The 131,692-nt window shown below is 35.8% G+C and overlaps 1 protein-coding gene across 3 annotated transcripts; it reads left to right on the top strand.

Annotated features, from left to right (window-relative positions):
- The first annotated feature begins 49,527 nt into the window (after positions 1-49,527).
- RTKN2 (rhotekin 2) lies at positions 49,528-121,777 on the top strand. 3 transcript variants are annotated; one of them, XM_019444288.2, is made up of 12 exons: positions 49,528-49,802; positions 56,859-56,975; positions 69,756-69,814; positions 74,908-74,961; positions 76,291-76,408; positions 78,534-78,728; positions 90,485-90,579; positions 100,795-100,901; positions 101,819-101,950; positions 114,171-114,336; positions 118,599-118,706; positions 119,978-121,777. In XM_019444288.2, the coding sequence occupies exons 2-12, from the start codon at positions 56,956-56,958 to the stop codon at positions 120,511-120,513; spliced, it is 1,590 nt and encodes a 529-aa protein (XP_019299833.1). In that variant the 5' UTR covers positions 49,528-49,802; positions 56,859-56,955; the 3' UTR covers positions 120,514-121,777. The 3 variants fall into 3 exon arrangements, with proteins under 3 accessions (XP_019299833.1, XP_019299831.1, XP_019299834.1); XM_019444286.2 differs by having other exon boundaries at positions 56,859-57,055; XM_019444289.2 differs by lacking the exon at positions 56,859-56,975.
- Positions 121,778-131,692: the final 9,915 nt, after the last annotated feature.

Genomic DNA, 131,692 nt, shown 5'->3' with positions numbered 1-131,692 from the left:
TATGTTTCCCCAGACAACGTACATCCTATAGTTTCAACTTATTTGTTTCTAGTATTACTGGGAGGCAGAGGGGAAAAAATCCAAATGGTTTGAATTGCATAACAAAACCTACAGGCTGAGAACTCTTTGAGTCACAATTCCAAAAGCAGCCCTCCAAATATGTATGTCATGTTTCCATTATCCAAACAATTTTTGAGTGGTTTAGTGTATCCTAACTACAGAAGCCTTGTTTGTAAAGAATGATAGTGATGGCAAAGAATTCTGCCAAAAACATTCTGTAGCACAGGTATGAGGCTTGCCTGGAACATAGAACTCAAGAAACCCAGTAGTCATTGGTGAAGTTTGGAACATTTAATCCCAATATAAAATTTTCAAGGATACATGGAATCCCTTGCCATATTCTCTTCCTATGACAGTGGAGAGAAATGTACTACTCACTCCTACTTTTCCTTGACGACTGCAGTAACAAGACAGATACTGAAGAGCAGAAAGGCTTCGGCAGTTTTAAGACATGGCTGCAAATTCTTTGACACTCCCATTGAGAGATGGGAGCTCAGCCCTTCCCCTTGAATTTGAAAAGCTTGTGACAGTTTTGACCAAGAGAGTATGGCAGAAGGAATGTTATGTGATTTAGAAGTCTGGGTCATAAAAGGCCATGCAAGGAAGCCTTCTTTGCTGGAACATTCTTCTTAGAGCCGTGAGTCACCATGTAAGAATCGGACTGCCTTGAGTCTGTTGTGCTGGGAAAGTTGGAGTAGGCATTCCAGTTGACTGAGTCCAGGCTTCCAGCCTATGCATCCCTGCTAAGGACACCTGAATGAAGCTGACTTGGACCCTCCAGACCAGCCCACATTTTCTAGCCGAATACCATCAAGCAAACAGAAATTTCCCTAGACAAGTTCTGCCTGAAATCCTGAACCACAAAATCATGAGATGATATTTTGACCACCAAAATTTTGGGAAGTTTGTTTTATAGCAATAGATAACTAAATTATCTAGTCGCTGGTCAGCACACCTATATTTAGTAGAATAGTAGAATATTTACTATAGTAGTATAGTAGAATATCTCATAGGCAAAAATCTGAACCACAATTCACACAGTGCCGCAGGGCTGGCGCATCATTTCAGTGATTCCTGAGAACTGTGTGTTCTTCCTTCACTATGGCATCTCTTCATGTTGGTTATAAAATTTTCAAAGTAGAATATTAAAAACAATTAAGTCCATTGGCTTTCAAATTGTGTTTTCTGGACCCTTAGTGTTCCAATAAAGGTGACTCAAGGATAGAATTGCCAAGAAAGGGAGGTTCTGGCTCTATTTCAAACCAAATTTACTCTGCTTTTAGTAGCTGTATAAAACATACTCATATTCCACTTAAGAGATCTTTAAAAAATGTTTCATTGCTAAAATTATCAAACAAAAAAGTTTTCAGAGTAGTGATCTCATCTGAAATTCTCACTTTACAATTAAAAAGCCAAGTCTTGGGGCGCCTGGGTGGCTCAGTCGGTTAAGTGACCGACTTCAGCTCAGGTCATGATCTCTCAGATCATGGGTTCGAGCCCCACATCGGGCTCGTCAGCACAGAGCCCGGAGCCTGCTTTGGATTCTGTGTCTCCCTCTCTCTCTGCCCCTCCCCCACTCGCACTCTGTCTCTCTCTCCCTCAAAAACTAAACATTAAAAAAAAAAAAAAAAAAAAAAGCCAAGTCTTATGATTACACTTATCGTGGTGAACACTGAGTAATGTATGGAATTGTTGAATCAATATGTTGTATGCTTGAAACTAATATAACATTGTATGTTAGTTATACTTCAATAAAATAATAAAAAGCCATATCCTGAGAAACAAATATTTTATTCAGTATTATATCTAGTTATGGGCTAGTCAAATTCTGATTCCTATCATAGTGATTTTACCATGATTATACAATTAGCCTATGTCATGAATATTAGCAAGACCAAAGATTAAGATGAGTTCATTTATCCAATTAATATTTAACTGAACACTTGTCAGGTACCAGCTCCCATACCAGGTGGAGATGAGGTCTTGAACGCGATGGGTGTGGTCATTGCTCAGAATGAGGTTACCACTTGACAGGATAGAATTATCAACCAGTAATCCATAAGCTTCTTTTCTGTAAATGGCTTTGGTTTCCGTCACCATCTTACTCATAACAAGAGATAGCAATAGGGAAATGTTTAAAGTTGTAGCATTTAGTATCTTGCTGAGGAAAAATGCCGAGTTGTGAGAGAAAGAAAAGGAAGGATGCAGGGAACTATAATAATCCAGAAAGAGTGATAATTGGGTCCCAATTAAGCAGAGAGGGCCATGTGTATAAGAGTACAAGGCAGTCTGGAATTTTTAAATCATTATAAAATTACCGAAATGAATTTTCAAGAAGTGTTACCCACTTCATTGAGTTGTTTATTCAATTTTGTTTGAGAATATGTCCTTAATTGTTCCAAGAATTTTTTTTAAGTACTACATGATTCAGGTAGCATTTACATAGCCTGCTCTATAAAGATTAAACTGAACTTAAGTAGGAATGTGAGACGGCTTTGAAAAAGGAATAGGCCACTTGAGAAGTATGTGGACGTCGATAATTTCTGAGCCGCTCCAGGTACAGAGATAACATATCAAAATATCTCATTAATTGAGTGATAAAAATTCAATCTCTTTAGGCAAACCCATTATAGAACTTATGAACCAAGTAACTCTTAATGACTAAGTTAACACCATGGACTCTTCATTTTTAAAGGTGCAAAAGAGATATTTTAAGCTTTGTATTTTAATTTTAATTTTAATTTAAATAGGCAAGGGCTCTGGTTGAACTCTTGAGAAAATCTAGTTGTAGGAACAATCTTTCCAACACATTCTCTTCTTTAAAGACTCCAATTTTGGCAAAATCACCTTCACTTCATCTACAAATCTTTTACTTTGCATAACCCACAACTTAAACTGAAAGTATTTTCCCTTTATAATAGAAAAAGCTCATTTTTCTGGCATCGTCATCATGGGATAGTGTGTCACTGCAAACTAAAATTCCAGAGAGTGATTTTTTTTTTAGTTTATATAAATTATTGGTTTTCATATTTATAAAATAGAAACAAAAATACCTCACACAAATGTATTTTTTCTTTTTAAAAATTGCTATTTTATTTGTTTTTATTGGTGTATAATTGACATATAACAGTACATTAGTTTCAGGTGTACAGGATAATGATTTGACATTTGTATACATTAAGAAATGATCACTATAAGAAGTCTAATTAACATCTGTCTACCGTATATAGTTACAAAAATTTTGTCTTTTTTTTTCTTTATGATGAGGACTTTTAAGTTCTACTTTCTTAGCAACTTTCAACTCTGCAATACAGTCTTATTAAATATAGTCACTATGCAGTACATTACATGACCATGAACTCATTTATTTTACAGCTGGAAGTTTGTACCCTTTCACCACCTTCACCCATTTTGCTCCTCCCCTCCCTCATCCTGGCAACCACCAATCTGTTCTCTGTATCAGCTTGGTTTTTTTAAATTTGTTTGTTTTGTTTATTAGAATCCACCTATAAGCAAGGTAATACAGTATCTGCTTTTCTTTGTCTGACTTATTTCACTTAGCATAATGTCCTCAAGTTCTATCCATATTGTCGCAAATGGCAACATTTCATTATTTTTTATGGCTGAATAGTATTACAATACATTCCTCTGTGTATAAATATCACATCTTCTTTAACCATTCATCCATATATGGACACTTAGGTTGTTTTCCTATCTTAGGTATTATAAATAATGCTGCAATGAACAGAGGCGTGCATATATCTTTTTGAATTAGTATTTTCTTTTTCTTTAAATAAATATCCCAAAGTGGAATTGCTGGATATGGTAGTTCTATTTTTAATTTTTTAAGGAACCTCCACACTGTTTTCCATGGTGGCTACACCAGTTTGCAATCCCAGCCAGCAGTACACGATGGTTCCCTTTTCTCCATACCCTTGCCAACACTTGCTATCTCTTGTCTTTTTGATAACAACCATTTTAACAGGTGTGAGGTGATAGCTCATTGTGGTTTTGATTTGCATTTCCCTGATGATTAAGGATGTTGAGCATTTCTTCATGTACCTGTTGACCACTCGTATGTCTTCTTTGGAAAAATGTCTACTCAGATCTTCTGCCCATTTTTAATTGAATTTCTTAGTTTTCTGCTAGGAGTAGTATAAATTCTTTCTATGTTTTGAATATTAACACTTTATCATATATATGATTTGCAAATATCTTCTTCTATTCAGTAGATTGAATTTTAATTTCATTGATGATATCCTTTGTTATGAAGAAACCTTTGAGTTTAATGTAATTCTGCTTGTTTAATTTTGCTTTTTCTGCATTTTCTTTTGCAGTCAGATCCAAAAAATCATCACTAAGACTCATGTCAAGGACCTTATGCCTGTGTTTTCTTCTAGGAGTTTTATGGCTTCAGGTCTTACATTCAAGTCTTCCAGTTTGAGTTCATTTTTGTGTATGGTGTAAGGTAATAGTTTAGTTTCATTCTTTTGCTTGTGCTGTTCAGCTTTTCCAACACCATTTATTGAAGAAGCTGTCCTTTCCCCATTACACATTCTTGATTTCCTCATTGTAAATTAATTGACCATATGTGCATGGGCTTCTCACACAAACTTATGCTGATGATTATTTAATAATTGATGATTCACATGGCACAACAAAAATTAAGCCTCAATATCACATTGCAAACATTTATTCTCACTGTTTATGATAATGTAAATGATGGCCAATATCAAGCCGGGTCTCTAGTAACGCATGAGTAAAACTTTGAAAAGGCCTTTAAAATAAATCTTGTATGTGAGCTTTTTACCTCCATTTGTTTAAAAAGCATCTCTAAAAATAAAAAAATAAACGTCATACACATACACAAACACACACATAGTTACATATATTTACCTATCTCCCTGAATCAGAGGGAGATTTTGACTACAGCCTTTTTTCTTGAAGCTTTATATATCATGCTGTTAATACAGAAGCCCATCCCAAAGACAGTACTCAATAAATGTTTGTTGACAGAACAGATAATAAATAGTACTTTTCAGCATCTCACTTACATTGATTAATTTTGTTTTGTTTTTCGCAGCAACATTATGACAAAAGAAGGTCAACACAAAAAATGAGGCTTAGAATGTTTGTCACTTTTACAGTCATAGTATTATTATGTGGTGGAACCAGAAGTAGACTTTCCCAACAGATCCTATCTCCTTTCCATCCCTGGATACTAGTTTCTCTTGTAGAAGGAAGAAATAAAAGCTTTCAGGTTTTTAATTGTTATTGTTGTTATTCCAGAAACATGAATGTGTTAGTTCATTCATTCATTCGTTCTCTAGCACTGTGCTTTTCTCATTTGTTTCACCGCACTTACACAATTTGTAATTCTCTATATGAGTGTGTATTTGCTTGTTTATTGCCTGTCTCTCCTACTAAACTGTAAGTTCCACAAGAGCAGGAAGAGGGTGGTTTTCATTACCCAGAGCCCAGCCCAATGCCTTTTGCATACCAGGCATACAAAACACACATAGGCATTCCAAAGACACTTGCTGACTGTTCAAAGTTACAGAATTGTTTCCATTCTGTCTTGAATCCCTAACTACAATGGCGTTAGGAAGCACGTTTCGGGTAGGCGGCAGGTGGCACTGAGGAAATGACGGCACAGCAGCACGAGAACCAGGCACCTACGATCCCATCTTTGTGAACGGGTCACACTCTCAGAGCTGAGTAACTGACATTTATTCTCAAATATTAGCTTTTTGTCTCATTCAGATGTCGATTCCAATAGAATCTGACATTTTTGTCTGAGATTTATTTCCTACATAGGAAAAAAAGTTCAGAACCCTTATAACTTGGTAAGTACCTCCTGTAAATGTTGTAAGCTTTTTTAATTTTGAAAGTAAAACACACACTTGATACAAAATTCAAACAAATAATATATTAAAAATAAATCTTCCACAAAACCTGGTGCCATTTCCAGAGAATACTTCCTGTGTAGTTCCCTAGGTTTGATTAATTTACTCCTGTAAAGCATGTGGGGACATGCATGTAAGTGTGTATGTGTGTGATTTTACAGTTTATCCACATCAGGACACTTTTTAGGGTGAAAGAAGGTGCTGTTAATAATTATGTAGGGGCAGCAAGCATAAACCAAGATTGTCCTTAGCAAACCTTGACATGTGGTCACCCAACTTTGACGTGTTACCCAAACCTTGGTAGTGCGCAACAAGGTCACGGCTGGTTCAGGGCCTGGTTTGCTGAGCTGTCCAGCTCTTCTGCCCCTTTGCTTTAGAGCTTAGCCTGTGATGAAGATTTCACTGGTCCATAGGGAAGAAAGAAGAATTAAAATCCAGTTCTTAGATTTTCTTTATAAGGCTAAAGTGATTGAATTTAAAAATTTATATCCTATTCTGAGATGATGCTCTTCGCACTCTTTTTTGGTACTTAAATGTCATTTCAAGTGTGTAACGGTTGTCTCTTTCTTTCTTTCTTTCTTTCTTTCTCTCCTTTATTCTTTCTTTTCTTCAATGTCAATTCCAGCTTGGAATTCAATTGCAAGAAACAATAACCCATTAAAATATATCTAACAAAAGTTTGGAGGTAGGTAGTCATGAGCTACTATAAAGGATCAGTGGTGTCACCAAAGACCCAGGCCCCTTCTATATCTCTGCCCCACCATCCTTACCAGGAAACCTCCTCATTCATGGTAGTAAGGCAGCCGCTGCATTTCCAGGAATCACATTCAAATTCTAGGCAGAAAAAATAAAGGGAAGGGCTTTCTGCTCCTAATGCTTAGCTTATTAAAAATTTGGCAATAGGGGCGCCTGGGTGACTCAGTCGGTTAAGTGGCCTACTTCGGCTCAGGTCATGATCTTGCGGTCCATGAGTTCGAGCCCCGCGTCGGGCTCTGTGCTCACAGCTCAGAGCCTGGAGCCTGTTTCAGATTCTGTGTCTCCCTCTCTCTGACCCTCCCCCGTTCGTGCTCTGTCTGTCTCAAAAATAAATAAACGTTAAAAAAAAAATTAAAAAAAAATTTTGGCAATAGATGCCTAGTAGTTGTTCCTTAACACCCTTTAGATGAGTCACTGACCATCAACACAGCTAGAGAAGGGACATCAGGGGACATCAAGACAGCTAGAGAGCTGTGTAAGAGCAAATCCCAGATCATGTGATGCCTCTGCTCAAACCTCCAGTGGACTCCCCATTGTGCTCAGGGTAAAAGCCAAAGTCTACCTGACCCTATGCTGCCTGACTTTCACCGCTATATTCCCTCTCTGATCTTTTCCCTCACCCATTCTGTTCCAACTGCCCTGGCCCTTTTGCGGTTCTTTGACATCCAGCATGTCTCCTCAGGGCTGCCACGCTTGCAGTGTCTCTGCCTCAGATGCCAGTACGACTCGCTCCCCTTTCACCGAGGCTACCATCCTCCACCTCAACCTATCACGTCTTATCTCATCTTCCTCAATTTTTCTCCCTAGCCCACCATTTCACATACTGTATTTGCGTATGTATTTAGTAGCTGTGTCTCCTCCCACTAGAATAGAAGTTCCTTGAGGGTAAGAGCTTTGCTTTGTTCACTGCTGTATGCCTGATGCTTAGGACTGTGCCTGGTTCATAGTAGGTGTTCGAAGACACATTGAATCAATGGGTGAATGAATGACCACATGGTCTAGAGTCTCATTATTCACCCTTAGGCCTGAAGGTGAGGCCTACCTTTCCTAATGGCAAGAGATCTCCCTCTCTAACCGAACAGGTGTGACTTAAGCAGGGAAGAAAATGCTGCTGAGAAGGTAACAGGCAGTGTCTGCTACAAGGCTCTTACTTAGGGAAATGAAACATTGAAAACCATCTTTGGTTCCACCCAATTAAAAAAAAAAAGCAAAATTTAGTATCTAGAAACCTTCCTGGGCACTGACACTATTGCCTTGCTGGCTCATCTTTGCGCTGCCCTATCTACAGTGCTGGTGACCTTGGTCCTTCCCCTTCGGAGTTGGATGACACTTCTGGGACCCTTCTTAACTGTTGGCCTTCTCTGCCTTGAACCCTGACACTCTCCAGTTCCCAGGGCTGCCCTGTGAGTAGCTCCTTCTCTGCACTCCAATCTGTTGAAATTGGGACCCAAACAAACAAACCACTCTTCTTTTTGTCTTAAACATAAATTCCTAAGAAGCAAACCAACAATAAACCCTAAAAACTATATTAGTTAAAACTGAAACAGAAGGTACAGGCAATAAAACATTTAGCAGTGAAATAATTTCAAAATTATTTAAGTTGAATTTCGGAAAGATAAACTCTCATGCTCTTTGTTACTGATCCGAATCAAGATTTTAGTCCTTGGTCATTGATTGCCATTGGAAATGTAATTAGATTCAAAATAACATGTTCCAAATTGTTGTTTTAACGCTCACAAATTGTTTTCTGGCTCTAAACTTTACCCCTCAGCCTCCACTCCTCCCCCCTTCCCCACCCCCAGGCTGTTACTAACTTGTGTGAACAAATCACCTCTATTATTAGTCTAAAATTGTTTTTTAGTAAAATGATGACCAAATGTCAGGAAATTGGTGGCATTCTGCTTAATACCGTATGGCAAAATTTGGAGAGAGGATGCATCTACGATGTGGACAACAGCCAGTGGGGTTGTGGGTGGGAGATAAGAAAAAGGAGGGCAGATTTCCCCCCATCCCTAGAGTGCACAGAACATCTGTTCCTTTATGTTAAATGGAAAATCAGGCTCACCACAGCATGATAAACCAACTTCTGAGGTATAATTGGGTATTTAATATTCAAAAGAAATAGTGTGCTCTATAAAAACAATTTTCTCTTGGCAAGTAGGACTTTACTTTTGAAATTTCATGTAAGATGAAACAAGCCTTTATCACCATTTCAACACTGGATTTCAAAACAAACCTAAAAGTGTTTTGTACTCATTTGGTCTTAAGATGATAAACAGATTGATGGCCCCATTGAGGAGAAACAATGTGTATCTTCTCATAGAATAAGGTGATGGCACCATTCAGTTGAATGTCTCCAACCCCTTGCTTTGTTCCCTGGGTGCACATGTGTATGTATGGGCACTTGTGGGGGACGTACATTCCGTTTGGTTAAATATCTACATATTTGAACAATGGCAAAGAACTGATTGGAGCAAAATTTATGCACTGACCAGTCTTAACAGAACTTCCCTTAATGGTGTGGAATTCAGAGGATGGGAGATCCCTTTTGTTCAGAGTGGGAAATTATGGTGAGTTCTTTTATCCCAATATATATTAAATTGTAGTATTTTTTTCTCTGTCTTGGGTGTTCCGCAAGCTGAATATCCAGTTAGCTCCATACAACCTAAGAACACTGTGTCTTAATTTTTTTAAGTTTATTTATTTATTTATTTTGAGAGAGAGACAGAGAGAGAGAGAGAGAGAGAGAGAGAGAATTCCAAGCAGGTTCTGCACTCACGAAACTGTGAGATCATGACCTGAGCTGAAATCAAGAGTTGGATGCTTAACTGACTGAGCCACCCAGGTTCCCTGAGAACACTGTTTTCTAAAATAATTACTTGGGTTCATATACAAAAGGTTGAAGCTTTCCAATAAAAGCAAATATGAAGACATGGTTTAGGTAAGCTAGGTGTGCCCTCCCATAGTTTTCTATGTCAAACTCACAGAGAAAAGCCCATTATTCCTCCAAATGAGTTTTCTGATTACTTAAACAAATAGAGCATTCTGTTACTCTCATTACTCGTCATAAAGAATTTTTTCAAGTTAATGTAACACAAGGTGAATATGTATGACATTGTTGTTTTCTTACAGATTTGCTGTCAAACTTTGAAATAAACAGGTCTATAGTCACAAGATAGATCTATACGGTTTCAAATATTTTCAAGGCTCATTTCTAGTCCTTCTATTCTAATGTCAGAATAACAGAAGCATAATAAGTGCTTCCTTTCTTGAATATAACTTCATGAATCTAGTGAGAAATATAGGACGCTAAAAATGCTAAGCCTCACGTCTGGAATCTTCCGATATTTGTTAACAGATATTAGCTTCTCATGTTCAGAAGTTGGCTTTCACAGATAGAATTTTCTATTGCTGTTGATGTGGTTTAGAGAAGTGAGATGGAGAGGGAAAAGAGTTGAGGATCTTCTTCATTTCTGTAGGAGAAGATGCTTTCTAAGATGAAGTTCAAGACGTATATAAATGTAGGTCCATTTCAAGTTAATATGGACATTAGGACACATTTTAGGATTATGTAAGTTTAAAAGGGGAAGATTTATTTTGATAGATAAAGTCAAAAGTCAAGGAGAATAAGTATGTATTTATTAAACAAAAGACCAGAAGATATTAAGAAATAAAGTGGTGCCTTTTTTTTTTTTTTTAAGAATAGGTGTTAAGTTCAGGATGATCAGTAATCTGGCTCCGATTTTCTTTCCCACGAAAAATTTTCCCACGAAAAATTTTCTTTCCTCAATTTTACCCTCCCTAGGTAATTTCTGTTCCCTTACTTTCTCCTTTTCATTTTCAGAACTGTACTATACTATTCAGTGGGGGTGCAATGGGGGTTTAGTAATTCAGATTTTCACAGTAATTACAGTAAATGTGTATGAATGGGTCCTTGAAGCCTCAAAGGAGGCCAAGAGAACTCCAAGCTAAAAAGAAATAAGTATTGGGGCACCTGGGCGGCCCAGTGGATTGAGCCTCTGACTCTTGATTTTGCCTCAGGTCATGATCCTGGGGTTGTGGGATTGAGCCCTATGTCAGAGCCTGCTTGAGATTATCTGTCTCCCTCTGCCCCTCTCCCTAGCTTGTGCATGCACACACACTCTCTGTCTCTCTGTCTCTCTCTCTCTCTCTCTCTCTCTCTATATATATATATATAAGAAAAAAGAAAAAAGAAAAAAGAATAAAAAAGAAATGAATAGCGACAAAACAAAACAACTCAGGAAATGAACACCAAATGAACACCAAATAAAAGAAAAAAAAAAGAAAAAAGAGATGAATAGTAACAAAACAAAACAACTCAGGAAAGCACCAAATGAGCTTTTAACTTTAAAAAGAGCTTTGTTGGTGAACTCATTGAAAGAAAAAAGTTAAATGTATCCCTAGAAAGTGGGTTGTTAACTGTAAGGCAGTTAATTTTAGGGGAACATTTTCCAAACATGATGACTTTGGTTATCTGTTACTCAGTATTAAACTAAAGCCTTTTTCTGCCAGTAATTAGAAAACTGGGTCATTTGTCAATTTCATGATGGATCAAAATTAAAAACTGTTTTTAGGCTTTTTTCACATCCACAGAGATATTTGTAACAAGACAGAATAATCATATTTTATGTCTGTAAAGAATCATGGGAAAGTCCTCCCCTATCCTCTCTTTCCCTACTTCTCAACGCACTTTCTGCTTATTTACTGATGAGAAAACATAGAGGCCAGAAAACTTGTGGAAGGCCACCAGCAGAGTTGGAAATAGCCTGGAATCAACCACAGGCAGCACAGAAGTTCAGCAAGATCCTGATTTTTCTCAGGAAGTTCTCACCATCTCAACTTTCTAAAACTCAGCTGCCATCTTACGAACTCTTGGAAAGTCTTATGGAAACCTTCACCTCACCCTTCCTCTGACATTCCTGGGCAAAACCATGACGCACAGTACACGGCATCCATCTGCTGTTTTGTAATCACTGATTTCTCTCTATCTCCTTCATTAGACTGTGAGGACAGATATTGTGTGTCTGACTTTCTGTATGGTCATATATTAGGATATATTAGGAGCTTAATGATCTATGTATTTAAAAGATTCAATCAGTAGAATTATAGTCTCCTTATTTCTAAGGCTACATTTTTCTCTATACATTCTATACTTAGGCAATGTAAACATTTATTTTTATTATTGCACCAAACATTTGGATTTTTTGTTGCTTGTCTGTTTTGTCTACATAGCACCCATTTCCATTTTTCAGTTAGCAATATTGGGAAATAGCTCATTCTATGTGTGGTTGGGTAGGATGGACCTCAGCTCCAGGGGTCTCAGGAGACCTGATCACTATGTTTTATGTCTTTGGCTAGAGAAATTGTTCCATGGAAGAGTATGGAACTCAAGCCATATGGATCTCACTAAATCCTAGGATGCTTTGGGAACTCTTTTGGAGGAAATTCTCCTTAAACTAAAACTGATTATCAGTTTTAACCACCTGGGGCCACTACCTGGAGCCTGACAATGAAGCCAACAGTGAGGAAAAAAGTTGTGAGAAAAACAGATAAAGATTTGATAATATCCTTTAAGCTTTTGAACCTAACTGTACCAGAAATCAGTAATAGCAGTTACAATGGCTTTAGCTGCAAATAACAAAACATTCCATTAGATGTGAGCACTTCATTTCATATAACAAAACATTTACGGGTAGATTGTTCCAGCACTGATTTGGTAGACCAAATTAGAGCTTTGGCCCCACACTTCATCTAACCACTACAGCACCACATCTCACACAACCATGACTAAAGACAGGAAAGAAAATTCTTTTATGAGGGTTCCCAGTTGACTTCTTCTTATATCTCATTGGCCAGTATTAGGTCACAGGCCAAACTCTAGCTACAAGGAAAGCTTGCAGATCTGTTTTTTCTCACTTCCACAGAGACAGGCCTTTCCGGAAAGGAAAAAAGTGGTATGGGGTGGGGGATGGGGGAAGAGAGCCACTACTAGCTGGGTCCACCATATTGATTTTCCATGGGATTTTCAAGTATCTGAGGAAAAATAGTTTATTTATTTAAGTTACTTTGAATCAGTTTCTGTCCTTTGCAACCAATCATGTTTCATTTCAATATATCATTTTAAAACTTTATCTTTTTGCTATAAATTTTAAAATATTTAAGAGAAATTTCTTATAAATTAGTACAATATTACCAAAGAAATAAAAAATTATAAAAGTTATTTCTTTTTAGAATATGGGTTTGCCATCCATATTTTCAGACAGATGACCCAAACATTCATGTGTATTAAGTAGACCACTCATGCACTCACTGAGAAGATAGCTGAGTCATTATCTCACAAGTAGAGCTTTGGTAAAATTTCAACATAAAATCAGTTAGTATTTCATAGGGTTCTTCATCTTTATCTTGTTTTCAATCTCTGAGATAAAAATATTTTCAGAGGTTAAGATTACCGTGTTCTTTTATCTACCACACATTCTGTAAATGTCTGTCATTCCATTGTTCACTGCTTACAATTTTTTTTATAGAAAAAGACCAGAGAGCATAAAAACATAAAAGCTTAACTCAGACGACTGGCAGAATTGGACCTCAAAAATATTCTTCTCTTCACACACGCAAACAAACAAACAAACAAAACAAAAAACAAAAAACAACCGAAAGCAAAACGAGGGTACTTCCAGTGAAAATTTTATTTCTTTAGTGCATTTTTTGGTGATTAACTTTTAAAGACTTGAATCATAGTAAATTAGATATTCTTTTCAATTTTTTTTCTAAGTGATGTTGCTTTATTTTTTTCAAAAGCCAGGACCAGATGGCTTGTTTATTTTCAAATTCAATTATAGCTATACATAGGGGAAACAAAGTTGTTACTGCCTTTTGTATTAAATTTCTCAAAAAATTTTGGACAATTTAGGAAATACTAAATTTCCTCGGTTTTCATAATGGGTCTGGAAAATAGATATCATGTCAGCAGGGCAGCTGGACTAATTTGGAATGACTATTGTAAGTAAAAACGAATGGGGTGTTAGAGTGGCTCAGTCAGTTAAGCGTCTGACTTTAGTTCAGGTCATGATCTCATGATTCTTGAGTTGGAACCCCAGGCTCTGTGATGATAGTGTGGAGCCTGCTTGGGATTCTCTCTCTCCCTCTTTCTCTGCCCCTCCCCAGCTCTCTCTCTCTTTCTCTCAAAAAGCAAATAAACTTAAAAAAATTAGCTTTGTACCCCAACTACAATTATAGTGAGATATCAAACTCTTATGAATATAACTATAGATTAGTGAATAAAACTATAATCTGACGAGGGAACCAAAATGAATGCTAATCCTAACTGTAGTTTAGAACTCTCTCTAAAGTCATTCTGATTTTTTTAAACCTATGGTATATTTCAACTTATGTGTTAGAAATAATTACTATTTATTTAGTGCAAACCATCAGTACCTAAAAGATGAAGATGATAAAAATAGACACACTGAGAAAAGTTGGGGATAAAAATCAAACTTGAATGTGACCTTGCCTCTAGAGTTTCTCAACCTTGGCACTATTGACAGGTGAGCCAGATAATCCTTGTTGGGGGAAAGGGGCTGTCCCATGTGCTGGAGGATGTTTAGCAGCATCCCTGGCCTCTTTCCCTTAGATGCCAGTAGTACCCCCATTCACTATGACAACCAAAAATGTCTCCAGACATTGACAAATGTCCTCTGGGGTCAAAACCGCCTGGATGGAGAACTGCTACTCTAGATCCTACTACCAATTTGCAAGAATCTCAGAGGGCAGAGGCAGGACATGCAGTCAATAAAGCCTATAGTATGGGAAATTATAAAGATCAAATGACCTGGATTTTTCTACAAATAAATAGTAAGAAAAAGAAAAAAAAGGATTAGAAGAGACTTAAGAGGCATATCAATCAAATGCTATGTATGGATCATATTTTGACCCTGATTCATACAAAAAAAGTATAAAAATGTTAGGCAATGGTAATAGAACTATGAACACACTGGCTGGATATTTGATGACAGTAAGGAATTGTTTAAATTATGGGACTGCAGTTATGTTCCTAGAAAGAGATCTTGTCTTTTAGAGAGCCTCCTGAAATACTTTCAGAAGAAGTGAGATGTATATTGATATTTGCTTCCAGTGAATCAGGGCTGGGGCTGGAAGGAGGGGAGCAACTTAAATAAAGCAAGATTGACTATGATTTGATAGTGTTGGACCCAAGTGATGGGTTCAAGAGAATTCATGAAATTACTCCTCTCTCTTAGGATTATGTTTAATATGTGTCATAACAAAGAATTTAAAAACATAAGGGCGCCTGGGTGGCTCAGTCAGTTAAGCAACAGACCTCAGCTCAGGTCATGATCTCACAGTTCGTGGGTTTGAGCCCCACGGCGGGCTCTGTGCTGACAGCTCAGAGCCTGGAGCCTGCTTGGGATTCTGTGTCTCCCTCTCTCTCTGCCCCTCCCCTATTCATGCTCTGTTTCTCTCTCCTTCAAAAGTGAATAAACATTAAAAAAAATTATAAATAAACCAAAACATTCATGACTAAATTAATATATATATATATATATATATATATATATATATATATCTTTTTAAAACAGTTTTAGCCTCATACACTATCCTTGTACTAGCAGCTGAATTTTTTTACTCAGTGATTTAAGTTATTAATTACTAAGTGAATTGCCAAGAGAAAAACATAGTGCGTTTGCTTTAATCTAAATTTTTGGCTCAATTGATCAGCTTAAGTATCGATAAGTCACTCTCTTATCTTAAATAGAGCAAAATCTGACACAAGGCCCAGTAGGGTAGTTTTCAGGTGGTGCCCTTCATCAGTCCTGGGTTTCTACAGAAGTACTTCCAGAAAGACTTGATTCAAATTTCACCGTTTAAACATTTCCAAGTTTATTTATTTATAATTTCTTTTTAATATATATATTTTCTATTTAGTTTTGAGAGAAGAGAGAGTGTGAGCAGGGAAGGGGCAGACAGAGAAGGGGACAGAGTATATGAAGCAGGCTGTGTGCTGACAGCAGAACCCTGATGCGGGGCTCAAACTCATGAACCATGAGATCATGACCTGAGCCAAAGTCAGATGCTTAACCGACTGAGTCATCCAGGTGCCTCTCCAATTACTTTTAAAAACTGTCATTAAAAAAATCTCAGTAGGGAGATCTATCTATCTGTTAACATGTGGGCACATTAATTCAATTTTTCTAAGGCCAAGAGCAAAGTTACTTCTGCCATCACTGTTTTATTGAATGAAGAGCACCCTAAGAGTACAAGGTGAGTGGTTGAAAAGTAGTATAATTTCCATTACTGGTTTGTGTGATTCCAAGTTTTTTCAGCGTTTTGTAACCTGCCTCCAAAATGTGAATGTTTAAAATACTTTATGACTGCAACTTGCAATCATAATACCCAATATTAACATTTTGTTTATTATTTTTAATCAATGTACTATTATAGAAATGTTTGTATATATAATAAAACAATTTTATGCTAATCAAGTCCTGAGTTGTTTCTATGTTTGAAAAAATGGTTGTACTACAGCAAGAAGTTTGAATATCATTGTCCATGTGGAAAGAAAGTCAGGGCACCTGATGAAGCCTTGGGCATCAGCTTTGAACATTCCAGGTACACCTGAGGCAGGACCACATCTTGAGAAATGAGGCCTTATACGTTAGAAAATTCATTCCATCTAGAATCCCTGTTGGGTCAAGAATCCTATCTGGTTTATTCACAACCATATGCCCAGACTATTACTAAGGTTGTCGCATATGAAAGCTTTAGTTCCTGCCTGAATCTCTATTAGTTCTCACCAAGACACTGAACTCAAAATTTTAAATATATCAGTCAGGATACCTGGAGGGAAGAGAATTCAACTCAGAAGATTCAAGAGTTTCTGATGAAGGACTTCTGCCCTGAGATGTGAGCTGAGTGAAGGGAAACAAGGCATGGTCCAGGAACCAGGGAGGCCATTGATGCTTCTGTGCCTAAAATGGTAAAGAGAGGAAGTGATACATACCCCTGAAACACAATGGCAGCTGGAGCCGTGAAGTAGAGGCAAAGCCTGGGAAGACATACAGCCACTACTCAAAGCAGGAGGGAATGAGGAAGAAACACAGACCCCTCCCTCTCTTCCCCCATCCTTCAACCACTGCCAGTGCCTCCCACTGGCTGAACCAACCAGAAACCAGTAGCAAAGGAGCCTGGAGATGCGGGTCACAGGGGTCAGGCTCCACAGCACAACCCAGGGCAAACTCAGTGTGAATGGATGATGGCCGTGGACGAACAGAGAATTATCAGAAACCATCTCCCTCCCCACAAAACTGGCAAAATGAATATTTAAAATCCTCAGGCTGATGATGTCATGTATTAAATAACAAAAGAATGAAATCAAGTAAATTCTTCCATGTAGGGTGACACTTGGGTGACCAGTGGGGATTAATGGCGGTCCTTGTTTCAGCTTCTACTTAAAGATTTCGTTTATGTCGACAGGGTCTACGTATTTCTAATATGTTCAAAAATTTCTTTTTGTGGTGATCTGTCAATTGAGCGTTGTTCTCTCCCTGGTGTGACAATCTTGCATGGTGTGACTGCCTCTGCGAGGGGTTCCTGGAGCCAGCAACTTCTACCCTCAGTGACATCTGCTGATGCCGCGCCTGCCTTGCTTTCTCCTTAATTGGAGGTCCACTAGCTGCTGAGATGTGCCTTCACTGCAAGGTCATTTCAGGTTCAGTTTTCTCTGCAATGTTAGTGCCCCTCTCAAAATGTTCAGTGATCTGCCTGCTGCTCCCAGGCTATGCCGGGCTCTGGGAGGGCTGTCAAAAACCTTTTCCCCTGGGCATGGGAACACTTCTCTGTTCCAACAAAGAGGCAAGGGAAATTTTGGAGCCTTTTTCCAGGGCATCTACCTACCTAGACACCTCACAAATCTTCCTCCTCTGAGGTCTCACTGCTTCTCCAGTCTCTATCCAGGAGTGAGGCCACATCCTCTTTATCTTGGACCCCCATCCTGTCTTGGGTGTCTCTTTTCCAGGGACACACAGTTTCTAAGCTCTCTTAACTTCTCATATTTTTCTTTCTTTCTTTCTTTCTTTCTTTCTTTCTTTCTTTCTTCCTGCTTTTAATTTTAGAGACAGAGAAAGAGGGGGAGAGAGAGAGAGGGGCAGAGAGCTAGATAATCCTAACATGGATGCGAGGCTTGATCCTACAGCCATGAGATGATGACCTGAGCTGAGACTGAGTGGGATGTTTCACCAACTAAGCCACCCAGGTGCCCCAGCTTCTCCTCATACTTTTCACCTCCCCTAACCAGTTGAATCTTACCAAGTTTGAGAGTGGTTTCTATGGTAGAAACCAGAGTCTTGACTTTTTTTTTTTTTTTTTTTTTTAACAGCAGAAAACATATGGTTCTAACCCTATCAGATCCAGGCTCTCCTATTGTACTGTATTCTATTCTATTCTATTCTATTCTATCCTATTGCAAGTAGAAAGGTAGTGTAGTAGGCTCTAAAATCAAACAGATCTGGTTTAAGTCCCAACCAGGTGGCCACTTATTGTGTGAATTAAGCAAGTTACTTAATTTGTGACTCTTCCTCCCTTCTCCTGTATTCACCTTCCTCAGGCAGTGAGGATTTAATAAGATAACATATAAAGCACCAAGTATCATCACTACAGAACAAAAATACCAAGTAAATATTAGCTACTGCTGCTGTTATTATCATGTGTAAAATCTCCAATTCATAGTTATCATGGGGCTACTGAAAGGATTAAGTTAATATCTAAGCAAACAGACTGCAAACCCATTTTTAAATAGGGAGAATATTTAGAAGGCATAGAAAACAGTCAGAAAAATGGAATGCTTTCCTAAGTACATCACTTAGTTAGCATACTAAGGTCCATAGAAGTAATTTAAGAGTAGGTATGTATGCTATGAAATTAAAGCCATTAGGAAAATATATACTACTATCCAGTAATGTAGGTAAGAAAGGAACTGACACCAATTAAGTTAAATCATAAGCTTAACATTAAGAATAATTGGTTAGTAGGACTATCAAGAATTGTGTTTTCTGGATAGTGATTTTGCTTATCTTTATTCTGCAGTTATTTTTACATTTTTTCCACTTTAATATTCATCTATAATTCAGCAATTGCTAAATGAAGTGGTAAATTCTATGGATACATAGAGGGAATGACCTTTCTCAAATATAATAATCATAGAAGAGCTTAACCTTTGTCAGAAACCCAGCATCTCTTCAACCTGCCCAAGATTCAAAGATTTAATTCCTACTCAACATTTCAGATCTGTATTCTTTACCATAACTTGCTAGGTAATTCTTGCTAATGTATCTTTTGCTAAAAGATAAGTCACAGTTAAATTCTTAACCTCTTGGGTTTTAGCTTAAATTAATAAGAGATTTGTGTAACATAGAGTCACAAAAATCCAAACCAGGGTACAAAATAATTAAAAAAATGAAAGCTGTTAATGTACCCTTTTATACCTTTAGCTAAACACCTTGAAAATAATTTTCTCCTGATCAATAGTGTAAAAATGAGAGGAAGGTTTGTACTGTGAAGTCAAATATAATTGATTATAGAACAAATCAATTTTTACAAAGTGTATTAGAAGTAGAACTAATAAAATTACTACAGTAGTACCACATTAGTATACAATAATTAAAGAGAAAATGAGCACATCAAATTTAAGGGATGAAAACATGATTTATAATATCCATAAGGATTAATAACTTGCAAGAGAATTACTTATTTCTGTAAACAGTTTTGGTTTAGTAAAAAATAGAAGTGTGAAATGACTAAGACTCATTGCAAACTGACCTATTTTAGAAAAAAAGCAAGTTGATTATTAGGAAAGCAATTGAGAGCCAAGAGAAATTATCTATCCTAATTGATCATTAATTAATTTTGACTGGTTATTCTTGCTAGACATTTGTATGAAATTATTAATATTGAAAGTACTTCAATAATTTAGCCAAGTATTTGACATAAGTTATTTTAATGATACATGAAAGATATCTTGTTAACATTCTGGAATGAGTAACTTTATTCATACCATCATAAATATGATGATCATAATAATAGATTCAAATTTGTAGTCTCATTTTTTAAATTAATTACTATGGCATCAGACTGACATTTTACCTAGTATTGTATAAACTTTTGATATTAATCTTGTTAATTTGAGGTTTGATATGTAGCCACAGAAATAAATAACAATGATCCTGAAGAATTATTTAATGTTACAAAGTATATGAGAATAACGAGGCTGAGGGTGGAGGTGGCAAGGCTTTTTGTTGTATTTTTCATCTGAAAAATTAAAGACTTAATATTCAACAGATGAAATCCTATGTTTGGTTATACTTCCAACTATAACTTTTCTCCAATAAAAACTGTAAATAAATTTAACATTGAGGCTTACTCTGGCTTTAGAACCCTATCTTAAAAGCTAGATTTTGTTTTATATTTGAAGAGAAAAATTGCTGCTGCTACAAGGAAGAAAGAAAATGAATTTCTCAGTGGACGAATGACTGTATTTATTCTGTGGCGGGTGCAGCTGTACCAGAATGCAATCAAGGAAGGATTTTATTTAAAAGACATTGCAACTGTCACGGCCATTGAGCTCTTGGATGATTAATGTCATGTCTGATATAAACTATGCCAACTGGATCTGGAAGCCAGGAAAACAAGTATCTTGGCAGGCTCTTCAGTGGTGGGCATCTTTTCTTTTTCATTCTCTCTCTTTCTCTCCAGTTAACTGTCACGTCCAACAGCCCTTACAGCTCTTTAGGCTCACAGCTGGAAAGACAAGCCATAGCAGGAGCCTTGCACATATTACTTTAGTCCTGGGGAGGTGAACATAAGGAGATGGTCCTTGGGGAAATCATGTATCGCTACCTAGGTGAAACCCTTGCAAATACTGTAAGCGGTCATTTTTAAAAGATGGAAAAAGCATTGTGGTAGTTTATCATTAACAACCAATTCATGTCCTTAAGTAAATGTTGTCACAGAAAAGACCATCTCAGAAAACCACTCTGTGAAATGTCTTTTTTAATCATATATTGAAATTGTACCTCATGCCATATAATATATATCAATGTTTATATAAATACATAATAAATGAAAGCTGGCAATTTATCATATTGCTAAGATATTTTGGAAGAGCTTGCCAAGATGCCCAGTGGTATATTAAAGGTACTTAAGGGGCGCCTGGGTGGCGCAGTCGGTTAAGCGTCCGACTTCAGCCAGGTCACGATCTCCCGGTCTGTGAGTTCGAGCCCCGCGTCAGGCTCTGGGCTGATGGCTCGGAGCCTGGAGCCTGTTTCCGATTCTGTGTCTCCCTCTCTCTCTGCCCCTCCCCCGTTCATGCTCTGTCTCTCTCTGTCCCAAAAATAAATAAAAAACGTTGAAAAAAAAATTAAAAAAAAAAAAAATAAAGGTACTTAATAAGTAGTAAATTTTTTCATTATTTTTATAATGTTTTATAATGATTACATTATTTCTACTTTCTTCTGCAAAATTATAGAATAGAGCTGGATAGATACCCTCTAAAGCCTGTTCTACTTTCTAAAATTCTATGATTGAATCTTTACTCTGAAAATCCTACGATACATTTTGCCAATAGTCATAAAAATTCTGACCTGATTAAGCTATAAAGAACTGACATCAACCCAGATCTTTTTGTGCTAACATTGTTACATGATAGATTTTATTCTGTACCTTAGAAAACCATAGCATAGCATCTGCCTTGTACACTTGGTGATAATTACCAAACCATTCTCATATTTAAAATACATATTTATTTAACATATCTAACCAGTCTTTCTATTAAAATGAATTTTCTGGAACAATCAACATTTTTTTCAGGAGAAAATATCTTTTTTTGAATAATAAAAGGTGGTTAAATGCTTAATCAATAATTTATTTCCTCTAATAATGAATTAAGATATAGAAAAATTCAATAAGATACACAAAGGACTTTTAAGTATTTTTTGCTCATCTCCACAGACATTTTCAACTTACAAAACTCATGTTTGTTAATGCATTATATTAAAAAGTAATTTATGATAATCCAGATTTCCATAGTCTTTCTTTTTATTTTATTAATTTTATGAATTTGAAGCACAGTTAATAGAGGCAAATTTAGTTTGAGTAAATAAGTAATGTCCAAAGTTGAAACAAATTTCACTTTAAATAACAAAATACATATAATTTTGTATGTAATTCCTATAATTCGCTTGAACACAAGAAACCATTAAGCAAAGAAGCAAAGTACAGTTCATCAGGGCACAACAATATTTTTATTTTAATGTTCATTTATTTTTGAGAGAGAGAGGGACAGAGCAAGAGGGAGGAGGGCAGAGAGAGAGGGAGACATAGAACCCAAAGCAGGCTCCAGGCTCTGAGCTGTCAGCACAGAGCTCAACGCAGAGCCCAAACCCATGAACCATGAGACCATGACCTGAGCTGAAGTCAGATGATCAACAGACTAAGCCACCCCAGGCATCCCTCTGGGCACAACAGTATTTTGAAAGAATATTTTGGTTAGACACTTTTCAAATATGAATCCAGTGTTATGATTAGTATATAGAATTCTTCAAGGTATTTAGAGTTACACATTCAGGAAGACACATTAAACCTACAGATAAAGTTTCAGATTTTATTTATACCATGCTAGGAATAAAAAGTGACATTGTTATAACAACATCCACAAAGCAAAGGAATGAAAATCCAAAAGATGAAGATATTATTAGGACATAAATAATTTAGATGTATATCTGATGACTGTATTCTGTAACATACACAAATGTCCTTTCAAGAAGTCAGAGCCACATTATTTGAGTCACAAGTGACAAAAAGTTTCTTATTGATACTATATACTATCTTACACTTTATTTACTTCAACTAAAGAATTTAGTGCATGTTTTATAAATGAATGATTTCTGGGGCACCTGGGTGACTCAGTCAGTTAAGTTTCCAACTTAGGCTCAGGTCATGATCTCACAGTTTGTGAGTTCAAGCCCCACGTTGGGCTCTGTGTTGATGGCTCAGAGTCTAGAGACTGCTTCGGATTCCTTGTCTCCCTCTCTCTCTGCCCCTTCCCTGCTTGTGCTCTGTCTCTCTCTCCATCAGAATAAATAAACATTAAAAAAATAAAATTCATAAATGAATGACTTCTGTAACTAATAAAGAAATGAAATTATTTTCATGGCAGAGTTAACAAATGGAAAAAAATTAGAGCAGTGATCAGCAAAAAGCAAGCTTTCATTTAGCATTAGCTATTATCTAACATTTAATTTGAGCATAATTAATCAGTTAAGCTTATACAGCTCAAAGTGAAACCTAAATCTTTAAGATTTCCCATTGCAAAACTAGAAAGGACAGAGATAAATAATCCAACCCAGGTGTCTTATATATGAGAAAGAGCTCAGATTTTTCATATATAATTACTCATCACACATCATCATCATTACTGTGATAGCACCAGTCAACATAGCACTTTACAGAATTAACATGGAGCCCGCCCTACCTGCCTGGCCATTCATAACAGCAAATGTCAAGCCAAAACTAACAATCCTGGAGACCGAAAGTTCCTGCTCATGGACAGCTTTAGTGTTCAGTTTATGGTCTTTGTTAACCAGTGCAGAACTGCTAAACAGGCTGACACATTCTGGAAGGTGGTCATAGGATTTTTTCCTGTTTCCTGTGCTGCCTTTACATTTTCAGACAACGATAGAAAGGGCAATTCTTATAAGACTCTATGACATTCTTTCTAGTGTGGTGATCTCAATGGAAGACAGGGGTCAACTACTGAGAACTCAGAATTTTGTGGTGAAGAAAAGGCTGATTAAATTTGAAAACAAAGCAGTTTCATAAACTTGGCTCTGGAATTCATGGTAAGCAAGCGAACTCAATGCTCACCTTGATATCACACATGCACAAAACTTCATTTTTAAGGCCAAAAAAACTTTCTTCCTTCCAAAATTACCTTTGGTTTTATTTTTTTCAGTTATAACTCTTTGACTCATAGTAACATTTCAAAAGTGTTTAAGACTCTTTAAAGAAGTGCATGTTTACAAAAGAAGGTGTGTGTAATTATTTAGATATTTTAGATGGACGTATCGCTGCTTCATGCTGAAATTATCAAGTCATTCATTACACCATTATCTGATTTAAGTCTCAAGTTTTCATAACCTCCTTAATGCTTTCTTCTTGGGACTGGCATTATATAGCTAGGAATAGACCAATTCAATGCTGTTAATGATACTACTGGTACATATTTGTGCCTCCTTGACATTTTTCAAACACCTTTACAATTGCTGGGTGCCAAAACCAAGCCAGTGAAGCAGACAGGGGAAGAATTATTAGTCCCACTTCACAGGTGAAGAAACGTGGGTTCAGAGACACCAACTGACTTGGCAGGTGGATACTAGGTAGCAGGGCTAAGACCACACTTTAAGTCCTGCCTCTCACTTTTGTACTTGCATCAGTCAGGATGGCCTATGTGATGCTGTAGCGACAAGCAATCTCCAGATCCAGAGGCTCAAAACAGCAAAGATATATTTCTTGCTTTTTTTAAAAATTTATTTATTATTTTTTAAATTTTATTTTTTATTTTTTAAAATTTACATCCAAATTAGTTAGCATATAGTGCAACAATGATTTCAGGAGTAGATTCCTTAGTGTCTCTTACCCATTTAGCCCATTCCCCTTCCCACAACCCCTCTAGTAACCCTCAGTTTGTTCTCCATATTTATGAGTCTCTTTTGTCCCCCTCCCTGTTTTTATATTTTTGTTTCCCTTGCCTTATGTTCATCTGTTTTGTCTCTTAAAGTCCTCATATGAGTGAAGTCATATGATTTTTGTCTTTCTCTGACTAATTTCACTTAGCATAATACCCTCCAGTTCCATCCACGTAGTTGCAAATGGCAAGATTTCATTCTTTTTGATTGCCGAATAATACTCCCTTGTATATATATACCACATCTTTATCCATTCATCCATTGATGGACATTTGGGCTCTTTCCATACTTTGGCTATCATTGATAGTGCTGCTATAAACATGAGGGTGCATGTGTCCCTTCGAAGCACCACACCTGTATCCCTTGGATAAATGCCTAGTAGTGCAATTGCTGGGTCGTAGGGTAGTTCTAGTTTTAATTTTTTGAGGAACCTCCATACTGTTTTCCAGAGTGCCTGCACCAGCTTGCATTCCCACCAACAATGCAAAAGATATCCTCTTTCTCCGCACCCTTGCCAACATCTGTTGTTGTCTGAGTTGTTAATGTTAGCCATTTTGACAGGTGTAAGGTGGTATCTCATTGTGGTTTTGATTTGTATTTCCCTGATGATGAGTGATGTTGAGCATTTTTTCATGTGTTGCTTGGCCATCTGGATGTCTTCTTTGGAGAAGTGTCTATTCATGTCTTTTGCCCATTTCTTCACTGGATTATTTGTTTTTTGGGTGTTGAGTTTGATAAGTTCTTTATAGATTTTGGATATTAACCCTTTATCAGATATGTCATTTGCAAATATCTTCTCCCATTCTGTCGGTTGCCTTTTAGTTTTGCTGATTGTTTCCTTCACTGTGCAGAAGCTTTTTATCTTGATGAGGTCCCAGTAGTTCATTTTTACTTTTGTTTCCCTTGCCTCCAGAGATGTGTTGAGTAAGAAGTTGCTGCGGCCAAGATCAAAGAGGGTTTTGCCTGCTTTTTCCTCGAGGATTTTGATGGCTTCCTGTCTTACATTGAGATCTTTCATCCATTTTGAGTTTATTTTTGTGTATGGTGTAAGAAAGTGGTCCAGGTTCATTCTTCTGCATGTTGCTGTCCAGTTTTCCCAGCACCACTTGCTGAAGAGACTGTCTTTATTTCATTGGATATTCTTTCCTGCTTTGTCAAATATTAGCTGGCCATATGTTTGTGGGTCCATTTCTGGGTTCTCTATTCTGTTCCATTGATCTGAGTGTCTGTTTTTGTGTCAGTACCAGACTGTCTTCATGATTACAGCTTTGTAATTCATCTTGAAGTCCGGGATTGTGATGCCTCCTGCTTTGGTTTTCTTTTTCAAGATTGCTTTGGCTATTTGGGGTCTTTCTGTTTCCATACAAATTTTAGGATTATTTGTTCTAGCTCTGTGAAGAATGCTGATGTTATTTAGCTAGGGATTGCATTGAATATGTAGATTGCCTTGGGTAGTATCGACATTTTACCAATATTTGTTCTTCCTATCCAGGAGCATGGACTCTTTTTCCATTTTTTTGTGTCTTCTTCAATTTCTTTCATAAGCTTTCTATAGTTTTCAGCATATAGATTTTTCACCTCTTTGGTTAGATTTATTCCTAGGTATTTTATGGGTTTTGGTGCGACTGTAAATAGGATCGATTCCTTGATTTCTCTTTCTGTTGCTTCATTGTTGGTGTATAGGAATGCAACCAATTTCTGTGCATTGATTTTATATCCTGCAACTTTGCTGAATTCATGAATCAATTCTAGAAGTTTTTTGGTGGAATCTTTTGGGCTTTCCATATAGAGTATCATGTCATCTGCGAACAGTGAAAGTTTGACCTCCTCCTGGCCAATTTGGATGCCTTTTATTTCTTTGTGTTTGATTGCAGAGGCTAAGACTTCCAATACTATGTTGAATAACACTAGTGAGAGTGGATATCCCTGCCTTGTTCATGACCTTAGGGGAAAAGCTGTCAGTTTTTCCCCATTGAGGATGATATTAGCATTGGGTCATTCATATATGGCTTTTATGATCTCGAGGTATGCTCCTTCTATCCCTACTTTCTTGAGAGTTTTTATCAAGAAAGGATGCTGTATTCTGTCAAATGTTTTCTCTGCATCTATAGAGAGGATCATATGGTTCTTGTCCTTTCTTTAATTGATGTGATGAATCACGCTAATTGTTTTGCGGATATTGAACTCTGCATCCTAAGTATAAATCCCACTTGGTCATGGTGGATAATTTTTTTAATGTATTGTTGGATCCATTTGGCTAATATCTTGTTGAGGATTTTTGCATCCATGTTCATCAGGGAAATTGGTCTATAGTTCTCCTTTTTAGTGGGGTCTGTGTCTGGTTTTGGAATCAAGGTAATGCTGGCTTCATAGAAAGAGTTTGGAAGTTTTCCTTCCATTTCTATTTTTGGGAACAGCTTCAAGAGAATAGGTGTTAACTCTTACTTAAATGTTTGGTGGAATTCCCCTGGAAATCCATCTGGGCCTGGACTCTTGTTTTTTGGCAGATTTTTGATTACTAATTCGATTTCCTTACTGGTTATGGTTCTGTTCAAATTTTTTATGTCTTTCTGTTTCAGTTTTGGTAATGTATATGTTTCTAGGAATTTGTCCATTTCTTCCAGATTGCCCATTTTATTGGCATAGAATTGCTCATAATATTCTCTTATTTTTTTTTTTTTTATTTCTGCTGTGTTGGTTGTGATCTCTCCTCTTTCATTCTGGATTTTATTTATTTGGGTCCTTTCCTGTTTCTTTTTGATCAAACTGGCTAGTGGTTTATCAATTGTGTTAATTCTTTCAAAGAACCAGCTTCTGATTTCATTGATTTATTCTCTCTCTCTCTCTCTTTTTTTTTTTTTTTTTTTTTTTTGGTTTCAATAGCATTAATTTCTGCTCTAATCTTTATTATTTCCTGCCTTCTGCTGGCTTTGGGTTTTATTTGCTGTTCTTTTTCCAGCTCTTTTAGGCGTAAGGTTAGGTTGTATATCTGAGATCCTTCTTCCTTCTTTAGGAAGCCCTGGATTGCTATATACTTTCCTCTTATGACTGCCCTTGCTGCATCCCAGAGGTTTTGGGTTGTGGTATTATCATTTTCATTGACTTCCATATACATTTTAATTTCCTCTTTAACTTCTTGGTTAGCCCATTCATTCTTTAGTAGGATGTTCCTCAGTCTCCAAGTATTTATTACCTTTCCAAATTTTTTCTTGTGGTTGATTTCAAGTTTCATAGCATTGTGGTCTGAAAATATGCATGGTATTATCTCGGTCTTTTTGTACTTACTTAGGGGTGGTTTGTGTCCCAGTATATGGTCTATTCTGGAGAACGTTCCATATGCACTGGAGAAGAATGTATATTCTGCTGCTTTAGGATGAAATGTTCTGAATATACCTGTTAAGTCCATCTGGTCCAGTGTGTCATTCAAAGCCATTTTCTCCTTATTGATTTTTTGATTAGATGATCTGTCCATTGCTGTGAGTGGGGTGTTGAAGTCTCCTACTATTATGGTATTACTATTGATGAGTTTCTTTATGTTTGTGATTAATTGATTTATATATTTGGGTGCTTTCATATTTGGTGCATAAATGTTTACAATTGTTAGGTCTTCTTGGTGGATAGACCCCTTGATTATGATATAATGCCCTTCTGCATCTCTTGGTACAGTCTTTATTTTAAAGTCTAGATTGTCTGATATCATTATGGCTACTTCGGCTTTCTTTTGTTGATCATTAGCATGATAGATGGTTCTCCATCCCCTTATTTTCAATTTGAAGGTGTCTTTAGGTCTGAAGTGGGTCTCTTGTAAACAACATATAGATGGATCTTGTTTTCTTATCCATTCTGTTACCCTATGTGTTTTGATTGGAACACTGAGTCCATTGACATTTAGAGTGAGTACTGAAAGATATGAATTTGTTGCCATTATGATGGTTGTAGAGTTGGGAGTTTCTGGTAGTGTTCCCTGGTTGTTTCTAATCTTTGTTGCTTTTGATTATATATATATATATATATATATATATATATTTTTTTTTTTTTTTTTTTTTTTTTTTTTTTTTCCTCTTTTCTCCCCTCCAAGAGTCCCTCTTAAAATTTCTTGCAGGGTTGGTTTAGTGGTCACAAACTCCTTTAATTTTTGTTTGTCTGGGAAACTTTTTATCTCTCCTATTTTGAATGACAGCCTTGCTGGATAAAGAATCTTGGCTGCATATTTTTCTGATTCAAAACATTGAATATATCTTGCCACTCCTTTTGGCCTGCCAAGTTTCTGTGGATAGGTCTGCTGCAAACCTGATCTGTCTTGCCTTGTAGGTTAGGGACTTTTTTTCCCTTGCTGCTTTCCTGATTCCCTCCCTGCCTGAGTATTTTGTGAATTTGACTATGATATGCCTTGTTGATGGTCTGTTTTTGTTGGATCTAATGGGGGTCCTCTGTGCTTCCTGGACTTTGATGTCTGTGTCTTTCCCCAGGTTAGGAAAGTTTTCTGCTATGATTTGCTCACATAACCCTTCTACCCCTATTTCCCTCTCTTCCTCTTCTGGGACCCCTATGATTCTGATGTTGTTCCTTTTTAATGAATCACTGATTTCTCTAATTCTTAAATCGTGCTCTTTTGCCTTAATCTCCTCTTTTTTTCTGCTTCATTATTCTCTGTAAGTTTGTCCTCTATATCGCTGATTCTCTGTTCTGCCTAATCCATCCTTGCTGCCGCTGCATCCATCCATGATTGTGGCTTATAACATTTTTAATTTCATTCTATTTTTTTTCTTCTTTTATCTCTGCAGAAAGAGATTCTATTCCATTTTCGACTCCAGCTAGTATTCTTATTATCGTGATTCTAAATTCTGGTTCAGACATCTTGCTTGTATCTGTGTTGGTTAAATCCCTGGCTGTTGTTTCTTAGTGCTCTTTCTTTTGGGGTGAATTCCTTCGTTTTGTCATTTTGAAGGGAGAAAAGAAATTAATGAGGTAGAAAAATTAAAATTAAAAAATTAAATTAAAAAAATATTAAAATTAAAAAGTTAAACACACACACACACACACAGACACAAAATCTAATAAATGATGCTAGATCCTCGGTTTTGGTCTGGGTGTTTAAAGCGGTGTGGCAGATTAGAGAAAAAAAAGGGGGGGGGGAATAAATAGTTTGAGAATTTGAAAAAATGAATACACTGAAGTAGACTAAAATGAGATGATGGGAGCAAGATAGAATTTGAAAAAAAGTTACACAAAAGTAAAGAATATAGTAGAAAAAATTAAAGAAAAATATTTTTAATAAAAATTAAAAATTAAAATGAATTTTTTCTTTCTGCATTCAAACAAAAGAAAAGAAATAAAAAAAGAAAAAAGAAAAAAGGAATCGTTTGAAAATTTGAAAAAGTGAATACACTGTAGTAGACTAAAATAAAATGATGGAAGTTAAGGAGAATTTGAAAAGAATTACATAAAAGCAAAAAAATATAGTAAAAAAATTAAAGAAAAATATTTTTAATAGAAATTGAAAGTAAATGAATTTTTTCACTTTCTGCATTCAAGAAAAAGAGGAAAAAAAGAAAACAAGGAAATCGTTTGAAAATTTGAAACGGTGAATACACTGAAGTAGACAAAATAAAATGATGGAAGTAAAATAGAATTTGAAAAAATTTACACAAAAGAAAAATACAGTAATATAAATTAAAGAAAAATGTTTTTAATAAAAATTGAAAATAAAAATGAATTTTTTCTCTTTCTGGTGAATTCTGTGGTTCAGGTTGTGCAGATTGTTGTGTTAATCTTCCAATCAGTTTTCTAGGTATGTAGGACGGGTTAGTGCTGGTCTGGCTGTATTTCATGGCCACGAGACACACAAAAAACTTCCATGCTGTTCCGCCATCTTGGCTTCTCCTATTTCTTGCTCTTAATACATGTCTATCACAAGATTTCTGGGGCTGTCTTTAGTTCTGTCTCTCTCTGCAACCTAGGATATTGTACCATCCACTATCTGGAAAGTTGCCCGTCACTGGGACACCGAGAGAAAATTCTAGCAAATCACATGCTTGCTCTTAAAGTTGCAGGAGAAACACTTCTGTTCACGGTTCATTGGTCAAAGCATGACTCACAGTTGTGACTAACTGCAAATGGGCAAACCTATGAGGCAGTGCACCAAACCAGAGATATTTTGTGAATGTCACTGATTACAATAGTCAGTCCTTCAAGGCTCCAAATATTCAATTCATTCTCCTTCCATAGGCAATATATACTCACCTGTCCCCGAAGGATAAAACTCACAAGTTTCATTTAGTGAGGACAACAAGCACAATGAGCAGGGTCTTTGGATGACACAGTGTAGTCTCTACATCAGGGAGAAATGTTCTTCATGTCTGGGTGTGGCTCCTCTAGAACCAAAAGACCTATGAACCAAAAAGGCAAGTCATTTGCTTGCCAAACATCTAGTACACACTGGTGAAACATGTTCAGGGTAACTTCACTAACTATTCCTATTTAGAAAAGAGGAGTATGGGAGACATAGCACTGTTGTCTCTAGAAGGTATGAAATTCCAGGGGGCAGATATTTTAAGGATCCTCTATCCCAAAGGGAGAGAAAAGTTTCTTTGATTAGACTTACAAGGGGCTTTCCAGTCCATTTATTCTCCATGGCTCTTTGTTATATTCTCTGAAAAATTCCATCTTTGTCTAAGGATGAACAATGGTGACCTTGTTCGGACACGGAACAACTTTTTCAGGTAGCTACACTTGAAGAAGAAAAAAAACAAAGATGCTATGGCAACTTTCCCTTAAAACCAGATGTGTGCAATTTAAGACTGCTCTTTATTTTTCAGTGAAGAATATTACAGACTTCTTATTTTTTTGGTGTTAAAATACCCTTTCCTGTGGGCTTCAATATCAGCAGTATGGTGGATTTCATGAACAGTGATTCCTCTCACTATTGAACAAGTTTGGGTGAAATATAAGTTTTTCATGAAGTATAACTTTCGTACCATTGCTGAGATCTCAGTAAAGAAGAAATATCTTTAAGGGGCTAAAAATAGAATAACAACAAAACCACCAGCCAAACATGAGTTGAAACACATTCCCAGGCACATACACAAATGGATTTGTTCTGTCAGTGGCAAGTCGACGAACCTGCAGCTGAGATTTTTATATTAAACCTGGGAATCTTGGCTAACGGGTCTCAGGTGATGAGAGCCTTATAGCAAATGCAAATACTCCCTTGAAGAAAGTTGAGATTAGCTACATATGAACATCCAGTTAAAGGTTACAAAACACAAGGAAACAAGTCACCATGAGTAAATGTCTGTGGAAACATCAAATTAATATCCTCAAAAGCTAAAAAGAGTAGAATGACTGGATACAGAATATAGAGTAACTATGAAAAAGATTTAAATTAAAATAGAATCATAGGAATTCATAGGCAACAAAAGATTACCCAACATGACAAGGAAGATACCAAAAAGTAACTAAAATGGAACTGTTATAAATGAAAAATGTGATTGTTGAAATAAAGAAACTCAGTGGTTGAATTTAAGAGAAAATTAGACACTGATAAAGAAATAGCAAGATGGAAAACATACTCAGAATTCAGCACAAAGAGGAAAGAAAATGGAGAACATAAAATAAAGGCTAGGAGATAAAGACAAAAGAATAAGATTTAACCTATGTCTAATTGTAGTTCCTAAATTACAGAATACAGAAAACAGAGGAGAGGCAATTTTTAAAGAGTTAATGCTTAAGGATGAAGGGCATAAATTCAAAGTAGCAAGATACATGGGTAGTGAAATAAAGTTGTTAAATGTTAGAAACATTTCTTTTAAAATCAGAAAGAAGACAAGCATGCCTTAGAAGCATGCTTCTATTTAACACTCTATTAGTGGCCTGCCCTAGCAACTGCAATAGGTCAGGAAAAGAATAACAAGAGTTAGAAACAAAAGAAACAACATTGTTATAATGAACACTCAGTTGAATCCTGCCTGCTGCCCTCTGCAAGCCTACCATTTAATTAGAACTAATGAGAGAATTTAATTTATGAAGGATAAATTGGTATTTGGATATAATACCAACAAACAAAAAAAGGGTTATTTTTATACACTAGCCACAAACAGAAAACATATTTTTAAAGCAATTATTTAAAATAGTAAGAAAAGATACAAGAAATAAAAAAAATACGGAACAAAGACATGCAGAGCCTATATGGAAAAAAGTATAAAACTCCTACTGAAAGACATTGAGGAAGATCTAAATTTGCAGTGTTTGTGATGTTCATGGATAGGAATGCTCAATACCCTAAACATATAAGTTCCTTCTAAATTCAATATAATGTTAAGGGGCACCTGGGTGGCTCAGGTGGTTGAACATCAGACTCTTAAAATTTTTTTAATGTTTGTTCACTTGAGAGAGAGAGAGAGAGAGAGAGAGAGAGAGAGAATGCATGGGGGAAGGACAGAGAGAGAGGAAGACAAAGAACTTGAAGTGGGATCCAGGCTCTGTGCTGTCAGCACAGAGCCAAACCTGGGGCTCGAACCCATGAACTGGGAGATCATGACATGAGTCAAAGTCAGATGCTCAACCGACTGAGCCACCCAGGCACCCCGAGCATTAAACTCTTGATTTTGGCTCAGGTTATGATCCCAAGGTCGTGGGATCAGGCTCCAGGGAGCATGGAGCCTGCTTGAGATTCAATCTCTCTCTCTCCACACCCCCCATCCCCTGATCATGTGCGAGCTCTCTCTCTAAATAAAAAAAAATAGTTAAATTCAGCACAATTACGATAAAAATTCCAACAGACTTCTTTTTTGTTTCTTCAGAACTTGAGAAAATCTATTAAAACTTTTACATGAGAGATCAGAGGCCCAGTAATAGCCAAGATACTCTTGAGAAGGAGAAAACAATGGTGAACTTTTACGAAGAAAACCATTTCTAGAACCAAAACAGGAAGAGAAAAATTTGTCCTTCATCTAATTGATGGTATTCATGCACCTAAAGAAAAAATTTCCTAGAGAAGGACCTGAGTCTGTCTGGGAAACTTGAAGTAGGTAAGAGGGACAGTGAGGGATGGTGGGAAGCAGAGGGAGCAGCATCAGAGAAAAATTTGAGGAAGTGAATTTGCAAGGGCGCCTCTGTCAGACATAGACACATCCACGTCATGCAGTGTGATGTTATAGCATCATACTACATCAGCAGTTTGCAAAAATATTTGTGCAACACTCCTAAAAGAATTGTTAAAAACTTTTTACCCCTTAATTTTTAAGGTGGCATCTCTTATGCTTTAGCATATATTTAAATAGTTATAAAGGATGTGATTGCTGGTATATTGAAAATAATTACAGTTTAAAATTTAAATATTTATTAACTTACCTAATAGAATCCAAAATGTTAAAGATGGGATACTCAGCCACTATCATCCATTTAGAAAATACATGAACAGCTTTATCTCTAAATTGGAAATTTTACATTGTTCCTTTTCCTACTTGAACTTCTATTTGTATTCCACTTTCTTCACAGAATTTTATGCTTATATAAAATATTGTTATGCTTGAGGTCTTCATTGCTCATCCTATCGTGTTTCTCTTCAGCAAGCATATAAATGTAAATTGGAATTTTATACATTTTTGCATTTCATGTGACTGAAAGACTTAATGGTCAAGAGGGTTTTTTTTTGGATTGCAATATTAAAATTAGTAGTAGTATAAAATTGATAACAAAATAAGCACATTACAAATGATAATGGATCAACATCGAACATCAAAAGTAACATTTTCCTGGAAATGAATCTCATAATGAGATAGATGAGCCCTTTTTTCCTTCAGTTTATGTATCCATGGGCAAATGTTAAATAATGCCAAAATGAGCCCATTTTCAACATCAAGTCTACATCTGCTTTTCATTTTTATACATGCAAGCACTGAGCTCCTCATTCATTGCTTATAGCAATGTCAACATCAATGAATTTAATTGTCCCTTTGGCCCCCAGATAGTTTTTATAGCCTGGAACAATGCTGTAGGGTTGCTTAACAGTGACCTTTCTTTTGTCATTTGGGAGAAGGTAGTTGTGCAAGGGGAATCAATGTAAGACCCAGACAACAGACACCTTACTTAAATCAATTTTAGGATGGGGAATGTAAGTTGAAGATCTTGACAGTGATTGCTGTAAAACTGCCCAAGCCCATTAAAACTTTGGAAAGACTTTGTGTCCCGCAGCTTGAGGACCACTGATTCAAGTCATTAACTAATTCCTCTGATTGATTTGCTTGCTCAGTAAGGAGCTTTCTGATTTTTTATTTATTTATTTTTTTTCAATATATGAAATTTATTGTCAACTTGGTTTCCACACAACACCCAGTGCTCATCCCAAAAGGTGCCCTCCTCAATACCCATCCCCCACCCTCCCCTTCCTCCCACCCCCCATCAACCCTCAGTTTGTTCTCAGTTTTTAACAGTCTCTTATGCTTTAGCTCTCTCCCACTCTAACCTCTTTTTTTTTTCCTTCCCCTCCCCCATGGGTTTCTGTTAAGTTTCTCAGGATCCACATAAGAGTGAAACCATATGGTATCTTTCTCTGTATGGCTTATTTCACTTAGCATCACACTCTCCAGTTCCATCCACGTTGCTACAAAAGGCCAGATTTCATTCTTTCTCATTGCCACGTAGTATTCCATTGTGTATATAAACCACAATTTCTTTATCCATTCATCAGTTGATGGACATTTAGGCTCTTTCCATAATTTGGCTATTGTTGAGAGTGCTGCTATAAACATTGGGGTACAAGTGCCCCTATGCGTCAGTACTCCTGTATCCCTTGGGTAAATTCCTAGCAGTGCTATTGCTGGGTCATAGGGTAGGTCTATTTTTAATTTTCTGAGGAACCTCCACACTGCTTTCCAGAGTGGCTGCACCAGTTTGCATTCCCACCAACAGTGCAAGAGGGTTCCCATTTCTCCACATCCTCTCCAGCATCTATAGTCTCCTGATTTGTTCATTTTGGCCACTCTGACTGGCGTGAGGTGTTATCTGAGTGTGGTTTTGATTTGTATTTCCCTGATAAGGAGCAACATTGAACATCTTTTCATGTGCCTGTTGGCCATCCGGATGTCTTCTTTAGAGAAGTGTCTATTCATGTTTTCTGCCCATTTCTTCACTGGGTTATTTGTTTTTCGGGTGTGGAGTTTGGTGAGCTCTTTATAGATTTTGGATACTAGCCCTTTGTCCGATATGTCATTTGCAAATATCTTTTCCCATTCCGTTGGTTGCCTTTTAGTTTTGTTGGTTGTTTCCTTTGCTGTGCAGAAGCTTTTTATCTTCATAAGGTCCCAGTAATTCACTTTTGCTTTTAATTCCCTTGCCTTTGGGGATGTGTCGAGTAAGAGATTGCTACGGCTGAGGTCAGAGAGGTCTTTTCCTGCTTTCTCCTCTAGGGTTTTGATGGTTTCCTGTCTCACATTCAGGTCCTTTATCCATTTTGAGTTTATTTTTGTGAATGGTGTGAGAAAGTGGTCTAGTTGCAACCTTCTGCATGTTGCTGTCCAGTTCTCCCAGCACCATTTGTTAAAGAAACTGTCTTTTTTCCATTGGATGTTCTTTCCTGCTTTGTCAAAGATTAGTTGGTCATACGTTTGTGGGTCTAGTTCTGGGGTTTCTATTCTATTCCATTGGTCTATGTGTCTGTTTTTGTGCCAATACCATGCTGTCTTGATGATGACAGCTTTGTAGTAGAGGCTAAAGTCTGGGATTGTGATGCCTCCTGCTTTGGTCTTCTTCAAAATTACTTTGGCTATTCGGGGCCTTTTGTGGTTCCATATGAATTTTAGGATTGCTTGTTCTAGTTTCAAGAAGAATGCTGGTGCAATTTTGATTGGGATTGCATTGAATGTGTAGATAGCTTTGGGTAGTATTGACATTTTGACAATATTTATTCTTCCAATCCATGAGCAGGGAATGTCTTTCCATTTCTTTATATCTTCTTCAATTACCTTCATAAGCTTTCTATAGTTTTCAGCATACAGATCTTTTACATCTTTGGTTAGATTTATTCCTAGGTATTTTATGCTTCTTGGTGCAATTTTGAATGGGATCAGTTTCTTTATTTGTCTTTCTGTTGCTTCATTGTTAGTGTATAAGAATGCAACTGATTTCTGTACATTGATGTTGTTTCCTGCAACTTTGCTGAATTCATGTATCAGATCTAGCAGACTTTGGGTGGAGTCTATCGGATTTTCCATGTATAATATCATGTCATCTGCAAAAAGCGAAAGCTTGACTTCATCTTTGCCAGTTTGGATGCCTTTGATTTCCTTTTGTTGTCTGATTGCTGATGCTAGAACTTCCAACACTATATTAAACAATAGCGGTGAGAGTGGGCATCCCTGTCGTGTTCCTGATCTCAGGGAAAAAGCTCTCAGTTTTTCCCCATTGAGGATGATGCTAGCTGTGGGCTTTTCATAATGGCTTTTATGATCTTTAAGTATGTTCCTTCTATCCTGACTTTCTCAAGGGTTTTTATTAAGAAAGGGTGCTGGATTTTGTCAAAGGCCTTTTCTGCATCGATTGACAGGATCATATGGTTCTTCTCTTTTTTTTTTATTAATGTGATGTATCACGTTGATTGATTTGCGAATGTTGAACCAGCCCTGCATCCCAGGAATGAATCCCACTTGATCATGGTGAATAATTCTTTTTATATGCTGTTGAATTCTATTTGCTAGTATCTTATTGAGAATTTTTGCATCCATATTCATCAGGGATATTGGCCCGTAGTTCTCTTTTTTTACTGGGTCTCTGTCTGGTTTAGGAACCAAAGTAATACTGGCTTCATAGAATGAGTCTGAAAGTTTTCCTTCCCTTTCTATTTCTTGGAATAGCTTGAGAAGGATAGGTATTATCTCTGCTTTAAACATCTGGTAGAACTCCCCTGGGAAGCCATCTGGTCCTGGACTCTTATTTGTTGGGAGATTTTTGATAACCGATTCAATCTCTTCGCTGGTTATGGGTCTGTTCAAGCTTTCTATTTCCTCCTGATTGAGTTTTGGAAGAGTGTGGGTGTTTAGGAATTTGTCCATTTCTTCCAGGTTGTCCAATTTGTTGGCATATAATTTTTCATAGTATTCCCTGAGAATTGTTTGTATCTCTGAGGGATTGGTTGTAATAATTCCATTTTCATTCATGATTTTATCTATTTGGGTCATCTCCCTTTTCTTTTTGAGAAGCCTGGCTAGAGGTTTGTCAATTTTGTGTATTTTTTCAAAAAACCGACTCTTGGTTTTGTTGATCTGCTCTACAGTGTTTTTAGATTCTATATTGTTTATTTCTGCTCTGATCTTTATTATTTCTCTTCTTCTGCTAGGCTGCCTTTGCTGTTCTGCTTCTATTTCCTTTAGGTGTGCTGTTAGATTTTGTAGTTGGGATTTTTCTTGTTTCTTGAGATAGGCCTGGATTGCAATGTATTTTCCTCTCAGGACTGCCTTCACTGCGTCTCAAAGCATTTGGATTGTTGTATTTTCATTTTCGTTTGTTTCCATATATTTTTTAATTTCTTCTCTAATTGCCTGGTTGACCCACTCATTCGTTAGTAGGGTGTTCTTTAACCTCCACGCTTTTGGAGGTTTTCCAGACTTTTTCCTGTGGTTGATTTCAAGCTTCATAGCATTGTGGTCTGAAAGTACGCATGGTATAATTTCAATTCTTGTAAACTTATGAAGGGCTGTTTTGTGACCCAGTATATGATCTATCTTGGAGAATGATCCATGTGCACTCGAGAAGAAAGAATATTCTGTTGCTTTGGGATGCAGAGTTCTAAATATATCTGTCAAGTCCATCTGATCCAATGTATCATTCAGGGCCCTTGTTTCTTTATTGACCGTGTGTCTAGATGATCTATCCATTTCTGTAAGTGGAGTGTTAAAGTCCCCTCCAATTACCACATTCTTATCAATAAGGTTGCTTATGTTTATGAGTAATTGTTTTATATATTTGGGGGCTCCGGTATTCGGTGCATAGACATTTATAATTGTTAGCTCTTCCTGATGGATAGACCCTGTAATTATTATATAATGCCCTTCTTCATCTCTTATTACAGCCTTTAATTTAAAGTCTAGTTTGTCTGATATAAGTATGGCTACTCCAGCTTTCTTTTAGGAGCCTTCTGATTTTAATGCCATTTGAATGTCCTTAGGCCTATGTGTAATATGCAGTAACACATTGACAGTAAGAACGCCAATGGAACTTCACTTTGTCCCCATCTGCTGACAAAGCTCTTATCCTCTACAAATTTTACCTCTCCTACCTGCCACTCAAGCTCCCAAGCAGTGGCTCTTAAGTGTTCACAGATAAATCCATGTGGCCAGTTCTCATCTCTAACTGGGCATAGCCACTAACCAATGCATTACAGCTGTACTTTCAGAGTTTCACATAGTAGAATGTACTAGAAATGAATCAAATGTAAGTCCAATTTTGGAAGCCAAAAATATATTGTTATTTTGCCAAGTAAGAATCTTCTAAAATACTGTACATTATCACCATTGTTTAACCTGTACAAGAATATTTCAAATATCTTATAATGATTTCTTATTATGACATGTTTGAGGCACACGAAAGAATATATGCAATATATATGTAAGTTTTTAAGTAAACATTAAAATAAATACCTGGGAACCCATTACCCAGCTTAAGAATTAAAACATTACTAGTAGTTTTATATCTGCATGCTCTGTCTCCATCCCATCCCCTTGCCTTTTTCTCAGAGATAGTCACTATGCTGAGTTTTGTTTTTAGCACTCTCTTCCTTTTTAAATATAAGCTTTATCACATGAACATGTTCCTAAACAATATGTTGTTTAGATTCTCTCTTATTTAGCATTATAAAAATTATATATTCTAATACTCTTCTGCAACTTTCTTTCTTCATTCAATATTTCCAAGATTCAGCCATGATGTTATGTGTATCTATGGTTTATTCATTTTTACTGACATATTTCATTGGGTACGCCACCACAATTTTTTTTATTCATTGTCCTGAAATGAATATTTGGATTGTTTTATATTTTTGCTATTATAAACAATGTTGCTGGTACATATCTGTAAGAATTTCCCTAAGGATATTTGTATATAAAAGTGGAATGGCTTGGTATATACATTTTTAACTTTACAGAATAGTTCTGAATTTTTCTCCAAAGTGATTGAGCAAATTTACATTTCCTCTATCAGTGTATAATATCCTTTTGACCTATAACTTCACCAGTTCTTAGTATTATCAAGCTCCTTAATATTTACCAATCTAGTAACCACAAAATAGATTAAGAGATTAATAGATCTTATTGGGATCTTAATCTGTAAATTGGTAATTTGCAAATGTACAGACTAAAACTGATAATAAAGTTGAGCAACTTTTCACATTTTATTTGCCATTTGGGTGTAATCTCCTACAGTATGTCTACCATAACTTTTGACCATTTTCCAGTAGGATTTTTATTTATTTGTTTTTCTTTATTTTTAATATAGGTACTAATTATTTTTCAGTGGTAGGTGATATATCTTGACTATAGCCAATCCTACTCACATAAGCTTTTCTCATTCAGTTCTCAGTGTTCTGTGGGTCCTGTACAACTGCCCATAGGTGCTGATGTTTCCTTCGTATGAGTAGCAGTTCCTCATGTTTGTGTGGGATAACCAGTTTATAAAGCACTCTCACAAATCTTATCTCATTTGAGTCTCCCAACAATTTCTAAAAAACTAGACAGAGGTCAAGATGGCAGACCAGCATGGAAGTTTTCTGCTTCTCTTGTCCCTGAAATGGAGTTAGATCAGTACCAAATCATTTTGTACACCTATAAAATTAATCTGAGGATTAACACAACAATCTGCATAACTTGAGCCATAGAACTCAGCAGGTACATGGCATGGAGAGGTGAAGTGGGGGAGAGAAGCTGCGGAGGTTAGGGGGCTGTTTTTGCTTGTGGAGAGAGGACAGAGACTGGGGAAGAGTACAGGAAAAGCACCTCCCCTGAAAGCAGCTGGAAAGAAAGAGAAAGAGTGAAAACACCCATAAGGGACCGAACAAAAAAGGGAGAAAGGAGAAAGGAGAAAGGAGAGGGTTTCAATACCATTAGGACTCTACAAACGGGGATACAGAGTCAGGAGAGGGAATAAATACCATTAGGACTCTATAAGCAGGGAAGTGCAGAGTCTGAAACCCCACAGCTTGATACCTGGTGGAGCTCTGGTGGGAAGGGTGAATCCCTAGGAGCAGACAGTGAGGTCCGAGGGGTCCTCAGGATGCATGGGGAGAGGCAGTTTCTCTGCTGGGAGGACATTTGGTAGAGGCTGTGTGGCCTCCCCACAGGCAAAGGTCCCAGCTGATCCCGGAGAACAGCCACATTTGCTGGTAATAGAACAAGGACGTTAAGGTTCACTGAAGCCTAGCACCAGATATGTGTTGTGATTTACCATAATCCCTGAAATGCTGCAGCTACACAATCGCACAAACTTTTTCTGGGGCGGTCTAGCACCCAACCACAGTCTCTGGGCATCTGCAGCAGTGTAGTTGTGCGAACATTCCCAGGGACAGGTTAGTGCCTGGCCACTGCTTGGGTGGATCCTCCCCTTGAGGGTTGGAGCAGGCTCAAGCCACAGGGCCCTAAGAAGTGAGGGGTTTGGAAACACAGCCCCATCTGAGATAAAATTCAGAAGGAAGGTTCCACCTGGCAGGCTGATGGCTTGGTGGTGGACAGTGTAGAAGTGGGGAGTGGATGGAAGCAGGAGACAAAGGAGGAGTGCTTGATTGCCATTTGGCAAAAGCACAGAATTCTCATGCTAGAGACTGGGTAGCTGGTGATGCCATTTTCACCCTTCCCATGCATGCACATACATGCGTACACGTACCACAATGATCCACTCCATTAAGCTAAGCAGTGTCTTCTAGTGGAGAATGGAGCCATTATACTAAGCCCCGTCCAACTGTGTCAACCAAGTTCTAGAGGAAGAGCACAAGTCTCTCCATCTGCTTAGTTTACAGACTATAAAGTGCTTAAGAGTTTGGCTTTTAGGGGAAACTGGATGTAATTTCATTCATAGTTCACTCTATTCGCTGGTTCATCTATTCAATTTTTTTCTTTTCTTATTCTTGAATACAGACAGAGAAAAACATCTTTATTTTCCATTTTTATAAAAAAGATTTTTATTTTTTCTACTACATTTTTTTGGTAATTTTTTAATTCTATTTTACTTTCAGCATTTAATCTTATTCTATTTTATTGTGTTCATTTAAAAAAAAATTTAAACGTTTTCCTTTTTTTCCCCTTTTTTCTTCTTTTCTTTCCCTTTTTTCTCTATTCTATCAAGCTTCTTTCAACAGCCAGACCAAAATACACCTAGGATATAGCATCCTTTATTTAATTTTTTTGTGTTGTTTTTAATTTTTTTATTTAAATTTTTTATTTTGTTAATTCTTTTTCTTCCTCCAAAATGACAAAAAGAAGGAATTCACCCCAAAAGAAAGAACAGGAAGAAATGACAGCCAGGGACTTAATCAACACAGAATAAGCAATATGTCTGAACCAGAATTTAGAATCATGATAATAAGAATACTAGCTGGGGTTGAAATGAGCATAGAATCAATTTATGTGGTGATAAAAGAAGTAAAATCTTGTCAGGATGAAATTAAAAATGCTATAACTGAGATGCAATCTCAAATGGCTGCCATGGTGGCAAGGATGGATGAAGCAGCGCAGCGAATCAGTGACATAGAGGACAAACTTACGGAGAATAATGAAGCAGATAAAAAGAGAGAAATTAAGGCAAAAGAGTACAATATAAGAATTAGAGTATTCAGTGACTCATTAAAAAGGAATAACATCTGAATCATAGGGGGCCCAGAAGATGAAGAGATTGAAAAAGAGGTAGAAGGTATATGTGAGCAAATCATAGCAGAAAACTTTCCTAACCTGGAGAAAGACACAGACATCAAAATCCAGGAAGCACAGAAAACTCTCATTAGATTCAACAAAAAAAGACCATCAACAAGGCATATCATAGTCAAATTCAGAAAGTATACAGAAAGGAAAGAATTATGAAAGGAGCAAGGGAAGAAAAAGTCCTTAACCTACAAGAGAAGACAGATCATGCTCATAGCAGAAATTTGGCATGCCAGAAAGGAGTGACAGGATAAATTCAATGTGCTGAATCAGAAAAATATGCAGGCAAGAATTCTTTATATAGCAAGGTTGTCATTCAAAATAGAAGGAGAGATACAGACTTTCCCAGACAAACAAAAACTAAAGGAGTTTGTGACCACTAAACCAGTGCTGCAAGAAATTTTAAGGGGGACTCTCGGAGGGGAGAAAAGATGAAACAAAACAAAAAGACCAAAAACAACAAAGACTAGAAAGGACCAGAGAACACCACCAGAAAATCCAACTCTACAGGCAATACAATGGCAATAAATTCATATCTTTCAGTACTCACTCTAAAACGTCAATGGACTCAATGCTCCAATCAGAAGACATAGGGTAACAGAATGGATAAGAAAACAATATCCATCTATATGCTGTTTACAAGAGACCTATTTTAGACCTAAAGCCACCTTCAGATTGAAAGTAAGGGGATGGAGAACCATCTATCATGCTAATTGTCATCAAAAGAAAGCTGGAGTAGTCATAATGATATCAGACAATCTAGATTATAAAATAAAGATTGAAACAAGAGATGAAGAAGGGCATTATATCATAATTAAAAGTTCTAAACACCAGGAAGACCCAACAATTGTAAACGTTAATGCCCCCAATGCACAACACCCAAATATATAAATCAATTAATCACAAACATAAAGAAACTCATTGACAATAATACCATAATAATAGGGGACTTCAACACTCCACTTATAACAATGGATAGATGGATAGATCATCTAAGCAGAAAATCAACAAGGAAACAATGGCTTTGAATGATACACTGGACCAGATGAACTTCACAGATAAATTCAGAACGTTTCATCCTAAAGCAGCAGAATACACATTCTTCTTGAGTGCACATGGAACATTCTCCAGAATAGATCACATACTGGGACACAAATCAGCCTTCAACAAGTACAAAAAGATCGAGATCATACCATGCATATTTTCAGACCATAATGCTATGAAACTCGAAATCAACCACAAGAAAAAAACTGGAAAGACAACAAATACTTGGAGACTAAAGAACATCCTACTAAAGAATGAATGGGTTAACCAAGAAATTAAAGAGGAAATTAAAAAGTAAATGGGATTCAATGAAAATTATAACACCACAGGGCAAAATTTCTGGGACACAGCAAAGGTAGTTATAAGAGGGAGGTATATAGCAATCCAGGCCTTCCTAAAGAAGGAAAAAAGATCTCAGATACACAACTTAACCTTACGCCTTAAAGAGCTGGAAAAAGAATAGCAAATAAAACCCAAAACCAGCAGAAAACAAGAAATAATAAGGATTAGAGCAGAAATCAAATCTATTGAAATTAAAACAAAAGAAAACAAAACAAAAACAGTAGAACAGATCAATGAAACCAGGAACTGGTTCTTTGAAAGAATTAAAATTGATAGACCCCTAGTGAGTTTTATCAAAAAGAAAAAGGAAAGGACCCAAATAAATAAAATCAAGAATGAAAGAGGAGAGATCACAACAATGAAGGAATACAAACAATAATAAGAGAATATTATGAGCCAATATTATATGTCAATAAATTGGGCAATCTGGAAGAAATGGAAAAATTCCTAGATACATATAAACTACCAAAATTGAAACAAGAAGAAATAGAAAATTTGAACAGACTCATAACCAATAAAGAAATTGAATTAGTAATCAAAAATATCCCAAAAAACAAGGGCTGGATGGCTTTCCAGGGGAATTCTACCAAACATGTAAAGAAGAGTTAAAACCTATTGTTTTGAAGCTATTCCAAAAATTAGAAATGAAAGGAAAACTTCCAAACTCATTTTGTGAGGCCAGCATTACCTTGATTCCAAAACCAGACAAAGACCCACTAAAAAGGAGAACTATAGAGCAATTTCCCTGATGACCATGGATGCAAAAATTCTCAAGAAGATACTAGCCAACGAGATTCAACAATAAATTAAAAGAATTATTCACCATGATCAAGTGGGATTTTTACCTGGGATGCAGGGCTGGCTTAATACCCTCAAATCTGAAAACTATAGAAAACATTGAAAACCATAGAAAGCTTATGAAAGAAATTGAAGAAGATACAAAAAAGTAAAAAAAGATTACATGCTCATGGATTGGAAGAACAAATATTGTTAAAATGTTAATACTACCCAAAGCAATCTACATATTCAATGCAGTCCCTATCAAAATAACACCAGCATTCTTCACAGAGCTAGAACAAATGATCTCAAAATTTGTATGGAAACAGAAAAGACCCTGAATCTCCAAAGCAGTCCTGAAAAAGAAAACCAAAGCTGGAGGTATCACAATCCCAGACTTCAAGATGTATTACAAAGCTGTAATCATCAAGACAGTATGGTACTGACACAAAAACAGACACTCAGATCAATGGAACAGAATAGAGAACCTAGAAATGGATCCACAAATGTATGGCTAACTAATCTTTGACAAAGCAGGAAAGAATATCCAATGGAATAAAGACAGTCTCTTCAGCAAGTGGTGCTGGGAAAACTGGACACAATGACAGGCAGAAAAATGAACCTGGACCACTTTCTTACACCGCACACAAAAATAGACTCAAAATGGATGATAGACCTAACTGTAAGACAGGAAGCCATCAAAATCCTTGAGGAGAAAGCAGGAAAAAACCTCTTTGACCTTGGCTGCAGCAACTACTCAATCGACACGTCTCTGGAGGCAAGGGAAGCAAAAACAAAAATGAACTACTGGGATCTCCTCAAGATAAAAAGCTTTTGCACAGCGAAGGAAACAATCAGCAAAACTAAAAGGTAACCGACAGAATGGGAGAAGATATTTGCAGATGACATATCTGATAAAGGGTTATTATCCAAAATCTATAAAGAATTTATCAAGCTCAACACCCAAAAAACAAATAATCCAGTGAAGAAATGGGCAAAAGACATGAATAGACATTTTTCCAAAGAAGACATGCAGATGGCTAACAGACACATGAAAAAATGCTCAACATCACTCATAATTAGGGAAAAACAAATCAAAACCACAATGAGATACCACCTCACACCAGTCAGAATGGCTAAAATTAAGAACTCAGGCAATTACAGATGTTGACGAGGATACAGAGAAAGAGGATCTCTTTTGCACTGCTGGTGGGAATGCAAACTGGTACAGTCTCTCTGGAAAACAGTATGGAGGTTCCTCAAAAAATTAAAAATAGAACTACCCTATGACCCAGCGATTGCACTACTAGGTATTTATCCAAGGGGTACAGGTGTGCTGTTTTGAAGGGGCACATGAACCCCAATGTTTATAGCAGCGTTATTCACAATAGCCAAAGTATGGAAAGAGCCCAAATGCTCATCGACAGATAAATGGCTAAAGAAGATATGGTGTATTTATACAATGGAGTACTACTCAGCAACCAAAAAGAATGAAATCTTGCCATTTGCAACAATGTGGATGGAACTAGAGGGTATTATGTTAAATTAAATTAATCAGTCAGAGAAAGACAAATATATGACTTCACTCATATGTGGAATTTAAGATATCAAATAGATGAACATAAGGGAAGGGAATCAAAAATAATATAAAAACATGGAGGAGGACAAAACATAAGAGACTCTTAAATACAGAGAACAAACTGAGGGTTGCTGGAGGGCTTATAGGTGGGGGGATGGGCTAAATGGGTAAGGGGCATTAAGGAAGACACTTGTTGGGATGAGCACTGGGTGTTACACATAGGGGATGAATCACTGGAATCTACTTCTGAAATTATTGTTGCACTATATACTAACTTGGATGTAAATTAAAAAAAATAAAATGACAAAACAAAACAAAACAAAACAAAACAAAACAAAACTAGCTGGGTGGGGCACCTGCCTGGCTTAGTCGATTAAGGGTCTGACTCTTGATTTTAGCTCAGATCATGTTCTCACGGTGGAAACCCCTGTCTGGCTCTGCACTGACAGCATGGAGCCTGCCTCAGATTCTCTATCTCCTTCTCTCTGCCCTTCCCCTGGCTTTCTCTCCCTCTATAAATAAATAAATAAATAAATAAATAAATAAATAAATAAATAAATAAATAAAACTAAAAAAAAAAAACAACTAGCTGGCTATTATTATACTTGTTTTATAGATAAGGACACTGAGTGGCTTGCCCAAGGTCATATAGCTAATGAGTCTTCAGATTCTGTATTCCATTTCCTTCTTATGATTATATGATGCTTCTGCTATTTGTAGATTATGGCCTATTCATTTAGACAAATGCTGCACCTCTGTTTAGCATCTTTACTTCAGTTTCTTTTCTCCCTTTGTGTGTGTGTGTGTGTGTGTGTGTGTGTGTAATTTAAAATACAGTTCTAGTCTATGAAGTTCATTTTAAATGCATTACCTACAAGATAACACATGAATAAAGGAAGCACCAAGAGGATTCTTTAATAGGATTTTTTAAAGAAAGTCTAGGAGGATATCAGAAACCACAATAGTTACCTGTTCTGGGGCAAATCACATTTTAAAAAATAATAGGTTTATTATGTAAGAGAGCTTATTTCAAGTTCATTATCTCCTTTCTTTGGCCCTTTAGAGAGTTAAAAAGGCGAATGTAGGGAATAATGAGAAGAAAAATATGTTTTAACATTTATTCATATTATCTAAATTGACTGTCCTATGTCAAATACTGATTTTATATTTATTAATTATTAAATATTATCTGTTTATTATATTAGAGATGAGATACTTATAATTAGTCTTAAATGTTGAAGTTATCATGGGAAGTAATATTGGTAGAACAGAAATGCCACCATTCAACCTTCAGCTGAAGCTTTCACACTTGGGCAATTAGGCGGGGATCCATCAACTGTGGGAGCCCAAGGAAGGTGGGATGTTAGCTCTTGAATGAGAGATACCCAAATATTATCTTTCAAACAGTTGAGGTGGCAAAGGGTAATACTTCTTACTTTCTGGGAGTTTTAAAATTCATTCATTCATTCATTCATTCTCTAACCAAACCACTGCTTGTGAAATCTTTAACGTTTTTTAGTTTCCATCTATTTTTATGTACATCACATGCATCAGAGAAAACTATGATGAAACTACCAGAAGGACCTGGGGATAAATAAGGAAACAGCATTCCTACTCTGAGGTATTTTAATCACCATATAATAGTTATATCTTAAGCACTTCCTGGGCACATCCCTTGATGAATAATAGATAGGACTACATCATATCTTCTCCAAAGAGAAAGGTCTTTAATAGCAATTGTCAATTCTACAGACAATCGCTAAATATGACTTTTCCTAGATCTTTTTCTTCAGTATTATAAATAAATGCATCTCCAGTTAGTATTTATCAAATATTCCTCCATCAGTGTCCAATTTTAAATTGGCTGGCTTGCCTCTGTTCTCATGAAGTGATGGCTTCTGTAAGTATTTTGGTCTAAGAGCTGTGTGTGTTACATGAGAAATAATATATGCCTGATGATGAGCTCCCTGTGTGTATTTCTTTTATGAGTCAGGTACTCTACTAGGTTCATGCCGCTCACTGTGAGTAGGGGATAATTATACCACAAAATGGTAAAGCATTAGAGAGAGGAGTGCATTGGGGGAAGGGTACCTAATGGCTTTGGAATTCAGATCTGTGTTTGGAGAGAATGAGGTGAACTCATTGTGTTGGTAATTTTCAGCTCTCCATATTTTATAGTTGTGTGTAAGGATATGGTCATCTGTAATGACCCATACATTCCTAATTGTAAGGGGATGTCATTCCTAGCTGGGCAGCTTCTATTATCATCTAGTCCAAAGGGCCACAAAGAGGCAAATTACTTATTTGAGAGGAAGGGCACTCTTCATATTTTCAGAAGTAAATCTACAAACTAACTGCTTAAAAAAGGGCCTTGTGGATAATGTGACCATGCAACTTAATATCCACTTTGGACAAGTGCACGATTGGTGGGACGTTGGGACAACAAACCCAAACAGGGAATGTCTCAGGCAAATAAAAAACATGGTCACCCTATTTATGGAAGGAAAAGCACCCAAGGCCTTCTTCTGTGAGGTTGCGGGTGCAAGAGTTGATTTGGTTGATTTTTCCTGTAGGAGAAAAAAACGTCAGAAGCCAAAGCAGTGTCCTGTTGCCTTTCCAAGGGTAAGTCAGGATAGGCCAGGATAGTGGATTATAAGGACCTTACAGGGTTCTGAAATCTGTAGCACTTCAACTTTGATTTTTAAAGATTCCATTCTTTCTCATTATGATTAATAACAAAACTCTTCAAAAAAGTCTTTGTATGGGTCTTTAGGGACAACAAAAAATGGGGCTTTGGGAAAATAATACCTTATTCTGCTATCAGAATGGGAAAGAGTAATGGGAAAGAGTAATGAAGAAGTATTTTGCAAGAAAAGAATAGACTACTTTCAAGAAAGAAGTCTTTGCAAGAACAGACTACTTACGTGTTTGCGGTGGGGGTATCTGGAATTACAAAGAAACACTGGGGACAAAAGAAAAGACCTTGTGAAACGTCTGACATAGTATCTCTCCAGCTTGATCAACAGGGCCTTGGGCTTCCAGTGACCCTGAGTGACAATGCTCTGCTGTGTGGGAGCGCTTGGGAGCAGTGTCCCTTGGTTCTCTGGGACTGAGGCCACGGGCTCCTGGTGACACCGCGTGTCCCTGAGTCGTCCGCAGGAAGGCAGGGACGGCAGCCTTGAGTCAGCCAGCCGCGAAGGGCCTTGGCTGGGAAGCAGGCAAAATGCACTGGGGCGTGCCTCGAAAACCACCTGCCTAAACCCTGTGCCCGGCCAGGTACGCTCAGTGGCCAGTGTACTCCCCACGGCCCTGCCCACTCTTGTCCCAGACCCGCCCACTCCCCAGTCAGTGCCTTAAACCTGCCCGCCGCGCCCCACTCGCTTCGCCGCCGCACTGAGGAGGGCTCGGGTCTCCTCGCGCTTCCGTGCGGGAGGCCCGGGCGCTGCCACTGCGCGTGCGCCCTCAGGCTGGAGGCCTCCTGCGCCCCTCCTCCTGCGGCCGGACTTGGTACGGCCGGGCCGGCGGTTGGTGTCCTCTGCGGCTCAAGCGAGCGGCGGGCTTTTCAAATCTTAGGAGGAGCGGCGGCGGGCCTGGCAGTGGTGCTGAGATGGAGGCGCAGACCGTGAGGGGTCCCGAGCTCCGCCTGGCGGGCCTTCCCGCCCAGCAGGTGAGTGAGGAAGGGCCGGACTTCCAAGTCTTCAAGCCACCGTTTTGCCTCGTCGTGGAGAAAGCCCCCACTCCGCGTCTCGTATTCAGCCGTGTCCAGAAACAAAGGGACGGACTAGGAGACCGCACTTTGCAGGCTCCAGTGGAGCTAGGAAATCTCCTCATCCCCCTCCGGCCCCCGATTTCTTTTGGAGGAGACAGACCCGAATGGGGAAGCGATGCCGGAGTTCCTCCGTGCGTTCCCCGGGCGCACCTGCCGGCTGCCTCCTTCCACACCTCCCCGCCACCCCCCCCCCCCCCCCCCACACAAGGTTTGGATCCCAGTGTAGATGACGCAGGGGAAATGGGGGTCCCGGGATTTCCAAGAAGCCCACCCGAGACCAAGGGAGGACGGTTTGCTTATTACTCGATTTGACGGAAAGCACAATTACTGGAGCGATGTCCACACACGACATAAACTCGATGGGGGCAGGCTGGAGAAGCAAACTGCAAACTTGGAACTTTAGAAAAATTTGGTTTGATAGTGGATTCTTTTCGAATCGGATAAGAGAGAAGTTTGAGGTTTTGCTATTTCGCCATGTAAAGTATGTGTTTTTTTACTGAATAGAGACCAATCAGTTATTAAAGTGTTATATTTTCCCCTGAACTCTAACTTTAGAGTCTTAAAACTGATGTCTTTATGCTTGATCTTCCCTTTAATCTCCACCTTCTTTTACCTAGTTCTGAAATAGATTAAACCATGTGAAAATGCCAGTTTTGTAGGTCAAAATTAGTAGACTATTAGCACTTTTATATGGTCCAACCTATTTTTTTATTAGAAACCTGGGTAAACCTAACCTTCTAACCTTTGCTTAGAAACCTGTTATTTTGTTTAGAAACCTCAGCAGATACAAAATTGTTAGAAATTCTTCAATAATACTGAGGGAAATAAAGCAAGACAGTAAGAACTATTATGCAAACCAAAGTCCAACTCCTTTATTAGTAATGCTGTTTTATGCCAGCATTTTCAAAAATTTCAGACATTTTGATGTAAAATGCTTTTCTGTCCTATCTGTTAAGTACTTTGTTCTGATAACAGAATCTTGATTTCTAGTGAATGGGCGATCTGTTGAGGTTCTCGTATTTATTACATAGGTGTTGGTGTAGCCCTATATTTATTTAGCTGTGTGCAGCAGTAATATTTAGGAATTTTACAAAAGAGACAAGAAGATAAGGTCATGAAAGAAGTTTAGCTACATGGAATGAAAGTAAATAAATATACATAAGAACTGGGTTATTTACATGTGAGATGGTACAGTAATATTTAATGATTTCATAGGCAGTAAGAAAACCAAGTAATTGAGTTGTGGAAATTCCTTGTGTTTGGATCTTGGATAAAAATTGCAAAATAGTAATAGGTTTCAATCTAACAGGAATATTGAGGGTAAGAGAATTTTATACTTGACTAACAGTGATTTCTTATTTGCTCTATTTCCTCTGATATTAGTGAAACTGCCACCTAATAGGGATAGGACCAAAGATTCTGAGGTGGTCATAACACTAGTGAAACATCTACTGAAACCTTGGAGTCAGCTGTGAGTACTCGCAGCATAAAGCATTGGCTTTGGAGTCAGATTAAGGTCAAATCCAATTCTGCTTGTTGAACAATCTCAAATAAGTTAACCTGTCTTTTCTAAGTCCTTGGTTTCCACAGTTGTAAAATGGGTAAAATGCTTATCCTAGAAAGTTACTGGGAGTTGAGAACCTTTTTGAAGTACTTAGCATAGTACCTGACACTCAGAATGTGCTTGAGGGAAAACTTTTTCTTACTATCTTTTGTCCCATTCATCTGTTGGGGCAGCCACCTAACCTTTCTTACAAACTTTCAAGCTTTTGAAATCTTAATAAAAAAGAAATTCAAGAAGTAATGCCATTGATGCCGGCAGGCTGGTTCAGGGATCCAGAAGGGGTCCCACAGGACCAGTCCTTGGCTTCCTGCAGGATGGAAATCACATGTGAGCCAGCAGGAGGTGAGTTTATTGAAGATACAGAGAAAGCAGTTACAGACAAAAGTTCAGGAGACTCCAAAAGGAGAGGAGCACGAGTCTTGTCTTCATTCGGGGTCTGGGGGTTTTTACTGAGGACGATGGTCTAGTGTACGTGTCCTCTCAGGCATCTAGGAACCTGTTAGAACAAAGATGAGGGCCCAGGTATTATTGCTTGGAGCCAGGGGGTCTTGGCATTGAGATGTCTAGTGCCAGTGGTCTGGAATACACATATAGTAGCTTCTTCCAGTCATTCTCATCTGGTTCATCCTTAGATGTTATCTATTCTAGACAAATCATTAACTCCTTGTCCCTTACAAGGAGGACATACACTATTTTCATTATAAGACATGTGTAAAGTGGAGTGTAGGGGCAGGTTGTAGCAAGGATAGAAGCAGGAAAAGGAGCAAAAAGCATATTTTAATGGAGTTCTTCAGTTTCCCTGTCTCACTATCTCATTGTAGTAAACATATACAGAAACATGGATTTAAGAATTCTTTCTGTAATACCATTCCACAGAATAACCACTATTAACAGTTTCCAGACTTTTTCTGTACATAAACAATTCCTTTTTTTTAAAGTTTTTTTTTAAGTTTATTTATTTACTTTTGAGGGGGGGGTGCAGAGAGAGAGAGAGGGAGCAATAGAATCCCAAGCAGACTCTGCATTGTCAGCATGGAGCCCAATGTGGGGCGTGAACTCATAAACCGTGAGATCATGACCTGAGCCGAAACCAAGAGTCAGAAGCTTAACCGACTGAGCCACCCAGGCACCCCTGTACATAAACAATTCTTAAAATACACACAATTTCTTTTAGAAGGATGTATGCTATATATACTATTTTGCAGTCTTCTCTTTCACCATGGTCTCTTAACTAACACAGTTTAACTATATCCATTAGGTGGGTGATATTTTCTATCTGGATTACTACAGTTGTCTTGCAGCAGCCCAGCTTCATTTATTTTTAAGTCAGTGCTTAATTTCAAAATTAAGTCCATTTTCAGGGGAGCGTGGTGGCTTAGTCAGTTGAGCATTTAAATCTTGACCTCAGGAATGTGAGTTCAAGCCCTGCATTGGGCTCCATGCCCAGTGCGGAGCCTACTTAAAAAAAATATTAAGGCCATTTTTTTTTTGCACTTCCTTTGTCCCATTATGCTCTTAAAACCTGGTATCTTTCTGTTTTCTACATAATCTAGATTTGCACTTTTAAGTCATTTCCCTGTTTCATTTTTAGCCTTGCCCTGTCCATTTTTATCAGCCTGACTAGGTATCTACATGATCAGGACAGTACCATAGGCTTCTGTTTGACTTGATTACAAGGTAGCTCATATTTAGAAAATTGAAGGAGAAATGGCAAGAGGAAGGTTTCCCCCCACCCCATTCTTCCCCACCCCATTTGCTCTTTCTGGAGACTTGCTTTCAGACACTTGTAAGAGGGATGAATACATGCTTTTGTCATGGGTCCTAGTCAGTGTTTACTCTGCCATTATGGTTGAGGCAGCAGCAGTCATGATTTTAGCTCCCTGCCATACCACTTTGGGGTTAGTAAGCACCATCACTGAATGCTCTATGCATGCCCTCATTACGTGATCATTGTTCTCACTGTGCATGGCACACCGGCTCTTAACCCCAGGAGCACTTTGCACCCCTTACTAACTAAAATTAAGTTCTTCCACTCTGAAAAGACTTTCTTGGCTGCAGTAGTTATCACTTGACCAGATGGGTTTCCCTGTATGTGAAGTATAGATGTGTACTAAAAGAAGTTGCATGGAGAACAAAAAACGGGTAACACCATACCTCTTTTTTTTTAAACCCCAGTACATTCAAAAGCATACATACGCTTAACAATTCACCCCACTCATGTCAGCCCTCCCAGATCCACATCTGCTCACTGTAGAGTAGGGGAGGTAAGGTCATAGTTTACTATGTATGTTAATTTGGCTGAATTAAGGATCAGCAAACTATTTCTTTTTTTTTCTTTTTTTTTTTTTTTTCTTTTTTTTTATTTTTTAATATATGAAATTTACTGTCAAATTGGTTTCCATACAACACCCAGTGCTCATCCCAAAAGGTGCCCTCCTCAATACCCATCACCCACCCTGCCCTCCCTCCCACCCTGCCCTCCCTCCCACCCCCCATCAACCCTCAGCTTGTTCTCAGTTTTTAACAGTCTCTAATGCTTTCAGCAAACTATTTCTGTAAAAAGGCAGATAGTAAACATTTTCAGCTTTGTGGGCCACATGGTCTTTCTCGAAATTACTCAACTTTGCCATTGTAGTTTGAAAGTAGCCTTAGATAATACAAATGACCGTGATTGTGCCCCTGTACAACTTTATTTACAAAAACAGGCATTGGCTAGGCTATAGTTTGCTGACCCCCACGCTATTAGAATTCTAATACTAATATCTGTTAGATATATCTTATTTCCTTAATGAATATTTAATCTTACAAATAAGGTGATTTAAAAAACAAGCCTTAACTTTGCATTTCATTTTTGCACTATTTCCCAAGCCTCTATAATTTTATAGTCTTTATCAAGTGATGAAGAGAAGACAGTCTTCATTTACAGGATGGAAACCCTAGAAGCCCAAACTGATTCTTTAATGTGTTTGTGGCCACCTACTGGTTTCTTAAGGTTGTTGCAACTTTCCAGGTCACTGGAATTTCAAGTACTACCGCGTATCTCTACCCTGGCTCTACATTGAGTCACCGAAGGAACTTAAAAACCAAACCAAACCAAACCAAACCAAAACAAAACAAAACAACCTCAGGCTCCACCTCCAGAGAGCCTAATTGTTTTGGGGTGCGTCATAAGTTCAGGTGCTTTTATAAAAGGCTCTTCCTCTACCAGAGGTGATTCTCATGTGTAGCCAGCTTTAAGAACCACTGTGCTGGTTCAGCTGGCTGCCTCACTGTAACATTTAAAAAGCAAAATTGAATTTAATGGCACCAGATGGTATTTGTTTATATTTGGGTTGTGGGGTAAAACTATTCATCTTGCTTCAGGTTGCCTCCTATGTGTGTGTGCTCCCCAATACTAACCAGCTTGACAGAGCTTAATCTTATAGATATATGGGTCACATAGATAATTCTTAAAATTCGTTATTAATTACATTAAAGAAGAATTTACTTTGGGGCTGACAAAGTCATACAAAGATGAAATGGAGTTGTTGAGATTCAGCCATGTGTAAAGAAGGAAAACTAGCAAATGACTACATTTATGTAGTGTACCAGTTTTGAGTTCTACCACTAAAGAAGGTTTTTATGTGGTAATTACGTGATGTAATTACAGAAGGTAATTAAACAGATCTGTTTTCTTCATGTGAATAGTATATTTGATTGATTTGGATAGTCAAATCATCTACTATAGCTTCTCTTTAAAAAATTTTTTTTAAATGTTTATTTATTTTGAGAGACAGAGAGACAGAGTGTGAGCAGGGGAGGGGCAGAGAGAGAGGGAGACACAGAATCTGAAGGAGACTCCAGGCTCTGAGCTGTCAGCACAGAGCCCGACACCGGTCTCGAACCCATGAACTGTGAGATTATGACCCGAGCTGAAGTTGGGCTCTTAACCAACTGAGCCACCCAGTCACCCTTATAGCTTCTCTTTTAGCGTAATTTTCATTGACTTTCCCTCCTAACTTTTAGGTTTTCTTTTTGAAAAGATTGTCTTTTTAATACCTGGAACTTTTGTTATTAGGTTCCAGTTACATTTTTTATATAGATTTTGATTCAATTAAATGGTAAATTATAGCATTCATTTTTTTTTTTTTTTTTACCACAGAAGCCAGGATAATGGTCACTTTACTTTTAAAAATAGACGCACTAGAGCATTATTGTGTTTGTAGTTTAGTAAAGAGTATATCTAATGATTTATAATTGTTTAAAAAGCCACTGTGAATTAAATCAGAACAGTACATTTCAGCTTCTAGAATTCTATTGTTACATGTGTAACTTGTATATAGAGCTGGCCACTACAAGATCATTGTATGGAATAAAAGACTTTCAGAACTAAAATGATTTAGTAGTTTCATGGTGACTCTTTAAAATAAACAAAAATCCAAAAATATATTCTACATCTCTGTTCCATCTGATAGCTAAAGCTTTGGACATTTTTTAACACAGTGCTTTCCCTCTGTAGCTTCTGAGATTTTATTGACTTTGTTTACCATAGCTGCTAAACCTCAGTCCCTTTTCCAGCATCTGTTCCTTTCCAACATCTGTTTTTCCTTGGTTAATTCAGTGTCATCAACCACATCTTGCTATCCCACAATACAACTTAAATAATATGTACATGTGCTATAATATTCACATTAGTTACTATACATATTATTGTGTTCATTTCCTGGACTGTCCCTTAACAAATTACCAAAACTAGGTGGCTTAAAACAATGGAAATTTATTCTCTCATCGTTCTGGGGTCCAGAAGTACGAAATCAAGGTATCTGCAGGCCCATACTCCTGCTGAAGGCTGTAGGAAGAATCTTCCCTGCCTTTTCCAGCTTCTGGTGGTTGCTTGGTAGTCCTTGGCTTATAGACTCATTACTCTCATCTCTGTTTCAGTCTTTACATGGAGTTCTCTCTGTATGTCTCTCTGTCTTCACATGGCTTTCATATAAGGACACTAGTCATTGGGTTTAGGGCCCACACTATTCCAGTATGACCTCATCTTAACTAATTACATCTACAAAACCCTGTATCTGAATAAGGTCACATTCTGAGGTTCTGGGAGGACAAGAATATTTGGGGGACACTATTCAAACTTGCGAAGCTATGCAAAGAATATGTAATGTTTCTCACCCTTGTTTCTGTTGTGTTTCTCCACTAGATTGTAGACTTCCTAATAAAGCAAGAAATTAAGGTTTTGCAAAGAGCATTTTTGAATAGCTATATTTTTTGTACTATCATACTTCAAAACTTTGTTACTTTCCCAATATGTTATAAAATCACTAGCACATTTTTACTAATAAAAATAAATGTTATAATTTTGGATTTTTGCTATCTTTAAAAAATGCTTTTCTCTTTTTTTTAAGGACTGCAGCATTCAAGAAAAAATAGATTTAGAAATTCGAATGCGAGAAGGAATATGGAAACTCCTTTCTCTGAGTACTCAGAAAGACCAGATCTTGCATGCAGTTAAGAATCTCATGGTATGCAATGCTCGAATAATGGCTTACACATTGGAGCTACAGAAATTAGAAGAACAGGTTGCAAATCAAACTGGAAGATGGTTAGTAGTATAGTTTTCCTATGGATTTTAATGTACTGAAGTATTTGAATTAAGAACACAATATAATTTAATCTTAATGGCAAATATCAAATCACCAAAGCTTTTTAAAAAATAAATACACTGAAATAGACTCTGATACTATAAACATTTTGATAGTAGAGCTCACAGTAAAGTTACTATTAAAGTAGCAGTTTTCACCAGGCGATTTTGTTGTGTTCCAGATTGTAAAATGAAGTGGTTAAGAATCAAGAGCTGAGGGAATATTTTAAAGAGGACCAAGACTGATAATTAGTATATAGAAATGTGAATTTTTTAAAAAATGAGTTGCTTAGAAAATGCTAACAAAGAGGTACTAGCTGAGAGTAACGGAAACGGGTATAGAAATTGAAATGCACACCCCTTTCACATGGTGAACATAAATCCTAGAGGCAAGCAACTTAACTCAAGGACTGTAACTGGCTAGTGACAGAAGTTAACAGGAGGTTGCTTAGGATTTGCCAAATAATGTTACTCTGTGCTGCCATTTTGGATTGGGTCTAGAATGTGTGTATGAAATTTACATCCTATCCTATTTACAATGCCCAGTCTTGTGCTCGCTTCAGCAGCACATATACAATGCCAGGTCTTACTTGAACCCAAGAATTAGCTCAACTTAGTGGCTAGATGGGGATTTCTTTTCTAATATAAGTTGTCTCACATCACCCATCATTGATTGGTCTTAAAACTGTACTGCTAGTGAAGAGTTTCTTTTGATACGTTAGTGGCTATGTGCTGTTCATAGCTCATCTGCATTAAATTCTTGAAAAGTGAGATTTTGTAAAAATAAAATGTTGATGAGATTGTGATATAATAAAGACTTGTGTACAAAGTAACTAATATTTATTAGCTGTATTGCCTTTGGATAGCTATTTAATCTCTTTGTGTCTCAATTCCTTAATTACTGTTGGTAAGATAATATTTACATTTTGAAAATTAAGATTATATATATTAAAAACCTAATTTAATACTTTTTACATATTTATTATTCAACACATAACAAATAATTTTCATTATTATTTATCCCTGATGTTATAAAATGAAATTATTCTTACGTCATAATTCAGGAAAATATTTTTCACATGGGCATACACTGGTTTAAGTCAGTGCTTCTCAAACTGGGTCATATAAATCACTAAGAGTACATAAGTATGTGTTAGGAGATATAAAAAGCCATAGAATAAATATGACATACCTTCTTTATTAACCGTGAATTTTTAAGAAAAAATGAGAAATTTATAATTGTGGCATAATTTGGGCTGTTCTACTCATGGAGAGAGATATATGTTCTCTTATCCTTTTTAAGGATATTCGGTCAGGAGGGGGCTGTTTCAGTGGAAGAGTTTGAGAAACACTGGTTGAAGTACAGTGTGGGACTAAACACTTGCTATTATATCATCTCTCACAGTTACATGAAATGCTCCTCTGGAAATCATATCTGTCCTCCACATTTATGTTCTTTAAATACTTATAGTGAATTGTGAATTGACTATTTTCTTAATTTGGCAGTATAACTTTTCTAAAGTTACTGATTTGTAAAAATGCTTAAATAAACTTAATCCTTATGGGATTTATATAAAAAAGATAGGAAAAAATATCTGAAACTCTCAACTGGAAATGTGCATGTTTTTCAGTTTCTTTAGAGATTATCTTCATTAGATGAAAATAGCTTTGCTGCTATACATACATTTATATTCATTATTCCTATAAAAAATTGTCTCCCTTAATTATAAAATTATTTCTTTAAAGAAACCTGAATATTCTCTATGAATTCTTTTGTTTATAATTCCATATTGTTATGTGCAGATAGAACCTGATTTTACTGATCATATAAATATAACTGGAAATTATAATACTTACCTTCTTATTACATAAAAATGACCTAAATATTTTTTTATTTCTATTTTTTAAATTTTAAAAAATATTTATTTTTGAGAGAGAGAGAGAGAGAGAGAGAGAGAGACAGCATGAGCAGGGGAGGGGCAGTGAGAGAGGGAGACATAATCTGAAGCAGGCTCCAGGTACTGAGCTGTCAGCACAGAGCCCTACATGGGGTTCGAACTCACCAACTGTGGGATCATGACCTGAGCCAAAGTCAGAAGCTTAAACAACTGAGCCACCCAGGTGCCCCCAAATGATCTAAATAGTAAGGCAAGTCTTATGATAAGTTTTTTCAGTATCTTGAAGAAAATTATGTAAATTATGCCATTTGATGAATCAATCAAATATTTACCAAATATCTACTACTTGTAGAACAATTATTAAGTACTGTGCTAGAGTGTACAAATTCAAAGAACAGAATATGTCAAAATATGAGAATATTTGTATATTCAGAAGCCAAACATTTTACCTTTAGAGATGCAGTAGTCTGTTCCTTAGCTTGGTTTTGATAGTCTTTGAGGTAGAAAAATGGTTTGCTTTTACATTGCTGCCAGAGTTAAAATAGCATTTTAATGAGTCTACTGCTTACCATTAGTCTACCTTCTCTAAAATTTTACTATAAAATATAAACAAATATAATTTTTAGCTTTGTTAAAGAAGAATCAAATCAGGATGAAATGATAGAATTGAAGAAGATCTAGTGGAAGAATTGGGTCTTCATCATCTTCGAGATTATGAAGGATGATCTAGTTTGGTTGGGTGAGTAGGAAGAAAGTAGCATTTCAAGAAAGAAAAATAGCAAAATAAAAGCTCAGGGTGAAAGATGACCATGAATTATTTTTTTTTAATGTTTATTTATTTTTGAGAGGGAGAGACAGAGTGTGACAGGGGAGGAACAGAGAAAGAGAGGGAGACACAGAGTCCGAAGCAGGCTCCAGGCTCTGAGCTGTCAGCACAGAGCCAGATGTGGGCTGGAACTCACAAGGGTGAGATCATGACCTGAGCTGAAGTCCGACGCTTACCCGACTGAGCCACCCAGGCACCCCTGGCCATTTATTATTTAAGAGCAGTGAAGAGATGTGTTTGGTTGAGGCTGAAGATGAAGCCAAAGTTGAAAAGCAAAGGGATAGCAAGATTCAAGAAAGTTTAGAAGGCTAGCTAGCACGTTAACAGTTGTTAACTGACAGACTTCTAGGTGCCAGGTATGCTAAGGGTGCATAAATATCACATTATAAACTGAAAGAGGTATAAACCTTGGTTTTAATTTCCTAACATTCTTTTTGTCAATTTCTTTGTATATTCTTAGGTTCTGACTTTTGTTGTCCTCTATGCTTACTATGTTACAGATTTTCATTTCTTATTCCCTACTTTGTTCAGTTTTTTAATCAACTTTTTATTATGAAATTTCATATGTAAAAAAATAATAAGAATAGTATGATAAAAATTGTAAGAATAGTATATTCTCTACCTTGGTAGACCATTAATAGTTTACCATATAGTTCATCTACTCACCCTCTGTCTTTGTGCTACATGCACACACATACCTTTTTCCTTTTTTGTGTTGATCCATTTGAAAATAAGTTGCAAACAACATGGCATATACATCTCAGTGGTTCTAAAAGGAGGAACATTCTACTACATAACCAAAATATGATTATCATGTAAATTATTAACAATAATTCCATAGTAATAATCTAACATTCAGTCTGAATTCACTTTCAACTAGTTGTTAAAAGAAAATCCTTTCTGGTTGTTTTTCTAAAACCAGAATTCAGTCAAGGTTCATATAATACATTTGGTTATGTCTCTTTAATTTCTTTTAATCATTTTACTTTTTTATAAAGACTCCTTGCCATTAATGCCTTGAAGAGTCTGCAGTTCTAACAAATATCCTTTATGAATGTTCTGCATTTTGTATTTAATTGTTTCTTATGGTATCATTGACCTTTTATCCTATTTCCTGTTTTAGCTGTACCTGGAATTTGCATCTAATGGCTTATTAATAAGACTCAGGTTAAACATTTTTGGGGCAAGAATTGTTTTAGGGCAGATTGAGCAAGATACATGCTGCCAGTGTAATGTGAAGAGACAATTGGTTTTACCACCCTGTGTGATGCAGTTTGATCCCTTGGTTTGGATGGAAGTTGCCTGATTTCTCCTTTGTGGTATAATGGTTTTTCCTTTGCAATTCACAAGTAATCTGTGGGACATTATATTCTGTTATCTGTTATATTCTGTTATCTAACTAGCTTTCACTTAGCGGTTTTATCCATTTATGATCCTTGCCTACATTATTACAATGGGGTTTGCAGATAGTAATTATCTGACCCTATTATTTTTTCTATACTTTTTAGCTAATCTTCTGTAAGAAAGGGCATTTCTCTCCTTTCTCTCCCACTGCTTCATGGATTGTTATTTATTCAGTGTATTATATCATTTATAGTCATTAATCTTTTTGATAGATAAATTGTCCCAAATTTGTTTGATGGAAGTTCCTTCAAAATGGCTTCTTTATTCTTTTGACTTGCCTCTATTAGTCTTTAAGAACTTCCTTACTTTCTAGCACAAAAAGATGACCTAGGCTTGTCTTGCATTTTCTGTGCCATATACCTGGAATCAGCCATTTGTCTAATGAGTTCTGGTTCCCTTTAATGGTAAATGATATTTTGAAATCAAGATCTGGGCACTGGGTGTGCTCATTGCTACTGGGGATCACTGCTTTTAGACCTTTTTAGTAGACATAGCTAAGGGAGAGACTTTTTAAAAAATTAGGAGTTTGTGGGGTGCCTGGATAGCTCAGTCAGTTAAACATCTGTCTTGATCTTGGCTCAGGTCATGATTTCATGGTTTGTGGGTTCAAGCCCCCCTGTTGGGCTCTGCACTGTGTCACAATGGAGCCTGCTTGGAATTTTCTCTCTCTCTCTCTGCCCCTCACCTCACGCATGTGTGCTCTCCCTCAAAATAAATAAACTTAAAAAATTTTTTTAAATTATGAGTGTGTATTGATATTTTTAGGTTTTTTGTTTTCTTCAATTATTTTATATTTGCGTCTCTTTGTTATTCTGAGAATCTTAATACATAATAACAGTAATCCTATTTCCTTATTTAATAATGTGATTATGTAAAGTAGTTTCATAATTTTAGTATCAATATGATTACTGACCTAGGCCAGTTCAAGATTTCTTTGCAGTTTTTTTCCAGCATACAGAAATTAGAAAAAATTTCCAGTATACAAAAAGATTGAAAGACTTGTACAATGAAGACTCATATACCCACCACCTAGATTCTACAATTAATATTTTAACTATATTTTCTTTATTCTAAATTCATCTGTTTATCAATTCATCTTATTTTTTGTGATGCAATTCGAAGAAAGTTCTTTTTGTACATGTGTCTATGCGCAAACATGTATACATTCCTGTGGATAGACAGGAGACCATGATTAAAAGTTCCTTAAAGTGATCTTTTTCTTTCAGTTTCATAAACAGGGTCATCTAGTGTTTCAATTTGAGTTTCCCTTTTTACCCTTGGACTAAATTGAACTTCTTGGATATGTCATGTTTCTTTTTCCCCAACTCCCAATTAGTATTACCTACCTCTGCCCCTACTCTAAGGGGCAACCATTGTTAACTGATTTTTTTTTTCCACTATAGGTTTTGCCTATTCTAGAACTTAATGTAAATGCAATTGTCCAGTATGTTCTCTCTTTTTGCCTTTGTCATACATAATACTTTTGAGATTCATTATGTAACTAGCATGTATCAGTGATTTTCTCCTCTTTATTGGTAAGTAGTATTCCATTGTATGAGTATACTTCCTTCTAGTGTTGATTCTTCTCTGACTACTTCTTACTTTTGGTTGCTTGCCAGTCCCTTCAGGTAGTTGTTTTTTAAGTAGTTTTTCCAGACTTTATATTGTTTTCTGTGGAAAACATAAGAGGGGGAGGTAGAGTTTTTCTAATATGAGCTACTCTGACATACCAAAAGAGGAATGCATTTTTTATCTTGATCAGATTTTTATTTTTACTATCTTAAGAAATATAATTTCTTTCTGACTTAATATAGTTAATTTTCATAACTTTCACAGCCTTTTAAAGTTCTCACATTTCTTTTTATCAGGGTACAAACTTTCATATATGTTCAAAAGATATATGTTATTGTTTTTAAAATCTTCTACAGCCTGGCTTATTTTTGGGCCACTTGAACTGTCTTGGACTGAAAGATAGGTTGAGATCTTTGTTACTAAAGTTTTTCTGTCTTACCCCTTGTATATCTCCTACTTTCCGTTTTATGAAACGTTTGGTATCTTAGTGCTTGTTACACACATGTTGTCAATTGCAGCCTTTAGCATTGTTATCAAGTGTTCTTTTGTTACTGTTGTCACATAGTGCTTGTCACATAGACTCCAATTCAGGGGTTGCCTGATAACAAGATCATAATCCCAGGCATTTTTAGTGTTTGCATTTGTTTGGTTTACCTCTGCCCATCTCTTTATTTTAGCCTTTATGAATCACTTTGTTGAAGGTGTATTTCTTGTATTCATCCAGAGTTGGGTTTTATATTGTGAACCTATCTGAAAATCCTTTAACTAGGGGATTTAATAAGCTTATTTACATTTATATTACTGATATATTTAGCTTTGACTTTGTTATATTCTTTTATGCTATGTTAACTTATGTATGTTATAACTGCGGTTTGTCTTACAGTATGTCGCCTATCTTCTCTGCTTTTTAAAATTTTATTTAATTTAAAAAGTTATCGGTTATAGTAGTTACTAGAACTTTATATTAAAAAACTATATACTGGTAATTTTATAATCACTTTAATTCTTTTTTATTCCTCCCCTTAGGCTTCTACTGTTTTGTTTTCTACTTTGAATGATATCATTTTATTTTAACTTTTCATCTACGTGGAGATCAATGAACTCATTTTATTTTTCCATTTTTTCCTTCTGTACCTTTCTATTTTATTTTAGTTTAGTATTATCTTTTTCTAGGTTGTGGTCAGTTCTCCTGTGATGGAGTAGATAATACATACTAATCTTGTACTTATGTCTCCACTTTTGTTTTAGTCTTTGATCCACTTTTAAACATGTATAATGTTCACTACCTGACCTTTTGTTGTACTTTCCAAAATCATATCTTGTTTGAAGGAAGTTTATGATCTAGTAGATTTCTCAATGTGAGTATAGCTTTCTTCATATTCTTTTATCTTTAAGTGCTTTTCTTTAGTGTTGGTCTTTAAAAGGACAGCTTGGGTGTATACAAAAATCCTTGGCCAATGCTTTCTTTCCTGGAGTTTCTTGAAAACCTCACATCCCTGTTTTCTTATAAAAAAATCTAATGTCTAATTTTCCTTGCTTTGTAAATGACTTGGTCATTTTGTCTAGAGGCTGAAAATAGTTTTTGCTATCCAAAGTCTGATAATTTTAGTGGAGTATGTTTAAAGGCTGACCATTTTGGCTCGCTTAGAACCCTTTCAGTATGTAGATTCAGTTCTTTTATTTTCAGACAGTTTTCTTGGAGTTAAAGCCTCTAGAATAAAGCACTAAGTGTCTCCTTACTTTGTTTTTCAACTCTAAGGACTTCAATTACACATAAGTTGGATCTTCTTTGCCTGTCTTCTATGTCTATCACTTTCCTTTGATATTTTTAAAATCTTTATCTAATTTTGCTCTTTTTGCTCTTTTCATTCTCATCCATTATGTCCCTTAATATACTTTCAGTTTTATGTCTTCATTCTTGGGCACTGTGTATTTTACCCTTCATTTCAGAAATGATTTTATTTTTCTTTTTCCAGTTTGTTTCCTGTTCCTACCTCTCATTTTTAAATTTTCTTTTTTTTTCTTTTTTTGCATATTTACCTATTGTTTGTCCTTTACTACTCTGAGGCTTTAGATTTCAGATTCCCCACTTCTTTCACATTTGCAATAGCTTATTTAACTGCACTCAGTTCATTTTGGAGTATTATATTTTTGTTATTTTATATTTTTTGGAGAGTGGTTTGTGGAATGTTGAAGCATTTTGATGACTCCTACTTTTGTTTTATTGTAGCTTTCTATGGATGTTTGGGTCCTTTTCTTTGTCCCTAGTTAAATATGTAGCATGTAGAGTTTTCTTGGGCCAAGTGATGATAGGTGCGCAGAAGGGCTTACTTGTTTTTTTTTTTTTTTTTGTCTAAGAGTGTTTTCTATTATTTGAACTGTGAAGACAAATTTCTTTAATAAATGATGACTTAGGGATGTTGGTTAGTTGGTTTCCTGATTTTTTGGTATGATTTTGTTTCTTGGGGTTTTTAACTTCAGTTGCTTTCTTCTTCTTCTTCTCCTTCTTCTTCTTCTTCTTCTTCTTCTTCTTCTTCTTCTTCTTTTCTTCTTCTTCTTCTTCCTGTTTTTTTTTTGTGTGTTTTTTTTTTTTTTTTGGCATGGCCAGACTTTCAAAGGATACCTCCCTCATTGTGTGTCTCTCTTCTCCACAAGACTAACAACTTTGGAACCAGAATTCTTTTGGAGTCCTTCCCTTTCAACTCCCCAGGAACCAGTGCTATGGTATCCACCAGGTCTTTTATCAGTTTTCTTTTCTTCTAGGGGACATCAAGAGTTGATATTGTGTTTTGCAATGGGTATCTGACTCTACTTGGGTGAGGCCTCCAGGAGCTGGCTTTGATGGTTTCAGTTGTTAATTTCTCATACTTACATGTAAATGTAAATTTTTTATAGTCTCTGTTTTCTAGTTACACTGTAAGTATGGGCTATACGTGATTTTATTTGCTTTCCTTGTTGATTTGAAAACTTTTATAAGATACCTGAAGAAATTCAAATTTAACTACCATTATCTTACAGGAACTGGAGCTGGGACTCTGATCACTTTAACAAATGCTTTAGTGCCTCTTCCATGTAAGCGCCATGTTAAATACTGAGGCCAAAAATATAAATACACAGTAATCCTCAGTAATCTTTGTATTTGTGTAACATTTCTAAGAATGGTATAGATTCATTGAAAATATTATTTCATTCAGTACCTATGAGGTAGATGGATACTTCTGTTTTACAGATGATGATACTGAGGCCAAGAGGTTAATGGCAATTCTTTCACATAACTAGTTATTTATTGATGGTAAGATTCAAACCTAAGACTTCAGTCTGAATCTACTAAATGTTTCCTGCTCCATCAAAATGGCCATATATATTTCACTTCATTTAGTATTCACTAAACATTTATTGAGTGTCTTGAAGATACTGGTGATTCAGCAGTAAACAAAATAGGCCAAAAAAATCCATATGCTTACAGAGCTTACATTTTAGCAATAATATTCCCTCCTACACAAACCTGCCAATATATCTCTTAAAATCTGAAATACTTTATTTGGTTTTGTAAAAACAATATTAGTCAAAGCAATTTGTAGCACCTAATTATGTATATCATTCAACATAATTGTGATTTTAATAATGCCACAATAACCAGTTTCTTATACTCCAGTTGCCTAATTTATTACTTATATACTATAACTAAAAAAAAGAAAAAGTATAGGTGGCAAATGAAAATTGTGTACTCCTGGTATTTCTATAATAAAACATGGTATATTAAAGACATTGCTGATTTTATTTTTTAAACTTTATATTGTTTGGGTGTCTGTTGAAAGAGTCTGTTACATCAAGGTTTGAAATAGAAACCTCATCTTTCCAATTTTAAGATACTTATGAAGTTATTAATTTTATACCACATAATTTTAGGATGGTTTAAAATTCCATAATAAAGCACTTCTGAATATTTTAGTTTTCACTTATTTGCATAAGAGGTGAAGGATTTTATAACCTGCTTCCAAATAATGGAATCCCAGTTAGAATTCTTTTAGTGCTTCATTAAGAAAATATAAAATACTTTCATCAATTTCTCATTATACCTTGTTAACTTTGGCAAATAAATGCTATTTTAAGTTCCCATATTGAATAATATAAAATGTGATAATCTGTATTTACTCAATACAGATTTTTGAGCAACAAAGTGGTTGATTGGCACCCTCTGTTGGTCATTTTATTTACCTACAGGCAGAAATTAAGTAATAAAGCAAAGTTAAAAGTTTGTCTTTCATATTTTTATCTCTTTTAAATTAGCTTTTACAAGTCTTACCAAAATAATGCTCTAAACTAGGTCTATAAGAATAAGGTGTGCTATTATTTAGCTGTGCTTCGGTTTAGATAATTTTGTGGTTATTTGCTTTTTCCTCAAGCTGGCTCTCTAATTGTAGCATTTAGAATTGGCATTAACATTGCAGATTTTCAAACAAGTATTTATTTAACTGTAGCAAACTATTAGCTACAGTAGCACATTATTAAACAGAGAATGTTTAACAATTTTATTGTCAATTTGGATTAATTAGAAAAACATCACATTTTAGCACCCTAAATAACAGTTTGAGGAGTTATTTGAATTGAAAATAATTCAAGCATCAGCAAAATGAGGCTTAATTGCTTCAGTTTGTCTCATTTTTTAAAACATAGACTTAATTTTTCTATAAGAGAATATGGTTAAATGGATCTATATAATAGTTTGATAATATTTGATGTAATAACTTTGTTGGCTGGCCCTGGAAATGCCTGTGTAAGTGATGTAATTACAGGGAAGAAAGCTATACTCTGCCAGGTGATTGAAGAGTTCGGAGGGGAAAATTTTTTTTTTTTTATAAATATTCAGCCATTTTGCTTTTGGTGGTTCTAATATTTCAGAATTTCACTTACCTGCTAAAGCATTAAGTTTAATCAAATTTAGAAATACCTAATGGATCTCAACTTTAGTGTAATCTATGACCTACATTCTATAATACTCAAGTTACTTACCAATATTAGAGCTTTCTTGTATTTTCTCACTGAAATAAGTATTTTAGGAATTTATATTATGCATTGCTCATATAGAAGGTGTTTTTAGAAATATTACTTAAAAGTGCCAGCCAACTGTATTTATATTGTACATCTTACACCAACCTGAGGAAATTGAGATTTGTGTTTGATTTGTAGTGTGCCTTATTCAATTGAACTTTTCACTTTGTGATGAACTAATAAGCAAGCTAATGTTCTCCAGTGTGACAAACTAAGCTTGAGTATAAAATACTGAACTTGACTCTTTTTAAACGTATGATTCAGTGAAACATTATCTTGAAATAATCAATGAGTACTTTTATTTTTTACTTAATGAATTCCCTATTTTAACTTAAATACTAGTGTGACCATAAAGTAATTAGATAGTATCCTGAGAGTTTATGGCTTTAAATCTACTACATTACTTTAGTTATACCTCATGTAGTTCTAAAAATAATTATATACTTGTCTTATGTAAGTTTATCAACTTAAGTACATCAGTGTATTATTTTGCCTAAAATGCTTATGTGCTTAATTCAGTAAGAGAGTAAGAGAAGTAGACTTATATATTTTGTTTTCAAGTTTTGGCATATGATAATATCTTTGCAATCTTTTTAACAAGCCTACTGAAATGCAATGAGATGGTGTCATACTCTTCTGAAAGTTAGTTATACTTAAAATCCCCCCCAATCTCCAAAAGCTCTCTTAGAATGAAACAGTATTCAAATGGAAAGTTTTTATCTTATCACATATTTGAAGTACCTAATTAAATTAGCCAGTAGTTAATTAGCTAACCAAATTAAGTGGAGACCAAAAAAAAAAAAAAAAAAATGTGCAAAGAATACTCTTGGAAATATTGTCCCAGAAATGGAATGCTAATTTCTTCTTCTTTTTTTTTTTTTAGGTTTATTTATTTTGAGAGAAAGCGAGAAAGTGCTAGTGGGGGAGGAGCAGAGACAGAGAGGGAGAATCCCAAGCAGGCTCCATAATGTCAGCACGGAGCCTGATGTGGGGCTTGAGCCCAGAACCTTGAGATCATGACCTGAACCGAAGCTGGATGCTTAACTGACTGAGCCACCTAGGCGCCCCTGAATGCTAATTTCTAAGTGCAGGATATTAGGAAATAGAAAATTAGAAAATATTCAAGGGATTGATTTGATTTAGCAGGAGATAACTATTTTGAAATTTTTTTTTTTATCATAATAGTGTATTCTAAAGTCAGATCTGGGAGTTTCTTGTATACCTAGAGATTTTTTTACTTGAGATTTTTTACTTAAGATTTTTTTCTATTGTCATGATAATGTTTTCCTCTCCCCATTTTATTCTCTCTGCAGAGCCACTCCCTTCCTTTAGCACCTGAGTTAATTTATTGTTTTAGTATGTAGTTTTTTTGAATTGCAAGGAAATGAATGATATATGATATTATTGCATATAAATGTATAGCGGAGAATAATTTTTTTGATATTTGTTAGGTTTTTATAAGGAAAAATACTCCTGAGCAGCAAGTTCATGGTTGGGAAGCTCTTTAACTTTTTCAGGCAACTATAATGTGGTAAGTTAGAAATATAATTTGTGAAGTGGTGATCCAAGGTATTACACTTCCTAGGACACTTCCAAATATTGTACATCTTGCTTATAAATAAATGTTCACAGAAGACTTTCATTGTAGAGTAACCCAGTATATAATCATCAGGAAATGTAAAGCTTACAAGAAAAATCAAAGAGAGTGTCTGTATGTATTTCTCTTAAAGCCAGCTAGCTGTTGACTAAACATCTTGAAGTTTGAATCAAGTAGTTTATATTAACTGGAAGTCATTATTATGCATGGATATATGTCACGTTTTAATATTTAGGCATTTGTGAAAGGTTATTAAAACATTGCTTATTAGAAAAGATCTTTTTTTCATTAGGTTTTTTTTCCTTTTGACAGTGATGCGAATTTTGAAAGTAAAGAACGAGCGGCATGTAAAGGAAAGATTGCCATATCAGGTATGCTGTAGATGGGTTGTTTTTGTATTGCTGAATAAGTTGTATAAAGTATCTTCCTAGAACTGGTGGGATTTCAATTCCCTGCGCCCATTCTTTTCTTTCATTTTATTTTGCATACCTCTATCTATATTTGTTCTAAAACACTGTTTTTATCATTTGCTGTACTTTTGTGTAAGATTTTACAGTTTGGAAAAGCTGTTCCATACGTACTACATATATTATGCGGTTTTCTGTTCAGCGTAGTTTTGTGAAATAGGTAGGATAGTTCTCTTTTCCTAGACTTGAAGATTAAATAACTTCCTGTAAGTCATTGAGCTGGACTGCAAACTCAAATCTTTGACTCTCTGTTCCTTTGCTGCTCAGAAGTTTCAATAATATTTTTAATGTTTGTCCAGGCTAGAAGCTCCTGGGTTGGGACAGTGTTTGTCTTGCCCCTCACCCTGAAGCCAGCATGGTGCTTGTGCATAGTAATTGCTCATTGATGTTGATTGGATGGATGACTGTTTCTTGTTTTCCATAGGATAAAAACCAAACTCCTGTCTTCCCCAGAGTTTTCCCTTCTGACCCAACTCTTTTTCTAGCCATATCTTTTACTCCTGTACATAAACTGTCTGCTTTAGCCAGACATTTCTCTCCCTGTTCCGTCAATACACTGCCTGCTTCTGACAGCCAATTAGCTCTTGAAATAACTATATTATCTTCGCGATCTGTTTGCTCATCTATAAAGCCTTCCCTGTTATCATTCCAGCTGGAAATGATGTTTTCTTTCTTTGAGTTCCTAATGCAGATAGAAGACCCTTTACCACTAGATGGCACTTAATGCTCTGTTGTCTCAGTTTCTCCAAAGTGTTAAGGAAACTAGACAGTGGCTTGGAGATGCCACAGATTGAAATGAACACAAGGCTGACTCGTGTACACTAGTTAGATAATGTACCTTTTACAAATATTATCTCATCAGTACATTTTGGGTACAGCAGACCTCCATCACCCCTTGAGTAATAACTAGCTTGTTTCATTGGCCCGAAGCCTTGTTCTCTTAGCTCCAGGGAACATGCTGCTGCATTTCAGGCTCTCTCACCCAAGGAACTGTTTTTAGAAATGTCTTTATGGATAAACAAAATTCTCATGCAGGAAGGATAGATTTGGATTTTACAGGATGTAATTGTCCTAAATCATAGGAATTGCCCTCAGCAAAAATTCTTCAGAAAAATAACTGTATAAAAATCTGTTGCTTGTTTTATGGTTATTTATATTCATGTTTTCATCTTTCCAATTATAAGACTGGAATAAAACATGGTTTATACCTCCTTATATGCTTTTGATGCCAAACACAGTACCTTTACATAGTTGTGCACTATGTTCAATACATTTTAATGTGAATAAGTAAAATATTATTGATCTTTAAGGGAGATTTTCTAAAAATACTTTAAACATAATCTTCTATTTCTTGCTTCTGATTTAGTGCCAGTAAGTACACAAATGAGATATGTTAAATTGCTCTTGAAGATTCAAATGACATGATAGACTTAACATCTATTGACATCTTATAATAGTTTATTGGCTACAGCAATTTGTGAAAATAGCATTTACTGTACATTTAGAAGAGTGATAAAGTAAAATCAGTTAAAATAAGAAAAAAAACTATTTTCCTGACCACAAATACTTCAGTGTAGAAATTAAACTTATTTCTGCATGTGTTCCTTCTTTCCAAAAGATAATTTTAAATTAACTTAAGGAACTGGAAGTCTCAGAAAATTACATATGTAATTTATTTTCATCTTTGCTTAGTCTTAATTATATCTTATCTGTATATTTGTAAAAAATTTGTAAAAAAATAAATGAAGAAAATTAAAAACGAATTCACCTTAAAACGAAACATATTTTCTTTTGACATTGGGATGAAAATGTGACTTTGATTTTGATCAAAATGAATATTTGCTACAAAGTTTCATAATGTTCTGAGTTTTCTCTGATTACTAGGTGAAACCTGGGTTTTCCATTTTCAGCTTTACCACTCATGGCCAGATCATTATAAAATTAAAAAGAATAATTCAGGTATATCCTGATCATTCCTACTAAGTACCAAATAATTGTATTGTAGCAATTGTCTTAGCTTATTCACTGACTACTAATTCAATATCTAAAGCCAAGTCAGTTCACAAAGTTCAAAAACAAAAGTTTTTACTTTTAAAAATAATAGAAAGACTTCTAGGACTTGATAGCATCAAGTTAGCCGTTGTATTACATAAGTCTTTTCATTTTATAATACAAGTGTCAATGAAGACATAAAAAGAGACAAAAGCAAGAGTACTGTAAACTAAAACTGAGTCAACCATTTGCAAGAATCTGTAAGGAATTTCTACTATTTGAAGCTGAATTAAAACACATATTGGTAGGTTACACATCCTTTGTCATCTGAACAGTAAATAGACCACCTGGTAAATAGATAAGAAATGTGTGCCTTCTCTCAAGGATTTGACTTAGCTAGGCATGGGAAAAGGCAAGACTGCTATATGCCATAGACTATTGGTGTATAGCAGAGAAAGTCAGGGTTCATGTTCCTCCCAAGATAGTGTAAATGGTTAATACCACCCTAATAGGACAAGAACAGCTGTGAACAAGAACAGTTGTGAAATGAAATGAGTCAGCAACTGTGGTCAAGCAAGAAGCAGGCTCTTTGACAGGGTAGCAGCCAAGTCATAATTATAAAACAATAAAGACAATCCCATTAAAATGAAGAACAAAGTAAAAATGTCTATTATATCAATATAATTTTAACACAGTTTTAGAAATTGCAGCTAAAATAGCAAGAATGAAAGATGAAACTGCTAAAAAGAAATAGAGAAACTGAATACTATTTTAAAATAAGAAATTGCATACCTAGAAAATCTAAGGAAAGCTACTGAAACACTATTTGAACTAATAAAGAATTCAGTAAAAGTGGCTAGATTCAAGATAAATATACAAAAAGTGGTAATCTCTCAAAACCAGCAATAACCAGTTAGAAAATATGGCAAAAGGGTCTCTTTTACAATAAAAATAGCAAAAAACCAAAAACATCAAATACCCCAAGCATAACCTTAATAAAAATGTAAGGATGACTGTATCATGCTACTGTATATATTGACAGAATATTATAAAGTTAATGGCTCTCAAATTAATTTGGACAGTAGAATTCTAATGAAACATTTTGGAGGGGGAGTTTTGACAATATATTTCTAAAATTCACATAAAGAAATTAGCAATTGGGAATAAGATGTTTTGGAAGGATATATTTCTAACCGATGACAAAGTGTATTATAAAGATTCTGTAGTCATAATAGTATGGTATTGGTACTAGGATAGACAGTAATTAATAAATGATTCAATTAGATCTATAAAGCTTATAGCCAAAGAAGAGATACTTAGTCAGAATGGCATATATGATAAAGAGCCATTTAATCATTAAATCAGCAAGGAAGAGAAGTCCTATTAGATATATAAATGGAGTTGGAACAATTATTGTTATAGGAAGAATCTTTATATTTTTATTACATATACCCAATATTCTCATATAGATTAAATAATTAACTTTTAAAAGTATAAACCATAAACTATGTAAAGAAAAAAGTGGGTCACGGATACAAATATTCACTGAACTGACTAATAAATGTGTTGACATTCTTCTTGTTAATCAAGAAAATACAAATCTAAACAAATCTTATCAATTGACTATTAAATTAGTAAATATATTTTTAAAATTATAGTTGGATGAGATGTATATAAAGTATTTAGCTTGGTACATGGAGAGAGCCCAATAAGTAATATTTTTTATTAAAACTGCTAAGGCAGCAGTGGTAAGGGCACTCATACATACCTACCTGGTTGGATAGGGTAGGGATGAAGGAGTATTGTAAAGCTTTTCTAGAAAGGAAATTAGAAATAGGCATTAAGAACCTTAAAAAGAATTCTAAACAAATGAAAATGTGGACAAAGTATCATAGGATTTAAAGTGAAGCACAACAGAAATGTAGCCAAATAGCTTATGTTCATAAAGAGTTGAAGGTATTTGAAAGTGGCATAATTAATAGGTATAAAAACATGCACATAAATGTCCTAAGTGTAATTGGGAAATGTCTTAGAGAAATTTTCCACAAAGGTTTGAGGTATTTATACTCTGAGTAATTAAAACAAATTTCACTTTACCATTGAGCTTTCTACTGTCCTGTGTTATGCTGTAATTCATACATCTTAATCTATTTGGTAGAACTTTGATTCCTTTGAAGGTATATAGATAACATAGGAATGTCAGGGGAAAATTGTTAATTGAGTATTAAAAGTAAAGGGAAGGATGGAGGAAGCTAAGAAGGAAAAATTTTGACTGTGACAAAGGTCTAGATTAACATCTGAAATAAGGATCATTAACACAATTACTTTCAAATTTGAAGCATGTGTGAACGAGAGAAAATGTATTTCCATCACTTTTAGAATATATACCTTTTTCCTGGTCTGAAGGAAGGAATGCATTGCTCTTTTTAGTTTTCTTAAGGGAAATGCTGTAGTTTGTGTAGTTTGTAACATGAATATACAAAGATCTTGCAAATTCTTTTGTAGACAGGTTAAATCTTCTTAATGGAATGAATTTGGTCTGTATGTCACAAACAATGATCTTAGACAAGTCATGGAGTTTTCATCTTTCAAGTTTGCATAGTAGAAGCCTTGAAGTCCTTTCTATCTACTATTTTATGGTTTTGAAATGTTTTTAGCTATGTTTGTTGCTACTGCTTACCCAAAGGAGAAATTCAACTATTTCAAAAACATAAATCACAAAATGAAAATGTTATGGCATAAGCGTATTACAGATCTTACTTAATTTCTTGAGTCATAATTGGTAGGATTTTTTAGTAAATTATTTAAATAAATAGAACAGATTTTATATTCCTGGTCTAAGCTATTTTTGAGAAAATATTGCCTGTGTTAGAATATTTAAATAATAAATTTTATATTGGCTTTAATGGTCAGAATCTATTATGGAATTCAGAGGTTTATTTCACTCTAAGAAATGAAATTTATCAAGACTATTACTTGTCATTTCTTTTTCCCCTCCTTTGTAGATATTCGAATACCACTAATGTGGAAAGACTCTGATCACTTCAGCAACAAAGAACGTATGTATGATTTTAATTTATAATTGGAATGTATTCTTTAGGGTATAGTAAATTTGTGATTATTGAGAGAAGAGCTGCTTCCATGGTGAAATAAATTGATGTCATTTGACAGAATAAGCAGTATCTTGCTGAACTGTGTTTTTTCCTAGTTTTAGTAAATATGTTGTAATTGCTTGATACTTACTAAAATAATGCCTATCTGATGTACTTGTAGTTGTTGATTGGAACCTAGGCAAGGACAGTTACAGGTTGTGGGGAAGAGAAGTGTGTAACAAAGGAAAATGTTTAAGGAGAAAAGGTAAAGGCAGCATTTCTATCTGACCAGAATCTGGGAGATCTTTTCTGCCTTGTTTTGTTACTTCAGATTATTTAATAGGATGTAAAAGAGAAAGATTTTTAGCTTGATCTGATTTTTCCCCCTTCAGCATTTTATGGCTTTATATAGTCTTCACAAATCCATGTATTGCTAAGGTCATAGAAATTAACCTCAAATGATTTCTAGCTGTTAGAGGCAAAGCAGAAAAGATATGATAATCCTTTATCTTTCTTGTCTATTGTGATAGCTTTGTTCTTCATACTTTAAAAACTGAATCATATTGAGCATAATTAGTTTTATATGAAGAATCCAAAATCAGGTTAGTATATTTGTTATTCAATTAGGAAATATAATTTACTTTAAAATGGAATGCATATGGGGATTAAGCGTATCTTTCTGATTACTATGGAGAATAAGTTTTTCTGAAGAGCTACATTTTCTCAATAATGAGGTTTTGGCCCTTTAATCACCTAATACTTTTAAAAAACATCACCAAATTAAGAGGCTCAGCAGCTATGTTTTTTGGACTCACATGTCTACTTTTTATTGTTTTTGTGGTTTCCTCCCTTGCTGTCAGTTTGGTGGAAAATGTTTTGCTGTTGTTAACGTGCCTGCTTTTGGTCTCTCACAATAGAGAACTTCTTAAATAGACTTGGATGCCAAATGACAGAGGTCGTAGTAGTATATATACAATAATAAATTTGCTATTAATTAAAGCCTAAAGAGTTTTCTAGGAATAAAATTTATGAATGTGGTGGTTACAGTAGGCTGCTGAGAGGCCTATATTTTCGGTTTTAATGTTTGATATTTCCTGGCTTAGTTGCTTTGTTCTGGTTGGGTAAGGTATTAACGTGTACTGACAGAGCAGTCACTATAAAAAGTTAAGGTTACAGTGTACCATGTATGAAAATAAGAGTCTATTAATAAATATTTGAGATAACTTTGTCATTTTCAAGGAGCTTTTAACATAATATAGGTATGATACATCTCATGGGGCACTGTTTTTTCCCTAGGATCACAGCACTATGCCATTTTCTGTTTATTCAAAATGGGAGCTGAAGTTTTTGATACTGACATGGTGATTGTGGATAAAACAACCACAGATATATGTTTTGAAAATGTAACTATATTGTAAGTATATTTAAATCTTCAAAGAATGAGAATAATTTAAAATTCTAAAATTCTAAAATTTTAAAATTCTTTAAAGGAAGACAAAATTTTTGGGTCTTTGGATTATTTTTGAAGCATTAAGGTGTTTAAATGTTAAATTGATTTTGAAAATTATTCAAAAGAAGTCCATTTTTGCATTTGAAACTTTTCAACGTAAAATAAAGTGGAAATCATGTAGTATTAGTAAATATTTGACTCATTGGATATGGTAAATTTTTATTAATTTTTATTAATATTTATAGTGTTATTATTAACCAAGCTATGAATACAATGGAGTCTCATTATACCAGTATTTTCTAGAGAGTGAATTTGGGGCATAAAACAGGTTATTACATTTCCTACAGGATGTTTAGGTATAGCAATACTAAAATAGTTATAACAACTTTACTTATAAGATAGTCCTGAAATATGTACCATAAGAAAAGCACTTTGGTAAAATTTCAAGATGTTCTTTTTCTTATGGAGTGCTCCTTTCATGTACTTCAAAACAATAAAAGATTGGGTGATCCTCAGGGTTGTTTTTATTGCCCCTGCTCTTTTACAGGCTCATTTTATTGTGGTCATAATACAGAGCCAGAAGGAACTCCTCAGGTAGCCATAGAAATCATTTTTAACTAACATAAGTTTTTCCTGGCCCTTTCAGAGGTGCTATTGGCCTAAATCAGTGTGTGATTTGTATTTCTTTCAGGGTTTCAAAAACACCATCTTTGTATCTAGATATTAATAGCTACTTAACTAATAGTTAAGTAAAATTGAATGTCCACGTCTTTTGCCATTTTCAGCTATGGAGGTAAACAGTTGAGATTTGAGAGTAGTTTTGCCACTCACGTAACATTAGAAAAACTATTGCAAGCCATGTTTTGTGGCTTCTGTCCAGTGTCCCATAAATAACTGTGCAGCATGGAAAAATAACATGTACTGTTCTGAGTTATTAGCAGTTGTGCAGGCCTTCTTACAAACTCTTTTGAACCAAAGGAATAAGGAATTTATTTAGGATCCCCAAAATATCACCAAATGTTTACAGAATTGAGACTAAAAGGATAAATTTCCTTAGTTATCTAAATACATTTATTTCCATTATCAACTTTGCTATGCATTTTTTTTCTACCAAAATTGTCCTTTTAATGATCTCTTTACTTCACATCACTTTGTTATTATTTTTTTTTACCACAAAGGCAAAAGTATGATTTTTTTTCATTGAAAGAATGATGTGAGTTACTTGGGAAGACAACACGTGATTTATAATTTTTACAAAAATTCTGTAAATATTTTAAATTGTTCCAAAAATAACTGCTGACAAATGTTCTAAATGTTGTTTAAAAATGTGCCTTTGTTATGATTGCTTTTAATAAGTATTCAATATTTATGAGTCTCTGGTTTTTCTCTAAATATTGACATTTGTTAGTCATTACCAGGAATACTGTATGTTTAAAAGTTGCCAAGTAAACTATAAAAATATCTGGGAGTTACTCCTTGGGTGTATCCAAACTATAGATTGGCCATTTTTATTCTCTAAGACTGATGGATCTTCCATCTAAGGCAACATCTACCGCTGATGGCCCTCTCTTGCGGTTTTAAGTAAATTTTATTGTTAGTAACACCACCGCAATCTTTTATAGCAAAGGTAGTTCACTGTGTCTGGAAAAGGGTAAAGCCAATCTTAGCATTTGCTAAAATTGCGGAATTCTTGCATATGGGTATAATAATGCATTGAGTACCTTTTATGCTAAGTTAAGAATACAGAGATTACCCAGGCAGCACTCTCCCTCAAGGAGTTCCTGCCTTGTAGTATAGCACTTTATACTGTTTCTTGCTTGCTTGTTATCCTTTTTCTTTAGTACTATGCCTGTATACATAGATTGAATTGAGTTAACTTTGCCCTATTTTAGAAGCTCTGGAAGTTGCAGTGACTCTCTCAGGTCATTTAGATACTAAATAAACACAGGGAGATTCTGCCTCATTAACATATATTAACATAAACTCATTTCAAATTGTGATTTCAAATGTTATGAAAACATCAAAGGGTGTTACGATTTTATTTTCTACCAAGTTAAATTTCTAACATTATGAATGCTCTTGATTTTAGTAATGAAGCAGGGCCAGACTTTCAGATAAAGGTAGAAGTATATAGCTGCTGTACAGAAGAATCTTCTATAACCAACACACCAAAGAAACTAGCCAAGAAGCTGAAGACATCTATAAGTAAAGCTACAGGGAAGAAAATAAATTCGGTGCTTCAAGAAGATCATGAAACATGCTTGTCCTACAGTTGTGCTATTTCGTAAGTTTTTTCATACAGTATTTATAGTGACATAGTATTACTATATATTTGTGACATTTTGAAGTATTGTATGTGGAGTAGAAATTTACATGTTAAATGGAAATAACATCCTGAAGCAGAAACAAAACTGACACTCACCCAATTGAGGTATCCTTAATATCTTCCTTTGAAAGTAGGAAGTTGGGTAACCGTGTTTTTTAGTGATTTGGAATTCCAGTATCTACCACAAAAGCAGAGACGTTTTTCTTTCTTTCTTTTTTTAAAGTTTATTTATTTATTTTGAGAGAGAGAGAGAGAGAGAGAGAGAGAGAGAGAGAGAGAGAAGAGGGAATTCCAAGCAGGCTCCATGCTGCCAGCTCAGAGTCTAACACAGGGTTCGATTTCACAAACTGGAATGGTGACCTGAGCCAAAATCAAGAGTTGGATGCTCAGCCTACTGAGCCAGTCAGTCACCCCTGGAATGTTTTTCTCAAAAATGGACTATCTTTATGTCAGAGTGTTTGCTGTGTGTCAGTCTAACTGGATTTCTATATATGTCATGCATCATTCTTACAGATTTTTAACAATATTTTATCTCTTGATAACAGAACCTCATTACCATAATCACATCTAACAAAATAAAAAATAAATCCTTAATATCATCTGATATCCAGTCTGTATTCAAATTGCCCCAATTGTGAAAATGTCCTCTTATAATTTGTGCAAATCAGGATCCAGATAAGTTCTACAATGTTCCATTTGAGTGATTAAGTTTCTTTTAGTCTTTGATTATTCCCTGTCTGCTTTTTTCTTGCCATTGTTTATTGAAGAAATCAGATCTTGTAGAATTTCCCATATTTTGAATTTAGCTAATTGCATCTTTGTGGTCTTTTTATTTTTATTTTTTAATTTTTTATTTTTTTAAAGGTGTTAACAATTTTAAAGTTTATTAATTTTAAAATGCAATCTTTAAGATGATTGTAATTATATCTAAAACTTTAACTTAAGACCATGTTGAACAAAATATATTCATCAGAAAAATACCAATGGCAGAATATTAGACAGAATATTATGAAACTGATTAAAGCACATTAACATATACCAAGAATATGTCATTTTTAGAGTTCAGATAATAGATATAAATAATTAAATTTTTTATATATGATGATACCTTTCTTCTTTCATTCTGTAGAAATAATTTCATTTTTAAAAATAGTTTGTGAACAGACTTTATAGATCTGCCATTCTAATAAAATTAACATGTAGGTCAATACATACACACTTTTAAAAATATGTAATTATTTTTAGTACCCCTGTCATTCTTAAGTGTCTAGATTTGAAAAAACAAAAGTGTCAAGATTTAAATGATGAATTATGTGATCACTCTTTCCATAAAGAGGCATTTTCAGACTGATAGTTATTGCAAAAAGTGGACTACAGATCGTTTGGTGGCTCAGTTAGATCAGAGTTAGGTGATCCTAAGATGAGGTAATGGATGGACTACAAAACACTGACTACACCAACAATGGACAAAATGCCTCCAACGATGTCCACCAATTTGTGGTCTTTTTAAATACTTTTTCTATCCCCTGTGTTTGGTAGTTAGATCTAGAGGACTGATTTGATTCAGGTTCTTTCTGAAGAATCAATATAATCATATTGATTATAGGTACTTCCTACTGTCTCCCATTAGGAGGACTTGTCCCACTTACAGTTATGTTCAGATTGACCAGTGGGTTCAGGTGTTGCCAGCTTAATCCATCCTTTGTAAAGTTCCCTATCAATTTTTTATCTAATGGTTTTAGCAGCTATTGCTGATTATTTCATTAAGGATTATGATTTGCTGACTTTCTAAATTTATCATGCCTTTTTTTTTAAACTTGGAATTTTCTCAAGAACTTTCCTTCATGAATTCTCTGGGTATAAGTGCAAAAAATTGATGGAGGAAAGGGAGAAAAAAAAATACTTGATTCTTTTATTTACCCAATTTTAGAATAATAAATTGATGTCCTAGCAACCATGGAGGTAATCAGTGTTTGATTTTATTTGAACTCTTGAATTGTTGTATATATTTGCGTTTCAATCTGTTACAGTTGTTATTCTCTTTGAAGCCAAGTTGTCCCATCTTTGATCAGTGGGAAATCTTCAGCGACTCCTGCAGCTTTTGACACAACCTAGTCTCTGATAGCTTCTTTGTTTTTCTGACACAAGGTGTTCGATATTCATCTTGTATTTTTCTGCCCAGACTTGGTTTCTTCAAGGAGCCCTGGTTTGTTTCAGATACTTTCTTCAAACATTGTGTTTATTACTTCACAGTTTTATGTTATGTTTCTTTTCTTCTTAAAAAATGTTTATTTTACTTAGAGCGAGAGCGAGTGAGCATGAGTGGGGGAGGGGCAGAGAGCAAGGGAGAGAGAGAGAATCCCAAGCAGACTCTAGGCTCAGCACCCAGCCTGAAGTGGGGCTCGATCTCATGACCATGAGATCACGACCTGAGCCAAAATCAAGAGTCAGATGCTTAACTGCCTGAGTCACCCAGGCTCCCCTATGTTTGTTACTTGAGAAAACTGTTGATCAGTCTACATTCCCAGAATTTCTTTGCATGTCTCTATAGAGTTGGCTCTTCAGCATGTCAATAATTTTACTATGATTACAAAAAGCAAAATATTTCAGGTATGGAAAATGTTTTGGGATTCTAGCATTGTAGCTTTCAGTCTATTTTGCTTGAGACCCATGCTAAGAAATACCCTCATGACTGAGTGTACAGCAGAATAAGCAGATAGATTTCGTGAGGCAGTACTTAGCCCTACCTATTTATAACACCGTGATCAGACTTTTCTGTTCTATATTTAGTTTTTTAAAAATGCTGTTTATGAATCATAAATTGATGTCATGATTCAGTGAATGGGTCCTATCCACTGAAAAACAGTCATAGAAGATGTAAGTCTTTTCTCATAAAAATGTCATTAAAAAGTATTGTAATATTTAGTAATACTATATTGTATTAAATATTTAATATATATTAACTATATTCAATACAACGTATTAAATACAAATGTATTATAGTACAAATACAAATGTGTTATAGTATAAATATTAATACAATGTTAATTAAATACAATATTAATTCAAATATTAACATAATAACAATATTGACTGTAGATACCATGCTGTAAATTACATCCTCTTGACTTATTTATAACTGGAAGCTTGTAACTCTTGACTCCCTTTCACCCATTTTGCCCATTCGCCAACACACCTGCCCTCTCACAAACACCAGTCTGTTCTCTGTATTTATTAGTTTTCTTGTATTTATTTGTTTTGTTTTTAAGTTCTACATAGAAGTGAAGTCATATGGTATATATGGTGTTTGTCTTTTTCTGTCTGACTTACTAGCATAATATCCTCAAGTTTCAACCATGTTGTTGCAAAGGGCAAGATTTCATTCTTTTTTATGGCTGAGTAGTCGTCCATTATATAAATATACAACATCTTCTTTATCCATCCATTGATGGACACTTAGGTTGCTTCCGTATCTTGGTTATTTTATTTTTATTATTTTTTCAATGTTTATTTATTTTTCAGAGAGAGAGAGAGACAGAGACAGAGCACGAGCAGGGGAGGGGCAGAGAGAGAGGGAGACACAAAAATCTGAAGCAGGCTCCAGTCTCCAGGCTCCAAGCTTCAGCACAGAGCCCAACGTGGGGCTCAAACTCACGAGCCATGAGATCATGACCTGAGCCAAAGTCAGTCGCTTAACCGACTGAGCCACCTAGGCGCCCCACTTATTTTAAATAACGCTACATTGAACATCCGGATGCATACACATTTTTGAATTACTGTTTTCATTTTCTTCAGATAAATACCCAGGAGTGGAATTGTAACATTAAACTCAAAAACTTCTACACAGTGAGGGTAATCATCAACAAAGTGAACAGGCAGCCAACTAAATGAGACAAGATATTTGCAAATCATGTATCTGCTAAGGGTTAGAACTTAAGAGCCAAAAAAAAAAAAAAAATCCAATTAAAATATGGGCAGAGGATCGAATAGACACTTTTCCAAAGAAGACATATGAATGGCCAACAGGCACATGAAAATATGTTCAACATCAAAAATCATCAGGGAAATGCATATCAAAACCACAATGAGATATCACCTCATACCTGTTAGAATAGCTGTTATCAAAAAAGATAATAAATAACTATTGGTGAGAAAATGGGGACCCTGGTGCACTGTTGGTGAGAATGTAAATTGGTGCAACCATTATGGAAAACAGTATGGAGGTTCCTCAAAAATTAATGATTGAAAAAAATAAAAATATAGTAAACATTTAAGAATTGTAGCTCTTTCCATTATTATTATTTTTACTGTTGTGAGACTAGTGCTTTTTCTGAATTATTTTCTTCAAACTTATGCTGAAGCATTGCAGTTTAAAAACAACATAGGATTATAAAATGTAAGCAGATACTTTCAAATTTAAAACCATTGTTTATAATTTCATGGAAGATGACCTAAGTGATATTAGAACTTGCATTTAACCTCTATTTTTCTTTGAAGTCTGGCAGAAGTTTTGAGAGTGATTGGTGTTAAGTTCTTTTAAAATAGTGACTGACATTATTTGTCTTGAAGTGTTCATTCTCCTACTAGATTTGTTATTTTACTTGTTTTATACCTGAATCCAAACACTAATTTTCTTTGTGAACATGCTCCCATGTAACTTGCATGCCATTTGCTTATTTATACCAATTAAAGTTGGTCAAAGACAAAGTAAAATCTTTTACATTTCACTGACTCATGTTCTGCTAATACCTGTATTCTACTGAGTTTCTGATGTGAATCCAGAGTATACTAGTTAAAGTCATAGCCTAGGACCACTCTTAAGTGATAATTCCTTAACTGACCGTGTGAGCACCATATAGGAGTTTGAGACTAGCACTAGTGATCAGAATGTATAAAGGAATCAGTTTTGTTTCTTTAATAGTAATCTAGTTCAATGAGAAGATTCCCAATATGGCTATTAATTTTTAACCAAAATGGACATAAAAGATCAAATTTGGGCTGTATAGATCTTCTCTAGTAATATGGCATATAACCACCAAATATAGCTGTTCTTTTTGCGTTTTTAGACTACCATTTAGACTAGTCATTTATTTTTTCATAGCATTTTTGAACCAATCTCCCCCCCCCCCCCCCCGCCATAAATGTTATAACAATTGGTCTATTTGATTAAAAAATGTAGCTGATTAAACTGTTGGGAACTCAATATTAGGGTTGGCTAAAAGGAATGAGTGTAATGTTTTAGTAAGAAAATGTTATCCTGACAGGAATGTTTTAAAAGTGAGATCATTGTTGGTTTTGGAAGCATTGGCGTTGTAATTAGTCATGGTTTAAAAATGAAGTAACTTGAAATATCATCATAAAGTATTGTTTGATCTGAAAGAAGACAGTGAACATTTTTGGTAATTTTTAGCATGCTCCCTGATGTGATTCATTTATTCATTTTATTTGTGGAATCTCACTTACTGAAATTCCTTTAGCTGGATTTTCCCAGTGTCTCTAATAGCTGAGTTCACTATTTTATGCCCCTTGAGAACTATTTCGAACATTATTCGTCACTGTATAAATATACATCATTTTAAACAATCATTTTGTGAAAACTGGTAAAATTGAGAGTGATTATTTACTTGACAAAAAGGTGTATTAACTTAAAAAAATAAGCCACTATACTACATTTTAAATTAAATTGAAGTTGTAAAACAAGTATCTTAACACTTGTCCAGAATAAATGGATTATTTATGTTTTGAGGAACAATGATGTTAATGTTTTGGTCATTTGAAAGACAATGCAGAGTTCAAACATAATTAAGGAGTACTCAGCCATTGGGTGTAATTTCTTCATTTACTCATCTTAGAAATGATTATTCAGCAGTTATATCATATGGCACATTGGATTCCAAGGTCAATGAGTCATGCTCCCTGCACTCAAAATTCTTGCAGTGGTGAAATATAGTCGCTTGTATCTGTTTTAACAGAAAAAGTACCAAAATTTTAAACCATTTCTTAATGAAGTATAAAGGTAGTAGGTGTAGTATAGTGGGGTTCTCTTTCCATTATACTACTTGCTAGGTATAGGCAAATCAGTGATATTCTCTGAGCTTCAGTTTCTTTATCTGAAAATATGGACCAAACTATCTGCCCTGCCTACCTTGAGTAGTTACTGTGAATCTTTAGAAAGATATTGCTTGTCAAAATGCCTTAGGCTGTACCTATGTGCTATTATAATTCTTCACATGTCTCTGATTTTTATGGGAGATTTCCAACGTACTACCACATTTATTATTTGATTATAAAAACGATCAAATAGAATCTAGAAGAGAAAAAAGTTATTCACACGCCACTCTAAATCAAATACTTTTTATAATTTTGAACTGATAATTTTCAGGTTTTTAAATACCTAGCTTTGGGAGATACTTAGATATTCATAATTACACATTTGGCTCTTTTTCTGTGCTCATTACAGAGTCTTCACATAATCATTTTAATGACCACATTATCTAGCAGTTGGCTCTTAGTTTATTTAACCAGACTTAGAAGTTGTCAACAATCTTTCTCATATTGTTATTTTCAGATACATCATTCATTGGAAATAGAGGCAGATGTGTTCTATGTTGAGGAAAAGTTGTCTTAGTTACAATTATTTCTTAAGGCCTGAGAAAAAATATAAACGTATACTTGGGTGATCACATAATTTCAGCCTACTCTGCCACACAGGTTGCTTTCTGAGCTTCCTGCCTCTCCAGGGCCCTGGTGCAGGTGCGCAGCCTATAACCCAGCTGCTTCCTGTGCACACTCATAGCACTAGCATTTTGTATTATACAATGTATTGAAATGATGCTGTTCCTCAGGTGAAGAATACTCAAATGTTTTCAGTGGTTAGTAAGAATAAATTACAATGTCACTCTGAAAAATAAACCCAAAAAGTATCTTCATCTCTTTCTCTCCCTCTCCCTGCCTCCCACTATTTCAGATGTTTCTCTTGATGGACTTAAAATGACATGTAGACTATCCATCTAATACCTTGACCTCTCAGTCCCATGACCTCCTGCCTGCAGTGATCTTGTCCTTTTGCCTGTTTCAGTCGTCCACCCCATTGTTGTTACTAAGTTACTTGTTGTTATTAATAATTGTATATGCTCTGTGATCTTCATAGCAAGTATCTTGCTGCATCCACCTCCCACATTTCCAGCTTGTTCCCTTCAGTGCTCTGCCTTGAACTTAAAGTAGACTCCATGATTTACCACTTTATTTTTTCTTAGCCTTTTTCTCCTTATGTCATACTTACCTTGGAAAAACTCCAGCCTTGGTTGAATCTCCTTTTAGATCCTCTGCAGCTGCATTCATGAGAAATAGATGAGGAAGCTGGAGAAAAACAGTCGAAGGGGCTGGTCTCACTTTAGACACATGATCAGTAACTTTAGGTGAGTTCTCAGTATGACTGAGCAATCCTACTAAGTTTCCATGCCTTTCCACTTTGCCTCTCTTCAGGGGAAGTATATCCCATCACATTGCTCTCTCTTCCGAAGCCTCCGATTCCCTTCCTCTCTGCTCATTCAAAGCTGATGACTTTGTCTCACATGTCACTGACTCTGCTGAAACAATCAGGAGAGAACTTGCATGTCCTTCATCTGCCAAATCTACCAGCCTATCTGCATCTGTGTCTTTATTTGCTGCTTTCCTTCCTTGGGAATTCTTTCCCTCATCTAATGCCGCCTTCTTGCACACTAGATCCCATCTTCTGAGCCACTCAGAAGTCAGGTCCTGCACATGTACCCCGCTCCCCCACATTATCAATTTTTCTTTTACTGCATCATTGCTACAAACATATACCTACTGCCACATTTCATAGCTATCCTTTACAGAAAAGAGTTTTCTATATACCTTATCTCCACTTCTTCACCTCTTACTCTCCCTTAGACCACTGTAGTCCATTTTCATCATGTTACCTCTGTTAACTTGCCTTCCAGGATACTATTTCCCTGGTTTTTCTTCCACCTGTGACTGTTCCTCACCTGTCTCCTTTGTTCATTGCTCTTCAGCTTAATCTGAAATTATGAACTGTGTCTCAGTATTCAGTCCTTGGACTTCACTTGACTTTCTAACTTTAATTAAATTGCATTTGTATACTGGTAACTCCCAAGTTTAATTCTTCAATACCTTTTTCCCTCCTAACTCCAGATTTGTATAGCCAGCTGCCTACCTTGTAGCCCATCTAGATATCTAAAACTATTTTAAACTTGACTCATCCACAACTCAACTCTTACTTGTCTGGTCTTCTCTCAGTCAGCCTCACTGCAGTTTCCAACAGTTCCAGTTTTGTCCTCGGGCCCAAAGCCTTGCAAGTGTTTTCAGCTCTTTTTTTCTTTCACATCCCATGTCCACATTGGGTCAGCTTTAAGAATATGTCAAGAATATTGCCACGTCTCACCAGCTCACCCGCTACCATCCTATTCCAGGCCTGCATCAGCTCTTTTGACCTCCAATCAGGCCCATTGCAGAAGCTTTCTAGTTGGCATTCCCATTTTCACTGTTGGCCCTTGTGGTATGTTCTCCACATAGCAGCCAGAGGGATCATTTCAAAATGCAAGTCAGATCATAGCACATGCCTCTGCTCAAAACCTACCATTTGCTTCCCATCTCACTCAGAATAAAATCCAGTGTCCTTCTGACGTTGTACAAAGCACTGTCATGTACAGTGTCTGCCCCCTACTTACCTTTTGGACATCACCTCTCCTCCTTCACTACTCCAGCCACTCTGGGCATGTTTGCCAGTCACACCTGGCATCTCTCTCATCACGTACCTACTTACTGACAGCTGTTCCTGAAGATAACACACTGCACTAAAATGCTACTGGGGAGTCTATTTCCCTCTATTCTAGGTGGGAGTCATTAAAATGCAGTTCTGTAAACCTTCTATATCAGTGACAAATTACCACATTGAGATAATGCTTAATATATTGGACCCTGATCACCAGACAATTAGGGATTGTTAGTAGGCCATTTGTGCATAGTAATGTTTGCTCTTCCGTTGTAACTGCTCTTCTCAAATGCTTTCCACAGTTTTCTTTAATACTTTCTCAACTTTTTTGGTGGGGGGGAACTCATTGTGTAACACTAGGGAGAAATAAGAGCTAACTATGGAAGACTAGAAACCCAGGCTAAGTGGGTAATAGTAGAGAATGGCCCACACTGAGTATGAGGCTGGTGCCATTTAGCTCTTGCAACAGTGGAGATTTTTTGGTGCTTAGTGAACTTTTCCAGGAGTTTCCATATGAGTCTGACATCATACCAATTGTATTCAGAATGTACCTTGAAATTGTAGTCCTGTGTCGTTTCATTAAAAAATTTTTGTTGAGTTTTAGAGACAGAAACATAAATTTTCTTTTATAAACACTGACAAAAGACATTGGATATTGAGAGATATTTCTAGTCTTTGGTGGTTGTATATTAAAAATAAAGATAAAGCAAGCCGCCATGCTGTACTTAGTAAAGTATTTCAATTATTTCTCAATAAAACTGGAGAAAAAATAAACCAAGAGCTCTTCTCCAAGGGAGTAACGTTCTTGGGGTATGCTTTACACACCTACATGTATACATACTTTTTCTCTGTAGTAGAGATTCTATTAAAGATTTAGTAAGAGATGAAGAAGGTTTATGAAACATATCACCTGATACAATAAAAATTCCCATCAGAAGTTTCTCTTCTATGAAGTTTGTGTACATTTCTGTCTGTCTGTCTGTCTCATTTTAACATGCTGTGTTTTGAATGTTGAGGTTTTGCTGTTTTGGAAAATAAATAATAAAGTTAAGAGAAGTCTTGAAATAAGATTGCTAGCACAGAAAATATAATTATTGAATAAAAATTCACTTTTTATCACCACAAGGTACCAGGATATGAAATTTAGGATCAGAATTTTTAGATACTTTTGCAAGAGTGCTATTTTAACACAAGTAGCGTAAAGGGAACTATAATGGAAAAAAAAATGGAATTGGTAATGAAGTCCTCCATTTTCCCATATGATGGGTGAAAACCCCAAATCTTTGAAGTTGGTAAACTCCAGGAAGTAAATGCCAATCCGATCCCATCACTCCCTTCTTCTTAACCTTCTCCAGTGACTTCCGATTCTACTTGGAATCAAATCCGCCCTTCCTCCAAGCCTCACAGCAAAGTCCCAGGGATCTAATCCTTGCCTGTACCTCTGACCTTGGGTCAAGTAGGGTGGTGTTTCCTGCAGGCTCCTTATGCTTCAGCCACACTGCTCTTCTTTCAGCCCTCTCTGTTTGGAATGTTTTCCCACATTCTTAGCCTGGATCCATCATTTTATGAGGTTATAACCATTACCCCTTAGAGAGTCCTTTCCTGCTTCTCCTTCTTAACAGACCCCTCAGTTTTCTTACCCCTTCGTTTCATAGAAAAAGTTGCATTATAACTTACAAATGCCAATGTCTTATTTATCCCTCTGCTTTTTCTTTTTTTCCCTCCCCCTTGCATCAGAATGTAATACTGAGTCCTGTTTGTCATTAGTGTCCCATCACCTTGCATAGGACTTGGCACATATTAGGTATTCAGTTCATATTTTTGAATGAATGGAGATCTTCCAGAGAAACATTAGTGAGTTAAACCAAATAACTTGAAGGTTTTCATAAGATAAAATAGCATAAAGAGATAAACATGCCAAGTTGATAATTCATTTATGTTTATAATCTATCATCTATAACATCTAAATATATTTTACATTTTTTATCGTGGTTAAATATATATAGCACAAAATTTACCATTTTAACCATTTTTAAGTGTGTAGTTCAATGGCATTAAGTGTGTTCACAATGTTGTACAACCATCCCACCATCCATCTCCAGAACTTTTTACCTTTCCAAACTGAAATTCTATACCCAATAAACAATCACACCCTGATCCCCCCTCCATCCAGCCACTGTCAACCTCCACCTCTACTTTTTGTTTCTATGAATTGGCCTGTTCTATGGGCTTTAGATGTGGAATCAAGCAGTATTTGTCCTTTTGTGATTGGCTTATTTCACTTAGCATAATGTCTTCAAGGTTAATCCATGTTGTAGAATGTGTCAGAATTTCCTTCCCTTTTTAAGGCTGAATAATATTGCATTGTATCTATGTATCACATTTTGTTTATTCTTTCATCCTTTGAATGGACAGTTGGCCTTCTTCTACTATTTGGCTATTGTGAGTAATGCTGCTATTTATACAGGTGTACATATATCCGTTTGAGTCCCTACTTTTAAGTTCTTTTGGGTATATACCCAGAAGTGTAATTCCTGAATCATATGGTAATTCTATTTCTAATTTTTTGAGGAAACACTGAACCATTTTCCATAGTGGCTACAGCATTTTTACTTTCTCATTAGGAATATACAAAGGTTCTGGTTTGTCTACATTCTACCCAACACTTAACTATTTTCTGTTTTGTTTTGTTATTTTTAATAGAACATATCCTAATGGATGTGAAGTGGAATCTCATTGTGGGTTTTAATTTGCATTTTCCTAATAATTCATGATCTTGAGCATATTTTCATGTTTTTATAGGCCATTTGTATATCTTCTTTGGAGAAATGTCTATTCAAGATCTTTGCCTGGTTTTTAGTCAGGTTGTTTATTTTCTGTTGTTGAACATCTAACTATTTTATGTAGTAGAAAATATATTAAAATACTTAAGGTATGTCTTATTTCTCTCTATTCTTAGGGGTACAAAATATAATTTGCTAGCGCATACTACTCTGACCTTGGAAAGTGCTGAGGATAGCTTCAAGACCCATAATCTGTCCATTAATGGAAATGGTGAGTACAGTCTATATTTTACTTACTGTGTATGTTATGTCAATAGATAACATTGTGGCAGTAGTAATTTCTAATTTTAGTATGCCCCTCTGAAGCAGATGTTGGCTTAAATAATGTAGGCATGCATGATTCTGTAGGTTCTTTCTAATATGTCCATCTCCTCCCCCAAAAGAGAAAAAAATGTTATGTTTCCCTCATGCCATTTGCCAGAGATTTGTTTGTGAGGCTACTAGCTCAGTGAGAACAGAAAGGGTTTTGTGTATTCTGAATCCTTGTCTTGGACTTGAAATTGATTACTTCAACACCCTTCTAGTTGGCAAAGACCTATCTTATTTTTATTTTTATTTTTTTATTTTATTTTATTTTTTTAATATGAAATTTATTGTCAAATTGGTTTCCATACAACACCCAGTGCTCATCCCAAAAGGTGCCTTCCTCAATACTCATCATCCACCCTCCTCTCTCTCCCACCCACCTATCTTATTTTTAAAGTTGAATTTGAGGAAGCCAACCCTTATGTTGGTAGAAACAGAAGATTGGGGAAGGTAGGACCAAATTAATCTTAACTGTGTTATCTCTGGATAATATTGATAGTTGTAGTGTGTCCCCCGCCAAAATAATAATAATAATAATACAGCAAGGTGAAAAAGGGACTTAAGCAATTAGGAAGGTTCATAAAATTTAGCATAAGCATTCTCCATTCTCCCAGATTATTTTACCTATGAGGAATCATACAGAGTGGTGATGGTAAAGTAGTTTGGAAATATAACTTGGCCACTTATTCTTGTCCATTTTCTGAAGCAGAATATATAAAATTACGTACTACCCTATTTGTACATATTGTTGTAAGGATGCGTGGCTCTGTACTGATGAGATAGATGTTTTTACAACAATATTTTTTAAGTTTTATGCTAAAACTTAAAAAAACTTAAAAAAACCCACTTAGGGGTGGCTGGGTGGCTCAGTCGGTTGAGTGTCCAACTTCAGCTCAGGTCATGATCTCGCGGCTCGTGAGTTCGAGCCGTGTCGGGCTCTGTGCTGACAGCTCAGAGCCTGGAGCCTGCCTCTGCTTCTGTGTCTCCTTCTCTCTCTGCCCTTAACCCACTCACATTCTGTCTCTGTCTCTCTCAAAAATAAATAAACATTAAAAAAAATTAAAAAAAAAATATATATATAATTTACTAAAACTGATCCAAGAAACCATAAACCTAAAGAACCCTACAACTATTAAAAATAACTAAATAAGTTACATACTGATATAATCATATAATGAAATACTTTAAGCAATAAGATATATAAATACTGAATGAACAAAAACCAAGTCACTAAGAAAACATAATGTGATTTTTATCCATATAAAGTTCAAACCAGAAAAAAACTAAATTGTATTATTTAGAGAAGCACACATAGGTGGTAAAACCAAAAATAAATGCAAGGAAGTGAATACCATAAAAATTGGGCCACATTTACATCTAGAATAATTAAGAAATAATGTTGGCAATTTTCTTTCTGGACATGGGAGTAGTTATGCATAAATTCATCTCATAGTTATTTGTTACATTGTACATTTACATTTTAAGAACTTTTCTCTATTTTTTAGTGTAAGTTTTATTTTTAAATTTTTTTAATATTTATTTATTTTTGAGAGAGAGAGACAGAGACAGACAGAGCACGAGTGGGGGAGGGGCAGAGAGAGAGGGAGATGCAGAAGCAGAAGCAGGCTCCAGGCTCCGAGCTGTGAGCACAGACCCCGTTGTACGGCTCGAACCCACAAGCGTGAGATCATGACCTGAGCCGAAGTTGGACACTTAATCAGCTGAGCCACCCAGGTGCCCCAGTAAGTTATATTTTTATACATATGTGTGTATTCTAAAATTTCGGGTTCATAAGCATTAACTTCTTCACAATAGCTTTATTGAATTTCTCCAGTACCTGTAGTGATGTTTCTCCTTTCCAACTGATAGTGGCTTTTTGTATGTTCTCTGTCTTTTTATTATCATTCTTGCAGTAGGTTTGTCAGTTTTTTTTATTCAGTAGTCTGTTCTATATATTCTAATTATTTGTTAGAAATAACTATTGTAGTCTATGTATTACTATGAGAGGTCTGATAAAATCTGCTGTGATTGTGGATTTTTCTAGTTCATAGCCATGTCTATTTTTGTTTTATAATATTTGAGCCTTTATTGTTTGATACACACAATTTTTAAATTGTGCACTGTCTTCTACTCTTTTAGCCTCAAACTGTTCTTATTTTTATATTGTAGATATGCCTCTTCAAGCAGGATTATATACTGGATTTTAATTTTTATCCAGTTTGACAATCTTTGTGTTTTTTAATGGAGCAGTCATTTTGCATTTGATACCAAATAGTTTATAACCCATATTATATGATATTAAATATTTATGTTTAAATCTGCCATCATATCCTGTGTTTGCTGCTGGTCTTATATATTTCGTGATGGTTTTTCTGTTGTTTCTTGCCTTTTTAAGGATTGATAGTTTCATCATTTCAGTTTTTCCTTGTTCCAACTTAAGTTGTAATTCTTTTTCTCATCTTTTAGAAATTACTTCTGGAAATGCCATTAATCATATATGTTAAAGTCTAAAATTAAAAGATAGTTTTACAGGGTGCCTGGGTGGCTCAGTGGATTATGTGTCCAACTGTTGATTTTGGCTCAGGTCATGATCTCACAGTTCACAGGATCAAGCCCTACATCTCTCTCTCTCTCTCTCTGTCTCTGTCTCTGCCTCTATCTCTCAAAATAAATAAATAAACTTAAAAAAGATAGTTTTACCTTTTTTTAGGCAATGCAAGGACTTTAGAACAGAAACTCCATTTCTCTGATCTGTGTGCTATTATTATATATTATAATTCTATTTGATTTTTAATTTCACAAGATGTTTTATACATTTTATATTTATTTAAGTTTACCTAAAGTTTCTGTGCACCGCTTGTATCTAATACCTTACATCTGGGATCATTTTCCTTATGCTTGAAGTATAATCCTTAAGAATTTCTTTTAGTATGTTCCACTGATATCATACACCTTTGTTCTTGTGTTTGAAGATAACTGTTTTTTGCTTCATTCTTGAAAGATATTTTTATAGGATACAGAATTTTGGTAGTTCCCATTTTTTTCTTTTTGAATATTACAGATATAATTCTACTATCTTCTGGCTTCTTTTACCAGCTACTGAAAATCATGTCAGTGTGTCACTTCTGTGACAGTAGCTTTCTTTTCCTTTTAGCTTTGGTTTTCTGAAGTTTCATTATGATAAAGGTACATAATTTAATTTTATTTATGATGCTTTTGGAACTCTAACTTCTTTAAATTATTGATTGGTGTCTTTCATTAGTTCTGGACAAAATCTCAATTTTCCATTCAGAGAGCCTCTGCTCCTCCATTCTCTTTCTTTTCCCCCAGCATGCCTGTTAAACCCGTGTCAGTTGTCCTCACTTTATCCTCTCTGTGTGTTACCCTTTATGATGTGTTTCCTGCATGCATTGTCAATGTTATTTCTTAGGTTTTTGGTGAAAGAGCATGCATTGCTGTTTTATAGCCTGTGACTAATAATTCAGATGTATAACGTCTTTCTGGGTATATTTCTATTGTTTTTTCCTACAGGTCATGATGTCTCAATTCCTTGCATATTGGGTTATCTTCATATAGTTGTCATTAAAATCGAAAGTTTATGTACAGGAATAAATTGATGCAGGCACCTGGAGGGACTATCATTAGGGGCCCACTTTATTCAAAGATCATGTCTGAGTTTTTCCGGACTCCTTGTATCCCCATCTCTAGGCACTGAGAGTCCTAGGCAGCAAGGCTGGTTTATTTCTGGTTCACTGCCTAGGAACCCTGTCGGTGGTTCCTCTGGGATGTCAGCCTAGCATGGGGAGGATCTCCCATTAACCTTGTTACATAGTTCAGGCCCTAGACTTTGATTTCTGTTCTGCTTCCTCATCTTGCAGGATCATTAAATCATAACCTCAGCCTTGCTGGGATTGGCAAATGCTCTCAGGACAAACACAGCATCTGTGCTCACTTAACTCACTGGTTCTCATCAAATTTGTACTGGTAATTTCTTATGGTCTTGTTACCTTTTTGTCGCTCTTGGAAGAAATTTTAAATATATTTGATACAGCATTTTCAATAGTTGTCAGTGGGAAGATTGGTCTGCCCAATCTACCCTTCTTACCCAAGATTTGAAGTCCGCAATATTATTAGCATTATCAATTTTATCACAAAATCTAGCAGATGAAGTTTATTGTCATTTCATTTGTGTCAGTTCTCTGATTATCAATATTGCCATCATATGTTGAGTGTCTATTATGTATCAGACACTGTTCTATGAAATATTATTCAGCCTTAAAAAAGAAGGAAATTCTGCAATATGTGACAACATGAATGCCCCTTGACAACACCACACTAACTGGAATAGCCAGTCGCAGAAGGACAGACACTGCGTGGTTCCATTCACATGAGGTATCTACAATAGGCAAATTCAAAGAAGCACAAGAGTAGAATGGCAGTTACCAGGGGAAAGAAGGAGTTGCTAATTAACAGGTATAAAATTTCAGCTATGCAAGATGAATAGGTTCTAGAGACCTACTGTATGATGTAGAGCCTATTGTTAACAATACTGTATTGTGCATTTAAAAATCTATTAAGAGGCGGGGTGCCTGGCTTAGTTGGTTGAGTGTCTGACTCTTGATTTCGGCTCAGGTCATGATCTCACAGTTTGTGAGTTCGAGTGCCACGTTGGACTCTGTGCTGACAGTGCAGAGCCTGCTTGGGATTCTCTCTGCCTCTCCCTCTGCCCCCCCGCTCCCGCTCTTGGGCACACACGCTCTCTCTAAATAAATAAATAAATAAATAAATAAATAAACTTAAAAAAATCTCTTAAGAGGATAAATCTTCTCTTAGGTGTTTTTACCACAATAAAATGTAAATAAATAAATAAGTAAACAAACAACCAAAGAAACAAACAAACACTTCTAAGCAATTTTCATTCCTAGTTGTCTGTGGGATGTGTCTATAAAGAAGCATTACCATGAAGTGATTAATGGTGTGGACTGTGGCACCAATCAGCCTTGGACTCATATTCTAGTTCTAGCACTGTCTAGTTCTGTGACCTTCACAAGTTCTTCATTTTATTGTCATTTACATTTTACAGATGGGTAAATTGCAGCCTAGAGAATATAACATGCTAGGTCATGTAGCTAGGAAGTGGGTGAGCTAGACTTTAAATAATCCAGGACAGGCTGTGCTCTCTCTGCTATGCTTTCTGGTCAGGGATGATGACTATTAAAGCACCTGAAGACTCAAAATACTATCCATGTGTGAATAATGGAATTGATGATGAAAGGCCCCATTCTTTCAACCAAATCATCCGAAAAGTTGAGGAAAAGAATACAATTCATAAAGGAAGCATTAATTTTAGCAGTGATTCCTCAGTTGTCTTCAGTGTTCTGTGAGATATTACTAGACTCTTGTTCAATAAAATACTCATGGGTAGATCAGCATGGGCACTGTGTGGTATGGCTCTTTTTTAGAGAAATGCAATACAGACTCATACACTGTGAGAAGTCTGAGACTGCGCTTAAAAGAGTAACACCCAAAACTGTGGGCACTGGAGTTTGTGGACTCCACAGAAGAAAGTTAAAGAAACAATAACCCATATGCCTAACTCTTCATAGGAGGTATATTCCTAGAATGTGTATGAATTAAAATCTTGTAAATCAATCCTATTTGGAAAAAGAAGAAATATTCTAATTTAAAGGAAACAATTTTATACTGAAAAAAAGCCACCCTCAAATTTATTCATTAATATAAATCTATGTTAATACATTGGGTTTTCCTGAATAAAGTTATGTCAGTGTCTGTAAAATCAAGAGGAAATAACTATATTTTCTAAAATTTATAACTCAGTTTTATTATTCTTGATAATTGAAAGGAAAAGCTAAAATGGTATCTTCATCATCAAGAAATTTTTATTCTTTTTATGAAACAATGAAACCACATTGTGAAGATTGACTCACAGGGAACTAAGATGTTATCTGGATTCTTTCCCTTGCCTGTGTTTTGTTTTTGTTGTTGCTGTCATTTTTAAACACCATTTTGTTCTCCATTTGAAAATATAAATGAATTAGATAAAATCTTTAAGTAGTGAAAAGTTAAATTGCTTTTTCACTTCCTGTTTCATTTCATTTTGTCCTAATGTCGCCCTTGGTTAGAAAAGAAGAATTAAGCATTTGGATTAGATAATTTGTGCAGGGATGGAGGCAGCACTGAAAATGGAAAGGGCGTGGTCTGGGGAGTGAGACTGCCCTGGATATGAAATAACAGGAAGCTGCTATGTGACAGACACAATGATAGATGCCATTTCCACATTATTTGATTTTCACAACAGCCCTCCTTCTGAAGATGGGCAGTATTTTTAAACATGAAGACTTGGTCCTCAGCTGGGTTAAGTGACTAGATGGATGCCATGTTTCCTGTCAGAAGTAGAGAGAAGAAGCTGTGACTCTGCACTTCATCCACGGTGGTCCTCAGCTGTGAAGAGACCCTGGTCAGAAGGGATAGGTGATTGCAGAGTATATGGCAAGGGGTCTGCAGAAAAAGGAATTCTACATCCAATATTGCTTTCCAAGGACCATAGTCAGGAGGAAATTATTTTTCTCTGCATGCTATGAAATCTAAACTTCTTTTACTGGAGAAGCACATTTGTTACGAGTGGTACTTTCCAGGATACATTAGTGATGGAACAAACTTTATGAACTCGTATGAAAAGCTAATCATCATTTATGGTTCTATTTTTTAACAAAGTGTATCCTAACTTAAAAATAACTAGCCTACAGATATTTAGAACATAAGCCATCCATAAATCTAGGATTGCTACATAAAGAAATTTGCTTTCAAAGTTTAAATTCATAAATCACAAAGTTGATTTCAGATGTTTCACTCAGGTGCCTGCTTTTATCGAATTTTTATTTCATTTCCTGCCTATTTTAGAAAAGGAGTTTCTCCTATATCTATTTATTTATGCCTGTGTTTTGGAATCATTGCCTGTGTTCTATTTATGCATTTATTTTTCCAAGGTCAAACCCTTTATTTCTGAAAGGTAGCAGCTTTACCAAGATATTAGTAAAAAAGATTTGAATAGTCCCAGACAATTTGTTGTGCTCTATTCTTAATAATGAGCAGGCAGGTTGTTAAAAAACTTTTTTGTTTTCCTTTGTGTACTTTATTTAGGCACATCTTTTTCATGTAACTGATGTACCAAACCTTGGCATGGCATCTGTATATAATTGTACTTTTACCAAAAAATGATTCATTTTCCAGAGTTATTTTCCAGAGTTTCCAGATTATTGACTTTGGGGTCAAAAATCGTAACAACCAATGGCTAGCAATTTTATAGGCACTACCAACAGGGATGCACTGAAAACTTTGAAAATCAGTTTTGTGTGGTCCATTGTGGGCAAAGGGCCACATATTGGGAATCAATTACACAATGCTTTCTTTCCATGCAGATGTGAAGGCTGTATGTCTATCTACACACTACATTAAGGGAATATCTTAATGTTTTTTGAAAGAACTTTTTTAAACAATTGCAAACTTACAAAAAAGTTACAAGTTAAATGTCAAGATCTTTTTCCCAAAAGAATTTATGAGAGCAAGTTTACGTGATTCTCCACTGCCTCCAAATATGTTATTATATATTTCCTACTAATAAGACATTGGTTACATCACTACCACTATTCCAAGTCAGTAAATGAATATTAATACATTACTACCATTTAATCATCAAACTCTATTAAATAAAGTATTGCTTCTTGTCCCAATAATGTCTTTTATGACAGAAGGATCCAGTGCAGAATCATTCATTGCATTTAATTATCACGCTTCTTTTAGTTTCTTTCAAACTGGACCATTTCTTCTGTCTTTTCTTGGCATTCATAACATTGACATTTAAAAAAAACTTTATGTAATGTTTATTTATTTATTTGGAGAGAGATAAAAAGAGCAGAGGAGGGGCAGAGAAAGAGAGAGAGAGAATCCCAAGCAGGCTCCATGCTGTCAGTGCAGAGCCTGACATGGGGCTTGAACCCATGAACCACAACATCAGGACTTGAGCCGAAATCAAGAGTCAGATGCTTAGCCAACTGAGCCCCCAGGCAGCCCAATAACCTTGATATTTTTAAACATCATAGTCAGTTACTTTGCAGAAGGTCCCTAAATTTAGGGTTGTCTGATGTTTTCTTGGGATAAGACTTAGGATATGCATCTTTGGCAGGAATATCACAGAAATGATACTGAGTTCTTACTGAGTTCTGTCAAGTGGCATGTAATTTTGATTCATCTCAATACTGATAATTTTTACTTTGATCACTTGATTAGTGTGGTGTCCGCCCAGCTTCTCTACTGTAAAGTTGCTCTTTTGTTTCCCCTTTGAAAGAACTTTTAATATGTATTTTGTGTGGAAGAGGGCGGTGGCTTGAAACTATGTAAGTGTATGTCTTACTGGTCTTTCAATTTATTCATTTGTTTATATCAATATGGACTCATGTTTTCCTGTTTTATTCAGTGCATCATAATCTGTTAATATCATTGCTTGTTTTAAGGTTCAAGTTGTCTCCAATCTGGCCAATGGGAACACATTCAAGAAGGGTTCTGTTGTCTTTTTGACAGTGTTCTCATCATGAGTACTTCCTTGCTTTATGGCATAACAAGGTATTTCAGGTTCATCCTGTACTTTCCTTGCCCCAGTCATGGAATCGGTCATTTCTCCAAGGAATGCTGGTTCTTTGTAATGGAAATAATATTTAGAAGACATGAGCTGGGCTCTAGATATATTAGAGTGGTACTGTTAGAGTGTGGCTTTCCACGGGCGCTCTCAGTGGACACAGCCGTACACATGCTTATGTGTTTTGTCCTGTATTTCCTAATCTCTGTATGTTGGAAATCATGAGTCCATACCAGTGCATCCAGTTCTAATCTAACAGCACAGAGTTCATTCTACACATTTGTAACTCCTTTTTCTGACAGAAAGAAACCTGTCTTTTGTACCTTTAATGCATTTTCTTCTTTGATCAGCCTTCCTGAAAGCAACCATTCTTTTATCTCCCTTGAATAGATACTCTCTTCTCCTTGTTGGAGCTCTGACTCCTCATTCTAGGCTGCCTCTTGCCCCGTGTAGACTCTCCTTACCTTGCTGAGGCTCACACAGGCCTGGCCACCCCAGGCTTAAAGTTCCCCTGCCTGGCTGCCCTCTCCCTTACCTCAAGTGGACACCCTCCTCAGCTGGCCTGTGCTCTGACACCCCATGCCCACTGCCTCTGTTCTCAGATGCCCCCCTCACTGGGCTCTGACACACTTTTCTGGGTCACTGAATGTGACCTTGCTGCTCTCAGACTCCAACTGCCATGGCTGAGTCACCTGCCAAATATGCACACTCTCCTTACTCTTTGCATTCTGACTCCTCACATTGGGCAGCCACACCATGTAGACATCACTCTGCTTGGGCCTTGACTCCCCACACCAGGCCACCCCCTGAGGAGAAATCCCCCATGGGCTGTGTCCCACGTGGTCCATCTTCCTCAGCCCATTCAGGCTCTGACACCTGGTGCTTGACAGCTGTCCTACTCACCATTCCCATCCTTCCTGGCTCCAGCACCTGGCATAGGTGCCCGTGGGGGTGGGCTCTACCTAGTGACTTACAACTGAATTGTGCAGTAAGGGAAGGGAAAGAAGAAAGGCCAAGAGGCTTATACAAGCATTATCTTGAAATTGTCCTCTGAAATGTTATGTTCAGATCACTTTATTAGATATTACAATGAAAATCAGAACACGAAGTAGAATTTGACATATAAAAATCATTTTATTAGAATGTTTTTTATTTTAAATGAGTTTACTTATATGCCCTGAACTACCTTCATTGGTTAAATACTTTAAGATCAAACCAGAGATCAAGAGACTAAAAGCTCCACGTCTGTTTTGGGTAAAAGCATTATCAGTTTAACATCATCCTGTCCTATTTTCTCATATTTGATTTTTTCGTTAACAGTGGCATCGCTGTTTGAGTATGATGAGCCTTTACATATGTTCTTATACACAGCAAAAAAAATTGCAAAATAGAAAAAAAATGAAAATGTATAATGACCTTAAATACACATGTTTGTAACTTGCTTTTTTTTCTATCTTGTTTAACTAGAGGAGTCTTCATTTTGGCTTCCCTTATACGGCAACATGTGCTGCCGCCTAGTTGCCCAGCCAGCGTGCGTGGCTAAGGATGCATTTGCAGGATTTCTACATCAGCAGGTTGGAGGACTTTGAATATCCTACAATTATAGCTACAGTCTAGATCTTAATATACTGGCAGTTTGGTCTTCTGATAATGAAAAGTATTATTTTTAAAGTGTTCCTTTAAATGGCTATTTTCCCAATGTTAGGCATAGAATGGGGGTGAGAAGGTGGGAAGGGGAGGGGTCTAATGCAGGCTTGATGGCTAAGGAGCCACTTCCAGGTCCCTCTGTTTCATAATGGCCGTAGCAGGACAATCAGCAGCAGGGACCCCTCGTGGAAGCAGATTAGGGCTGTTCCCCACCTTTCAGAGAAGGCCTTCCTGGCAGACAGCTTTTGGCACACTTAAGGCCTCTGGGCTTCCAAAGTTGCTTCTGTGGCACCTACTCCTGATTTATTTATAACCACAGTTATTTACATGCAGTAAATAATTAATTACGGGCTTCAGTGAATCAATACCTTTTTAAAAAAGATTCCATTAAGAGGAAAGAAAATTTGCATTCTTACAGGGTAGTCAACATTTTCCAGTATTCTGAGAACAGTAAGGGAAAATTATATTTTGAGTATTGAGTTATTTTTATAATTTTTTTGAGTTATTAGATGGATTGCTGTGGAATTTGAAGCACTAATTTTTAATAGACTAGCTTTTCTAAAACTGCATTGATTTATGATCCTATATGTGTAAAAGTTATGTGGTAATCATTACCTCCATTTGCTTAATGCTTTTGAGAATTCCAAACCTTTCTTCTGTGATATTAACTTACTCTTTCATTTTGGACTATTGACTTATTGTACATTAAATTAATGGGTAACTCTATCACATTAAAAAAATTTTTTTAAACTAACATAACTTTGGTAATTTAAGTATTTTGTTGAATTTAATGTTAAGATGATAAATAATGATTAAGGTTGATGGCTTCTTGAATTTTTTTCAGCAAATGGTAGAAAGCCTGACTAGTTGGAGAAGGTTGTACTGTGTTTTAAGAGGGGGTAAACTCTATTGTTTTTATACACCAGAAGAAATTGAAGCCAAAGTGGAGCCAACTTTGGTAGTGTCCATTAACAAGGTAAATAAAACGCTGTTTTGAAAATAAAGACATAACATTTTATAGTTTGTTCTTTTCCATACAATTCACATTATTGCCACTTTATGAAGGAAAGGGAAGGACTGCTGAAAATAGGTTAGTTCATAAAGATAAATTAATCTTCTCTTTTTCTTCTATTACAGAGCTTATCCAGTAAAGGAAATACTGTATATTTCCTAAGAAAACATAGTAATTGGAAATCTATACCAGTAAATAGATTTTAAAGCAGAGAATGTAACTCCACATTAACAGGATATTTAAATTTTTCATGAATTTATTTAAGAGATAATATAAACATAAACTGACAGCTCATGTTACAGTGATGCTTTTTCTAGAAAGTTAGTATTCAAATGAACCCATAAAAAGATATTCCCGGGTGTACTTCCTGATTTCTTAGGGGATTGATGGGCAGTTGTCCAACCTTCTGTCAGAAAAGGAAAGCCTGATTCTCTCTCTCCCCCTCCCCCCCCTCTCTCTTTCTCTCTCTCTCTCTCTCTCTCTCTCTCACTCTCTCTCACACATACACACACACACACACACACACACACACACACACACACACACACACTTATCGCATGATCTTAAATTTATCTTCACCTGTTACCTAAATCTAGTGTTTATTAGAGGGTTCCTCCCCTTTTGGCATTCCTACTCTAGAGCACTTCTTGGCATTTCTAGAGCAGAGTATCATGTTTTCTGTCCATAGTCTATACTTACTTGTTTCTAGTTGTTTTACTTTGCTTGTTTTTGCTTTTGGAGTGGTTGAATTGAAGTATCTGGTAAAATATGAGCCATCATATCTGTTAACTGTACATGTTCTGCTTGACTTGAAATTATCTTTTGAAAAAACATAAAGTTGTATGTCTTGAAAAACATGTGGATACTGTTTTACTAATCTATAAAGACTTGAGTTAATTTCTGTGATCATTTCCAATAATGACATTTAGTCCATTTCTATCCTGCTTTTAGAAATTATACTGCTTTTTCTTAAAGGAACTTCTTCAGTGAGACCTTTTACATTAAGGTCCACTTAATTGATCTGTGTTGTGTTTTAGAAAGATTAGTGTTGCTCTTAAATAATATAGCTCAATATTAAAACATGGTGAATTTATTTTAGTTTAGATAATTAGGTTGGTTTGTGAAAAGTATATTTTTTATTGGAAAATTGATATATTTTTTCATTACTTGCCAATGTTTTGTTTTGTCTTGTCTTGTTTATGCAGTGTCCACTTTTGCCTGGTCTTTTGAAAATTGCAGATGTGCAGAAAAGTTGAAAGAATAGAATAACAAACACCTATATACTTTTCACCTAGAGTCTTTGGCTGTTGTTAATATGTTGCCATATTTGCTTTCTCTTCACATAGTTTGAGAATTTTTTCAGAACCATTTGAAAGTAAGTAGCCCACAGCATAACATTTCTTCCCTGGAATATTTCAGTATGTTTCAGCTAAAAACAAGGACATTTCCTTCATGACCGTATTATTTACCACAGTCATGAAATTTACTGTTGATAAAATATTATCTAATATATAGAGAGCAAATTGTCCCTAAAATGTTCTAATTTTTCTTTATTGTTTGATCTAAGACCCCCATCAAGGATCACAAACTACAGCTGGTCACCAGGTCTTTTGATTGTTTCCTTTTTACCTAAATTGGACCCATCACTCATTGCCTCTTTTTTCTTTTTTTGTCTTTTACTATATTGACATTTTGTAAAAATCCAGGCTAGTCCCTAAATCTGTTTTTGACTAATTGTTTCACTAGATTCAAGTAAATATTTTTGGCAAGAGTTCTGCATAGATGATTTTATCTAACCTGGTTTTCACTAGGTAGCTAGGTAGTGAAAAATGGAATTCTACCGATTTTTTTCTTACATGTTGTGCAGTGGAATATGGATAGTCAGACAACAAATTAAAATGTAATCTAGACAGATGATATTTTAAATTCATTTATTTTATTTGAAAACAGTCTTCAAGGTATTCATTTTACCTTATCAGTCCTTTATGGTAGACAGAGCAGGTAAGTCAGCCCTGTTTTGTAGGTATGTTATTTCTGTTTTACAAGTGAAGAAACAGACTAACAGATCAGATAGAACTTGTCTAGCTAGTAAGTAAAATTATATGGCTCACTGTTTTTCTGTTTCCTTACAGACATACTGCTAGACTAGATTTGGAAGGCAAAATTAGACTTTTTCCCATCTCTGTACCCACTCTGAATAAGTTATGAGAGTAAAAACAGCTCTGAAGTGAGGTTTTGAGTCTGAGGCCACAGTTAACTACCTACCTATAGGCAATGGCTTAGACACGTATTGAATCTTTACCATTTAAATTTAAGAGGCAGTTATAATGGAACCCCTTTGTTACTGTAACCAGTGTATTTTCTTGTCTGATGACAAGGGTGTAATTCCAAACAAGCAGTTAACAGTGTTTACATGGTCTGGCTGAATTAATCTTTTTTCAATTGACTCATTTTTCCGTGGAGTAATAAAAGCTGGTGGCCTGGTGACTGATAGGATTCTGTAGTCAATCAGCTCCATTATTAAGATGACTAAAATCACCATACTTAGAAATCCCAGTGGTGGTTCCACAATTGACCATTACAAATTCACAGGAAAATGATTAATCTAGTAATTTGTATAACCTCAGCCTTAGACTTGGGGCAGTATGGGCTGTATTTGACCCTGACGACCGATGACATAAATTGTCATTGCACATGACTTTTGTCTAAAGTACAAAAGAGAATTTTAAGATTAAACCATGAGGTAAGGGTTAGGTCGAGAAGATTAATATAATTTAGTTGCTGATCTCAAAGATTAAACTGATAACACAGTCTTCCATTCTCTAGCTTTGTGACATTGCTGTCTTAATTTTCTCCAGGACTGATTCCTGCCCTTTCTCTGTAGCAGCTTTTCTCTTTGCAGTTCCTACTTCTACCTCAGGCTTCTTTTGAACCCTTCCATTTACCTGAAAACTTCACTTTTAACAGTAAATGCCCTGGTCTTCTTGTTTAAATATGACTATCTCAGTCAAGAAATGTATTTGTTACTTCTGTAAACCTGGCCGTTATGTAATTACATCTCCTATTAAAGTAATTTTTACTTATTTTTTTCTCAACTTAGAAAATTATTCAAATTTATAGAAAAGTTGTAACAATACTATAGTGACACTTTCATACCACCTAGCTTTAACAGTTACCATTGTTGTCATCTTTGCTTTATCTCTTTTTTTCTTTTGGGGGGGAGTTTAAGTGTTTTTTAAAAATTTTTTTAATGTTTATTTATTTTTGAGGGAGAGAGAGAGAAAGAGAGAGTGTGTGTGAGCAAGCGAGGGGCAGAGAGAGAGAGGGAGACACAGAATGGAAGCAGCATCCAGGCTCTGAGCTGTCAGCACAGAGCCCTACGTGGGGCTCAAACTCACAAACTGCGAGATGCTGACCTGAGCCCAAGTCAGAGGCCTAATTGACTGAGCCACCCAGGTGCCCCAAAACAAAAGTATTTAAAAAAATTTTTTTAATGTTTATCCATTTTTGAGAGAGAGAGAGAGAGAGAGAGAGAGAGGAGGGCCAGAGAGAGAGAGGGAGACACAGAATCGGAGGCAGGCTCCAGGCTCTGAGCTGTCAGCACAGAGCCCAATGCAGGGCTCGAACCACGAACCGTGAGAACATGACCTGAGCCAAAATCAGACACTTAACTGACTGAACCACCCAGGCGCCCCATAAACTCTTTGTATTTAGTTTTAATTTGCTTTATGATGGTATAGTTGACATAAAATAAAATTCACCAATTATAAATGTACAATTTGATAATTTTGACAAATAATATACAGTTGTGTAATCATTACTACAATCAGTATTGGATTATAGGTTTTTTTAAGCTTTTTTGTGACAACATTTAAGTTCTACTCTCTTAGTAAATTTTAATCATACAGTAGTGTTATCAGCTATAGTCACCCTCAGATCTTATTTATCTTACAGCTATAAGTCTGTAAAGTCTCTTATCTGTATTTTTTGCTGACCATTTGAACATAAGTCTCCAACATTGATACTTTATCCCTGAATACTTCAACATGCAACTCTTAAAAATAGGACCCTTAAAAAAAAGTGTGTTGTGTAGATGAAATTACAATACCATCGTCACAGCTAGCCAAACTGACAATAATTCTCTTATAACTTCTAATATCCAGTCCATATTCAAATTTCCCCATTTTCCCTAAAGTGTCCTTTTAGCTTTTACTTTCAATCTAGGAACATTCAAGGATTGTACATTCTTCTCAACTGTAAATTAGGTCTAGAGGTTTGCTTAGATTCATTCTAAACATTACTTACAAGAATATTTCATGCATAATGACAGATACTTTACAGGGCATTCTGTTCAGAGGTACATGATGCTGGGTTGTCTCATTTTGGCAATGCCACATTTAATGACTTGGTTAAGGTGGTGACTACTAACTCTCTCCTGCATAACGGTAAGCCATCCTCTTTACTATTAGCAAGTAATCAGTGAGGTGATAGTTTGGCACTGTTTGTATATCTTTGTTGTCCAGTAGTCTTTCACATAATGGTTTTAGTGACCGGATTGCCCTTGTCTGAATTGGTTATCACACTGGAGATTGCATATGTTGTTCTCACAATACCCTTCATTCTACATGTATTAGCTGGCATTCTTTTATAAAGAAGGACTTTTTCTCATCAAGCAACAATGAATTCCAGTCCCTCCTGAAATGGCAGGATAAAAGCTTACTGTTTTAATTACCAATTTTCAGAGTAAGGAGTTGGTATTTTGGTCTTGTATTGATATTGGCAGTATGTATCGGAGCAGCATTACTCCCTCCAGAAGAAGCAAATGAATGTTGTGTCTATTGTGTTCCCCCCAGATTAATGGTAAACTCATAGATTTTTATTTATTCAATGTTTTAAATTACTTGATCTTAAAATATAAGGTAGGTATTTTAATTGTTTGACTTTGGAAATTTCTATGGGATACATGCTAAACAGGATCTTTGATAAATGCCAACTTGGTATTTTCTGATATGTAGAGCAGGTAAGCACCAAATAAACTTTTTTAAAAAAATTTTTTGTTTTTAATGTTTATTTTTTATTTTGGAGAGAGAGAGACAGAGCATGAGCAGGGGGAGGGCCAGAGAGAGAGAGGGAGACACAGAATCTGAAGCAGGCTCCAGGCTCTGAGCTGTCAGCACAGAGCCCGACATCGGACTCAAACCCATAAACATGTGATCATGACCTGAGCTGAAGTCAGACGCTTAACTGACTGGGTCACCCAGGTGCCCCCAAATAAAACTTTTAAGAATGGTTTTGTTTCAGTTTTTAGTATATTTTCAATTCTGGGTCTCTAACATCTTTTTATGCTTAATACTGTTAAATATTAAATATAAATCAGAGTTCTTTTCTCTTTGCTGTCTTTCTTCTTATCTCATGATTTAGAAAATAATAATTTTGCTTAATGCTACTATAAAAATTATGTGAAATCATAAATTTTGCAGTTGCTCAGGTATATAAACAATAATTCTGTTATTTTGATCACAGGATCTGTTCTCTAACTGTAATTTTTTCTAAATGGCATTTCCTGTAAAGCTAAGTCAGTTTATTAATTTTCATAGGGAGCCATCTGTGGAAATAGTTACATTAAGGGAAGAAAAGCCTGAGCTATTCCCCTCCTGTTTTCAATCCAAATTTGAAAGGATGATTTACTTCAAAGTGATTGCTTCAACTTCAAAAAACTTCACTATTAATGTTGTTGAGCAAGACATTCCCAATAAGGGATACTTAACAGTGCCATTGAATCTTCTATATATTGTAGAGAACATTTTATTAGCCAGTTTTATCCATTGCCAGTGGGGTGAGTAGTGGAATGGAAAAGTGGTGTGGGTCTTTGAGATCAAAAGTTTTTTCTTGATTTAGATACTATACATCATTTCAATAATGAATAATAAAATTTGTACTAACCAAATCAATATTACTACTTGGTCTGATAGATCTTTGTTAAATTATCTTGAAATTGCTTTAACCATTATGTTTGTCATGGACCCTAACAAGCAAAATTATTATGAAGCACATGGGATTTTTTTTCTGATTATGTTAGTCCTTTAATGTCTCAATCCTATCAACTATTTAGATTGTCGTTTATTAAATACAGCAAAAATAGTTACTTAAGCCTTTTCCTTTAGGAGTTTACATCTGATTTCATTGACATAAATTGAAAATAATTATATCACACTAATACTAATCCTTCCTAATGCTTGGTTTGATTTATGGTTATGGTTTATGTGTTTCCAACATTCCTTGCCAAATATTGTGAAAGTATGCTTTCTTTGTTACTAGAGTGTGTATGAGGTCTAAAGCTTGTTTTTCGTCAGTAACATTTTGTCTTCATTCCTGATTAACAAGACTTTAGACCAAACACCTTTCAAAGAACTCATTTATTCTTAACAACATGTTCATGAGGAAGCTGTGAGTGAAGTAATATTATCTCAGCATTATAGGTAGGAAAGCAGGCACTTAGTTCTTTGTACTTGTAGCTTATTTTTAATTTGGGGAGGGGACATTTAAAGATAATCTTTAAAGAGAATGATAGAAATAAACATGTCTGTATCCTCGTACATTGTCCATCATAAAATTATTTTGAAGCAAATCCTGGAGGCTATATGATTTTACTTATAATTATTACAATTATCATACTTAATGAAAATTTATAGTCATATATATAGTCAATATATCATCAAAAATTCAGTGTTCAAATTTTCCAGCCTTGTAATTTTTTAAATAGCTTTTGAATCAGGATTTTAAAATAATGGTTATATATTGCATTTAATTGATTTGATCTCTTAAATCTGTAACTCTGTTGGAGTTGTCTCTTGGTCTCATGCATACACACACTCTCTCTCTCACACACACACACAATTTATTGAAGAAATTGAGTCATTTTTCCTACAGAGTTTTCCATACTCTGAATTTTGCTGATTGCATCTTTGAGTTGTCTTTTTTTCTCCTATTTTTGGATCAGATTTTTGTTTGTTGGTTGATTGGTTAGTAACAATATATCTTAGGAAATATTGTGTACTTTTATTGGGAGACATTTAATTGCCTGGGTCTTCTAATCATGTTAACATCCATAGGTGAGTATTGATTGCATCCTTTATTTCATTAGGGATTGCAAATTGGTGGTATTTTAACATTCTTTCTTCATTTATTAGGTGGGATACCTCTATATTATCAGCTATTTGGTTGAGGTACAATTCTTATAGGAAAGACAGAATAAAGACTTTAAGATTTAACTAGTTGCCAAAACAATGAGGGGGTTCCTTAGCATCCTTCAAAAGTGACAAGTGAGTCCATTTTTTTTTTAAATTTTGAGAGAGTGAGTGAGTGGGGGGAGGGGCAGAGAGACAGACAGGGTGAAAGAGAATCCCAAGCAGGCTCCACACTCAGCACAGAGCCTGACACGGGGCTTGATCTCACAACCGTGAGATCCTGACCTGAGCCGAAATGAAGAGTTGGATGCTTAGTTGACTGAGCTATCCAGTTACCCCCAAATGAGTTCATTTTTAAATATCATTAAGAATTTATGGGTTTAAAGACATTTCATGCATTAATCCATTACCATTGGATTCTTATTGACATTTAGATAGTCCCATCTTTGGCTACTGGAAGCCTCTTCAGTTTGGCTCTCGAGTCCTTTTGATACAATCCTATTAATCTTTGATTTTTGGTAGGATAAGAAGTTCAGGGATTATCCTATATATTTTCTGGCCCAAGCTAAGAATTAGCCATGTCTATAAAGAGCTCTGATTCCTTTTAGTAGGAAATAATATTTAGAACCCATAATCTGGGTACGGAGTAGACTTTTTAAAGATCGTATAGTCAAAAGTAAGGTAAGAAACAGTGCATAAATCTAGTCCCAATTTAGTAATTTTCCATTACCACAGAAATAGAGAGGTTGAAGTACAGTTTTAATTTAAAATAATGAACAGCCTAAAAGAAACTTTCCTTTGATTTCAGAGTAAATTATATTTTGTTACAAAATTGACTTCTCAGATTATATCTGTATTGACTTCAGTTGGCCTTCTCTGGGTCCCCACCATCTCATGCAGTGGAAGGTTCCAGTTCAGTATGTGTTGACTGATAAAAGGAGATCCAGCCAAAGATTAAAATTTCACAATGAAGTCTCAAATTTATCTGCAGAGCAGTAAAAGTTGACTGTAAAACCTCCCTAATCAACTAAATGGTTTGGGATTAGCAAAAAGCAAGACAGGAAACTCTGATTTTAGATAGAAAACTTATTTTGGGACATAAGTTTCCTCATCTATAAAGTGTTGGATTAGGACTATTTCTGCGATCCTCATATGTCAACCTAAAACTGTCATTATCTGAGTTGCTCTTCTCTTATCTCATTAATTTATTCTTCATGTATTTTTCAATCACTTAGTGAGTGCCAGGCAGTATTTTAGGTGGGAGAAATAGTGGGAGCAGAAATGCCTGTTTCTTGCTTTCAAACCCTGCTAAGAGGAGACACTGCCCTCATCTAAGCGTCATGTGAGCCCATAATGATAACAGTCCTAAAATTCACCTTATGTTTTCTAATCCATTCCTCACTGAAGTTTCAAGAACTCTTATTGATACTTGGCCCAGAATGAAAAACAGCTTGCATGGACTTTCTGACATTATCAGAAACTTTATTTAATGACTTTTTCTTTGACATCCAGTTTTTGGTTGAAAAAATTCCCATTAGTTAAATTATTTGGGGTGATAAAATATAGAAGTTAATTCAAATGATCTATTCTGCGTTTCATTTGCACCTTTTAAAAGCTTCTCATGTTTGAAAAATTTAGTGGTATTTATGGTCCTCAGAGCTAATGGAGTGTATAGTGTACAGTATTTATATATTATTGCATTATATTCTCTTAGAAAGATATAAATGATCCAGTTCATCAGATTTTCTACATAGCTATTTTCATTTGAAATGATATCTTGGTATTATTACAAATGTACATATTCATCTATAAAAATCACACTTTCCATATTTAAAAGTTGAATCCATTTTAATCCTACATACAAAAGGTAGTCATAAATTTGTATTCCGATAGATTTGAATGGAGAGAAAAGCACAATTTCAACAACAAGAATAATTCATATTTTATTGTTTTTTTTTAATACTGAGAGAATAGAGGGTTCTCCTGCCTTCCTCCCCCACTGAGTCAGCCTTCAGTAAGTCTTACTGAGAGCATATTAAAGATTCTTTCTGGAGCTTCAGTCATTCTCTGCTGGTGATAATAAGCGTTATACTTAAAGAGGTTGATTACATGCATTTTCAGCCTGCAAGGATATCAATTAGGGTACCATTTTGTTTTTATATTGTATAAATAATTGCTTAAAAGAGTTAATTCACAAAGTTTATTACCATGGCATAGGAATGTAAAAAGACCATTATGTTAAATTACAATGTTGACCATAAGTCCATTACAATCCTCTGAAGACACTTACACTCCTACATTTCAAAAATGACAGTGTCTCTAAGATGGTTACTAATCCTTATGTTTTGTGATACTCCAGACTTTCAAAGTTAGGTTGCTACTTCATGCAGCATACATTTTTTCTCATGTGATTTTTGCATAAGAATTCCTTCCTTCAGGAAAGAACTTCTGTCATCCACAGTAGTCCCTTCTTAACTGCAGGGCATATGTTCCAAGACTCCCAGTGGATGCCTGATACTGTGGACAGTACCTAACCCTATATATACTGTGTTTTCCTATACATACATACATACCTGTGGTAATTTGGTTTATAAATTAGGCACAGTGAGAGATTAACAACAATAACTAATAGAATAGAATAGTTATAACAATATACTGTAATGAAAGTTACATGAATGTGGCCTCTCTGCCTCTCAGAATATCTTATTATGCCACACTCACCCTTCTTGTGATGGATGTGAGACCATAGGATGCCTGTGTGATGAGATGCAGTGAGGTGGGTGACGTAGGCATTATGATGACGTAGAAGCATTAGGCTCTGCTGACCTGATGACGTGTCAGGAGGAGCATCATCTGCTTGTGGACCACAGTTGACTGGGGCAACTGAAATTGCAGAAAGCACAGACTGAGGATAAGGGGGAACTAGTGTTTATATGGTGCTCACCTGTCTGTATTTTCCCATGCTTCAGGGAATGTATAGCTTTTCTTTGTAAGTCTTTGCTCCTGTCCATAGACATCATTATATGTATATGTTAGTTTTGGTATGTGAGAATACATGCAATTTCTCTTCACTCAGTACTGAAAGAAGTGAGGAATTTCTTCTCACTCCTAATCAGCTTTTGTAACTGCCAACTAAATCCTCTTCTGCACACACTACAATAGGTTTAAACATATTCCTCTAGAACTCTTCTACCCAGGACAGTAGACACTAGCTACCAGTGGCTGTTACTTATAATGTGACTGGTCCAAATGGAGATGTGCTTTAAGTATAAAATAGACACTGGATTTGGGAGACTTAGAATGAAAAAGTGTAAAATATCTCAAAAAAAAGTTTTTCAATCACACATTAAAATAATATTTTGGATGCATTGGGTTGCAGAAGAACATTTTATTTTTTTAATTATTTTTTTAATGTTTATTTTTGAGAGAGAGAGGGAGACACAGAATTCAAAGCAGGCTGCACACTCTGAGCTGTCAGCATAGAGCTTGACGCAGGGCTCGAACTCACCACGAGATCGTGACCTGAGCTGAAGTTGGATGCTCAACCTACTGAGCCATCCAGGCGCCCCTTTTATTTTATTGTTTTTAAGTTTTTAAAAAGGTGTTTATTTATTTAGAGAGAGACAGAGAGTGTGAGCAGGGGAGGAGCAGAGAGAGGGGGAGAGAGAATCCCAAGCAGGCTCTGCGCTGAGGCTTGAACCCACCAACTGGAAGATCATGATGACCTGAGCTGAAATCAGGAGTTGGACGCTCAGGTGCCTAAACCACCCAGGCACCCATAAAAACGTTATTTCAAAATATTGTAATAATTATTACATAATTATTTTCACCAGTTTTCATTTTACCTTCTAATGTGATACTAGAAAATCTTCAATTACACGTGTCTCACTTATTTATTTATTTTTTTAATATTTACTTTTGAGGGAAAGAGATAGAGCGTGAGCAGGGGAGGGACAGAGAGAGACAGGGAGACACAGAATCCGAAGCAAGCCCCAGGCTCCGAGCTGTCCGCACAGAGCCCGACATGGGGCTGGAACTCACAAACCATGACGAGATCATGACCTGAGTCAGATGCTTAACCAACTGAGCCACCCAGGCGCCCCAGATGTGGCTCACTTGTGCAGGACAGCACTGCTCTAGAATAATATCACTCATTATCCGGACAGCCAAATCCCCATTGTTTCCCCAAAACTCCTTGGAAACTACATGTAGTTGCTAGCTTGTCATGTGGCATGGTGGTGCCTGTGTCACTTGGGAACAGACTTTCTACATGTAGACACAGTAAGCACCATAATGTCGTACCTAGTACCACTCAGAAAAAAAGCTTAAGACTATAAACATGAATGAAACCATTGCCTTTGTTGTAGAGTGTTGCATTCAGCATTTAAAAAAATAATTGTTACCATCATGAAGGTTATAGTACTTCGTGGATCTTTAGCTATGAGCTTTGTAAATGAATGTTACATATGAAATAAATGTTAATGGGAAAAACCTAACTGCTTTGCTGCAGTAAACACTAAGTTATGGTTTTACTGCTTTAAGTGATAACACTGTATGTAATGCCTGAATATTAGAATAACAAACGTACTTTACTGATTCTTTTATTTTATTACTGTTGGAAATATAGTTAATATAATTCACATTACAGTTATGACATGCCATACTTGTTTTATTGCAAATTTTAAGATGTATATAAAAGACAGCATACTCCTACTTAAAAGGATCAAAACAGGTTATGTTTTAATCTCATGTAATTTAATGTAAGTTCTATATGTAGCATGCTTTGAAACACTGTTCAGTATTTTTACTACAAAGCATTTTTTAACTCGGTGATCTGAGTCTGAATTTTGAAAATTCTCAAAGTTCCACATTTTAAATGATCAGCAACAAGATTTATAAATGTATCTGCTCTAAGTGTGGTAGTGAGCAGTAAAATACTTATTTGTTAATTACAAAAATATTCTCTTGTAAAACATTAATTTTGTCTTAATTTTTAGGAAACCAGAATTCGTGCAATGGATAAGGACGCCAAGAAAAAAATTCATAATTTTTCTGTTATCAACCCTGCTGCTGGACAGTCTGTAACTCATATTTTTGCAGTGGACAGTAGAGAAGATCTCCAGAAATGGATGGAAGCCTTCTGGCAGCATTTTTTTGATCTTAGTAAGTTAATTTTTGGATTTGCCAGTATTATATTCATGTATCATGAAAGGATGCACAAAGCAATCTAAATATTACAATTATAATGTTATAATTTGTATCAAGAATTTTTTATGCTCTTGAATAAAATGATAGTATATCATCAATGCATTGATCACTTTTTCTCTCAACTTTTCCCCAATGCCTGACTTTAACTATAGTTTATTATACATTTGAATTCCTAGTATCTCTACCTGTTACTTTTTAAGTTCCTCTGGTCCCTAAAACAACTAAACCACATTTTTTCAAAATATTAGGTTTTAATTGGTTAAAGCAGTGTGTTTAATCAAAGGGATAACAATCCATTTGAGGAGTGAAACACTTCTCTAGGTTAGTGATGATTCTAAAATGTTGAAATGTTCAGAAGGAAATTCATTTTTATGTAACCTTCTGTTAACTCCAGATTCGTTATAATATCATTTTGGACATCATCCAAAAATTTTTTTTAAACCATACATGTGGTTTTTCAGCTTCAATAGTACAGCCCATGATTTTAAAAACAATGTGATAGTAATATAATAAGAGTTTTACTATGTAAAATGTGTGATCTAGTATTCTCAAGTTAAGGAGGAATTTTATCAACAAGAAAATATTGAAATGATATATTGAGATAGGAGGGAGGGAGATGGGGGATGGGCTAGATGGGTGATGGGTATTAAGGAGGGCACTTGTGTAAATGTGAACTATTGATAAGGGCTATTTCTAGTCAAACTAAGCCTACTGTTAGATTCAACCAGCATTTTATATCTTTAGAATGCTTTTTTATAGAATTACAAAGGATAGCCATCTCCAAACAATCAAAGTTATTTCTTCAACCCCTAGAAATAATCCAACAGAAATTTTAGGACTTCTTAATGAGCTATTTTGGGAAACTTTATAAAAGAGTTAATACCTCCTGTCCCCAGTGTGATCCATGGCCTGGTCAAGTATTCTAGTGATGGTTGGGGAGGACGCAGAAAGGGAACTGAACGTATTGATTACCTTCAACATACCATATAGCTTCATTTATTTCTCACAACAGCCCAGCAGGGCAGAAATTATTTTCCTCTGCTCTAAAGTTGAGAAAATTGAGGCCTGAAGAGATGTCTGGTTTACTGCAGGAAACTAGAGGACTCCCTCTATAGCCTTCTGGAGTTCTTTAGGACTTGTTTTCCTTAAGTACTATCCCTAGGCACTCAATAGGCGTTTGAATATTTGTTCCATGCTTATCAGCATGCACTACATTTTTTTTTTTTTAACTTCAGCTGATCTTAGATGTGTAACTTAAAAGACAACAACTTCCTTTTGTTTGCTGATCACATCTGAAATTTTAACTGCTTTCCTAAATGCTCTGCTTTAGAGAGTTTGTCTTACAAAGACTATATTATTTTTAGAAGTGATTCTATAAAAATGTTTATGTGTATAAAAACAGGAACAGGGTAAGAGGAGGTAAAAATGCAGAATATTATAGTCTGGATATCAACTACTACTAGATGATCTCATGTTTTTATTGTCCAGATTACATAAAGTAATTTATCATGCTAAAATAGGGAGTTGGAGGGATATAAATCTCGTGATACAACTGTCGAAATAAGAAAGCGATGACAACTAGGTTCTTAGATCTGGCTACTTCTTTAGTATTTAATGATTTGGGATAAAATCTGCCAATCTATCTAGTTTTTGAAGTATAAATTCTATTAGATTCACATTTTACAATACATTGTGTATGGGGCACCTGGATGGCTCAGTCAGTTGAACATCTGACTTGATTTCAGCTCGGGTCATGATCTCACAGTTCCATGGGTGGGTTCAAGCCCCGCTTCAGGCTCTGCGCTGACACTATGGAGCCTGCCTGGGGTTCTCTCTCTCTCTCTCTCTCTCTCTCTCTCTCTCCCTCTCTCTCAAAATAAATACATAAACATTTTTTAAAAAGAATTCATTGTGTATGAAGATATGAAGCAAAGATCAAATCCTAAAGATTGACTTGTACTTTAAATGTTTTATCTTCCTCATGGTAAGTGTAGCCTGTTGTGATCTTAGGTGAAATGTGATATGTAGAACATAGTAGAGGATGGATATTCAAGGCAGAATAAACTAAGAGTAATTTAATATTTAGAGCAAATTTCAATTATTTGACTCTGTGTAAGAGTAGAAAATTGAAAGAGTGAGATTAAAAATCACAAGAAAACATTAATGGCACTAAGCCTGCAGAGGAACAGAGATGAATGAAGAGTGGAGGTTGGAAGCCAAGGGGGATGTGATAGCTGATTTTTAATATTTGAGAGCTGAAAAACACGTAAAAGGAATGACACTGTTCTGGATAATCAAAAGGGGTAGGAGTGGTGGGTCAAAGATAAATTTGTTTCAAGTATTTAATAATATACATATTGAGTCAACATAAGCAGCTTAGCATAACAGATCATTTGACTGGGAACATTATAACAAATATTATTGTGGTAAACACCTCCAGTAGACAGATTTTATGTGAAGACAACATAGCCATTTAATATTTCATACTGGGGCCTTTTTTTTTTATGTTAACATGTTGGTATCATGTATAACTTTGCATACTAATTTATTCACTGGTAAAATAAATGTTTCCATTGTAAAATTGACCAGTGAACATTCCACACTTGTACCTCTGACTTCAGTTACACATGGGTAACATGACTTTATATTCCAGTTTTCAACATGATTAATATTCTGCTACCACTTTAACAATGAACAGCTTTAATCTATCAATATAGAGAAAATACGGCACTTTGTAATTTGCCTAAGATTTGACAGAGAAATGTTTGCTAGCTTAAAGTATTTCATTATTTTTCCAGTAGATAAGACCTTAATTTTTTTCTGCCCCAAGAAGGAAAAGCTGGCTTTTATATATTTATCTAAAAAAGGAAGTAGAGGGGAGGAATAAGTTATCAGATCTCAGATCCTACTAGATTTAAATTCTGCAGAGCAACCTTTGAAGCCTCAAACTCAAGATTTTGTTCTCTCTCTGAGATGCTATGTGGGCTATTTTGAAATTTTTGCCATATTCTATACTTAGCATTGTAATAAAACACACTAAAAGGTTTTTTATGTTTCTTAACTATTTAAAGTGATGGATTTAAAATTTATGCATATTACCATATAACCATGGCTGTATATTAGATTTAAAACAACAAAAATGAATAGATAATTTGACTAAACGTGAAATGTCTTTCATTTTTAAGCTATCGAATATAACTAAATTGGATATTGAGAATATAATAAAAAGGAAGAGAAATATAGTTCATAAATCATTCCAAAAAGACACATATGTGTATGACATTTACTTTTCTACAGATGTAAGATAGAGTGTAAGCATAGTGAACCCCAGTAACCTGCTTTTATAATATGAACAGAGAGATGCATGGTTTCTAGCACAGCTGTTACCCAGTGCGTAGGTGCACAATAAATATGGAAAGGTTAAGTTGTTTATATCCACCACTCAGAAGAGATTAATCTGAGAATTTTAAGATGAAAATAATAAAACCTAATTAAAAGAAAAATTAATGTTCACACTTCAAAATTTTAACTTAAAAATTGAAACAACTTATTTAAGAGTACTTTTTATTCCTAGTAACTACTGGCTTTATTTAAAGTGTCCTTCCTGAATAAATTAGATCCAGTTAGAATTTGGAGTAATGTGTTTTTATTGTAATGGGCTTTTATATACCTTTTACTTGACTGAAAATGCAGCATTTTTCTAGTTATGTGATTTTTGAAAAGCATAATCATTTGAAGAAATAATTGTTAAATAAACAATTCTTATTTCTTAGAATTTTCAAAATTAAAGCCATTTTTGAGAAGCATTATTTCTAACTATATTTTGGTTGATTTTTACCTTTCAAATGTCTTAAATACTGGGTATTTTTATTTAATATTTAACAGAGGAAAACTTGTGCCAACTTTTGCCATGAATAGAAATTTTAGTTATTGATCATTACTGTGCCAGTGAAATCGTACAGTATTTAATAGCCTAGAGATCTTAGCTTCTTATATCTGTGCACAGAACTTATTCTTAAAATAGATTACTTTTGTGCTCAGACGTGGACTGTAAAATCATTGGTAGTATTAGGTTTTTGTGGCTTCCTTAAGGCAATGCTTTATAAATTCACTGTTATTTTTCACAGCAAAAAAAATATGTTGATATCTATTGAAAATGAAGTATACGTCTTCACATTTATGTTTTAAACTAGCCTGCCTTTTTCTGTCTTTCTTAGGCCAATGGAAGCATTGTTGTGAAGAACTTATGAAAATTGAGATTATGTCACCACGGAAACCACCTTTGTTCTTGACAAAAGAGGCGACCTCAGTCTACCATGATATGAGTAAGTGGGGTTTGTCTTTTCTAAGCTTCGGGGTAACAAAAACAACATTGTCCATACTCAAGCAGCTTATTCTATTGACATTAAAATGCTAAAATTTTCAGGGTGCAGTCAAAACGAATGAAAAAAGACTATGATTATAGACTGAGGAACTCATGTTTAATAGATGAATTAATACAAAATTAATGAATACACATTTTTCATAGTTTGAATGCTTAAGATCAAACAAAAATGTTAAGGCTTCAAAATGAATAAAGGTGCACTGAAAATAAATATTAGCTGAGTAGCTGATGAAAATTCTGAAAATGTGAACTTGCAGATTCTAAAATATAATCACGTTCTATAATTTTTTCTGTATTTTATTAAATTTGTTTTAAAGTAATGTTGATAAATGAATACTAGTAAATGGAAGTGTTCTTTCATCTCAGGTCAAAAATTTGGTTAAGTTTAATGCTTTGGAAAATTTTAAATTTCTAGACTCATTAATATTCCATTTTCCCACACTTTGAAGGGTAATTATTTATCTTTGTAGGATTGCCTGAGTGAACAGTGCTGTGAACACAGGTCAACACTAAATTCTAGTCTGTTTTGCCACCAATATATACTTTACACTTACTTTAAAATGTTAGATTAAAAATGATAGATTTGGGTTTACACATTTGAAAATACCAGTGATTCATTTAATAGACATTATCTCTATTCTCTTATTTTTCCCAAGGAAAAATTCATCCAGCACCCTTATCACCAAAATGTTTCCTTGGGTTTCTGGTTTTGGAATTTTTTTCTCTATGAACAGAGACTTTTGCTAGTCTACAGGAAAGGATACTAATCCAGTTACATTTGTCCCAGTTTACATATCAGGCTTTTATAAAAAGGGAATCCACTCTTACCTAGAAATCAGAATAGATTTTAAATCCAAGAAAAGTTATTTAATAAGTACTTAATCTACAGAATTGAAAAAAAAAATCCTGATGTAACTCTACTCCTTTGAAAGCTGAGTTTTACGCGTTTATTTAGGAACATTTATGCATGTGCGTGCATGTGTGGCGCACAGTGAATGAGCTCCTTAGTTTTTGGTTCTGTTGGTAGGGGAAGGGTTATTTTTACAAGCAAATGCTTAAAAAAAAAGAAAAAGAAAAACAACTCCAAATCACTTGCTTATCCAGTGTGTTTTGATGACCGTTATAGATGTTGGTTTAGAAAACAATAACTGACTCAAAGTGTACACAGCTTCTGAATTTTCCCCATGCATTTTCTTCTCAAAATCATTACAGGCATTGATTCACCTATAAAACTTGAAAGTTTAACTGAGACCATACAAAAAAAACTTGAAGAGACAAATGGACAGTTTCTTATTGGTCAGCAGGAAGAACCCTCACCACCTCTTTGGGCCAGCCTCTTTGATGGTAATCATGAAGTGGTTATCCAGAAAAAGGTGTTATCTCCTGCAAGCAAGCAGTTACATGACGGGAAAGGGAAAAAGAGACGTGCTCCCCTTCCTCCTTCTGATAAAGCTCCATTCAGCTTAAAAACACAGAGCAACACAGATCAATTGGTTAAGGACAACTGGGAAAAAGCAAGTGTATCTTGGGCCTCGCCTTTGGATACCAAATTATCAACCCTAATGCATCACTTACAGAAACCAATGGCTGCTCCTCGAAAACTTCTCCCTGCCAGGAAAAATAATTTAACTGATGGCGAACTCACAGACACTAAAACCAATTTTGAAGCCAAGCCAGTGCCAGCTCCGAGGCAGAAATCTATCAAAGACATTTTGGATCCTCGATCATGGTTGCAAGCACAAGTATAGAAAACCCTTAATGTATAAAACATTTAAGAAAATCTATAACTGTTAGGCTTAATTCAGAAGCACTGGTGATATAGTAATACATAATTATGTTGGTAAATATGATAGTGATTTACATCAATAATTAATAAGCTATTAGGTATAAAAAATGTTTTATAATGAAGAAATGGATTTCTCTTTTACTTCTGATTTTCAGAACGTAAGTGATTTCCCCAGTAGAGTGCAAGAGGCAGTTTCTAGACAATATCCTAATTGTTGGAAGGGTTAATTTATTCCTAAATTAGTACCAGCAGTGAGCAAGCACTAGGCAGAAGAAGGCATTAAAATTTCTTTGGGGAGAGACTGTCTAGTAACTTAAAATGTGTTAAATCTGAGCCATATTCTCATTGTGAGAATTTTAATACTAATGGAATGTTTCAAAAGTTTTATTTAAACCACAAATTATAGAATCCACCCAAGAAAATTTCTTCTTAGCATTCTGGAATTCTCATCTAATGGTTCACTGGCTCTCATCTATTGTTTAACTCACTAGTTAACTCACTGACCTTTCAAATTCCTGGGATAAATTTTGGAATATTAAATTCTTCATCTTTAAAGGGGATTTATAATGTGCTATTCAAAGTTGCTTCCTTGATGAGCCCTGAAATCCTGTTGACATTAACTCATAAAGTGAAGCATAACATTTATTAGTTTAGAAAAAAAGTAAATGAAATGTTCTTTATTTCCACTTTTCTATGCATGGTGCTAATTTCCATTGTGACATTGGAATTTGGGGAAGTGAGTAGCTGATTAACACCTTAAAATTCATTTAATGCTTATTTAAAAAGCAGATGGCCGATTGAAAAATATCAGAAAAGTTGGCCATGATGATAATTTTCAGAATTAATCCTTTTAAAACATTTTAATTAAATTTCCTTTTTTCTAGTAAGGGTTGATGTCTGCTATTGATATTATTCATTAAAAGTCATATTCTTACAACAATGACATTGGAATCATTTCCATAGGAGGTAATTTCCATAGCAACTAATCACAGTGACCCAAACAGGATTATGAAATCAACAGCAAGAGGATGCATACCTTAAGGAACAAAAAAATCCATTTTTTAAATAATAATGATTCTTCTAAACAAGAACTGAACAGTTTTAAAAATCAAATCAGAATTTTCAAATAAAACAGTTTCCATAAGGTGTCAGCAACAGCACCAAAAAATGTGAAATCACACTGAACCCTAAATGTCATTGCAAGACATAAAAATTCAAGAATTAAATTACTGGCCTGCGTATAATCTCTAGAGATCTTTTTAAAGCTCATGAGAACTCTATTTGGATCAGAACTACATTATTACAAAGTAAAATGAACACGACAAAAAATAACATTAATTTAAATGGAGTCTTTCATTATTTTTAGATAGCAGTCTTTTTTCATTTATAGAGAATGATGTAACTGCCAGGTTACTTTTGTGTTTCCCCGGGCCTCCTAGTCAGAATTGCAACTCGAGGGAGTAATGATACAAAAGGTCTCTTGTGACCACGAACACCAGGACAGACATAGTATTTGATGAGAAGGAAGCCCCGTATGCATGCCTTAGAGGGTGTAGAGACAGTCACGTGTATGAAAACCTGCAAAGGTAGGATTAATTTGTTTTTTCTAACTAGGAGGCTCTCCTCAATGTCTGTTGTGGTTGCCAAATCAGTAAAGGGCATATTAAAAATCTACAGGATATTATGGTTTGAATTTTTGTTTATTTTTTAAGCCTCACTGCTGTTTTTGACAGCATTTGTGACTGTCATCGCCACTAAATTATTGAGCTAGAAGATGCTGCAGGCAAAATTGTTTCTGAAACTGGCATCTAAGCATTTTTTTTTTTTTTTTTTTTTTTTTTTTTTAGTGGAAGCCTTCCTTATAACAACCGGTGTTAAAACTTCCAAATTATATTCTTGTCATTTCCTCATGCATATTATATCAAGAAAGATTTAGGGTGTACTGGAAAGAGAATGTACTCCTAGAGAACCTACGTAGCAGTTGTGCCCTCAGTGGGGCACTTTGAAACAAGGCTGAAGCCCTTCCTGCTAGAACCGTCTATGTGAAGCCTGACCAAGGGCCACCTCCCTCCCGCAATTATTCAGGCCGTTTCTGGGGGCCCGTCTCACTGTACGCTACGCAGCCTTTGCACTCAGGCTGAAGTTTCCAGCCTCACTTCCTTTAACGTTGTGCTCATTAAATGTTCATTCACTTCCCCCCAAAAGGTATAATACAGAGTTGGGGCTCCCTCCCTTCCTTCTTTCCATCTTACTCCCTTCCTTCCTTCCTTCCACAGTTAAAAAAAAATCTAAAAATACTTAAACACTTTGTCAAGGAGTTCGTCAAAAGAAGTATTTGTTTTCGCATTTCCTAAACCGGAAGTTTATGACATATAAAAATATGCCGTGTAATGAAAGACATTTCAGCTTTTTATGAGCTGGCTTTTCACATTCTTTGTCCTTTTAATTTGTTTCTTGATAGATGAAGACCATAAACTTGAAAACAAAGAGTTAGCTGTCAGATCTTGATAATAATATTATAATTAGAGAAAAAAGAATAGATATTTTATGATATTATGATAATTCTGGTGATCTGAAGATAATGTCTTAGAAAATTACATTTACATTTCAAACTCTGGGATGTAAATTACAACAGCATTAAGATAGTATTATTTTTACTTGCTACAAAGTGGTGAGCTTTTTATTTAAACATCTTGCCAAGGACAAAGAAGGCATCTTGTTAATGGAAACACACACCTCCTAAGGTAAACAGTCTTTCAAAATATCAGGCATGCCAACTCTTGGGGAGTTTGGTTAAATCCTCCTTAACTGTCTTCAGTGCCCCCTGACTTCTTTTAAATGGATGTGCATGTATGTGGAAAACTGATTCCATTTATTATAAATGCCTTATCTTTACCCTTTAAGATCCTACTAAATACATTTTTCTAGTATTTATTAAAAATGGAAGCTGCCTTGAGTTAGAGACAATTCATCTAAGGTAGGTTAAGCAGTCAAGTATTTCCTTAGGCTTATGTTCAGCACCTCAGTCACCTACTGAGAAGTTAATTAATTCAGTCCAAAATGAAATTGTAGGGCAGTTTGATGCAATTTATGTTAAATGCCAGTTGAATGTAATCACCTGTGTTACCATGAATGAGGGGCAACTGTACTAGATATAGATAGAGTGCTATACCATGAACAAGAAGAGAAATGCTTTGGCAGGAAAATATCTGTCCCTGTGGTCAGAATTTATCAAAATCCTTGTCTTTTTAAAGAGTGAATTATTGAACAGTAATTAAACTTTAACTGATGACCATTTATACAGGGATCTATTAGTCTTAAACTATAAAGTAGACAGAGTTGACTTTGTGCACTTAGATTTCAAAAGCATCACTATTTTTAAATGTTTACATGTTTAATGTAACTCTGCTAATAATAGTCATGAAAAAGCAGTTTATTTGGGATCATGCATATTTTTAGTTAACACTAGAAAGGGTATTACCTTTGAAGTTTTAAAAGACTTCATTTGAAAATATGGTAGTGTGTGTTATTTTCTATGACATGCTTGTATAATTGGCATTTTTGTAATTTTTATTTTGTTTTTTTAAAGTGTATTTATTTTGAGTGAGAGCTCGTGCAAACGGGGGAGGGGCAGAGAGAGAGAAAAAGAGTATCTTGAGCAGGCCCTACACTATCAGCATAGAGCCCCACATGGCACTTGATCTCAAAACTGTGAGATCATGACCTAAGCAGAAATCAAGAGTAGGAGGTTTAACCGACTGAGCCACCCAAGTGCCCCTGTAATTTTTATTTTTTATTTTTTATTAATTTTTTTTTATGTTTTATTTATTTTTGAGAGAGCATGAGCTGGGGGAGGGACAGAGGGAGAAGGGGACAAAAGATCAGAAGGAGGCTATTATGCACTGAGAGCAGCAAGCCTGATGTGGGGCTCAAACTCACAAACTGCAAGATCATGACCTGAGCCGAAGTTGGGTTCTCAATGGACTGAGCCACCCAGGTGCTTCTCATTTTTACTTTTTAATTAAATGTAGGTCAAGTATCTGGATTAAGACATATTCTATTATGGTTATATATATATATAGATATAGATATATATATATATATATATGGTTATATATATATCCATATATATATCTATATATCTATATATATATATATAGATATATGTATATATAAGAGTACCAGTGATTGGTAAGGAAGCCAAGGTCATGTGATTAAAACTTCTATACATTAAAAGAACTGATTTATGAAGACATTTGCTTGATTTTTCTTTAGATACCCCTCTGTGCTACATTGATAGAAGTAAACTCTTGTGAAGTCAGTTTAATCAGAGAAAGACATACCCAGTAGCTGGTGCTTCTTATTATAAGACTAATATTTGATATCCTACATATAACTAACAATTATTAAAATGTTTGTATATAATCCTTCTTATAGGATACTCTTTTAAAAATCTACTCATATAACCTTAGCTTTAGGCTACTGATGCAGAATTTGCCCAGAGCTTTAGGTCACTCTAATGATAAATTAGGGACCTGGGATACTCAGTTGCTGTAGCCACAAGGAGACTCCTTATTGTAATGTACCTCCCTCAGTGCTTAATTTATTCCCATAGAGCTCCTCAAGGGAGGGGGAGAGAAATGAACAATCCTGGCTCAATTATATTATTTCAACATTTTATTTTGAAATTGTGAAGCGTGACCAGAAATATTTAACATTTCATTTTAGGAAAAGCTTCTCTTTCTCTGAGGAGATTTATTACAGAGGTATTTTTATTAATCTGAATATCGGAAAATACCAATCCTGGCATGTTTGATCATTAGAAAATTAGGCAAGATCATTCTAAATCTTACTGAAAATTGTGTTTTAAATCACAGCAGTTTGCTTTCGGAGATATGGTAATCTCTTATTGTAACTACTAAAGGAGAGAGGGATTGAAAAGACCTTGTATGTACATAATTGTGCCATGTCATAAACATGTTTCAACATTATCAAAATAGAATGTCTTAAACAAAAAGCAGAATCAGACCTATAAATACAAAGGACAAACTGATGGTTGCCAGGGGGAAGGGGGCTGGGGGCATGGACAGAATGGGTGAAGGGGAGCAGAAGACACAGGCTTCCAGTTATGGGATGAGTAAGTCACGGGAGTGAAAGGCATGGCCTAGAGAGGACAGTCAGTGATACTGTCATAGCCATGCATGGGGACAGGTGGTGGCTACACCTGTGGTGAGCACAGCATAGCGTATAGGCATGTCGCATCACTGTGTTGTATACCTGAAACTGACTAACGCCGTGTGTCAGCTATACTCAAAAACATTTTTAATAGATTTTTTGTTGTTGAAAATGGGTACTTTCCTGAGTGTTATATTTTTACGTTTGTTAACTCAAAACAAATTTTCTCTCTGTGTGTGGATATATTTTTGTTGAATTTAGCCATCTTAATAAATGCTTCTTAATTCGTTGTTGGCAATTTTAGTTTTATATTAAAGAGGAGAGAGTGTTAAGAGTTACCCATCCTCTTAGCTCGAGCATTAAAACATGTTCGTTTGTATAAAATGTAAAACTATAGATACATACATATACTGTTAAGTCTTCAATCCAGATATTTTCAATTAGTTTTTGAAGATGCTTTTAAAAGTATGTCCAGTGCTGGCGGAATGGAAGTCCAGACCTCTCCACAGCCGACAGAAAGCGTCCCAGTCTCACTCCAACCTCCCCCACCCTGCTCGGCCCATTCCTCTGCTGCTTTCAGCATGTGGACTTGCCTCAACAAGTTTCTGCTTGCTCATCATTTTCTTGTGCTAGCCCCTCTGCCTAGAATATCTTTCCTCCCTGTCTTCTCCATGAAGTCTTCCCTCAACCCACAGCCAGCAAGTTTCATTCATTCTTCAAAATGGTAGCACCTCTAAATTCCCCAAGACTTCAGGCTTCTTCAGTCTCTCCACCTAGGTAGGTCCACTCCGTTTGTGCTTTATATCTATGTCTGCGGCCTAAGCCCTTGTTCATAGTGTTGTGTCCCCCTGCATAACAAAGTACCATGAACTTATCAATTTAAAACAACATCCATTCATTATCTCACTTTTCCTTAGATCAGAGGTCTAAATGGGCTCCACTGGTTTCTCTGCTTGGGATCCCACAAGGCCGACATCAAGGTGTCCACTGGGCTGGGCTCTAATCTGAAGCGTCTGGGGAAGATCTGCTTCTAGCCTTATTATTCCTGCTGACACCAGAATTGTGTATTGGTCAGGGGTCACTCTCAGCAACTGGAGATCACTCTTCAGTTTTTGCATCTGGCCCCCTCAATCTAACTTCAGCTCATTAAATTTGCTCACAGAGGAGTTGAATCCATTGGATTCAAGTCTATCTTACTTTTCCATCCACTACCAGCTGGGGAGAACTGCTCTTTACAGGCTTATGTGAGTATATGCAGCCCACCGGGATAATTTCCCTTTTGATAATTCACGGCCCACTGATTAGTAACCTTAAGTACATCTGGAAAAATCTCTTTTGCATTTAATATCGCATAATCATGCGTATGCTATATTCATAAGGCAGGAAGTCTTGGAGTGCCATTTTAGAATTCTGCCTACCATAAATTAGATTTTTCAAGGACAGGAAGCATGTCTTATTGACCTTTTAACCCTGTCATGGTGAAATGATAAGGAAGGAATATTACTGGGTAATTATGTGTAGGGCATTGTGCTAAGTACATGAATTAACTTCCTAGCCCACTAAGCAAATGTCGAAGACTTGCCCTGGGTCACACTGCATGGTAGCTGAGAGTATAGACTCTGGAATTAGACACGGATTAACTTGAGTCCACATGACCTCGTTGTATGATTTGGGGCTTTTTTTTTTATTTAAAAACCTCATCTAAGGTTTTTTTGTTTGTTTGTTTGTTTGTTTGTTTTTTATCCTTTAATGTAAAAATAGTATTTGCCTCATAGGATAGTCATGATTATTAAATTAGATAATACATGTAACACAAAGCCCAGGGCCTGGCATATAAATTCTTACCTTGTTTCTATAGTGTGCCATATAATATTGTAACATACATAAAGAAAGGAATGAGAAGATATAGCTGATATACACACATGCATTCATATATTCTACTTTTTGTTTTTAATGTTTATTTTTTTTTATTTTCGAGGGAGAGAGACAGTGTGAGCAGGGCAGGGGCAGAGAGAGAGGGAGACACAGAATCCAAAGCAGGCTCCAGGCTCTGAGCTGTCAGCACAGAGCCTGATGCGGAGCTTGAATTCACAAACTGTGAGATCATGACCTGAGCCGAAGTCGGATGCTCAACCAAATGAGCCACCCAGGTGCCCCTGCATTCATATATTCTTAAAAGAACTTTAACCCAGCCCCGTGTTTCACTTCATGTGAACATGCTGGACTTACAGTACCCAAAAATGTGTTCAGATACTTGTTGTCCCTGTATTAGAACCCTATGTAAGGCACTATTGGGACTTACAAAATTAAAAAGAATACTTATTCTAGAGAAGTTCATGTTCTAGTTTGTAGGAAAAACCATAAGGTGAATTACTGTTTGAACTTGCATTCCATATCTCTAACATTAATATGTCTGTAGAAAGACCTTTAAAACAATCCCTATCTATCATCAGTGAACTGGAGGAATTAGTTGAAAAGATGATTCATAAAACAAAAATAGGCGATAAAAAGAGAATTCAGTATAACACATCTAATTTTGTTATGAGAGATCAGAGAGGGGTATGAGAACTTCCACAAAGCAATTTTCAACAAGTGTAAAAGCCCTTGTATCTTTACCACTAAACTGTGGTAAGCAGTGCAAAATTATACTCTGAATATCATGGGGCAATGTGAGAGCAAGTCATAATGGGAAGATTGTTCAAATCTAGGAGAAATAAGGAAAATAGGAGTCAGTTTACCCAGTAGGTTTCCGGAGGAGTTCAATTTTACAGTACTCAAAGTTAAAGGGGAGTGTAGTCATGGAAGTTGTGGAAAGGAATGAATCGGATAAGGCAGTGAGTCTATTTTTAAGGTAAAAATCCACAGAACATGATAAAGAGTAAAAATGGCAATAGGGGAAAGGTAGGATATGTTGGACCACAGGCCATGAACTTGAATGTCAGTTCAAGAAAACAAGACAAACTTAAGAACAGTTGACATCAGGAAGAGAGTTGGCAGAGTTAGTGGAAAGAGAATGTGGTTTATAGGTTGGGAGAATTGGATTTTAGTCTTTGGTTTACCATTAACCAGCCATGTTGCCTGGGCAAGCTATTTACTAATCTGCTCAGCTTTCCTATCAGCAAAACCACTGAACTGACTGTTGGTATTTGTCTCATACGAATCTAGAGAGCCCCAGGCTCCTGAGTTGGTACCCCTAGAGGTAGCAACCAGAGAGGGTGATGCCAAGAGAGTGAGCCTCTGGTTCTCCCTTGTCTAATTCAGCTAGAGCAGCTCCAAGTTGATCTGTCTTCTGTTTTAACCCTTCAGGGTGGTATCATAAGAGTCACCATTTTACAAATGAGCAATTTAAGACACAGAACAATTAAGTAACTTGCCTAAGGTCTTGTTGTGAGTGAGATAGGATTTGAACGTCACCATTCATGATCCAGAGTGTTCAATATCCTCATTGTACTACCAGCCTCTAACAAATGTGAAATACAAAAAAAAAAAAAAAAAAAAAAAAAGCATTAGGAAGTTTTGTTAGAGTGGCCTCCAAACTTTTTCCCTAGTGATGTGGTCACTTGGTATATCCCTTTGTGTTAAAGCCCCAAATGAAAATCCATTTCATTCACAATAAGATCTGGCCTGTACTATTCTGGACATGATGCTTGGCCCTGGGAGGCCTTCAGGAGGGACCTGGTTTAGGTACATGTGAACCTTGAATCTACTACTAAGCTGTGGAACTCATTTTAATGGACATATGAAGGGTAAGAAAAGATAAATTCCATCTAAGGAAATCAGGGAGAAGAAGTAGTATTTGAGCCAGGCCTTGAACAACAACAACAACAACAACAACAACAACAACAACAACAAACTGGGGCAATTTATTGAAAGGCCACTGGAATCTGGAGTGAAGGAAGCCTTAGAAAGATTGGGCAGAACAAGTCAGGGTCTTCAGCAGCATGAAGACTGAAAGAAGAAAGTCATGTTCTTCTAGATTGTTAGAATAGTCTTTTAGAGTAGTGACTACACCAGCATATTAAAACTGTTTAATATTGGGGTTACAGATAAATACAAATAAAAATTCCCCTCCCCTTGAATATGGACTTAGTGATTCACTCCTAACTAACAGAATATGATAGAAGATGATGTCATGTGACTTGTGAGGCTGGGTCATAATAAGGATAGCTTACACCTAAGCACTCTCTCTTGGATAACACGCTCTGAGGGAAGCCAGCAGCCACACTCACACGGTCCTGGAAGAGACCCACGTGAAGAGGAACCAAGACTTCCTCCCAACAACAAGCACCGCCTTTTGAGTGAGCCACCTCAGTAGCAGATCCTCAAGCCCAGGTATGACCACAGCCTCCTGAGAAATTCCAAGCCGGAACCAGCCAGCGACTCGCTTCCTAAATTCTTGACCCCACAAGCTTACAGTAAGATAATAAATGCTTCTTGTTTTAACCAGTAACTTTTTTTTTGGGGGGGGGGGGTCGTCTGTTTCCATAGCAATAGATGACCTTAAAAAACATGAAACTATAGGGTATGCCAAGGGCTGGCAATGGTTTAATTGCACATGGTTGGGGATTAGTGAGGAGTCAGATGATCAATGGCCCTGAATGTCAGACAGACGTGCCTTCCATTTAGTTTCTGGAGAAATCTGCCATGTGGGCTTAATACATCCAGATCACATCTGACTTAGTCTCTGTTAGAGCAGTGAGGGCAGGAGTGGCTACAGTTGGTATTGGGGAGCATGCTCACCATGTCTCTAGAAGAAAAGGAACAGTAGCCAGTAGGTGCCTCCACTACATGTTAAGTCCATGGATAGCAGGGACTATTTTTTAGTCATGCTTTGTTAATACAAAGGTGCTGGCAGGATCAAGCATCCCCTGGCTTTACAAAAAAAATTTTCCTTTGAGAAAAAAACTTCTACCATGTATCCAGGTCACTAATGTGACACCATTGACTTGATTCTTCTTACCTACCAGCCTCCTTTCGAGGAGAAGGTGATACTTTAAATTGCTTCCACCTGTGACATCTTAGCATGACTGAGTTTATCAAATTCTCTTTTCAGTAGGCAAGAGGGAAGGAGAAACCTGAAGGGTGTGAAGAGTGACACAGAGAGGTGAACAGGTTAAAGGGGGGAAACATTCAGGGTCCCAGGGCAAACCTCATTTACATGTGTCCACACCAAGGGTTCTGAATGGAATCCATGATTCCTACTCCTCTCAGTGGGAAATTCAACTGTACTTTTTTTTTTTTTTTTTTTTTGGTTTGGGTGGTTTTCTTTTTTTCATGATTTGTATTACCAAAAGTGTTTTTCAAATAGTCAATTATGAGAGCAAAGCTGACATCATTCCCAAGTGAGTCACTCAAAGTTTCTTCAGGAAATTATAATAGTGTGCCCAGTATCCTTCAACACCTTTGCTATATCATTCAGCAAGGCATCCCAAGATATTAAACTCAATAAAAATTCAGAGATATGATTTCACTTTAGATTGATTTCAACCCAAATCAATTACTAAAATAAAATGCTTAGATGGAGAGCCCAGAAAATGTTGGACTAAATGTACCACAAGCCTTATCAACACCAGTGAAAATACTGTTGTTTAATTTTCTGCCATGAACTTCCTGGGAAGTAGTGGATAGCTAGGACTATTAATGGAATCGGGAAAACACAACATGCATTCGGCCAACACTTTACTAGTCCCCATCCTATGTGGGACTCTGCCAGCTGCCTGGGCATGTGAAGACGAGGATGAAGGCTGTCCTCCCGGAGGATACAGACATTGATATCTGTCCTCCTGGAGATTATAGACTAGTTAGATTGATTCATGGGATTTTCATTGCAGTGTCAGAAAAAGACACAAGTAAGTTTCTGCTACGTAACCAGAATTAAAATGACAAGTATACAATACTATGCTTTTGTTTCAGCAGCAGAACCCCTTTTCCAAACCAAATCTCACATAGGCCTTTTAATACACATA

This window comes from Panthera pardus, unplaced genomic scaffold (genome assembly GCF_024362965.1).
Source record: "Panthera pardus isolate Hobbes unplaced genomic scaffold, ASM2436296v1 HiC_scaffold_22, whole genome shotgun sequence".
Taxonomy (NCBI): Eukaryota; Metazoa; Chordata; class Mammalia; order Carnivora; family Felidae; genus Panthera; species Panthera pardus.
This window is presented reverse-complemented; position numbering and strand designations above follow the sequence as displayed.

Excerpts from the sequence above, each read along its gene's own strand:
- RTKN2 (XM_019444286.2), top strand. The coding sequence starts at position 49,743 with ATGGAGGCGCAGACCGTGAGGGGTCCCGAGCTCCGCCTGGCGGGCCTT. Across the intron at positions 100,902-101,818 it reads CAGGATTTCTACATCAGCAG|CAAATGGTAGAAAGCCTGAC; the intron begins GTTGGAGGACTT and ends AATTTTTTTCAG. Across the intron at positions 114,337-118,598 it reads GCAGCATTTTTTTGATCTTA|GCCAATGGAAGCATTGTTGT; the intron begins GTAAGTTAATTT and ends TGTCTTTCTTAG.